This window comes from Tetrao urogallus (genome assembly GCF_951394365.1).
Source record: "Tetrao urogallus genome assembly, chromosome: 1".
NCBI lineage: Eukaryota > Metazoa > Chordata > Aves > Galliformes > Phasianidae > Tetrao > Tetrao urogallus.
In genome coordinates this window covers 102810174-102945272 of record NC_136813.1, presented here as the reverse complement: position 1 = coordinate 102945272, position 135099 = coordinate 102810174, and the positions used below count along the sequence as shown (strand labels likewise).

The following is a 135099-nucleotide window of genomic DNA, read 5'->3' as shown; positions in this document are numbered from 1 at the left end:
GATGCTCTGCCAAAATGTTCCCTTTAAAAAAATTATATCTATCGAGGTTAGCTTGGGCAGGAAATAATCCAGACAAATGCACACTACCTGATCTTCAGGCCAATTAATCTGAAACAGATACTTGGTGAGTGGGAAATGCTGAATGGGGTCTATGGGGAGCAGATGAAAATTTGGATGCACTGTGAACTTGCAATTCAGATATTGGCAGTAGGGAGGACAAAAGAGTGCTGTACCAGCGTGAGCAAGAGGGAATACTTCAGTATGTAGCATGGAGGCAGCTGCACCTTCACTGACCTGTGCTCCTCAGGCATCTGTAGTGGAAATGCTGAGTCAAAGCTTGAAGCAGTGATTGAGCACCTGGTGGAAAGGCAGGGCCCACCTAGGGGAGCTCAGGTGCATGCAATGCACCACAAAGTGACCACAAAGGGTTGGAGCCAGGATCCACCTTATCCCAGACCTTCTTTGATTCTATGATCTCATTTAAAGGTTGGTAGTAGAGATAACTTGCTGGAAGTCCCTGCTCACCTAAGGCCTTCCAAGGGTAAGCAGCTTTGGTTTTTTTCTTTCTTTTTCTTTTTTTTTTTTCTTTCTCTTTCTTTCCCCTTTATTTGTATGGCCTTGTCTGCTACATTTGGACTTATCCTCCCTTGCTGTAGTCTAGGATTTTGCCACCCTGCTATTATTACTGTGCTTTTCATCACATTATAACATAACAGACATTTCTGGTGAGCTGCAGGTTGTGGCTGGAGGCAGCAGCTTACAAAGCATTTGGAATAGGATAACCTATGGAAATAACTTATGGGTGGTGTGTGGAAGAGCTGTCCACATTGCTTGGGTTCCTCTGTCCAGGAAAGAAGTTTAGTTTATGCTAAAGAGAGTACTTATGCAAGAGCCAGGTCTTGGTAAAGGCAGAGCATCTCTAGGAAATTAAGAACAAATGGCGAAATGAAGAGGGGAAAAAACTTTTATTTCATTTTCTTGATTCCGTTTATGAGGATTTGAGATTTTTGGCTTAGAAGGGAATGAAGAATTGCTCTGAATGCTTCATTTTGGAAATACTGAACTGAAGCCTTTTGGCTGTCTGAAGGGTTGGTTGGTCACCCTTCTTCATGTTTCTAATTTTTATACAAATGGCTATGTTGGTTATGCTGAGCCCCTGAGGGCCTCGGTACCATGAATCCATGTTGGCAAAGGCACTACCAGTCCTGTTCAGACTCAGAGTAAGGCAGTCACAAGCAGAAAAAGGGAGCATGTGATGGAGGCATGACTTTTTCCAAGCAGTTCATCCAAGTCTATGATAAGATGAGTAGTAGTCTGATGAACATTCCCCAGTGAGGGGAGAATGTGACTTGGAAATGTTTGATAGTGGTGTCTACTAGCAAAAAGATTTACCATGAAATAATGAATACCATTGCATTACAAATTGATTTGGGGAGGGAGGGTGGGGGACAAGTCAATCATTCTCTCAGTGCTGTTTAGTTTGTAGTGGTTCCATAGCTCAGGAAAAATGCAGAGCTGTTGGAGCAGGTCTAGAGGAGGGCGATGAAAATTATCAGAGTTGGAGCACCTTTCCTATGAAGAAAGGCCCAGTTGGGTTTGTCCATCCCGGCGAAGGCTTTGGAGAGACCTCATTGCAGCCTTCCAGTGCTTGAAAGGGAAACAGGAGACCATCAGGAGACATAAAAGTCACATTAGACCATGTGACTTTTTATATGGTCTAATAGTGATAGGACAAGGGGTGATGGCTTTAAACAAAAAGGGGAAAAATATAGATTAGATGTATGAAAGAAATTCTTCACTCAGAGGGCAGTGAGGCACTGGCACAGCTGCCCAGAGAAGCTGTGGATGCCCCATCCCTGAAGGCACTCAAGACCGAGTTGGATGGGGCCTGGGCAGCCTGTGCTGGAGAGGAGCAGCCCTGCCCATGCTAGGGGTTGGAACTGAGTGGGCTTTGCGATTCCTTCCAATCCAATGTGGTTCTATGATAGTGGAAATAACACAGTATCTATAAGCCTTCACTCAAGAGCTCTTTTTTTCCTACCCAGAAAAAATAAAGCAATAGGGAACTTTAAACAAAGAAGGTAACTTCAGAAAGTGGTAGCTTAGCATATTTTAACATATATTTTTAGTTCTATTAGCTGTACTGCTTAAAAATGAATAGGATGCAGAAGGAAAATCAGCAAGAGCCATCGTGAATAGCCGCTCTTTTCAAGACATATTTAAAAAACCTGGAGCACAGTCCCTTTGCAGAACACACATCTGGAGTGATGGGAGCTGCGGTGAGGATCGTGAGCAGCACAAAAGGTAGCGTCAGGTGTGTGAGTAATGCGGGGGGGAGAGGGGGGGGACGACGACTGTGAGCAGAGCTGGCAGTTGCTGAGAGTAAGTGGAACGAAGGCAGAAATAGTGAGCAGGAAACCTGCCCTTTGTGTCCCTCGTGCACCGAGGAAGGCAGGTTTTGCTGCTGCCTCTGCCCTTGGCTCTTTGTCCTAAGACGGAAAGCACCAGCTGTTCCAGGCAATCTTCCCTCTAGTCCCCTGCTCCTACCTGCCCAAGTTGTCCCTTCTGCAAGCTGTGCTTGACCTTCCAGCCTGGATCTCTCTGGAAAAGGCACAGAAATTAGGTTTGGTCAATTGTTAGGAGGAAAGAAGGGATGTTCATAGCAGCATTTTAGCTGACAGCTTTGGGAATGAGAAGTAGAAATTAGGCAGGGTAACCTCTGCTATGAAGAGCTCTCTCAGCTTATGCCAGCACCAATGACTTTCTTTTGACCACAGCATATTGCTTTAAAGTCATGTACCATGCGTGCTGGGTTCCTTTTTATGTGGCTAAGCTCTCAAAGTGAGCAGCTGAGCAAGTCTGTAGTCTGCAGGAGCGGCTGATTTTTTCCTGCACAGTGACAAGCCTTTCTGAATGGATGGTGGGCTGTGCAAAGTGCTAGGCAGAGCCATGCTCTGACCCAGCGTGGCTTAGAGTGGCAGGAGATCATGCCCTGCAGCTTCATGGGGCCTGTTAGAAGTGGAGACCTGCAGAGCAAAGTTTTCCTCTTGTTTCCCTTGCGAGGCAAAAATAAAGCATACCTGCCCTGCCTTGTGGACTAGAGGAATAACACACTGAATGGGTGCCTCCTTAGGGAGGTGAGGCAGGAATTCCAGCCCCATGGAGCACTGGTTGTGGCATGCTGCTGAGGAGGCAGGCCTGGCACTGTGCTCCCTCAGGCCCTGCAAAGCAGCATGCGTGGGCTGTGGCCCTCTGGGAGCTGGGGGTGAAGGGGCTGCTAGGGGGCAAAGCTGGCAGCTTGTGAGCCTGCTGCTGGGGCTCAGTGTTTATTAATGGCTCACAAAAGTTAGGGGAAGCAGTGAAGCTGCAAGGTTTGCAGATGGTGTGAAATTATTTAGGAAAGGGTGCCTGGTGGGACCTAACCATAGCAGGTGAGCAGGCAGGTGGAGCTCACTGTTGACAACCACGGTGCAGAAGGATGCCTCTGTGCCTTGCCAGGCTTGTGACCGGCTGTGTGGTGTCAGGGGGAGGATGGGTGTCACTGGACACAGCTCAGTGGAAACATCTGCTCAGTCTGCAGCAGCTGTCTCAAGAGGAAATAGAATGGCTGGCTGCCTGAAGAGTGGGATAAAAAAGCAAGGCTGACAATGCCACCTCTCTGCTGTGTAAGAAAAGCAGGTGAATTGCAGGCTGGGGCACACTGTGCAAGTAACATGGTTTGAAGAATGAGCAAAAACAGGCAGAGGAAATAATAGATGTAGAGGGGGCAGAGAGCTTTGTCTTGTTTCCACTTGCATAAGGAGGGTTGTGGTGAGATATTTGAAAAATAAGTCAGTTTATAGTATCACAGAAAAACTTGAGCTGGGAGGAACCTCACAGCCCACCCAGCCCCAACCCCCTGCTGGGCTGGGCTGCCCTCTGAGTGAAGAATTTCTTCCATACATTTAATCTAATTTTTTCCCTTTTAGTTTAAAGCCATCACCCCTTGTTCTGTCACTACACTCACTGATAAAGTGCCTCTCGCTGTCTGTCTTGTAGGCCCCCTGTAAGTATTTACAGACTAATATAAGGCCTCCCTGAAGCCCTATCCTCCTAAATAAGTAAAAATCGAAAGGTATTTTTTCCCTGATGGAAAAAAAAATCCTAGCAAGAGGGTGGGTGCTTTTAAGCAGCCCAGCATCAGCATGGGGAATGAGATGGCTCAAGGCACTGAGATCTTGGGTGCCATGACATGGCCTGACTGGGGGTAGAACTCATGTTGAAGCCAGGAGTTGGTCCAGCTGGTACCAGTGAGCAGCTCCTGAGGTTGCTTTCGGGGCTCCCTGGGTATTTTCCCTGAAGAAGCTGCTAGCAGTCAATAGCCCACCATGCGGGAGCCATCACCACCATGTCTGACTGACGATGACTGCAATGGGAGGCAGAGGGCTGTGCCATCAAAGCAGCTGATAGAAGGAGGCAAAGAAGACTGGGGTTTACACCAAAATGCCTGCTCGCCTTTTCTTCTTTCACTTACCCATTGGAGGCTGAGGTTCAGTCATCTCCTGCAGCAGGGTGCTGGCATCTCTGCCCCATACAGAGGATGGGCCTCACATAAATCATTCAAGCAAGACAAACCTTTGCCTCTGATATGGTGAGGAAATGTGACCTAGTTAAGCCCAGCCGTTTTTGAGTGTGATGAAATGGAAGCGACTTGTGTGTTGCTGAAATCTGACACCAGAAATAGGGCATTAGTTGTGCTCCCAGCACAGCAGCCACCCGGTAGGTTGTCTGCAGGCACCCTGCTCATTCTCATCCCCAGTACCCCTGCCCCCAGGTGGGTGATGGGTACCCCTCTCCCAAGCAGCACCATCCATGCTGTGCCACGCATTGTGTGGCTGCATGAAATCCAATTAAAGGGTGAAATGAATTTTGCAGTTGCTGCAAGGGGATGGGAAATGCCCATGCACAGAGCAGCAGCAAGGAGCCAGCTCTGGCCTCTTTTTAAGCATAGCCTAACTGAAAAGCTGCTGCTGTGGATGCAAGGGAGCTATAAACCTACCGTGCAATAATGTTACTGCTTTGATGGATGCTGTAAAGGCTTTGAATGCTTTTCTTTTTCTTCTTCTTTTTTTCTTTTTCTTCTATTCTCTTTCTCTTCTTCCTTTTTTTTTTCCCCCCCCCCACTGTGGCCATGTACCTTGCAGCCTCCTTTGTTACAAAACACCAGCTCCATTTCTAACCTAAATCCTGCCCCCTCCCCTCTCCCTATTTCTTCTAGTGGTCGCAATACATTCATTTGCTGCCCCTTTCCTGGAGGAAAAGAGAAATGCTCCAGCGTTTCAGGAAACAAAGCCTTTCTCCTCTCTTCTTGCCCAGGGAGCGCAGGGCAGGTTTATATCTCTCCAGCACAGGGGTGGCCAGCAAGGAGCTCCAGCTTGGGCTGTAAAGTTCCTGGGGAAGAACTGCCCTTGCAGGGACTGTCTCCGAAGGAAAAAATAAACTTTTTGGTGCTGAAAGTCATAGATTTTGTCATTTTTCTCCTTCAGAAAGAGTTTCACTTCTGGCAGTGTTACACTTGGAGCAGTCCATCTGAAGGCAATACTAACATTTGATTCCAAGGGACTGGAGGGTTGCATGAATGATGTGGCCTCTATTTGCAGTTTTGAGAATGCTGGCTGATTGGCTGATGCCACAGGTCCCCTCCCAGAAGAAGTCTCTTTGTACTCCCAGACTTCTCAGTCCATTCCTTGCCTCCCTTCTCCTGGCAAGCAGTCAGGCTGTGGAGCTTGCTGCTCCCAGGTATGACAGAGGCCAGCAGTGTGGAGGGGCTGAGCAGCATTTAGGTTCAGAGATAAGGTCCCTGAAGACTGTGAATGCTGCAAGTGCCTTGGGTTGCCAGAAGCTGGAAGAGTCCTCAGGAGAAGGTCACATGACACTCATCCTGGCTTTTCTGCACTTTTTCTTTAAATGTCTTTTCTGAGCCACTGCTAGCAACAGAATACTAGGCAGGCTGCACGCCCACCTGGTAAAGGGCAGTCATTCTCATGTCCTACTATCTGATGTTTTTAGGATTTTTGCTCACCTCCTCCTTCTGTCTCTCTGGTTGTTTCCCTGCAAGGATGACTCCTTTTTTTCTCTCTGCCTTGTTCTTGCCTTATATGATTTCTTGCAGCATTCAGCCCTTGCTTGGCTTCGGCTGTGGGTGACTCATTCCCTATGCCTTGCCTTGTTCCCACCTCCTGGCTGTCTCTCGGACATCTGCTCTGTGCTGCCTAATTCAAATGTAGCCTGCCTGAAAATGAAGCCCTGCTCTGTCCCTCTTTACAGCAAAAACCATCCTTCCCTTGAGAGCTGAGGCCTCTCCAAGGGCACAGCAGTCTTCTCATTGAACAGCATCAACAACGAGGCATTGGTTTGGTCCTCTCCATCTCCATCCTACTCTTGTCTCCAACATAACATGTAGCTGGTCAGTGAGGTTGTAAAACCTAACGAAAGTGGAAGGCTGAGTTTCTGGTCAGTATCATCTGACCAGACCAAACTTGATGAATGTGTTTTCTTTTTTCCCCTCCTCTAATTAAATGAATTCAGGCAACCAATGTTTCCTTCTTGGTGAGAGATTTCCGAGGTTCTGACTCCATGGAAAGTTTGACTGATTTGGGAGTATGGCCAAGTTCTGAGGACAGCATTTGTTGAGGGTTTGCTCGGTGCCTGAAATATAAAACTGAAATAAACATACGTTCAGTAGCTGTGCTCAAAGTAAGGGCTTTGTGCATGTGCTATCCAAACGTGACTATTCTGTTGCAAGCCTAAGAAAACCGGTCACATTAAATACAAAGATATGCACTTAAACACTCATGCAGATCTACAGTTGAATGACATCTGTACCATGAAGGAACAAAATTCAGGCACGTTTCTGAATAAATGATCTTCACAGCTTCTCAAGCCCCAGAATACTAAGTGCTTTTATAGGTGCTTTTCACCTTGAAGCATCTCACTTTGTGTATATATGCATATGAAGGAAGTGGAGTGACTCTGGGGTAGGATGTAACAGGCATCCTACATGACCTACAGCCCCCTTGGGTGATTCCTCCTTTCAAAGTCTCTGGAATGTGTACAGGGCCGTTAGCTCCCTCAGTTTTCCTCTCCATCCTCTTTCTCTTGCATTCCTCTGGATGTTCTTCATGTCCCTCTATGCGCCCCTTGCTCACACTCCTGCCCTTGTGCCTGGTGCACTCTCACAGCTCATCTTCCTTGGCAGTCCTTTGTAAAGCTTTTCTCCTGCAGCACTCCCCCTTCTCTCTTCTCCAGGCTCCTCTGTGCTTGAGCTTGTGCCTCCCAGTTGAGTTTATGTGCCATGCCTGTTTCAGTTCGCAGGCTGCCTGGGACAGCAAAGATATTTTATTTGTAGTGACAAATTGCTGCATGAAGTTACAGTGCTACATGAAAAGAACAATCACCCTAACAGCGTAGCAGCCTGATGGCTGTGATGTGCTGGGAAGAAGAAGGTTAAAGAAGGTTATTGCTGATGTAGTAAAGCCTGAAACCAAAGAAACATACTTAACATTTCCTTATCTTGTTCTTTGTATCTAGATACTTTCTGAGATCATTTGTTGATTCCCAGTCTCCTGTTACAGGCAAAAGAAGAACAAATTTCTGCGTACTTTGAGTGGCCAGAACAGACCAATTTTAAGAGCCATCCAGCAAACTCTCACAGGGCTGAGATTTGCAGATCATAGTGATGATATAATTTAAATAATCTCAAACGTGGACTTTTAATGCCATATGCTTAATTTCACTCAGCCTGTACCATCTAATCCCCTGCCGTATGTGTTCACTTTATTTTTTGCTTCTGGTCTGGACTTTGAGTCTTCAGATGACTTTAAAACCTCATAGAGCACCTGGCAGGTTGGAGTTCCTGTTCACTGTACACCTTGAGGCTTGCAATTTGCAATTTTCCATCCTTCTCTATGACTTTGTCCCAGGCTCCATCTCTAATTAGGTAGCTCCTCAACACAGAGAGTTGTCCATGATGTGCTGATGTAGCACCTGGCACTGCAGGGATGAGGTCTGTACATGCCACTGCAGTAGCAGGTGGATGAGGAGTGATCTCCCTCTATTGTGGGCAGGAGCAGAGCTTGTCACAATGCAGTGGACAGCTTGGGGCCTTTGGCCTGTGTCACAGTCAGAAAGATTAGTGCAGTGGAAAGGCAATGCAAGAGTGAAATGGTAAAAGGAAAAAGAGGAAAAGGATGCTCATCCACTTCTGAAGATCACGAGGATAAATTCCACTAGAGAGGGATCTCCAACCAAACATCCTTCCCCAGTGGCTGTCAGCCCTTAAATGGGGTCTAAGAGAGGTGCAGCCAGGCTCCACCTCTTGAGGTCACACAGCTGAATTGCCTTCACCTGTGCTCTCAGGGCTGACCCAGTCCTTTCTCTCTGTGATCAATCAGTGGTTCAGGCTGTGACTCAACAGTTCCCATACAGCCTGTTTCCCCAAAGATACGATGTCTGCCTGAGTGACATGGAATACGCAATAGAAATAGGCTTGGGACTGGGCTCACCAATTTCCCCAATAAAATGGGCCAGAAAGTAGCCTGGAGACAGCATGAGGTCTTTGCTGTTGAGTTCTTAGGGTCAGCAAGTCAATACAAGTCAAATCAGGTAGCTTTGTCAGCTCAGAGAATGCTCTCTGTATGAAAACTTAGGTTGTTGAATGAGATAAGCACATGGGGATGATGGAAAATAGGATGGAAAGGACCTTCTGTGTCATGTCATCCAGTCCCATGCTCTTTGAGGTAGGGATGGTATCTGTAGGGAACTGCACTCAATCTGAATTAAAACAAGTTGGGGTTTTCTTTCTGATAAAACCTCCTGCTAGGCAATCCCACAAACGTACTTCTTGGAGAGACAGGACCTTCTTCTCATCTCCAGCTGAAATGTTTTCCTGGCATGTTTGTACTCGCTTCTGGCAGCCCTGCCTCTTCACTCAAACGGCTCTTCTCTCTTCTTGTTACTTCTCTCTGGGGTATTTATAAGCAACAAATATATCTCATCCCAGCCTGTATTTTGCTAATTTTGAGAAACCAAGCCCTTTTAGTCTCTTCTTGTAGAAGAAAGCTCTCTCCTCCCCTGGTCATCCTAAAAGAGAAAAGCAGGGGAAAAAAAAGCAATTTTAAATTAATTCATCTTCTACGTGGATGTAGAACGTTCTGTACTTCTGTGATGGTATTAAAATCTTCTATTAGAAATCCTTCATCTGATGTGTCTTAGGCTCACATTTTTCTTTCTCACATCTGCATGATATTGCCAGCTTGCAGTCATTTGATCGGCTAGCGCACGCAGGTCTTTCTCCTCCTCTGTCACTTCCAACTGATGAGCTCCCAGCTGGTAGCAGAAATTCTCGTTATTACTCCCTCAGGGCACGACCTCACATTTTGTACTATTAAATTTGATTCCATCTCTATTGCCTCTGTCCCTTTTTCGTAGGAAAACTGCTCTGATTAGTCACCGTATAATGCCTCAGAGACCTAAAGACATATTCACTATATTTTTATTTTTAGAAACCATTTGCTGTTTCAGTATTTTCATTCAGTGAATGATGCTGATGTCTCTCTGTATTACCACATCTTTCTAACAGGAACTCCAGGCTGATGCAGAGAAGGGCAGGGGAAAATTGCCTCCCGGATGGGGTATATGGCAAGAGCAGGTACATTTCCAAATTGTTTCAAGGAAATAACTGTTTAAGCTCTTTGTCACTCTGTTGCTTGGAGTGACCAGACATGGTGTCCAATCAACAGGCAAACAGCAAAGTGCAGGTTCAAAAATGTTCTGTTCTATCCAACTATTTTTTCCAAAGTGATCCATCCTTGCTGTGTCTGAATTTACTGTGTCTTGCTGCCAGAGTGCACATCTCGGCTTCAGCACTGTCATGGTGATGGCTTCCAGCACTTCTGTTTTTTAACCATCAAAACTATTTTATGATGTTCAAAGTACTTCAGAAACAACTGCCTTTATTGCTTAATTACTATGCTCGATTAACGCCGGCAGTGGGCAGCTTATGAAGCTACGTGGTGGTGATGAGAATTCATTTATTTTGACCTCCAATCTCTCAGTTACAAAGAACTGCTTTACCCAGAGAAAGCCTGATGAACTGCAGAACAGCCCCCTGACCCTAAAATACCATAGAAACCTCTGAGGCTCCACACTATCCACTGGACAGAACCCTGGACCAACAGACACAGAGACAGAGAGCTCGGTTTTGAGCATGTGCTTTGTAAGGAGCTACCTTTGAAGAGACCCATGCTGAAGAAGATTGCCACTGTGAGAGATATTCTACAGGCAAATGTGTTGCAGGAAATGGCTGGGAAGAGATGCAAACAACAGTGCTGCAGGATTTTATTTCCCATGTCAGAATCACGTGGTTTACATTAGTTAGGTGTTTCCCAGGGCTGGGAGCTCTTTACAGGACTGCTCCAAAAACATGGCACTTCTCTCTCAGAGGAGACCTCCACAAAGCCCATCTCTACAAATGGATATTGAGGTTACTTGGGCTGCTTGTAAGCCAGACAAAGCCTTTGCATGTGGGGAGCTATATGGCTGCTGTGGTGTTAAAATCCAAGCTGGTTTCAATTTGTTCTCACTTGTGCCACTGGGATACATCTCAGAGGCACGTGACAACTCATCCCGGTGTTCTCCAGATAGACAAAATGTGGTGCCCAGGAAAGGAGTTTCCATGTTGCCCTCTGCACATGAGCTGAGGGTGTCCTCTGTGTTAGGGTACAGTGGGAGGACCCTCACTCTGTGCCTTGCAATAATTCTATGGCATGCTGCCCTCACTCAGAGTGGTGAGGATGCACACACTGTTTATTGTGGGTTTCTGGCAGCAAAGGCTGTGTTTCCTGCCCTGTCCAGGCCTGCTAATGAGGCGCCTCTGACACCTGACAGGCCCTGCCTACAGAGATGTGGAAAGAAATAGAGGGAGAGGGAAAACAAAGCATCGTTTTGGGAGCAGGAGAACTTCTGAAACATTAATCTGGCGAATAACTCCCTGCCAGCTGAATTTCACTTAACCGCTGATCTGAATCGTGTCACAGATGGTATCGTCTTCCAAAGTGTTAGCAAAACACAGGGCTCAACCTGTGGCCATGCACTGCTATTTCTGATCCAGCACAACAACACGCCTGGAAAAGACAGAGCTTGTAATAACTGCAGCTCAGGAAAGAAAAACAACAACACAAGTTTGAAATTGGAATATCTGGTTTGCAGAAGGAGAATTGCCCTTTTTGCTCAACACAGCAGTGAAGATGGGCTTGCAAGATAAAGAGCAGCACACGCTCTGATAGACTGTGAGATCTGCTGTGGTGCCTTTTAATAAGTGTAAAACCCCATCCAGCATTTCTAGGTGTGAGGCAAAAGTGCTAGGTATGGTAAGTAGGATTGGTTGTGGCACCAGCAGAGAGAGGAGGAAGAGATGGCATGCCAGCTGGGAACCTCTGTCTGTGTGCTATTTCATGCCTGCAGGAAGAACTGAGGTTTGAAACATTGTTTTAAATATTAAAACCAGGCCTACCTGTTGCAAGGTTTGATAAATGGTAGTGTTCTCAGGCATGTGATCTCTGCTACTGGAAGCTACACCTGTATTATCTCACCCTGTGGTCTTTTTGGCGTCTGAATTTAATTACATGTCCTGGCGGCATTCACTGTCACAGTGAGAAGTGACCAGCACTCCCCACCTGCCTACATGCCTGATGTCCATGCAAGAGGACACCTGGGCTGACTTGATGAGAGCTGTGGTTGCTCCACGTGGGCATCACCCTGCCTGCAGCCATGGCACAGTATGCATTCCCCCAAGCAGATCTGCAGTGCAAGTACCTCCCCTGGGGATCCTACACCTGGTGGCCCCATCTCAGCTGGTGTTTTACAGGCAGCCGAGACAGGATTTCCATCACCCCAGTGTCCCAAGAAGGGACAGCCTCCCAAGGATGCCCATAAATGCTCCAAGAATGCCAGGCATTGCCCTGGCACCTGGCTCAGCCTCCTGCTCCAGAGGCACCTTGTGAGAAAGCTTTAGAGAAGGCAGCATTTGAACATCTTTCATTTACATGCCCCAGTACCAAGATATTAAAAGAATAATATAAAGGGTTGCCAAAGCAAGGCATCTACAAAATGAAGAATACTGTACACATCCTTCAGCCAGGTGTTTGCAGGTACCTGCTGCTCCTATTCCCCAGCACCTGTCTTGAAATTCCAGGGTGCAGAACTCTGCGGTGATGGAGGTAGGTAAGAGCCCTGCTTTGACCCTTTGGGTACTAACCTTTTCCTTGTCAGCCCAGAGTGAGTATCAGGCTACCCCTTCCCATCTGCAGTGAGCTAGTAAAAATGTGGGAGCTGCTGTAAGAACTTCAGCATTATAGTTGTGCTACAGAAGGACCTAAGAGGGAATTGATAGTGCCAGGGTAACCAGATTTGAGTAGTGTGTAGTACAAAAGGCTGAAGAATCTACCAGCCAGAGGGAAGACCTCTCATGGAAGATGTCAGCCTGGCCAGTTAAAGTCAGGCAGCCTTGTAAAGAACTGAGTATAATGGCAACCTGCATTATAGATGCTGCTACTACCTATCATGTAATGAGATTTCATAAAGAAAAGCCATCTCAGTGGTTTCCAGAAGGATTACTTTAGCACACAGCTGGGCACGTGGGCTGATTAAACAGAGATGAAATTTCAAACAACTGGAACAGCCTACCACTGAAAGAGATGGAGTGAAACCTTGCTGGCACAGAGCTTGCAGACAGGACGCTTCTCAGACCTCATTTTTCCATCAGGAAAGGTTTTGTGTGATCTCAAGATGGTGTGGTTTACACTGCCCTTCCTCAAAACACCACTTCCTGCTTGAGAAATGACATTGGCTTGCAGTGGTGGGTGAAAAGGAGACAGTGCAATGAAGAGATACCAAAGGCAGAGAAGAGTTTGACTTCTTCCTTTGTGAATATTTGGGATGCTGAGGCCAAGGCAAGGCTATGATTCCTTGCATCACCTAATGCCTCAGAGCCACTGGCAGGCTCACAGCACAGACTAAATGGATGTTCTTGCTACTGGTGTTTTTGTCATCAGCAGCTAACTAAGCAAACGATAGAAAAATGTATCATTCAGGGAACTGTGTCCACCCTCCGTTGTTACACAATATGGCTTTAATTATCCTCAAAGGATCTAATGACAAATTATGGACTAGTCAGTGTGTTTTGAAGTCAACAAAAAGATTCCTGTCGACTTGAGTGGGCTTTGGCTGAGAACCATGAACTGCAGGAGGATGTTCGAACTGCTGTGATTTCATACTGGCCTCTATGAAGGGGTGATTTTGCTCACTGGGAAGCCACTGGTGCTGGAGCCAGCAGAACCGAGTGCCCATAGCTTCCAAAATCAGGAGCATGGATTTATCAAACTCTTCATTCACCTTCGCTCCTTGTCTGTAGAAGCATTGCATGCCTATCTGTAGCTCCCTTGCACCATCCCACAATCTTAGCACTAGCTAAGAGTCTGGCCTCTTGTTTTATTTTTTCCTGCAACACTTGTTCTAGAATAAATGTCAGTCCATGCTAATTTCTAAAACTGGCAAAGCTATCAAATCAGATTCAATTAGGCTCTTTCCACCCCTTGCACATGCCTGAAAAAAAAAAGCTTTTGTTGGAGTTTAGCTGACGACGCTTTTGTGCAAGAAAGGAAAGGCTCCAGTGAGTTCTCTGTAACTGAAGCCATATGGGATTGAGACTTGTTGAACCAATAATGAAACATGCCTGTGTCACAGAGCAGTTTTGGTTCCAAGACATACAATGGACTGTTTGCAAAATCATGTTGCTGGTTAAAGCTACAATTTTAAAATTGACGAACAGTTTAGGGGCTCAGCTGCTTAGGATTGCTTGGGAAAGTTTTTAAAAGGCCCAAATCAACCTGAGGTTCTCTGTTGACTTGTTTTCGTAATATATTTAACAACTGTATAGTGGTATATCTTTGCCAGCCATTTAGGCAAGTTGCTTAAGACACATTAAGAGATAAGAAGAGTAAAAATGATTTTAACTTCCTAATTCTCCGTCCACCTTCCCAACACACTCTGTGGCACTGAGAAGCAAGTAAATTGCTAATGCAGATTAAGTTGTCCTTCGAGGAGCTACTGCAATTAATCACCCAGTAACCCTTGAACAAAGAAGTATTTCCACGACACATCAGTGTTTCCAGATTTGGAAAGGGCTTGATAAGTGCTTAACTGAACTCTCACAGTGAGGGAAAAAGAGTGTTGCTTCTGGAGGAGGGCCTGGAATAGATAAAGGGGAAAATAACTTCTCTGTCCTGCCTGTTGGGTAAGGAACCTTGCCTGCTCAAGAGTAGTTTTTCTTTTTATTTGTTTGTTTTTTATCTTATTTCCTTTAGGGGTTTGACAGTGAAGAAGGAGGTTGAAGGAAGTCAGAAGTGTTTCAGCCTCTTGAATTTTTCTGGTGCCTGGAAGCCTGCTCACTTCCACCTACCATCTTTCACCACTGCCCATAGCCACCTGAGGTTCATGTATGTTACAACATCAGGTACTCTGCTTCTTTTTTTTTTTTTAATTCTTAATCTCAGTGTCACGTGTCTTTGTAATGCAAATGGGAAGCAGCATTTTGCGATCCTCAAAGAGCTTTGGTAATTCTTTTCAAAAACTTGAACTTTTCTGAAGTTCCTTTCTTAATAGCACTGGACTTAGGTCTGCCCCTGAGAATATTCACCTCAGAACCTTCTGGCCCCGAGTATGACACAATAAGTTCCTGCTCAGCAGGGTGGATAGAAGCATGCCTGCAGCACTGCTGTGCATCCTGAGCAAGAGGAGCCCCCTGGGGGCCTCAGTCCTGGCAGTTCCAGTGTCCTCCTGGGGGCTGCAGGAGCAGATGCTCCATTTATTCTGGGCTTTCCCTTTTTCCTCTCTGATTCTGTCTCAAGTAATTAAGGACTGAAAGGTTGCATTAAGTGCCGCCTGGGGAATCATATTTTACTGCAGACAGTGTTCCCCGTTATTGGTTATTGTATTGTAATAGGACCTAAAAATCCAATATGATCCCTGCTCTGAGAGATTTAGTATCAAAATGCATTAACCACAGAGACAGGTAAGAGGGCATCTTTGATTATGGTGCAACATAGCACTGGAAATTTAGGTGACCTGAGCCAGCGTGCATTGGAAAGAGGCAAGCACTGGTGGCAAATGGCTCAAATCCTGGTTTGGTGCCTCCAGCGCAAAATCTGGCTCACATACAAAGGCAGTAGAAACACCACAAGGGACAAAGCTGAGAAGTTCATTTTGTAATTTGTTGCTAACCAAAATAGGTGAAGTCATCTGCAATTGCATGGGAACCTGCTTGTTACAGGGATACGTTTCAACTTCCCAGTGTGGATTTTCCATGGTAATCCACCACTTAGGAAAAAACAAAAAAAAAACAAAAAAAAAACAAAAAAAAAGAAAAAGAAAAAAGAAAAAAAGAAAAAGAAAAAACCAACAAAGCAAACCCACAAAATCAAAACAACAACAAAAATAAGAGTAAAAACAAGAGAGCTCAACGTCTCATAATAAGCTCTCTCTGCTGTGGCAGCAGCTGCAGTTTCTCCTCTCAGATTTCTCTTCTGTTATTACTCAGAAAGAATCAGCAGCTGCTTAGGATGCAATCCAGAAAGATTCATTGAGAGGTTCCTGGTGGTTTTTCAGATACTGATTGGACAGAGGTAATGTCTTTGAGGAAGGCACTGCCCCTTATAAATTAGTGGCTTCTGATAACTCAGCTCTTTGAAAGGAAATAACGGCAGGAAGAATCGAGAAATAATTCCAGGTGATAAGAGATGAGTACATTTTTATTGTCTTGGAGGGGACGTGGGAACCACGTAGGTAACTTCAATTGTTGTTGCAGCTCTCTGAAAGCCTGTGCTCCACCATGCTGCTGTCCAAGTGGGGATATCTGGAGGCCACATCCATAGGGTTCATCTGGGAGAGATGCTGCAGCACAGACTCCTCTAGAGTCTTCAGGAGACATCCATAGTGGAGCCATTTTGGTGCTGTTTGTGTTTCATGGTTGTGTCCTGGGTAAAAACCTGGATAAGAGCATTTGGTCCAGGTTGTCTGGTACTCCCAAAAGCCACCTACTGACACACACAGGCTCTGAGGAATGTAGAAGAGATAACTGGAGGGTAATAGAGAGGGTTATTTCTACGGAAAAATCCAGTCTCTTTCCTTTTATTGAAGTCAGTTCATGATCATCTATATAAAAGAAAGCTGTGTTCTGAGAGCACACATGCATTTGCATATGGCTGGTGTTCTCTTGCAAACTATTTGAATAAAAATAAAAGAAAAATGAAAATAGGAGTTTTCACTCAAGGGAAAAGTTAATGAACTCACTTCTTTTTCTTTCACTCCCTGATTAAATATTATGTTACCATTTTGTCTTTGTGCATGAAGAGTAAAACCCTGCTCTGTATTTTGCCAGCTTCATTCATGAAGCTTTGCATTATTTTTACTGTACTAAAAAATTAAAAATGACTCTCACCACGTGAGAAGCAGAATGGAGAAGAGCAGTAATTCCCAGCAGTGTGGAAGAAGGAGAAAGTGAAAGATGAGACATCTTTTGTTTCTTTGAATAGGCATGAGCTGTGCTCCAGCACACGCTGACAAGAACAGTCTGAGAAGACTGGCTACAGAAGGCATTACCTGCCATGTAAGGTATCTGTGTGACCTTCCTTTCTGAAGAGTGTTTCTTTTTTCTTTAACATTCGTTATTTCGGAGAGCCCATGGCCTCAGCAGCAAATTGCAGTGCTGTTTTAGGTTTGGCTGCTTGAATGTTCTGATTTTCGGTTTTAGCTGCTAGGGAGGATTTCAGCAGATTTTCAGCTGGGCTAGCTGAGCATCACCAGACTTCTCTTCTGCAGTGGTCAAGCAGCTCAGCTGAGCTGGTGTTATGTGGTGTTCAACCTACTTTCAGGTGTCAGCAGAAGCACCGGCAACATCCGAAGAAGTAAGCGCAGACTCGTATGCCAGAGGACGGCTCCAGAAATGGCTTGGTGTTTTATTAACACATCAGAAGGCTATTGCTGTGGATTTGTTGGTTCTCTGGACATACAGAAATTGCTAGAAGCACCTCTCTGAGGCACCATCAGAAAACTAGCTCTGTGTGAAAGCATCTTGACGGGGAAAGTCTGTCAGCTGCTCAGTATGGCTTTTTTTCAAATCTTCTTGAGAATGAACATTGTTGCTTTTAATCTACAAGTGGATGCAGGGTTTAATAGAGGCTTAATGCCTGAATGGCTTGCAGTCTTATTCAGTCAGCTGTTGAGATGTGAGTAGGAGTAATAGGAGATCGCAGAGGAGATGTCCACATGCAAACCTTGTAAAACACTGTTTTGGGGGTGTGAGTGTGTGTAAATTCTTAGAAAGGGGGAATGAAAAGCAAACAGACATGAAAATGAGAGTGGAAAAATTAGTTTTAATGCTTAGATGTCAACTCCTCCATCCAGGGATTTCATCTGTGCTGCTGCTACTGGCCCATTTTCGTGCATAGTAAGAACAATTCTTCTAGCTGCCAATCAACCATTTTCTTTTTGATAATTATTCGCATTGCTGTAGAAACGGAAATTATCCCTATTTTCTCACTTTCCAGGGAAAACTGTAGTTGCAGCTGCTCCCTCCCCCCGTTTGGAAGTTTTACATGGTAAGAGTCATCAGCCAGCCTTGCCTTTAAATCAAATCTTTCCATGCAGCCTGGATGGAAATCTAGCAAGTACAGCAGCTGTCTACTCTTAGCAAGGAGAAAAGCAACATGTTTCTTCAGCCACTGGCTAGGGAATTCCTGCTCAAAGAAGAGGGCTACGCCTTGTCTGATGCCTTTATAAAGTCATAGGAGACAGTTTCCTGCAGGCTTTCACAGATAGTGCTAATCATCTTAAACTGAAACAGGGCTTCCAAAAACAGCATGTAAATCCCCATAACACACCTTCAATTTCTGTCTCCAAGGCTACCCAGCTGCCCTGATCCTCTGTGGCAGGCTCAAAATGCCATGATGCTTCCTTTTGAACTACTCCTTGCTCGCTTCTCAAGCCCTCTTTTCTCCCAGACCTCCCCACAGCCAGGAGCCCCACTAGCTTGCCTTGCTTGCTGGGGACAAGGATTCACAGCATTGCTGCCCCGTGCTGGGTGATGAGCAGTGGGACATCTGCGTGGCAGGGGATACAAGGCTCTCTGCTGTCCTGCAGCTGAGTGAAACTGATTTCCACAGGGGCACAAGAAGAGCTGCATGGTCCTGCCCTGCCCAGTTGTGCTCACCCATCTGCACAAAGGCTGGGTCTAAAGGGCTCTTTAAAACCATGTTAATAGCATTTTTCATGCTGCTTTTAGTGAACCTCCTCATTCTGCTCTAAGCCATGCAGTTCATGAATAGCAGCTATTCCCCAGTCAGGGAAGCACATTTTGGGGGACACGGTATACGTAGCCTTGTTGGACATTTTTCAGTGATTTTACATGCAGATACTGCCTTCTCACAGCAAGCCAAATTCTGCCCTCTCCTGAAGTCTCTTGGGTCTAAATTAGTGAGACTTTATATATATCGTGATTTGAATCTGAATGTGCTTCCTTGCTTGCGATCCCTGTGGTCACAGAGCAGGCAAGGAGACTTTGTGCTGTAGTTTACCTTGCCATAAGCAGGCTTTTTCAGTCATCTTGGTGAGCGCGTTCCCTGCGTTGCCAATGCGGGAGCATTTTCTGCAGGACGCAGGATTTGCAAAGGCACAGATGTATGGGGCAGTGTCCCATCAGCATGCAGAATCACCCAGCTAATGGATCATCTCACATCTTCTCTGAGAAGATAGTACCTGAGGTCCCTCCCAAAACATTCCCCAGGACTCGTAGGAGTGCTGGATGAGGCATTTGTGCTGCAAACACCCCCAAAGCACTGCAGAGTCAAGAGAATGATGCCAGACTAGAATCAATGAGGCCTTATGCGGGCACTCAAGAATAACAAGCCAACCAGTGGATTTGCAGGCAGACTGTAACAGCTTGTTATCTGATGTCCCCTGGGCACAAACACTGAGACATCTGCAGTTTTGACCCGTTTTTTCCCTCTGCTGGCTCAATAGCTAGTTAGCCAGTCATCCAAAGTGGAAACAAAACAGAGGGAAGAAGAGAACGCATGCCAGTAAGCAGGAGAAGCTGGAAATATTGGGGCGCCAAAAGGACTGGAAATAAAATAAGAACACAGGTTTCTTTGCTCTCCTTTATTATTTGTGCATCAAGCTCTCTGAGTTTGTTTCTGGAACTCTGTTGAAAGCTTGCTAGTTGTCACTGAACTTTTATGTTGGTTTATTTTGCATGTATTTTGCATCTCCAATCTCTTTGTTCAGCACTGCAAGATAAAAATGAACCTGAACAACACACATGGGGACTTCATCAATTGTCTCTGGTCCCTATAATCTCTTTCCATTCTATCAGAGGCCAGGAGGAGCCCCAGAGCAGGCTGCTGGGTCCTTGGAAAAGAGATCCTTGGAGCACAGCAGCCATGCCAGCTAACACTGTGCTTCCCTGTTTTCAGGCTGTTGTTACTAAAGAGTGTGCCCAGATAGTCTGAAGGGGTCATGAACACCAGCCTCAGCCTAATCTTCTAATTAACTCCTGTTAATGTAAGTGCACTCGAGAAGATTTTTTTTCAGCCACGCTGCTCAAGAAATTAGAAGTCCTCTCTCAAAGAAACCGTGGGTTTCTTCTTTCGTAGACCAGCATGATAACACCATCTTCCTGCATGAGAAGGATTTGCCTCATCCTGTGGTGCTCATTTCTCATCCCTGGATTACAGTTTATTTTAAATCAACTCAGGATAATAGGTGGCAGCTCAGTGTATACTATCTGCAGCATGTTTTAGCCTTGCAAAGGCAGAGGCCTCCTGGTTTCTTGGTTCTCTAATTTCTGCACCTTGGAAAAGCCTAAAGATTGGGGTGTGTGCCTTGTAATGATAGGTAATGCTCTGGGACCTATCAGAGAAACATGCTGCTGCTGCTGCTGCTGCTGGTGCTGCTTCTCTTTTAACCTGATGCAGCCTCATCGCATGGATGCTCCGCTCATTGCAGTCAAGGTTAGAAAGGGATTTGAGCCTCTTACTGATGTGGAAAGAAATCAGTCCCATAGGTAGAAACACGAAGAATAGCTGAGCTCAGACTGACCTCAGGAAAAAAACAAAGCAAGTTTTCACAATGGAGTGTAGCTGGACTGCACTGAGAGAATGAATGTGGGGCAGGATGAGAATTGTACCTGCCTGTGTTATAAGCAGAGACTCTGCAGCTCTCCCGACGTCAATTTTGCCTAGGAGAATCCATCTGAAAATAAACAAATACCAACAGAAATGCTTCTATTGTTTTCTTTCTCTGTTGGTAATGAAAACTATTCCTTTAAAAAAGAGCAATATCCTCCCCTATGATTTTTGCAGTCACAACACAGAAATGGAGAAAACCTGAAAGCACAATTGACTCCTTTTGATTTTTCCTATTTCAAGAGAGAAGACATGCCAGCGGGAAAGAGAACAAAAATCACACTGAGTAAATCTGGAATTTAAACTGCCACCAGTGATCAACAGCAACCATCCAAATATTTATTTCTTCTTCTACGGTTTCTTTCTGCTTAAGCTGATCAGCAGATCTTTAATTTGATATTCAGTCATCATTACATAAAAACATGTATCTTTTAGGTCGTTTCTTTAATTATTCACTTCTGCAGGAATTCAGATGGCAAGATTCAGGGGATAATTTAGTCACGTACCGCCTTAGTATGCAGCTTCTCTTCAATAATTTGTTGACTGGTGATCTCCATTTGGTACTAGAGATCAAGTCCTCCTCGCACTGAACTTGACAAGAAAATATCCAACAGTTTGAGAAGGGTGTTGGTTTTATCCCTACTGCACGTGCCATGGCAGAGCTGCCACAACATCTAATGCCAGATCTCTAATACCTAGACAGTGCTTTGAAATACGGCTTCGTGTACGGAATACAGTCGCCAGTTATCATGGCAGTAGACCACCATAAACATTTCTGCAGGCCAGCTTCTAAGGTCATGCTGCTAAACCTCCATATATGCGCTGAAGTATCATGATACATGGGTTTGTGTTTTTTTTTTTCTCTCCATGTGTGTTTAGTGCTTTAAAATTCCATCCCGTTCAACAAGAGCTCAGCATGTAATATAAAGCAGCTGTTTATGGGTGCTTAAGTACAGAGTTAAGAACCAAACTTCAGGCAGCCAGATTTGAAAAGTGTAGTCAGTTCTTAAATGATGTGCTCTGCTGAAAGGAGCCTACTCTAAAAATGCTCATGAAATGTAAAAGTTTATGATGGAAAGGAACCTGTAGCAAGCAGCATGTGTGTTTCCCACTTTTCCTAGGTTTCATTATGCCTTCCTGCCTCACAGAACAGCTGTAACATTAAACCCATTGAAATTTGTAAAGTGCTTAGAGATCCACTGAAGAGAGGCAGGACAGAAGTAAAAGGTACTCAATTTTCATGGTGTTTTATCAGGCAAGAGAGTTTCCAGAATGTCTTCGTAACAAATAAGAATAAATAGCTGCAAATGTAAAATAATACCCTGCGCTCACTAATAGGTATCTTTCAGGCAGTGGTTGAGGAGAATATTTAAGAACAGTGTAGATTTGAAGACTTGAATTCATATTTCAATACATTTCTTAGGGCCATAGCTTTATGCACTTCACTAGTGCATGAATACTATCCAAATCTACTGGCATTGGAGTAATAGTGGCAAATAGTTTGTCTGATTGTTTTCTCCTGTCAAATTTCTACTAAATTTTAAAATAAATCACTCACAAATGTTTTTTTTTTCCTCATGACTTGGTTACCTCAATAGCCAGCTGAATAATATTCATCAAATAAATTACTTATTTTTTTCCCATAAATCTGCAAATAATTAATTCACAAGTACTTTTTACACGAGGCAGTCAGCTCTAGCCAGGACAAATCAAGGTAATTTCCTGCTCTTTTGATCAAATGCCAGTAGGACTTTATCTTGGACAGCTCAATAGACACAGGTTTTAATGCATAATACATAACGGGTAAGCTGAGTTTTTCACAGTTCTTTGAGAGCTCTCTGCTGCCCGTATTTCTGTTCAACTACCGAGAGAGGCATGACAAGGGACATATATTTTCTGTCCAGGTGTGCTCAGAAGCATTTCACCAACCTGACTGTACAGCCCAGAGGCTGCCAGGCTCTCACCAGCCACAGCCTCTTGGCTGGAACATGCCAGCAGGTTTGTAGAGCAAAGAGAGATTTAACGAGGATTGAGGATGAGTATTGTGCCCACTCCAACATCTCAGGCAAACCTTGAGCGGAATGAAATCAAGAGACGTGGAGTTTGGCCAGCACATGGGGATAATGTCCCTAGCTCAAAAGGAAAGAATCTTTAATGAATAGCCATGACACAGGGTGGCACATCTACGTGTAGGGGTCTCCAGGACAGTCTTTACACTGTGGCTCCCTTTCCCTGGGGATCTCATGTGGGCAGCTTGGAAGCGGCCGACGGTCTCCTTCTTGCCCTCAGTTGTACGTGTATTACTGACAGAGCAGCTGAGCATGGCCCTATCCTCCTGCCTAGCCCTCTCTTTGTTGTGGAGAGTTTATGGCTGCCACACAACAGCCCCCAGGCTCTGGGACCACAAGATTGCTCCACTGCTTAGGTCTCGCAGCAGCAATCTGCATGGGAGCAGTGCTTCTGCAGCCCCTGCCCTGAGCAGGGTGCTGGGCCTTGTCTGAGTGGGCCCTTCTTTTGCCAGAGATGTATGGGGCTCCTGAATGCTGCATGCCTTGCACCCCACACTCCCTGTGGGCACTCATCTCACCTCTGCTGCTCAGGAACAAGACGAGGAACACAACTTGCTCATCTGTTTTAGTCAGCAGGGAGGTTTTGCAAAGCCTGCTAAGTATGTGCTGGAGGAGTTGTGCAAGCAGGGAGGGTTTGCAGGTGGCTTTCTTGAGGATCAGCGTGTGCTCATGTTTATGCTCATATGTGTGCATATTGTTTCATATAACCCTCCAATTGTGATCCTTCCCCGAGAGTCTGCTGGCTAATCTAGTTACCCCAAAATGAGAGACGCCTTCAGCCCATGCATTATGCAGCAATCCAGGTATGAAGAAATGTAGGCAAACATTCCTGCAGTGTCATCAATAAGTGAAATATATGTGGTATCTATGCAACAACAGCAATGCTAAATGCTGAAAGTCAAACTGGATGCCTTCCTGAGAAACAAACAACTGACCACATATTTACTCTGCATGTCATAAATAAACATGGAGAGAGCACAAAAACAGAGGAAGATATTTGTCTCGACTTTATGCTTAGAGAAAGCTTTCGACTCAGTCTGGCTCCCATAGCTGAAGTATACAAAATGGAACTGGCAAGGGGAAAAAATGACATAATCACATACATGCAACAATCCATTTGAAAGTAGGACACGCAAAAAAGGAAGAAAGCCGGCTTTGAAGGGGAAGGTAGACTGATGCTGTGGTCAGCTCCAGCTCTCTTCTTACTGGCCTCTGCACCAGCGATTCATCAGCCTCACAGTAATGGTTCTCAGTTCGATTAGGGGATCTCAAACGTGCCAAAATTGTCACAACTTTTCAAAATATCCTTTAACACTCCATGCTGCAAGGTTGTATAGTGAGAAAGGAAGAACATCAGTGGCACGTGGCCAGAAGATGTATTGGAAAACAGAGGTGTGAGAAGAGGCCTGGGGATGAGCTCCACATGCTTTCTGTGTAGTGTATCAGTTACTGACCTAATTTCATTTTTGGATATGTGAGAAGAGGAAAACCAAATAATGATAGAGAAATGATTTTTCTTCTGTGTGCAGCATGTGTACAGACTACAATGATATTACATCCAGGGTCAGTGCCTGTGTGTCAACAAGCACTTGGAAATATGGGAAAATCCACAAAATGCTGCAGGGGCTGGAAACTGAATCATACAATGCAAGGCTTCAAAGAAAACCTTTTCAGCGTAGCAGGGAGAGGTGATAGGAGCACAGGTTTGTAGACAAAGGCGTAACCGGTTCTGACGTCTCGAAGTTGAAGTTAGACAAATTCAACCTTGAAAGAAGCAATTTTCTAGCAGCAAGAATAATTAAGCACTGGAACAAATTAGTAGGTGGTGTAAGGCACTTGCCATTCCTTGGAGCCTTTAAGGCAAGATGCGCTGTCTCTCAAACAAACCTGCTTTGATCCAGCTGCTGAGAAAAGCTCTGTGGCTCATGTGTACAGGTCAGATTAAGGGGTTACAGTGGCCCCTTCTGTTTTCAGATCTGTATGGGGAGGAAAAGGGTTTCTAGTACAGGCAAATTAAAAAAGGGAGCTGACACTTGTTGAGAACACCACACCACAGCTCAGGAGAGCAAGAATTTATCTTTTCACCAGCACCAGTAATATTGCAAGCAATAGTGAAGCAGATATCTGCGTCTGGTGGTTACAGTGAATACCATGGGAATTTCCAAATGGCATAGCCAGAAGGAAAGGCTTTCCAAGGCCACCTCTTGCAGAAATCCGCTGCTCTAGCCATTCAGCCCTGTAATGCAGGTCCTCATCAGTAACCCTGACCCAGCAGAGGAACATGGTGAGCATGGGACAGGCAGGGAGCACGGGGCTCCTGTCAGCAGGATACTTGTGCATACAATGACCTATGCCCATACATATACTGCTGCTGCCAGGCTGAAGGAGTGTAGGGGGAGATATTTGGACTAGCGTTTGATGAAGGATCAGTAGTTCAAACAGCATGATGAAAGTGGACAGGTAAAAAGGAGAGATCTCCTCTGTTTTCTGAATTTGACACAAGGGACATGGCTTAAAGAGGGGATGTTTTTCGGTGAAGAAGTTTAGAAGAAATGTGTTTGAGTGGTGGCAGAGGAGAGTGATAGAAGCAGGTGGCATGAACAAGCTGGCACAGGGGCACCATAAACACTGATGAAGGCAGTCTTGTTTGGTTTAGGCATCCTGCTGGCAGCTGCAGCCCCATTCCTAAGCCAGAGTAACTCTGATGGGACAGGGCTGTGTGTTGTACACACCTCACCTGAACTGGAGCTCAGGCAATTGTGGCTGGAGGGTGAAAGTTCTCTCAACTCATCTAAGGAAGGTTCAGCCTCATTCCTATCAGGCAACACCCTCCTTACTGTAAAGCAAGACAGAATGAATGACGAAGTCCAATCTAAAACGCAGCCAGATAACCATCCCCAGGTACACACACGGCACGCACTTCCTGCTGCCAGGAAGACCCAGCCCAGCTCCAAGCCCAGGTGTGCTGCAGGACTCGGGGTAAAGCTGCAGCAGCCATGCTGCGGTGGGGGCAGAGGGGCTCAAGGCCGGATACACAGAAGTGTCCCACGCGGTGAAATCCGTGAGATGGACTTGGCTCCACCACACAGGCCTGAAGGAAGCCGGGGAAGCAAACAGTGAAACGCACACAGAGGGAGCACTCATGTTTAACACGGCGGAGGGGGCTGAAGCGCAGCGGTGCCTGGGGGTCAGGGTCAGGCAGCGCCATGGCGGCGCCAGCGCTGAGCGCGGCTCCGGGCAGCCTACGGCCGCCGCCCGGCCTCTCCCGGCCACGTGCAGCGGCGCCCCTCCGCGCTGCCCCGCTGCCCGCGGGCGGACGGGTCAGGCTCTCCCCTCCTTTCTCGGCGGCTGGGGCCGGGCCGGCCCGGACCCGCACCTCCCCCGCTACCTGCGGGCGGGGGCGCGCGAGGGCGGGCGCTGGGGAAAGTTTGTCTCTGTGGTTGGCTGCGCGGCTCAGCGCGGCCGGTCGGGGCGGGCGGGCGGCTCCGAGCGCTCGCAGGGCAGCGGGAGGCGAGCGGCCGCCGGTCCCCGGGCGGAGGGAGGCGAGGCGAGCGTGTGCGGCGGCCGCCATCCGCCTGGCGAAGGGAGAGGCACCCGCCGGCATGGGGCAGCGCGGGGAGAGGGCGCCCTGCCCGCTCCCGCTCCTCCTGCTGCTGCTGCTGCTGCTCGGTGAGCCCGGGGGCGGCGGGAGGGGGGCCGGGGCACGGCTGTACTCGGCCGCAGGTAGCGGGGAGGGCAGGCAGGCCCGTCGGCGCTCGGCGCGGGAAGGGGGCCGGGCACGCCACCGGGCCGTGCTGTTCTCCGGCGGGCGACTGCCGCCCGCGGGCGTTAGCGGCCGGAGCCGCCCGCACGCCGCGGCTGGAGAAGTTTCGGAAGGGGGGAGGCCGGGGCCGCCGGGTACGACCCGCTGGGACCCGGGCCCCGCCGCACAGGTGCGAAGAGCTGGGGTGGGCGAGCAGGGAGGTGCTCAGGTGAAAGCCGTGCTCGCTGCGGGGGGCTAGCGGCTGGCGGTTGCCCTGCGGTCGAGCCCCCACCGCCACCGGGGCTCGACCGCAGGGCATCCCCCGCCAGCGCTCCGCCGGGCTCGGGTCAGAGGGAGCGAACTGCTAACGGCGTGCCCCCGCACCCCGCCCAGCAACGCTTTTCTTCGAGCAGAGCAGTATTTGCTGACTTAGTTGGTGCTCGTACTTTTGACATCGCGATGACTAATTCTTTTCTGTAACTGCCAGAGAGCGCTCTCCCCGTGGCCGGGCTGCGGGATCCTCCGCAGGGGGAATTCCCATAATCCTGTTTAGAAACAGAAAGGGAATGATATTTCTCAAGCGAACGGCTTGGTAGGACAGGCAGGAAATCAAGGGCTCAGGTGAAGTTCTGAAGATCGTGCAGCCGAAAGAAAAAAAAATATCGAGAAAGGTGTCCTGTTTTTATCCTTTTTAATTCCAGACCAAATAATCACAATAACTTAAAATGTGCATGTGGCTGGTCAAGCTGTGGTTTGTCTGAACATTCTGAGTTGTGCTTTGGGGTTGTTTTTTTTTTTAATTGCAGTGTGCTGTTAAAATCAAAAGCGCTTTTGTGCACAGCGGGAAGAACCCTGAACTTCCCAGTGTGTGTATTTGCTGTGCGAATATCTGCTGCTATAGAGGCTGGGCAGCTCTGTGAGGTACTCCGACTACTCAGAGGTCAGTGTGTGAGAGGCTGGTGAGGTGCTCCTCTTCTCACTGTGCGGAGAGTGCTGCTGCCAGTGTGTGTTTTCTAGCAGCTCTTCAATAGAGGGGAGAGTTGTCTCTTTTAACCAGTGTGCTGAAGGTGTTGATGCATTTCTGTATAGCCAAGGTGATGGGAAGGAGTTGAGGTTTGGAAGAGTTCGTGGGCACAGGTTGCCCAGGGAAGTGCTGCAGTCACCGTCCCCAGAGGCTTTTTAGAACCGTTTAGATGTGACACTGAGGGGCATGGTTGGAGGGCATGGTGGGGGTGCGTTGGTGGTTGGATTGGGTGACCTCAGTGGTCTTCTAACCGTAATGATTCCACAGTCCCTTGTGTGTACTTAGACTTGATTCAGATTTTTACAAAATAATGCAAGAAATGGCCGAGGTCTTTGGATGTGGCAAATGTTTTCTCAGCCTTTTTTCCTTGATGCGGTGCCTTTGTTGTTTGTCAGTGACAGCACAGGTAAGGAGATGGTGGATCCTGGGCTAAAGGCCTAGGTAGAAGGCCTCACAAAATCCTCAGCAGAGCAGACCAGGCTGTGGGAAGATGCAGGATTCAAAGCAAGAGTTGTGTAAGAAGAGTGTTTACTTTTCCAGCCTGTGTTAAGGTTAGCAAATGATTGCTTAGTCACCTTTTCTTTCCGGCTCTCGTGCATCTCTTCAGGTCCAGGACTACTTTTCAGGGAGCACAGGTGCTTTTTCTGGAATTCTTCATCCGTGTTCTCCAGATTTCTTGATTGCAACGTTTTGACATGGCAACAGCTTGTTCTCTTTAGGTAGCCTCTGTTGTATTTGGCTCTAATCCCTGAATTGAGGTATAAGCCTGCCTCGACAAGATTTGAAGTAAGCAGTAGGGGTCATTTAGAAATGCAACTGCATGCTTGATTAGAGGAGAACGTATGTAAAAAATAATACATATCTGTCTATCTATCTGCATAAACAAATGCTCAGGGACGTTTGAGATTATAGCTTTCGCATCTAAAAACCGGTGGGTTAAATTGGTTTTGTGTGGTTGGTTTTTGGTGGTTATTTTCCAGTCTCCGTAATCCTTTTCGAATACTTAACTGCAAAACATGTGTATATATTTTCTTAATGAAGAAACAGTTACATGTTTCAATAAGGTACTTTTAGAAAAAGAATGTGTCAGTTGTCTGTTTTTAGCTGCCTTTCACTCATGCAGAGAAGGACCTGGGGATCTTGATGGATGAAAAGCTTAACATGAGCCAGCAGTGTGCTCTTGCAGCTCGAAAAGCAAATGGTATCCTGGGCTCCATCAGAAGAGGAGTGGACAGCAGGGACAGGGGGATGATTGTCCCTCTCTACTCTGCTCTTGTGAGGCCCCATCTGGAGTACTGTGTCCAGGTGTGGAGCCCCCAGTACAAGAAAGACAGGGAGCTTTTGGAGAGGGTCCAGAGGAGAGCCAAAAGATGATCAGGGGACTGGAGCACCTCCCCTATGAAGACAGGCTGAGGGAGCTGGCCTTGTTCAGTTTGGAGAAAAGAAGGCTGTGGGGTGACCTCATTGCAGCCTTCAGTACCTAAAGGGAGCCTACAAACAGGAGGGGAATCAACTCTTTGAAAGGGTAGATAACGGCAGGACAAGGGGAAATGGTTTTAAGTTGAGGGAGGGAAGATTTAGGTTGGATGCCAAGGGAAAGGTCTTTACAAAGAGAGTGGTGAGGTGCTGGAACAGGCTGCCCAGAGAGGTGGATGCCCCGTCCCTGGAGGTGTTCAAGGCCAGGTTGGATGGGGTCCTGGGCAGCCTGATCTAGTATTAAATGGGGAAGTTGGTGGCCCTGCGTGTGGCAGGGGGTTGGAGATTCATGATCCTTGCAGACCGTTCCAACCCTGGCCATTCTCTGATTCTGTGATGCATTTTTGTGTGAAGTTCTGTGTCTTAGGAGGCAGAGGAATAAACACATCTGAAAATGAGAATTATTCCTGATACAGAAAGAAATCAATCACTTGGAAGTTAATTTGGGAAGAACTTGAGCAAAACGTTAGTAGCAAGAACTGGATAAAACAAGGGTTATGCCGGTGTCAGTCAAGTCTCTAGATCTGGAAAAAAGGACATTAGAGGAACTATGAAGTGAGGATATCTTTCATGGAAATATATCTTTTTAATGCTTTCCTTTTGACTTCTCCTGGAGATACTGTAATAAGCTCCTGGGCCTGCCTTACTGGAGGTCCTGCTTCCTTAGAAGGTAAGTGGTACTAAGTGATAAAGCCTGTTGTCTTAATACCACTAAACTAGCATTGTCTAGGGGTACTGCATTACAATCTATGCCCAGGAATAATGAGCCATTTCTTGCATGATCTTTGTTCCCAACCTGAAGAATCATAAAATCACAGAATGGCTTGAGTTGGATCCTTAAAGGCCATCCGGTCCAAATCCCCTGCAGTGAGCAGAGACACCTACAGCTTCGTCAGGTGCTCAGTGCACTGTCCTTGGTTGTCTCCAGGGACAGAGCATCAACCACCTCTCTGGGCAACCTGTTCCACTGCCTTACCACCCTCATTGAAAAAATCTGTTCATTTTTATCCAGTCTAAATCCCCCCTCTTTATTTTGAAAGTATTTCTGCTTGTCCTATCACCATAGACCCTGCTAATGCCCTGTCCCATGCATTCTTACAGCCCCCCTGTAGACACTGAAAGGCTGCTCTCAGGTCTCCCTGGAGCCTTCTCTTCTCAGGGCCGAACAGCCCCAGCTCTCTCAGCCTCTCTAAGCAGGGGAAGTGTTCCATCCCTTGGATCAAGAAAGTACCCCCAAACTGAATCGAAGAAGAAAGGTAGAGGCTGTCACATAACAGGTGTGTTTGGATGTTGGTATTTGCTGCTGTGAAGAACTGGTGTTGCTAATCACCTTGGTTGAGTCTTCTAATGCTAGATAGCTGTATGGGAATGCCAGTAAGTTTGCCCTGGTGCTGCCTGAAGCTTGTTGCAGCATTGCAGTAAGGCTTTTGCCTGTTACAGTAAGGTGAGACAAGCAGCAGGAGAAGTCTTACATGACTGGCTCTGAAGGAGCAGCCCAGAGAAGTGTTTTGTCTGAATGGAGGTGGTGGAAAAATAGCACTGCAGAATTACAAAGAAGAGCTGAAATAAGCTGAAATAGCTAATTTGTGATAATCTCTATGGCCAGATGGCATTTGCATGGATGCTGTAAAAGAACTGAATTGTTAGCTGAGCTATGGGAAGAATAAGTAAGTTATTAAGACACCGAATCCTGGACAATGTTTTACTCCTTTAAAAAAGGATCTGAAGACGGTTTTTGGAATTAATTGACTTGTGAACTTCAGGAATGAGAACTAATTAAAGACTGGAGCTCACAGGCAAGCTGTCACAGCTGCTGATAGGCAGGGCTGCCAGCAATGCCTGTAGTATGTCTGCTTGGTACTTTGTGTTATGAGGGACATCTCTAAAATTGTTTATTATCCTGCAAGTCTTCAGGCTGAAATTTTCAGGGCTGAGTGTCTACCCTAGGTTAACCTCTCTTTTTTTTTTTTTTTTTTTCTCCCTTAGAGGACAAGCAAATGAACAAAAAAAGCTCAATTGTTTCCAACTTTTCCTCTTTGGAAATGGGGAAGCAGGAAGAAGCAGGTTTTTTTTTTTTTTTTTTTTTTTTTTTTTTCTTGGCCAGTTCTCCCTCCCTGGTCTCCAACAAATAATAACATTGCAGCTGCTAAGCTGAGAAGTTGTAGCACCTCCGTGCTTTTGAGCAAGGGCTGGAAATTTGGCTGGAGTTAACTCTGCATTAAGAACGTGGCTTTTGCTGTTCCTATGAAAAATGCCCAAATTTGGCCACATTATACAACTTGGAAAAGCATTCATTTCCAAAATCTCTGTAGGGAATTAGTCTCGTGTCCCTAGAGAAAGCACTCTGTCGTTGCTTCCAAGGTGTCAAAGGATTATGGCTGGAATTAGGAGTGGGGAGGTGGAAGCTGCCTTTTTATTCCCATTTCAGAGTTCTGTAAATGTGTAGAGAAGTGGGCTTTTTGTTGTTGGTTTTTTTTTCTGGTTTTTTTTTTTTCCTTCTCCAAATTGGCTGGTATTGAAACAGTGTGGTTGTCTGCGTGGATCGCTGATCGTATCTGCTCATAAGAGCCTGCTGCTTCAGCAGACAAAGTGTGTATCATCTTTCTTATATGTGGCTTTCTGAAAAATCAATGTAAACTTTATGTGCAGTTTGTAACTTCTGTTCTCTGGCTTCAGCTCTTGTCTCAGGCTGTTCTCCAGGTGTCTCCCTTTGTCCTTCATGCTGACTGTAAAACATCTCCTGCTGCTACTCCCCCAAAAACTGGAGAACTTATCCTACTCTTCCTGTCTAATAGGCTTGATCTGTCCGGGCTTGCCTTTCTGCTGACTTCCCTAAAGATGTAGCTTAGCTGTGCTGCTTCGCGTTTGCTTCATGACTGCAGTTTGCATGCTTTCATGCTTTCAGAGTGACTCTTTTCTTGCCATATCGGTAGCCATTTAAAAGAGTTTGGTAGGACAATGACTGGGGTGGTGTTGGCTAGCAAGAGGCTGGTCCTGACAAAAAACTCATTCTGCTTAGATTTGTCAGCCTTCAGAAGAATAATTGCCAGTGTAAAGGACTTTGTTTCTGTGCATGTTTCACTGTTAGTTCCAACTGCAGAGAATTTAGCATTGTATTTCAGGCTTTGATGCAGCGTGGCTGTGGGGAATCTTTGAGCAGCTCTAGCAGTATTGTTCTCCTACACGCATTAAAATGATTGTTGCAAGAGAGGCATCCATAGGGACCTGTGCCAGCTTCTTATTGATGTGTTCAGTTTCATCTATTGACACACTACCCTTCATTATTACACAGTGAGTCCTGTGGCAGTGGAATTTGCTATTAAATCTGCACTGCAAAGGAGAATTGGCAGTAGCCTCTTTAAAAGCAGCGTGACCTCTGTGTTTGCAAAGAATAGCTTCTAAATACGAAACAGATGCTGAGCTAATACAGGACATTTCCCAAATTTTCAGGGTACCAACTATGATCATCTAGAGAAAAATACAGAATTTGCGTAACTTGTGAGTAATCATGTAAGATTCAGCACTGTTTTTTTCCTCAGAAATATGTGATTTATTAGTACTTGCATGTGTTTGCGCCTGGATACAGCGAGTAATACCTAGGTGGAGAACAGGCAATTATTTGTTAGTGGGAACCGGTAGAATAAGCAGTGAGGTGTTGATCTTTCCTTTCTGTGCTCCAGTCTTACTCAGGGCGCTAGATGGTGGGGCAGGTGATATGGCTACCTCTGTTTTTTGCCACAGACACAAACTATTTTGTCCTTTCAGAGCACTACCCATAATATGCACCCAATGTTACAACCTCCAGCTTTACCCATATCACAGGATGGTTTGGATTGGAGGGGACCTTAAAGCCCACCCAGCTCCAACTCTCTGCCGTGGGCAGGACTGCCCCCCACCAGCTCAGGCTGCCCAGGGCCCCATCCAACCCAGCCTTGAGTGTCTCCGGGGGATGGGGCATCCACAGCTTCTCTGGGCAGCCGAGGAAGTGTTACAATTTTCAGAAGCCTGGTGAAGCCCAGTGGCATCCCGTGTTTTGGGAGATGGATGAAATTTGTGTCAACATAAAGAGCCTTTCTGTTGTATGTAGAGTACGTTTGTTTATATTCAGTTCATATAGAGATTAAAATTAATGTTGAGTAATAAATCTGTTGCATCAACCTTGTTTCCCTTTGATCTCACAGTTTGGCTCTAGACGAGGCATGCAGTATATACATCTTGGTTTAGAGAGCTGAAGTGCCTGGAGCAGGCTTCTATCAGGGAGGGAGTAAATAGTATGACAGCTTATCAGAGAAAAAATCACTGATCATCTGGAGATGGGAGGTGGCAAGGTAAGCGTCAGCCCTATGGTTCTGTCCTAAAGCAGTGTTGAACTGACATTAAAGCTATTGACTAAGCTCTGGATGCAGGCAGCTGTATTGATAGGCACCTGTCAATAGCTGCAAAATGACTCACTACCCTAGGTTTGGGAAGGTTTTATTAAAAAAAAAAAAAAAAAAAAAAGAGAGAGAAAATAACAGGAGTCAATGGGCATGGAATTGTGGCTGCTGTTAGAAATCAGAGGTAGGTGAAGTAAGTTGAGGAAAGAGTGCTGGGAGAGGTCACTCTCTCCAGAGAGAAAGGGAATAGCTTGTTTAAAATGGAAGAATGAGAAAAAGGTGTGCTGTGTGGGGTGGTGGGGTTGGGGCAGCTATCACCAGGAAACAATCCTGATAGAAGCCACCAGTTTCTTGAAGCTCTGCAAATAAATCTTGAAATGTCTGAGTCTTCTGAGCAAAGTTTTCTGCTCGCCACTGGCAGGTAAATGGAATATCTAATTGTGGACTCCTGCAGAGTATAAAACAAGGACTGAAGCGGGATGCGTGTGGCTGCAGGGCATGCTGTGGTGTCTGAATTGATTGTGGTGTCTGCCTTTTGAGTCTGAAAGGGACGGCTGCAGCACTGCTAATAGAGTTGCTGGGTGGGGTTGTCCTTCCAAAATAGTAGAACAAATGAGTCTTCAGCTTGTATCTTTGCTCCTGTTCAGCACTGGAGAGGGCACAGAGAGTGTGCTTGTTCCAGAGTTTGTCTTCCTGGTAAACCTATAGGGATCAACTGAGATGAGCCAAAGCTACTTGCCAAGGAACTGTTAAAGGTCATTTGAAAGATTTTTCCACTGACCCTTCAGTGTGAGCAGTTGACTTTTGTTTAGTATATATAGAGATTTTTCTCCCTTCCTGAAACTGAGAGACACTTTGCTCTGCATGCAGAGGCTGGTAACATATAAATTAATGCCATGCACATGCCAGGACAAGGCATCTCCATACCCAGACTTCCTTGCATTAACAGGTCCTATCTAGGACAAGTTGGTCCCCTTACAGTGCTCTCCTAGAACTAGTGTATGCCGTCAGGTAAATTGCTGGCTTCTCTTCATTCTGTATTTTCCTCTTTCATCACACTTCTGATGTTGGTGCATTGGGTTGAGAACTCTGTATGTGCAGGTTTGGACAAAGTACAGCATGAGTATTTCTGTCACATGAGTGACAATTTGGGTCAATAGCCTTTTTGTTCTAGGGTCTTATTTGCAATTGTGGCACTTTGGCTATGTGACTATCATGAAGGAACAGTCAGTTTTTGGAATGCAAATTGAGCTTTCGTCCTCAGAGGAGGCCACTAACATGAGATTTTCTGTGCCTGGTGCTTGGATTGAAATGTGTTCAGAGGAGCAGTTTGCCAGGGAAATGATCAATCGCTGAGTCACGGGGTGCACTTTGAAGAAGAACTGGTTGTGCATGGGGTGGTGGAAAGATACCCGGAGGCTTTGGAAGGTAGGAAGCAATGGCCCAGGCTGCAGATTCTTTGAATGATGTGGTGATGAAAGCTTTTTTACTACTTCACAATGATGATTTTCATTGACTTGGTTTAATGGTATGAAGTCTTTTTTTTTTTTTTTGGGGGGGGGGGGGGGGGGGGGGAGAGGGGAGGGACTTGGGTGTATGGGATGGGAGGTAGAGCAAAATATGGCAGCAAGGTTATCTAGGTCTGAGGAAATAGGGATATGTGCTCATAGAAGATCTAGGAGTGAGGCATGCTGGACCACCTTAGGACCTGTGTGTATTAAAGGTATTGAAGGCTGTATGGGAACTGCTGAATCACAGCCTGAACCTCTGATTGATCACCTGAGGTGAGCAATGAGTCAGCCACAGGAGCACAGGTGAAGGCAATCCACCTCTCCTAGACCTATTTAAGAGCTGGCTACCAGTGGGGAAGGATCTCTTCTGGAGATCCCTCCTCTGGAGTTTTGCAGCAAGTCTAGGATGTGGGTAAGCTTTCTATCTATTCTCTTTTTGTTATTATAATCTGCTCTGCCAAACTCTCTTGTTTAATTCGTAATTATAACATCTTTATATTCATTGACTATACAAGGCTTGTTGAGAGGACTTAGTTGTAAGTTAGATATTCTTTCTTTCTACTCAGATTTCAAACTCTCACGTTGACTGGGATAATATGATGAAACAGTCTTAAGTTTTACACCTTGTGCAGGTTGTTAGAGGACAAAGATATCTAACATAAGACCTTGTGCTGTAAAGGAGTGGTGGAGGACAGCTAATCGCAGGCGATTTGGTAATGTGAAGGTAGAACTTTCTGCTTTTGAGCATGCTGGTATGAGTCTGGCCTACAGGCTGGCCTTGTTGGGCTTATGTGAGATTAATTACTGGTTTTGCTCCACTTCTAAGTGAATGTACGTAGTCTGGTCTGGGAGAAATAGAGGCATGTCCTGAGTGACACAGTAGTCAACAAGTTTGGTCTTTGGCGAATAGGTGCATGAGCTTGGTACCTGATCTCTGATGCAAAACGGCCAGACGTGTCTTGGCTGTGCCTGGCACTTGCACATAGAAGTGGTTGAGAGGAAGTTTGCTCTGCTCTTGCCTGTTCTGTTTGAGTAGGTAAGCAAAGAACTTGGGCTTCGAAGTTGTTTGAGTGCTTCTCATTACTGTTTAACATCACTGTTTTGCTCTGCACCTCTCCATATATGGTTGCTTTTACATGCCTTAGAAATACATAAATCATAAATTGGCAATTGTTTTCCATGTGTACAGCTGAGGAGTTTTTTTAGCTTGTGTTAATTGATGTTCCTACTTTTAAGACCTCCTTGGAGTCTTGGGTAGTGACCTGAAGACCTGTCTGTTTAGTGGGGCCCCTAAATCCCTCTCGTGCAGTTGCATGTACAACCTTTGCAGTAATTCACTTCTAAGTGTTACATTTACCCTTACATTACTTAAAACAGAGGTCTGTAGTAGTTCAGAGGCAATCCTGCATGGAGGTAAATCCTGCTGAGTGTGAGCCAATTTTGATGTGACTGTTACAACATATTCTGTTGAATTAAAGTTGGATGTCTTGGATGTGGAGACATGCTTTCTAAAGATGTGCAAAATGGAGCAAATACGGCTCCCTGTGCTTTTGTTCAGCTGTGTTGCATCGCATGGAGAGGGCAGGTTCTTACATTCAGTGTAGTACAGGCATGTGTGGGAACTTGTGGGGATCCGTGGCTCTGGTTCAAGAGCCTGAAAGCATCTCCCAGCTGGCCTGCCTGGGCCAAAGCTGTTCTCCTTATTGGAAGAGATGATGTGTGTTCTGTATGTATTGAAACAGATAAAGCGAATGGGGTGAATGGCCACTGAGAAATTTGAATAGAACTCGTTTAGAGAGAATTCTGCTTCTCAGATGATGGATACAGGTTGAGGTTTTTAAGAGAGTGAATCTTTCTCTTGCCCTCTTTCAGAATGTCTATTTCTGTACATGAAGTCATCTTTTGCTGGCCTTTTCTTTCCTCCATTTGAATCCACTACTACCTAAACAGCCGTCTCAGCAGTGTCAGAAGTATGAATGCTGGCAAAGGTTTTGTCAGGTTGTCTGGCTTGTTTAGCTCTGCAGGAGAGTGAAGTTGTGCAGAGGTTCCTCACTGCGTCTCCATCGAAACGAGGACTGGTATGGAGTCTCTTCCAGTGGGTCAGTTGGCCTAAAGAACGCTAAGGAATATTGCCTCAGACCACTGTGCTTAGATAAATATACTGCTACTGGATTATACAGTTGTTCTGTGACTTGAAGTTATAATTCTGATTATGATTTCTGCTGAATGTGTGCTGAATTACGCATTGTGTGGAAGCTGTCACGAGTTTCAAGTAATAACAAAACTGGAGTTTAAAACCAAGTGAGCTCTGAAATGAAATAGTTGGCAGAATACTCTATGAATTTATGGTGATAGTCACAGAAAAATAACAATGTCTATTTCTAGATTTTTTTTCACATACTTAGTATCTTTTAATTCTCAGTTTGCTCGAGTGTATTAGTATTTTTTAATGTTGAGATAGAAACTAAGTGGAACCAATTAGTGTTTTCTTTCTTCTGTCCTTTCAGTACAAAAATGTCGTCAAAGCCCTGGAGCATGTCCAGAAAAGGGCAACAGAACTGTGAGGGGTCTGGAGCACAAGTCTTATGGGCAGTGGCTGAGAGAACTGGGATTGTTCAGTCTGGAGAAGAGAGGAGGCTCAAGGGAGATTTTTATAGCTCTCCACAGCTGCCGGAGGAGGTTGTAGCGAGGTGGGGGTCAGCCTCTTCTCCCATGTAACTAGCGATAGGACAAGAGGGAATGGCTTCAAGTAGTGCCAGGGGAGGCTCAGGTTGGATGTTAGGAAGCATTTCTTCTCTGAAGGAGTGATGTGATACTGGAATGGGCTGCCCAGGGAGGTGGTGGAGTCACCATCCCTGAAGGTGTTCAAGAACGATGTGGATGTGGTACACTAAGGAACACAATTCAGAGGGGGAATATTGGTGATAGGTTGATGGTTGGACTAGATCATCTTGGAGGTCTTTTCCAACCGTGGTGATTCTGTGTTTCTGTATTGCTGGTGTTTAAGAACAATGTGGACAAGCATTGCACTAAGTGATGTCCAGGCTTAGCAGAAGCTTGTGAAGTCAGGCTGAGGAGCTCTGTCCTTCCGCTCGCTTCCTTCTTCATTAAAGAGCCTCAATTCAAACTCTTCCCTGCAGGGTGTTTCCCGTAACTCCAAAAGTGGTCCATGGTCTTAGCTTGTCCTTGATATTTCTGATGTACGTGCTTCAGTGATATTCAACCGTGGCATATTTCTGCAAAGATAAATAAATGCTGAAACAGTCAGCAACAGTGATGCTTAATTTGTTATTAACTTCCAGTATGGACATTCAGGGATGCAGCTTTCACCTCTGCTGTTGTTTCAGGCTCTCTGCATAGAACTTAGAGCGTTGGCTTATGGTCAGTTGGTGGGTATCACTCTGAGCTTGGACTAGAATGTGTATAAGTGTGGATCTTCCACATCGAAAATAGGGTTATGACTACAATTTTAGTTGAGTTCTGCTTACAGGGTGATTTTTTTTTCAGTGGTAATTGGTTGCCTGGCCATGCCTGTGTCTCTTTCCTAGCAGTCAACTATGTACATAACCTTTCTTAAAGAGCTTATCAGCTAGGAATAAGAAGTGTTTTTGATGATTTAGAGGACTGTGCCCGAGAGCTTTCTTTTTCCAGAGATTTTGTAATCTGAATAATGTGATGTGAGTACAGCTTTATTAGAATTGTAAACTCCCATAATGATCAGAAGGGAAGAATGCATCTGCCAGGCGGATTAATGAAGATGGTTCTTTTCATCAGTAGAGATTTTTTTCAGTAGAATCTCAGAGAATTCTGGGAGATCTTAGTGATTGTACTGAGCGTTGATAGATGATGGATAGGAAGTGAATTTCTTGTGTTGACCTGCTAAGAGATGAAAGTACTGCAATGTGAAAAGGCCAGGCAAAAATCTCAATACTTTAAAGCTGCCAAGGGAAGATAATTAGGAAAGTGTTAAACTGATTTTTTTTTTTTTTTTAAACACCTGTTTTCTTTAGTAAAGTGGATCTCCTTGTATGATAAAAGCAGAGTGCTTCCTTTTAGCGTAGGGATAGACTGGACTTCTGTACTTCAAGACTTTGTAGCAATCTCTTATCTGAGGCTTATTTATTCCTTGTGAAAGGGTCAAAGATCTTGAAATAAAATGTGTTATGTCTGGAGGAAGGCAAAACCCAAACTAGTAGTGTGTTCTGTATCCTACGTTTTGGTTCTTTGTAGGGCTTAGGCTATAAAACTGCAACAGTGGAGGCATTTATGGGCTGCTGTTGCATTGCATTATGGCTGGTGCTCTTCTGCTTGGATTCTTTGAAATGTCTTAATTTGATGTTGCGTGTTTTAACTGGCTGAAGCTCCTGGGAAATGCTCTTCAGATCGTTAATCTCTTAAAAACCAGTTCTTATTTCTGAAAAATTTAGTGGGGACGCAGGGAGTGAGGTGAGGCGGAAGTCGTGTGGTTAAGTGTAGTGCTCTGTAAATGCTTTCCCTTCTGTGCAGCTCTTTGCCAGCAGCAGGAGTGCTTACAAGGAACTTTGTTGTTTTCTTACAACAGTAATAATTCTGATTGCTGTCTAATAGCAAACAGGCTTTTGTTATAGCATATTTCCTGTTGTTGCGCAGCATTTGCTGCCATTTCTGCTTATCCTTTTCTGCTAATGCTTGTGAGAGCAGGCTTTCGCTTCAGTTTACTTGCATCCTAAGTGACAAAAGCACACCTCTTGGGTATAGGCTGGTGTTGTGCAGCTGCATCTCACGTGTGTTTTTCTCCTGATTTTCTTGTGTATAGGTCAGCATTCTGCATTTGCATTCTGGAAGATATGTCGGTTCATACTGTCCTTGCTGCTAAGGCTGGGTGAATAGTTCTCCTTGACCTCTCGTGGCATGTTATGGAAAAGGATCAGGACTTGCTCTGTATTTTGTACAGCAGTGTTTCTTGGTGTTGCTTTTCTAAGCCTAATCAAAAGTACCTCTGGGGAATAGGAACTCTTCTTATGTGTGTTGAGTCCACCTCTGTTACCAGAGTGCCATTTTTGAGCGAAGGGGGCAGTTCAGAGAGATGCACTCGAGCTAAAATGAGCTAAAATCTCAAAGATGCTTAGGAGATGCTACTGAGAATCTTTTCTCACTGTTTAAAAGCGTGGACTGCTAATTTTAGTGTCTGTGGGCAAGTCTGCAGCTTTCCTGATGATTTTTAACACCCTCAAATTTCTAAATTGCTGTTGTATTTTCCACGTTCTGTTCACGTGGTGCTCTATATTGTGTGCTGTTAGACAGCTGCTGTGCTTGCACCAGGCATCATTTCTTTTCAGTCAGTGCTAAAATAGTTCTTCCCTTGTGTTAATGCAATGGCTGGCGTAAGACTTCTGAGATTTAGCCCGCAATGTGCTGTTGCTGATGCAATGGTTATTTGCAACTTGCATTGTTATCTTCTTATGTTGTAAGTGTGCACTGATTCAGGAGCCTGCAAATGGCTGTCGTGCTCTCTGGTGGGATAAAGTTGAGCTGTGGAGTTTGTTTTTTTTTCAGTTGTAAAATTGACTCTGGGTCCTGCCTATTCTTTCCAGTACAGAAAATGTGAGGATGCCTAGGGTGCGTGCAATCTGCTGTCTCTTTCAGTGTAAGCTGATTATAAGTGCTAGTTACAGAATAATTTCACAAATCTAAGTTTCACCCAAATAAACAGCTCCTTATTTTGTATGTAGATTGTCTCATAAGCAGTGTAACTCTGGGGCAGCTCTGCAAGGAGACTGGAACAGAGAAGAAACAAGTGGTTTCCCTCTGGGCTTCTCTCAGAAATTGTTTTCCTCTTCTTGCTGCTTTAACATTGTGTTGGCTCTCTACCCGCCTTTCTCTCCTATGTTGTGCCCCATCCAGGGTTCCCTCTCTTCTTATTTTAAGAATTACTCGAACGTTTGGGATTCTTACATTCTTTTTCTTGCCTCCTCACCACCTGAGGAGCAGGCAGTGGAAAGAAGGCTATCTCCTCCACACTCCTGAAGCTGGAGAGGGAGCAGTGTGACGCCTAATGTCCGTTTGGCCTTGCATCGTGCCTCTGACAGCAGCCAGGGCTGGATGCCTAAGGAAGAGTGAGCACACACTGTGACCATCCTCTCTCCACCGCCTGTAGCTTAGAGACCTCCTAAGTTAGATGTGGTATCCCCATAATTAACCTCAAACTTTTCCTCCCAAAGCCTGCTGATCAGTGAGCACTGCGTTTGACCTCTTGAAGTTTCATTTTCTGAAGTGTGCTGGGTTTGGGTGCATATTGACTGATCTTTGTCTGTGTGTAAACTTTCTCTTTCTCTTTTATCACCTGTGATGTTGACCTTTTGTATGCAGCATGCCGACGACAGCAGCGAAGTCAATACTTCTGAGATATATTTTTTAAAAGTGGGAGTAACAGGAAGCATTTTAAGATGTGTATTTAGGCATGCTTATCTGAAAATTAGTAGCTAATGGCTGAATGCCAAATATTAAGATTCCAAGAAGCAATACGTTGCAATGCAGTCTCTGCTGTACAGCTGCACGTGGATTTCTTGAATGTCTGATACCATAAAATTCTTCCTAAGCTTAAGTGTATGTGACATTTTGTAGTGCTGTGTGTTACTGTGTATACAAGGGAGGCCATTCAGTGTTAAGTGTAGAGAAAAGAGTAGATACTATTGCAAATGCTGCAAGTGAATCGAAAAAGGAGCAGTGAAAACTTGCCGGCCTGTAATACAAAGGGGAAAAAAAGGCTTTTCATTCGTGATGGGGAACAAGAGGTGACTGCTTGACTTCTTCAGCCAGGCACTGAATTGATGAGCTTCACTGTTCTGCTACTGGAGATAACAAAATACCCGCACTGAATGCAGGGCAAGGTTTTCAGAGGTGATGGAGGGCTTGAGGCGGCGAGCTTGAAATGTTACAAAGAGACTTGGCTCCCAAGGTTAATACTCAGGGTTTTTTGAAAGTTGAGCCTTTTGATTTCTTGAACTAGTTAACTTTGCTCACCAGAATGGAGTGTTGTGGGTTTTTTCTTTTTCTTTCTTTCTTTCTTTCTTTCTTTTTTTTTTTTTCTTTCTGTTTTCTCTAGAAAAGACAGGTACAAAAGATTTTGTTTCTCTCCAGTATGAGGGTAACTGGGAGCAGAGCTGCACCAGGTGTGAGTTTTGCATGAGGTAGTTCAGCTCTATGTGGATTTTGGAATCCTTCATGTGTTGCCACATGCCTGTACCTGTCCACCCATCCCAGCAAGTGTCCTCATTTTGCCTGGTCTAGGTAAAGCAAACAGCAGCCTCGTACGATGCCATTTCCTTTTGTGTCGGGAACTGCTTTCTAGAGGTAGAATTCAAGGAAAAGGCAGGTAATTACACAGCTAATTTGCCTTCAGACTCTTGGAGACAGTGTTTGCTGGCAAGTTTTCAGCTCTTGCACGCTCTTTTCAGAAGCTTTTGGCTGTGGAATTTGTTGGGCAGGGTTAAGCAGCGCTGCAGAGAGTGGGCGGTTTTCATATCCGAGGTATACATGAGTTGATGGCTTAACTCACATTTCTGACTTAGGGAAGAGTTCCCATTTCCTCATTGAAATTCTAGAGTTAGACATGAAGAGTCCTTTAAGTATCCTTTGGGAGGAGTGTGCAGGCAACATCTCTGTTTCCATTTTCTTTGGGGTTAGGATTGAATTTCTGAGGTGAATCTCCTCACAACACACCTGCTGTGCTTCAGTTGCCCTCGAGTCTTTGGCCTATGGCACTAATCCCAGCCTGGGGCAAACCCCCAGCATAGTGTGGCTCTGGAGGCCTCAACACCAGCAACCCTCTATCTACAATCTTTTCTCCTTTGAGACTAGCTGCTAAAGTAGACAGTTGTGCTAGTCTTGTGAATTTGTAGATGATGGGATAAGCTTTTTCTGTATTTTAAATCATAGAATCATTTAATTTGGAAGGGACCTGTATAGGGCCTCTTCTTTCCCAACTGCCTGCAATGAACAGGGACACCTACAGCTCCATCAGGTGTTCAGAGCCCTGTCCAGCCTGTCCTTGGATGTCTCCAGGGACTGGACATCTGCAACCTCTCTGGACAACCTGTTACAGTGCCCCACTACCCTTACTGAAAAAAACTTTTCATTTTTATCAGGTCTAATTCTCCCCTCTTGTAGTTTGAAACCATTTCCCTTTACTCTGTCACAACAGACCCTGCTAAAGTGTCTGTCCCCTTCCTTCTTGTAACCCCCCAAATATTAGTGAAGTAAATAAACAGAGTGTCTTGTGTTCCATCTACTGTCTAAATACCTTATTCTCAATTTTCTGGAGTCTTAATGTAAGGAACCTGATTGATTTAAATGTTGTTGTTTCTTTTGATGTTTTTTTTTTCTGGTGTCTCTGGAACTGCCTGTGTTGATATATACGTCTCTTTCAAACAATGTGGCATGCCTATTTCAGATCCAGATGTTTTGCAGACCCATCTGGGGTAATTTTATTTAATGTTTTGTGTGGGGTCATGCAGACCCTCTTGCAGATGTTGACTTGAGTCCCTGTGCATCTTTTAGATGCTGTTTTATGTGCCTAATCTCTTGTATTTTTCTTATCTAGACCCCTTCCTTCCTCTTGCCCCCTCCCTACCAACAGTCATTCTTTTGCAAGATGGAGACAATCCTGTAATGAAAGATATCTCTTCCTGAGGCAAGGATAATTTAACTTGTTCATTGTTGTTGGTTTTTCTTTTTTTTTTTTTTTTTTTTTTTTTTTTAATGCTAGAGACCAGATTAGCTGCCTTTTCTGGGGCAGGAGAGTTTCTCATAGTTGGTCCCTTAGCAAATAACAGAAGCTCAGGCACAACAAGTATTGTAAATACCTTGCACTGCTGTTCTCAATAACAGAATTAGTTATGTAAACCTTATATTAAAGAAGGAAGAGCCCTGGTGTGTCTTAAATCATGCTCTGTGTGTACGTGCATGTGTACTGTTCCTTCTTGTCTAGGAGAAAAATATCTATGCTTCTAACATGCAGGCTCTATAGAGATTAGCATACTAAACAGTGTTGCTCTGCATGACCCGAAATTGGCTTTGAGTGCTAATTGGATCTGTGGGTTTTGGTGGGGGGGGGGTGGGGGTGGGCTGGAAGACATTGCCGTCTTGTTTTCCAGGTTGCAGGCAAGAGTATAGACAAGGTGGGAGTATAGGTATCTGTGAGGAGTGAACTGAGCTCCTGAACTATAGGGTTACCAGCTAATAGAATTGAAGCTGTCTCCAGTGGTCTTGCTTATGTCTTTACCTAGCTGTGCAGATCTTTTAATTCTCATGTTTCTGTTTAGAAATGTGATGATACAGGGAAATGAACACCAAATTAGATCGCAGGCATTTCTGGTTTCAATTTCTAACACCTCCTGTTGTCTATGTTCATGTGCTCTAGTTGGTAGTCTGTCCAGGTGTACCTTCTGCAGCCAAATCACTGGCAGTAGCCATGCTTCTGCACTTGACTGTGCATGCTGACATGACATAGGTGCTTATTCCTGTTCCATAACACCTGTTCTGTGTGCATCTGTTGTTGGCATTTCTAATGTGGCTTCTTGCTTGGATATTATGCATGTTGAAGATGGACCATTAGATAATTAAATTACAGTTAAAGAGGATTACTCAATAAACACTGAGATCTGTCCCTCTATGGGTTCCTATAACTGCAGATCAATTGTCAAGCACTGAGCTGGGGTGGGCCAGTGCCACGTGCTGCCATGGCCAGCAGTTTCAGCAGCCTTGCTGACTAGTCACTGCCTTCTATAATCTCTCACAACAGCAGATGCAAAAGGAGTGAAGCTGTCCTGGATCCCAAACCCGCCAGAGAGTCTGAGCCTGACATGAGTGCTGGGATGCTCCAAGTGGTGGCTGCAGTCTCCTGCAATCAGGCTTGGCTCTGGTGCTGGTTTTACTGAGGTCTGCATGGTTGCTTCTCTCATCTCAACAATGGAATGCTTGCTGGGAAATTAGCCTCTGTGTACTGAGAGTTGAAATGATCCCCTGCTAGAGGTTTTGAGAAAGTAACGGGTAAGGCTCATGTCTGAATTATTAAAGCATGCATGTGACTCTCTTTAACTCCTCTGCCAATCCCCTTTCGGCTTCACTTGTCTTTAGAGAGGATTTCAGCTGATATAGATGAAGTGTGGGGTTGAATTGAGGTAGACCAGGACCACCAAATTTGAGCAGGTAAAACATACAGAAGCTATTGTAGTGTTTGTTTTTGTTTGTTTTTGATGAATGAAAAGTAAAAGCCGTACTGGATTTAGCACTTATGTAAGAAAATGTGGTTAATGGATTTGGATATTACCTAGCAGTAAAGATAACTGGAGAAAAAAAAGAAGGCCTGCTTCATACCATTGAAAACCAGTGTCTGCTGCTATGGAAAGAAAAGAGGGATAACAATAGAGATTGGTTTGGGGAGAGGGGAGCCAGAAGTGTTCTAAGATTTCCCTTTTAAAATGAATATTTTGTGAAATTATATAGCAATGTGCTTCACAGATTTATAGAATCATAGAATGGCTTGGGTTGAAAAGGACCCTAAGGGTCATTGAGTTCCAACCCCGTTGCCACATGCAGGGCTGCTAACCTCCAGATCTGGTACTAGTCTAGGTTGCCCAGGGGCCCCTCCAACCAGGTCTTGAACACAACATGTTCATCTTTTAAAAAGTCTTCTGACATAAATACATTTCCCTAGTTTTACAGTTTTCCCATCTTTTCTAGGTGCCATGTTAAAATCATGCTGGTTAAAAAATTTATTAGCTTTTATAGTTTAACATGGTCTTAGATTTGGATTTTTTGTCTTGTGTTGGATTTTCATGCTCGGTGTGATTTTACTTAATGCAAATTTAGAAATCATTTATTCTAGACTGATTGTTTCCTCAATTAAATTCAAGGAAGAATGCTCAGTTCAATACTAGAGATGTGCTACATTCCACACAGAGCAAAGAGGATGGTTGGTCTCTGCCCACAGGAAATTACGATATAGAGCAAATGGATTTGGGCTGCTCTGCTTGGTTCCAACTGCTCTGGGAAAGATCTAAGATAACAGATAAGTTAATGATGTTGGAGAATAGTATTAATTTTAATTCTGTATATTCCAGTTTGAGGACTTCTTTAATATTGGTAAATGTATGCAATCCTTTTGAATTTGAATTCATATATATATTTTTCCAGTGACCTTCTACCCCACAAAAGAAAATGTGGAGATATTTCTTGAAATAGCATTTCTGCAAATTTTTGCAGCCTTGCTTCCAGCTCTGCCAGCTCTTTGGCTTGGAGTTGTGGGCTTTACTGCTTTGTCAACTTTTTTTCTTTAAATGTAACACACTGAACCTCTCCTCTTGCAACACAATTTGCTTCTGAAGCAGAACAGCAGAAAATCACCTGTCTGGTGTGGCAGTTTAAATACCGGTTGCAGAGTCTCTGTGCTTTTTGGGTCTGTTGTCACCAGGTAGCCTAAATGGACTGTTCTGGCAGGTTAGGGCAAAAGCGGAGTTCTGTGAGAATGTTTGGAGAAAAGTCAATGAAGATCAGTAACAGGGGCAGGTCTTTCAGGTAAGACACAGGAAGAAGCAGCGTGTTGACTCTTGCTTTTCTTTTTTTCTTTCATTCCCCCTTTGCTCCCAGCTGCACTTTGGAGACTTGTCAAAAGTGCTTCATTATCTTTAGCCTTTTATCTTCAACTGTCAGTCAGTGATAGGGAAAGGAAATAGAGATCATATGTGATACAGTTGTTTGACATCCAGAAGAATTTAAAACGCAGTCTTCAGTATTATCTCTGCCTGTTAGGTGTTTCTGTTGGGACTGGTGCTGCCACAGTTTTCTGTCCTCTTAGGGCGCTCAGTTTATCAAACCCTTTTGCTTTACATAGCTGGGAAAGGTTTGTATGTCTCCCTTTTTTCCCCTGCACTCCTGTAGCATACCTATCCTTGTGACTGGGAAGTAGCACTGCACTTTGGGATCTGGGCTGTCTGCAGCAAATGATAGCTCTGTTGAATTGGTGACACGACAAGAAGTAATGGCCTCAAGTTGCACCAGAGGAGGTTCAGGTTGCATATTAGGAAATGTCTCTTCTCAGAAAGAGTGGTGAGGCAGCAGCACAGGCTGCCCAGGGAGGTGGTGGAGTCACCATCCCTGGAGGTGTTCAAGAGCTGTGTCATGTGGCACTGAGGGACATGGATAGTGGGCATGATGGGGATGAGTTGTTAGTCAAACTGGGTGATCTTAGTGGTCTTTTCCAACCTTAACGATTTTGTGATTGTATCACACATGCAACCTGTTTTCTGCTTTACTAGTTTCTAATGTCGGTTATGGCTCCTTCTACTTATGTTGTAGCAGAAATAGTTGCAGAAGCACTTAAGGAAAATTCCTGTAGCTCATTTTGACAAACAGATAATGGAGTGAGTTGTTTGCTGGGGTGAATGAGATGCCAGTCTGTTGGTCTTCAAAAGGGAGGAGCGGAACAAGGGTGAGATGCTTTATTCCTGATAACCATGAGATCATCTGAACAGGCATTGTCAAGAGAGGCAGTCACTGTAGCAGAGATGGGGCACAGGAAGGAGGCTTTTCTTGTGATTCAGTTAAGATTTTCCAAAGTAGATCTCTTTGACCAGTGCTGATAGTAGATTTAGTGTATTTTATATGGTGGAGTACTGTTTTCTTACTGTCTCTGACTTCTTAGATAATGCCTTTTGACTGCTCTTTCCAGGTCTGGACTTGCCAATTACTTTGTGTTTACACAAAAGAATATCATCCTGACACTCAGGCTGGGCAGAAAAGTCAGGCCTCATTCATTGAATGGTCATCTGGCCCAACATGGTGGTGTGTTTTGTATATCTGGAGTGTATTAAGAAAGGGGAAAAAAAAGTAGGGGGACATAGAAAATCTGCTTTTGTTGTTGGCTTTTTTTTTTTTTTTTCCTGTCAGACTCAGTTGGCTGTCTCTTCAGACTCTGACTATAAACAGAAAGTTTATAGAAGCTGTCCTCTCCAATGATGAGAGCCTAGGTAACTGGCCAAATAGGGCAGCAAACATTTAATGCAGCTGTGCAGAAGGATTTTTGGAAATGGAGTGATGCACCATAGGATAACTAGGAACTGTGTCTCAGTGAAAGCCTTGAGGTCTGTTTAGGTGCATTTGAAATCACTTTTCGTGGGGGAAAGGTGGGGTGAATGGAAAAAACAGCAGGTCGTTACTGTGCTGCAGGAGATGTTATTTTAATCCTGTCCTGTGAATCTTAATCCATGTGGTACAGATAGAGATGGAGCCCAGCTGTGAAGGTATTCACTTTTTCACCCAGTGCTGGAGATGTGGCTTTTCTGAGATCTCTCAGATGGCATGGAGATTAGAGCAATCCGACAGCCTTGCAGTTTGATAGCGTTTCTGAGGCTTCACTTAAGATGCAGTATGCGTTTCTTCATCCTGATAGAGATAATGGGTTTTAAGCAATTACACCCAGGCTAATTCCTTTTGATAAGAGCTCTCCATTATCTAAAAAAAGAATCCCAGCCGCCCGGGAAAGAACAGTGTAAATGTCTCTCTCATGAACTCTTTCGCTCGCTCTTCTCTGATATGTTCAGATGATGCACTGCAGATCTTTCAAGCCATAAAAGTCTACTGATCCTTTTTTAGGTAGAGAGTTTTGCAGTCAGGGAGGTGCAGCAGCACTGTTGCACTGCAAAGTGCAGAGCTCTGTCTGCTTCAGGTAGGCTAGTACAGTGGTTATGGTTTAGACAGCAGGGATACAATTGGTCTTGCTTACAGGAGCCCTTTGTTCCTTCCCAGTGCAAGCTGTTTGGTTGTAAGGGACAGCTTGCATCTGCTGATTAGGATGATCTAAATTTTGTAATACAGAAGGAGTAGCAAGAAAGCAAGAGCCTACCACTGTATCTAGAATAGATCCCAGCCCCTACTGTGTGTTGCTTTGCACTGGAAAGAAGAGTGTGATGTTGGTGCACGTTATGCAGGGATGGTAAGAGATCTCATTTATTTCTAAGACCAGTAAAGATATTTCAATAGTTAGTTGAATTTCTGGTAGCTTAAAAAAATATAATTTTTTTGTATTCTCCTTGATCTCCCTGTCTTTTTCTCTTTTACATAAACAATGTAGGATAGAAGACTTAATTGATGGCATTTAAAAATGTGTGCATGGGGGTAATCTCAAAGCATCATACTGCTTATGTAAATGTGCGACTTCTAGGAAAACCATGTTATATATTTAAATACATATATATTGTGTGAACAGCATTGAAGGGTGTTCAGACATTGTAAATGTAGTTGTATTTCTTTCTTTCTTTCTCCTAGCTAGTTGCATATCGCATTCTTGATGTGGAGCTGCTTGATGATAATTAAAACTGGGAGGGAAGGCAAGGAGAGAAGAGGGAGTTTGGTGATAAGGATTATAATCTGTCCTGCTGGTATGCCTTGGATTTCCTTCCCTGGAGAAGCATGGCATGCTGCCTGTCCTGCACCTGGCTGCTGGCTAAGATGCATTGCTGAATGCCTCCTGAATGCTGGGGGCCTGAGCAACTCCTCTCAGAACAGAGGAGGAGGATTTGTGTGGACATGTCTGGGGTGGGACAAAAACAACGCAAAAAAAATTTTTTCTTTCCTTCCAATTTGGAAGATGACTTCACAAATGCTGTAGCTAAGCAGTGTTGTACAGCAGTGGGAGATGAAGTGTTTTGCTTGAAATGGGATGCAGAAGGGGCAGCTATTCGTAGCGGTAAATCCATCGCTCAATCTCCAGTATGGCCCAAGAAGGGTTGTCCATGTTCAGCTGCTTCCTTTAGACAGGGCTGCAGCAAAGTGGTACTTAGGTGAAAAATATATGGAGGATTTCCCAGAGGAAAAATCATTACCACCATTTGCAGAGTTGCCTGCAGCATTTTGTCCTGTCATAAACTGTTGTGAGTTTGAAAGGGTTGCTGTATTTCCTTCGAAGATATGGTAATATTTAGTTGGCAAATGAAACAACCTTTTGTTTAGAAAGCTCTTCTGAGATGCCTTTGGGATGAAAGGCATCAGCAACGTTGTCGTTACATCTCTTGTGACTGCCTTGGTTGAGGAACTGGACTATGTGAGACTCGTTCTTAGTCTGAGCCAATTTACTGAGTCTTCAGCTCTTACTTTTTTGGCTTTAATTGGCTTCCTACTGCATGTCACATTGCATTTTCCTTTGGAAGGAGGATGTAGAAAGTCGACCTCCTCCTCTGGGCTGCCGAGAGAACAAGGTTTCTTATTAGGCAGAGCTGTCTAGTGTGGACTGGAGGCAGCACCTTGTACAAGAGAGCACTGAAGCAGAATTGTGTTCTTTGCAGTAAGAATACCGTCCCAGTCTTGTGAGCAACTCCACAGATTACTTCTTGTCATGTTCTTTCATAAATGATATGAAGATACGTAATCGGTGTGATGATGAGGCTCCTAGGAGACTTTCTTTATCAATGATAATGTCCCTAATGTGGAAGGAAAGCCCCATCAGCTCTTCTCCTGAGGAGCTGGTGCTTGTTGAAAGTTTGAACAGAATGGTTGTTCTATAAGTCCTGTGTGATTTTGCTGCTCTGTTTTCTTGGCTATCCTAAAAACTTTCCATACCTCTCTTCTTTGAAAGGGTTTAACGTAACGACAGCAATAAGATGTTGCATCTTGGTGATGGGATAAATTAATTTAAGTACTTCGTGCAACGTTGGTAAGGAACGAGCACTAGCTCAAAACTGCACAGGCTGTGTCTGGAGTGTCTTGCTTCTATATTATTGATATGTCAGTCCCCAATTTATTGTTGTATCTTGATATATACTTTACCTTTTGTTTTGGAAATAGTTCCTTGCTATTCCATCAGTGATCTGGTAACTGTAAAAATAGTTTGGCATTTAAGCAATTAATCTTGCACTCAGACAGATTGGATGTCCACAATTGCACTCCATGATATCAAGCCAGTTATTGAGCTCCTAGTAAATACACATCTTTTTTTTTTTTTTTTTTTCAGTATCATAAAAACTACCATACTAAATTGTTTGTGTTCTGTTGGGTTTTGTCACTAATGTATACACTCTTCTGTCCTGCTCCATCTGTTTCTACAGTTAAATGGTATTCAAATGAATTCATTAAGAACATGTCACCTTATATTAACATTGAAATATATTAGGTGTCATGGAAAATAAACGTTCCCAATAAATTTACAGAGCGTGAAGATCTCATAAGAAGATTTCAGAAGAGCTGAACTTTGCTCTGGGAAGTTGGAGGCGGGGGTTTATGATTGTAATGTGGGGCAGTGCAAGAACAAAATATTTGTAAAAGGTCCCGTTTATCTGCCAGAGCAAAATAGAACTTGCCTCTTTCCAAGGTTGGTGTCTGTAGCTCAATGCCTTCTGCTGCACTTACATGAAATGTTAATCTCTAATGCACGGTGAAGAACATAACTTGTTTAGCAGCTAGGGACACTCTTCTGTTGATTGCTGCAGGACAAAAAGCAGAGCATTGGATTCACGGCTTGCTAGATTCTGAGCCTCTTGGGTCACTCAAATGGCAGCTCATCCCTGAAGTATTCGTCCTGCGTGCACTCCTCCTTACCTGTAGGCACTCAGAGCACAGCAGCTGCTTTGCATTAAGTTCATATCCTCTTAGCTTGTGATGCTGTCTCTGTGCTTCTGCCTCACAAGTCTCTGTGCCTCTATCTTTCCCTTGTGCCTGCCGCCTCTTAGAAAGATGCCAATCACCCCTACCTTCATTTAATGTCGAAGAGTCTTTAGTGAATTTGGAAGGAAGAGAAACAGAGCTGTCTGTGCTAATCTCAAAGACAAACGTGTTGCCCTTGCCGCATTAGCCGTGCTTTTGTCACCTCTAGATTGGATTAGTGCAGTACACAGTATGTGGGTCTGCAGCTGAAGGCGCATGCAGAACCGTGTTGTCTGCTTGTTTTAGTGTCACAGGAGAGTATTTTCTAGGGAGAAGACAGTGTTTAAGAGCAATGCCCTCAGTCAGGATCCTGAGCTGACTTCTTGCACTGGTGTGATCAGAGCCACTTTGGCTGTCAGACAGTGCTTTGAAGCTTACCTGTTGTTCCTGCTTTCTGTAAAAGGAAAAGTTGAAGGATTAAACGGAACTAGAACGTAAGGTCTATGAGAAATACAGTAACTGGAGCCTTTCAACTATCTTTTTTTTTTTCTTGGTTATTTTTCCGTATTCTGGATTTTGATATATGGTGCTTGTGTTTAGAGATATACCCTTAAACACCTGTGATTGAGAACAAGATGTAGATAGTTGAGATTCTTCCTTTTCTGTTCACACTGGGAAGATGCAGAAAAGTCTAGCTTCTTTATTAAGACTAGTCCATCACTTGATCACGTATGTAACAGTTTTTTGGGAAGGGTATAAGTATAAGGTATAAGTGAAGTAAAAGATCTGTTTTTAATGCAGATTGGTGTTAGTGTAATGAAAGAGTTGACTATGCTCTTTATACTGTGTTGACTGTAGAACATCACAGCACTCAGGAAGATAACTTACAGGAGTGAGCCTATGCATATGAACAGCCTGAAAAACAAGGAATGTGCTGGGAATTACCTGTTCTTATCAGCTGCAGAGGTAAAGACAGCGTCAGTCCTTGGTTCAACTGTTTGCTGAACTGTAATTGGAGACCAAAATCTGCTTTTCATCTTATAATTCTACTCGATGTGTACAGCTCCTCATGTTGTTTTTAAATACCCACAGATGATCTTGATTTTTGAACACATCCCACTCAGTGCTCCTCTTTATGACAAGCTTCCCTGGGGATGGCTTCTCTCTGTGAGAGTGACATTGCCCAACCTGGGGTTCCTAGTGGCATGATGGCTCTAAGCCACTCTAGTGTGCTGTCTTGAGTACTGAATACATCAAGAGATACAAAGGGAAGGCTCGTCGCATATATGAATGTTCATGTTGCTAGCTGGTGGCTTTACCAATGTGGCTGATGAGCAGTTGTAAGTTACTGGACTTCACCTGTGTGTGGGCTGTTTGTTTAAACATGATTTGGCCTGATCCCAGATCTACCTAGTGGTCCAACTGCTCTTGATATTACTATGATGGTCTACTTGGTTTTAGCAAGATCAGTGTTCTGGCTTCTGTTTTGCTGTGCTGCTGAAATATTTAGTTGTGGATGTGGAGCTAGTGGGATGTCATAAGAATTTTGTTGTTCCTCTTTGGAGATTGGGGTTGGGTAGCATCCCTCCCTCGCTGAAGAAGTTTCTGTGGCTGGAACTATGAATCAAAGCAGTTTGCTCTTTGGGAAAGTGAGAACCCATTAAAATCCATGCCCAGCTGTTGGGGTTATCATTTGAGCTACAGAGCCAAATAGACCAGTGTCCTTCCATGTCTTTACCAGGTCCTCTGGCTAACTTAAGCAGTTCACACTTTTGCCTGAGGCATAACACGTTGCTTGCCGTCCCTCTGCAGAGCACTGCCATTGCTCTCCTTTTAGTTAGACAGTCTCTGTCTAGTTAAATGGACACAGGCTGAGCCCCATGTTTTCCTGCACTCTGGGGGGAGCATGCTCTGTTCCTGCTTCCGTGTTCTGAGACTTCCATCAAAGATGAAATGTGTGTTGGAAACAAGCGTGGTTACAGAAGTCTGTTCAAGTAATATCTGTTGAATTTAGTAATTCCTTACTAAATAAGCAATGAAATAAAGATTGCCCACACAAAAAAATGGTGTTTTTAGGGCTACTGTTCCAATGAGATTAAATATTAATAGGAAAGATTGTGCTTAGTAGTTTTAGCTTTCTGAGGAGTGTGCCCAGCCGTATTCTGTATCGCTCTTTTTTCGGACAAAGCCTAGCCTGGTAATGCTTCTGTTAACTGTCTGCTTTCTCTATCCTTATACCCCAATGTAGCTTTCTGCAGAGGACGTATTGTGAGGGTGCCCAAAAGCCCTCTTATTCGAGTCGTGGGCACGGAGGTGGTGATCCCTTGCAGCGTTAGTGACTACGATGGACCCAGTGAACAGAACTTTGACTGGGAGTTCTCCCGGGCGACTGATTTCTTGAGGATAGTGAGTACCTGGGATTCTACGTTCACCTCTGAGGAATACCAAAAACGTGTGGGCCGCGGGGATATCAAACTGAGACGGAGCAGCAACGATGCTGTGGAACTCGTGATTAGAAACATCCAGCCAACTGACCAAGGGATATACAAATGCTCCACGCCCAGCACTGATGCCACCGTTCAGGGAAATTATGATGCTGAGGTCCAAGTGAAAGGTATTTCTGAAGAGTGAGGTGTGCTCTAAGTTTGTTTTTGGTATCAGTTATAGTTGTACTTCTAATAATGTTGATCTTCAGTTGCTTATGAGCATTGTGATTTTTTTATTTTTTTTTTTCCTGTTGAGTTCTCCTAAAGGCAAAATCCGAAATTGGGAATTACAGTAGTAGTGATGGCACGTAAGGTGCCTTTCCCTTCCTTTCTCCCCTCTCTGTCCCCCCACTCTTTCCCCTTTAAATGGGAAAACTAAGCATTGGGTTTTCTTAAGATAAATAGCAGATACTTTTGGTTACTAAGCCTCTTAATAGAGGGGCTAACTTCAGGTGAAAACACAGCTTGTGTGCTCTCCTATTTATAGCATCGTCTAGGAATCTGTATGAAGAAAGTAATCTTCCCTTTTCTCTTTAGCGTATTGTTTCTGCAGTCGTGTCCTAGCCTTGCTCTGTCATTTAGAATTCTTAAGTAATAAATGGGGAGATTTCTGTTTATTTATTTTTAATTCCTAGTGGTATGTCTTTTATTGTTGTGAAAATGAATATGTTTGTGGATGGGAATAACCTGAATGATACTGCTTGAATAAGAAGCTGTAGTAAGAAGGAAGGTCAATGAAGTTGAGTGCTTGTCTTGGCTTGTTTAAAGTGAATCACTAATGAATTTTCAGCTTAATTTCCTTGCTCCTGGAAAATACTTGTATGGAAGAAGAAATGGTTGGAGACATGGTGTCCTCTCATATTTTTGGTGCTTCGTATCAGAGTAGATCAGGATAAGTGCTCTCTCCTTGCTTCTGTTTTATGATGCTTGTGTTTTCTGTTTGTTTTTTTTTTTTTTTAATAGTGATTTCTGATGGCTTATCAGTGAGTGGTTCAAAAGCACGTTCCTCAACATCTCTCAAGCTGTCTGAAGGTGACTCTTTCAAGTTACGCTGCTCAGCAATCACCACCTCACCAGAGCACACTCACCTACATGTGACTTGGCAGATCAAAAGTGGATTGTCTTGGCGGGACATCCTGTCTTTAACTCATGAAGGCAAATTCCAGCCCGGCCCTGGCTACGAAGAGCGCTACCGTAATGGAGATATCCGCTTGGACACAGGAGCAAATGACACGTATCGATTGTCTGTGTCCCAGGCCTCGTCAGTGGATGGGGGTGTCTACAGGTGTCTTGTGAGCGAGTGGGTGAGAGGGGCAGACAGCTTATGGCAGAAGATCCAAGAGAAGAGCGTGGAGATAGCAAGTGTGGAAATCCAACGGACCGGTGAGTGCTACTGATGGGTTGGGATCATAGTTTCCAGCTGAAGCAGTGCCGTGTCCAGAATGTCATACTTTAAGAGTAGAAATTGGATAAGCTGAACTGAATGAGCCCGCCCTTCAGGAGAGCTTGATGCTGTTTGTATAGCTGGCCTGTTTACATCTAAGTTGATAACAAATTCTTGGCATGTTTTTGCTAGCTTTTTTTGGGGGGAAGGGGAGCAGTGAGGACGATGATGTGGAAGATTTGACTGGAATCTCTCACATGCCTAGACTAAGATTTTTATCTTAGGCTTCCTCTGTTCTTTATGTTTCTTAAATAATGTTGTATTCTGTTCTCTATGTTTCTTTAAATAACATTGTATTCAACTACTCAACACCCCAAACCTACCCTCTGTGCTCTTGTTAATGTTCGGTTGTCTGATAGCACTAAACAGCTATGCTTCCTCTGTAAAAGCGGGTTGTGACTCAGTGACAGATGTGAATGTTATGTATTAAAAGAAAATAGAAAGTCTGGGAGGAAGGAGAAAGGCAAGGATAATTTCAAAGGACAAATTATCCAGTGATTTCTATCACCTAACACTGGATCACTGGGCTGATTGCTCCACTTTGTTGTCATGGCCCTGTTAATCACATCATTGCATGCTTGACTTAGGAAACAAAAATATGTGAGCTGTGCTGAGGATGTCCAGATATCTCTGTCTATATACGTTTCAGGAGGAGCTGTACTAAGCACTTAATTGCATTAGCATTACTGCTGCTAGGTAAAGGGGGAAAATGAGAGGTGATGCATCTTGTCACTCAGTAGGTGGAAAAACAAGCGGCAGTAGTCCCTCAGAAATGAGGTTATGACAGTATTTTCAAGTGTTCATACAATAAAGATATATTTTCATTTTTGTAGTCTTGCAGACAGTGTAGGGAAAACTCAGAACTGCTGAATTTTGATTGGCTCATTTGGATGTAGTTTTAGTATTCTGACAGTACTTAGCTTGTGAAATGGGACAGGATCAATCTGCCCCTTCTTTTCAAGGTGTCTGTTAAACAGTAAAAGCTTGCAAGTAGTATCTGCTGAGCCAGGGGTTGCTAATTAAGAGCTGTAAGCATCTATTTTCTTGCACTTGTGGAGAGTGTTCTGGCCATCGTCATCCAGTTTTCAGAAACTGATTAAATGCTACCTATTTAAGCCACAGCTAGCAGTAACTAATGGGGGAGGTTTTCAGTGTTTGTATACTTGGGTTTTTCTTTTTTCTGTTTGGCTTGGATTTTTTTGGCCTTCATTTTCAGCTCAGTAATTAGCACTGGAACAGCACTGGAACTTTGTCAGGGGCATGAAAGCTTTCTGGCTTTCCGGTTCCCCTCTTAACTGCTATAAATTCTAGGGTTTAATTTGTAGAAATAATTTAAAGTCTTTTTTTTTAAATGTAATGCAAAGGCTGGTGTCTAATTACTTGTATAAGTAGCACAGCTTTTGTAACTCTGTTTCTTGCCTCTGGTACTCTACCTACCTTCCTACTACATTCATCTCCTTAAATCACAACCTTTGGACCTGACTTTGTATGTCTTTTTCTAATAGTGCTTTGCATAACAGGGGTGTAACCCTAAGTGAGCCCTTCAGGCTCACTTCAGCCCTCCTGTAAGCAAAAAAGGTGCCTTGAGAAAGCACATTTTAATAAGTTCTCTCAGATTCCCTCTCCGTGATTATACCACCAGGTTCTGAATGCTTGTGACTGATGCATGAAGGCAGAAGTGCTCCATGCTGAAATGCTGTTCTTAACCTTGCAGAGGAATCTTAATTTATATTCTGACATTAGTCTATTAAATTAATTAGGCTTTCCTACTGTTTCCAGTCCTAATGAGGGAAGTCTCAATAAGACACTCATCAGATAGGAGACTTGGCTTTTTGCACTATCAGGTGGTGAGCAGTGAGCACTGCTTGGTTTTGATGGCCATAGTTGTGGCCATTCAAAATTCAGTTTGGCTCTGGCTTTCCGTCTTTCATTCCTGATGATCGTCCTAGAAAGCTTTTACAGGTGGGTATGTATTATGTGCTTACCACATGGCTTTACGTGTAAATCCCTGATCTGCTGTTAGCTGTTTGTGTAAGGTAGGAATCGTGTAACTACTGAGGACAGCTACTTCTGTAGCAGCCCAGTCTGCTGGCTTTAGTTAAGATGTTTGAAGGAGAAGTGCATTATATACTGTGGAGGTGGTGCTGCTCTGAGATCCAAGTCTAATTTGGACAATGTAGAATGCAAGTTAAATAGCAAGTTAAAAGTTGGGGGTGTAGCAATTGGACAGATCATTATGATGGGAAAAGGTATTTCACCAGAGGTGTAATGACAAAGGATCAGCATAATAGAAAGATGCTACAAAGGAGGGGAAGAAGATTGCTTACCCACATCAGAAGATTCCAGGTTTGCAGGGGAAAGCTCCACCAAGGAGGGGTCTCCAGAAAGCAGCAGTCAGGCTTTAAATGAGATCTAAGAGAGGTGCAGCCAGGCTCCACCCTGTTCCGATCACACAGCTGAATTGCCTTCACCTGTGCTCCCAGGGCTGACCTGGTCCTTTCCCCGGGTGATCCATCAGTGGTTCTGGCTGACTCCACAGTTCCCATACAGGGGGCCGGGTAATTTGTGAATGATTTGCGCTGAGGTTTACAAAGAGCGCCTGCAGCTTAGGCTTACCACTAGGCTTACCACTAGGTTTTCTATTATACCACTACCACTAGGCTTACCACTAGGTTTTCTATTCCTAGTCTTGATACTTAAATTCTATCCAGCTTAGTAAACTACAGAATGCAGAGGGCCCCATTTGAAGGCTGACCATGTGTGCTGTACATTAAAAATAGTCACTAGCCACGAGAAGAGTTTGTTAAATGTGTTTTTAAGTAGCTGTTGGCATTGTTTTAAAGTCTCCGGAGTGTGTTGGTCACAGCATTAAGCTGTGAGTTAGCAGGATAAGTCATTATTGCTGCCATCTGTTTGCTTCCCTTTCTTGCTTCTGCAACACACCAGTGGTCAGTCAGAACTTCAACACGTGGCCATAGCTGCTGCACATCTATATCTGTTCTCATCAGTGAGCTCAAAATCATTTCAACAGATATAAGTTGAGTTCTAATATGGTTTCTTGTGATTTCAGTGAACATTTTCTCTTCTGAGAGGTAGTCCCAAAACACCTCAACCCCTTGTGAGAATGAGAAACCTTTTTGTTTTTCTGCTATTTGAAGGTGATGTGTATATTCTGTGTTTGGAACATACAAAACAGTGTTTTATTTTTTTGCTTGCGTTTTTGTCTCTTCTTTTCCAAGCTCTAGATGTGCTCATCTCAACAAGCAATCTGTCTGTAACTGAAAGAGACTCCCTGGATCTTACCTGCAACATCACAACAGACAGGAGTGGTATTTTCCAAGCTGAAGTGACGTGGTATTTCTCTGAGTCACCCGATGATACCTTGTCAGATGCTCAGGTTTTGTTGAGCATGGACCATGATTCTGTTGTCAGTGATTCAACTCTTATCAGTCTGAGCCATGTAGATAGGAACTCCTATCGCCTGTTGGTGCGTGATGTGGATGTGGAAGACTCTGGGTACTACTTTTGCCAAGCAGCTGTCTGGGTGCCCCTGCACAACGGGAGCTGGCACAAAGTGGTGGAGAGGACATCTGCACCGGTCAGTGTGGTGGTGACAGCATTAGGTGAGTGATTTTGTTTTCAAACTTCATTGGATCTCTTCTGGGCAAGTTCTTATCACGTTTGCATTTATCACCTGTATGTAGCATATCTATCTCTCAGATGTGAAAACGTACTGATCTATTCTGTGGAGTTTGGAATTTGTATACAATGAGATTTTAAAATCTCTAACTGCGTGTCTCACCCCCACACCCCATTTTCTGATGTCACTGAACAGGCTGTAACTGGGAAACAGAACTTAAGATCCTGGGCTCTTAAGGGCTAAAGCTGCCCCTGGTGTCATGTTGTCCCCTTTCATCTCCCTCACACTGTCAGTGGGGCTCTGACACAGCAGCAGGCATTCTCTCGGAGTTTCAAACAGAGTGGTGTCAGGTGATTCCCATGATTTTTGTGACTTGTATGCTATAAAAATTATTTATAATGCAAACTACATAATGGTCTCTAATAGCTTCCAAAGTTGTTTGGCTTTTTGTTTGTTTTATTGCTAGAGACAGACCATATCTTGCTGATGGATTTAGGATGGGGGAGGATTTTATACTGCTTTATTTTCTTTCTTCAAGAGAGGTTCATTTTAGTAGACCACTTTACCTATTGATTACTGTGAGTGAATGAGGCAGACTTGACTAAGAACTAACATAATTCTGGAACTGTTGATTAGCATAGTGGTCATTAGAACAGATTTTCCTCATTGTCCTTTATTTATTTATTTATTTATTTATTTATTTTTGCAAGGGACTGGCTAGGAGGGGCTGTTTGTAGCATTTATTCTTCATTTACAACTTCTTGAACTTAAACTGAACAGGGGACGGAAACCGGAGGTCAGAGGTTTAACAGGCTTGTCTGATCTACCTGACCTACTAGAACAGGCTGGCAACATCTTTCCATACACCCTGTCCTGAGAATAATGTGTTTTGGAGATCCAGCGGGATATGTACACGCTGAAGACAGTAAAGTTTTTACTTTATACTATCCTTGCTGAATGTTAAATGTTGACCGTATCTCTTATGCAAATACAACAGAATTGTAGGTGTTGGAAGTGACCTCTGGAGATCGTTGAATGCTGCTAACTCAGTTTCCCTACAGTAGGTTATGCAGGAAAGCATCCAGGTGCTTCTTGAGTGTCTCTAGAGCAGGAAATAATCCCTACAAGCAAAGTAGCTTGGGAGCAAAAATCAAATTCTGGGAAAACTCCTAAAAAGCCTACCTTTGTAGAGATAGAATAGGTAGGCTGAAATATCTAGACCTATCTCCTAGTTTACTCATGAAGAGAGAATAACTTCACTTTGGAAGCAGTGCAACTCAGGACGGTGCTGCAGAGTGTTGTGGGCGAGGCATTTCCACCTGCTTCAAATCATGAAGTATTGCTTGTATTGGAAGCATGAATAAATCTGGATGTGAACTGGAGGAAAACTGGCAGAGCTGTTGTACTTGACATTCCCAGCAGCTTTCACTGGATGCAATTATCTGTGCCAAAACTCATGCTTACATACCTGTTTGGAGCCTCTTGTAATCAGGGGCTGATAGTACCATCAAGTTACAAAAGTGAGCTCATCCTGGGTGGAGACACAGGATTGGGTCAGGGTCAGCGTATGAAAGGGCCTACTCTGAAGACTGGTTTTCAGAAATAAAACAAGATTAAACACTGGTAACAATGACTTTACATTTTGCATTTTAGCATTGTACAGAGCAATATATCCATGCCTCTTTCTTGCATACTTGTAACGTGTGCTAGAAGTGCACGAGTGATATCGATCTTCATTTCCCATTTTCATTCAGCCATTCAAGTTATACATACAAGCTGTGAGTGCTCTCTCCTTCCCCTATGTGTTCACATGTACACATACACATGCTCATGCATGTACAGGTACTCTGCATATTTGCATACTGTATGGTATTGATGGTGCCTGTGGAACTATTCCTTACTCTTTCAGTTCCAATTGGATGTTATCTGGGGACAGGAGAAAATAAAATCTATTATTCAGCAGGTGCTTGGTTGCTAGGGTGAGGGAAGTAGAATAATTTTTCTGTGTTTGAGGTTCTCAGCTGCATCCAGAATTCACCAACTCCTCGTCTTTATGGAAGTTAAGAGCTGCTGGGGTATTAAGTCATTGAACTGTCAGTGAGGCTGCTCTTTGACAGCTGACAGAGCAGAGGAATGAGGTTTATCCAGCCAGCCTTTTATTCTTTCTAAATCCTCTGCTTGAATGTCTGTCAGGGTGAAGCGCCTATCTGGAGTGGTGTCAAATCCCAAACTCTCTGCTTAGCGGTCCTTTTCCTCCCAACAAATAAAGCTACCTGAAGTGATTATCAAAGAACTTGAGTTTTTTGCAGCTTTTTCCCTCCTTTATTCCGAACTTGAGAAGAGTTTCTGCTTTCTTCATCTTTGTTGCTGTGAAAATGTTAATTGATCTTGACTGTGTTCTTTTTTGGTGAGGAAGAAGAGGGAGAGGGGGAGGGGCACTGTATCTGAGGCCTTGGACAAGTGTAGTCTTTTGTGAGTGAGACAGGAAGGGCAATGTAGCGGTAGGATCTGTAGGCATTTACTTATAGCAGAAATGGAGTTTGACCACCATTAATAATCTATGACTTGATTGCAGCAGAGGGATTGTGTAAGTTTTTCCTTTGTATTACTTATACTGAGAATCTGCACAAATCTGTGCTGAGGTTCTCTATATAGTGAATAAAGAACTAGTGTACGAAAACTTTCAGCAGGTATCCTGATAAGTACTAAGTAGGCTAATGATCAGAGGTGCATAGTCAGAAGAGCTTCGCAGAATGGCAAAGTGTATGCTGATATAGCTTTATTGTACTGCTACCAGTTGTAAGTATTACGGGCTTAGATAAATGGTACTTTCAAGCTTTTGTGTTACTCAGTGCTGCAAAAAGTCAGTGATTTATATGCTCCAGTGTCCAGTCTGTATGGATGCCCTTGTTCTTGCTAGATGCAAGGACACTGCATGCCTGCGTGCATAGCACTTAATGGGTGGAGGTCCTTTCTTCAAATGGGCATAGCAGCTCCAAGTTGCTTGAGTAGAATTGTTTCTGTTGTTTGCAACTGAAGTCCAGAAGTGCGTGTGCACACACATTAGTGCAGCAGCACTATTAAGATATTTTATTATCCTGGCTTGCTGGTGAGCTAAGTCTAAGTTTCAGCCTTGGATTGCCTTCTCTGTCCCAATTATAGCTTCGGTTAATTGTTTCTGGGAGGGCAAAATGCCAAGTACAGCATAAAGCAAGAAATAAATACAGAACACTGAATGCACTTACATTATCAAATCCATGTGATCAGTATTGGCTGAACAGTGGGAAGGCTGGTCTTCTTTCTGAATAATAGTAGACAGCAAGAGAGACAAATATTCTAATACTAGTAAATAAATAAACATGCATTTCTTTTGTGGAGAGAGGTCTTTGCCATAATCTTTTTTCTTCACTATCTGCATTGAGAGAAAATGGTCATGGGGCTGCCTTGTCTCCTCCTGGTCAGCCAACGATTTTGGATTTAAATACAACAGCCCTTTTTTTTTTTTTTTTTTTTTTTTTTTTTTAAACCCATGCATTTCAGATGCACCTTTTCAAGCTTAAGAGTTTCCAGCCTTGCGGCTTTGCAGTGCAGGTCTTCAGACAGAGATGACTGTAGGTCTGAAACTGAATCCAGTCTGTGGCTTCTCAGGGCCTGAAGAATGGGGCATGATTTAACTCAATAAGATCACTTTGTCCTGATTTTTCTGAAATGGTCTGACTAAAGATACGAGTCAAGAGATCCTGTTTGGAAATGTAGGCCCAGAGAGGCTTACTTCAGCAGTACGTGTCTGAGAGCTGAAGTCCACATTCACAATTCCCAGGACTTGTAAGAAAAGTACAAGTTTTGGCACTTGGCCTTTATGTCAGGTGCTGTCTCAGACTGGATGTTAGCAGTACGTTACTCAGTATTAAGCTCTGCTGCTTTCTCATTTCTGTTTGCAGTTCTCACTTCTGCTTTTTTTTTCTTCTGCAGAGCCGGATTATGAGGTGTTTCTGAATGCTTCCAAAACACCCAAGTTTTCTGATGACCCCACAGAGCTGGAGTGCAGGATCACAAATGTACAGGACACCGAGGCAGGCATCCGCTTCTCAGTTTCCTGGTACTACCGGCGGCACTTGCTCAGTGACGATGTGGTGGCAGAGGAGCTCCTGGCCACTATGGATGCAGACTGGACTCTGCTGCTTGGGGACAGGAGCAGAGAGAGGACTCAAAATGGGGAAATAATCTTCTCCAAAAAGGCTTTTGACACCTTCAGTTTACGGATCCAGTGGACTTCAGAAAATGACAGAGGGGATTATTTCTGTGTCGTCTCTGCGTGGAGCCGGCACCGCAACAACAGCTGGATAAAGAGCAAAGATGTGACTTCTGCTTCTGTCCCCATTTTTTGGGCTACACAAGGTAGGAACCTTGCACCTATTCACTGGAAGACCTGGGCAGCTAAGATATTTTTCTCTTGAGTAAGTCCATCAACCAGAAGGCCTGCTAATGGGCTTTGGAATAGCTCTTTGTTGTGAAGAAGAAAAAATCCTATTGGCTTGCGTAAAGGCTTCTGTTTTTGGCGGTAAATACTTAGCAGCACGAACCAGTTTCATGCAACAATTTGAAGAGGAGCACAAAACAGATATATCAAACTACACAGAGACTTGCAGGAAGTAGGCTGTCATTGTGGCAGGCAGTATCTGGCAGTGATGCTGGGGTCACTGCTCACTTTCATGATTCAGTGTTTCGGTCTCACTAGGATGCATCTCATTGGTAGCAACAGAGGGATGTGTGTTAAAAAGGGGAATGTCGCTCACCTTGTCTTCTTTGGTTGCCAATTTGATTGTGGGAGTTTGTTTTCCATCTCTTCCACCTTATATTTACAAGCACGTGTTCAGTCAGCACTTTTGGAGAAGTTTGGTTGTAGTGGTACAAGAGCATAAAAATGAAATAGTAATTAAAAAAAGAAGTGCTTTGTTTGGATCTTGGCCCTTTTTAAGCAGGAATGAACTACCTCAGATCAGTGTTTAAACTGTCTTTGGGAGCATTTCTTAAGAGCTAAGCGAAGGTACCTGAACCGCTGAATGCTAGTTTAAAGTGAGTGCATTCAGCCTTTTGGCTTAAGCATGAAGTCATACGAGAGGAGTCTGTTAGATGGGGAAGGAAGAAGTAGGATAGTTTAGGATGTAGCATCTTTGGCAAAATCTCGGTGCTTAGCTAAGCTGAATTTGCCCCGATAGAATTCTCTAGCAGGAGTGAGATCTCTCATAGATGCTGAGTACTGGTCACAATTAGTTCAAATATGCCGTAACACTGTGTGTCTGTGTGTGTGCATGTGCATGCACGCGTAATGGATGGTTGCCTTCAGAGCAGCTAGAGAAACCAGCTGGAGTTGAAAAGTCTCAGCCTGTGTTGACATTCCTGTGGGAAAACAAACCATGACAGGTGTGAATGTTCCCTTGTTCCTGGTTTTGTTCCAAAATCTCTGCTAATTTTGCATCACAAATGCAAATGTTATAGTCCCCAAGCTGAAAAGTACATTTGTTAGCAAAACTTGGAGTTAGGGGATTTATGATGTGAAAGCAAAATCCTACACAGACTCCCTTTTCCTCCTGAGAAAACATGTTGTATGTATGTAGAGGGGGAAATACGTAGATTTGCTTTTCCCTGATTCCCTTCCATACCCCCACTTTTCAGCAATCTGACTGCAGATGCCTTTTTTTTTGCATTCCCTGCATTAGCCAGATCTGTGAGCTCCAGGCAGGACTTGTTAGCCTTGTGCTGTAGCCAGTAACTATGAAGCTATGAAGGAGTTAATCTGCTGCTGCCTCTGCTCTGTGTTGTTTTGATAAGTATCTCTGGTGATTTGAGTCCCTAACTGCTCCCAGTGCTTATAAAAGCAAGCAGACAGGCTCCCATGTGTTTGCCTAAGGAGAGAACCAAAATTTGCCTCTTCCTTGGATAGCTAGTGCCTATGTAGAAGCTTTTCTTCCAACTATTTCATTATTTGCATTGTCTGTATTAACTTCGGAGCAGTGCTGGGGGAAGGGAAAACAGAGGGAGGAGACTTTAGAATGATCCCAATTTGGAAAAGACATTCTTGAGTTTTTGAGAAAGACAAAATAATTTTTGTTGCAGCTGTGAGACGGTCAGTAATGAGGGGTGTTCAGGATAAGGAGGCCCTTTCTTGAGATGTAAATGTCAAATGAAGATGTCAAAGTCCCTTTTCCTCATTTTATAATAAATTGTATGCTTGCCTTTTGCACTTGAGGCTTTTTATCCTCTTTTTCTATTCTATTCTGCTGGGACCAATAATGCTCATGTGTCTTTCTGCTTATTCAGCTTTGCAAATGCAGCCAACCACTATCACACATCACCACTGTTTTTGACACGCTCTGTCTCATTTCTGTTTCTTTGCCTTTTTCTTTTACTCTCTGTCCCTCACCAAAGGTAAGAAGGAAGAAAGCATCTTTATCTCAAAAAAAAAAAAAAAAAAAAAAAAAAAAAAAAAAAGGAAAACATAGATTATAGTATTGTTTTTAGCTTATATATTTATTGGAATCTGTACTTGTAGAGGAAGAGAGGGAAACTTGTTTGGTTTTATAGATTATTTTGAACATGGAAGTTTGGTAATTAAAAAAAAAAAAATTCTTTATCAGTTTGAGTGCAAATACTGCCAGCATGTAAAATGAAGTTGCTGTTTGCAAGGGAATGCAGAATTTTCTTAAAGCAGTGTTGTCAGCTCTGGATCTGTGTGAAAGCCTTTGCAAGGAACATTATCTTTTAATTGAAACTCCATATCCCAAAGATACTATTATTTGGGGTTTTCTTAATACTTCTGTCTTTAATTTACAAAGTAATTGTATTCAGCACAATGTTACTTGTCCTAAATGTTTGCTTGGCACTCTCCATTAAGTTTAGTGCAGAGCAAGGACATCTTCCTCTTTCAGAAATTCCTTTGAATAGAGAGCAGGTGATATCTCTTGCACTCACTTTTTGCAATTGCTTGTGTACAGTAGGCACTGCACGGTACAGATGTGCAGTTTCTTTTGAGCAAAGCAATTTCCATACCCATGGCACCACGTTGCTACGTTAGGTGCCTGTTTGGATCTAAGAAGGAACAAGTGCACTAGGCTAGGGGTACAAGCACCAGTCAGAAGTGGCTGGACACCTCCTGGCTGCTCTCTGATCTGCTCGGCTGTTAGGCAAAGAAGTGGCACAGCTGTGTGTGTGCAGCAGTGAGGAGAGCAGTTGCCTGGCGTATCAGTTTATCAGGCCATGGTGGAGGCTGCAGTGTGCAGCCTGTATTTTCAGAGCTCTTGGTATCTGAGCCATTGGAACCACAATTATACCTCGGGGTGTTGTGCAGCCGCCTCTTCCTACAAAGGCAAAACTGTCATTACCTTAATGTCTGTTGCGTTCCCTGTACTTTCCATCTAGTTAGTGTGCTGGGGGATGAAAAAGCCTTTACGAATATTGAAATGGTGTTACTTGATGCTGCTGACAAGACATTAGTCTCTGAGATTACTGCCAGTTGTGTTGTGCTTCTTTTCAGACTGGAGTCGGTGGAAGACAGGGAAGGTGATTGTTGTTTCATGTGGTCTCCTTGCCCTTTAGCTGCAAGGCTTCACTAGCAGTTTGGCTTGCTACAATTAGGTTAGAACTGTTTTCTGTCATTACCCAGGCAGCACGCTCGAAGCCGAGCATACACTTGGTTGCAGAGCTCAACAAGAGAATTAGTGTGGATTATCTGCGTCGAGCGGCTGGTGATGGAAGTGAAGTGTGTGCTGCCATGCTCCAAAATGCAGTTTATTACTCAAATTTGATCTGAATCTTTTGGCTAGGATTTCTGCTGCTAGCCCTCTGTCTTGGATTAGCACCCAAACTGGTTATAAGCTTTGAAGATGGGTTTACTTAGGATCTCTTCTCCTGGTGCTTTCTGACACAAACTCTGCAGAATGCAGCCTCCTGTGTGTGATGGGCAGGGATGTGCTCTGTCATGCTTTCGCTCTTCAAGATGGAGTTGGGACCCTGCCCAGGATGCAGTGTGTGCTAAGGGGCAAGTATGCATGGTAGTGGTCAAGGCATGGACAATTACTTTCTTGGCAATTCTCAGAAGATTTGAGAAGCTATCTCAGGCTGTAGTTCTTGGAAGAAAATAGCTTCTCTGGCCTCTCTTTTGTTTCCTTGAAAAAAAGAAGCACTTTAGCACCCGTGGATGCTGGGGTTTTTTTTTGTCTTTTTCCTCTGTTGTTCAGGGTTTGTATGTGTTTAGATAAGAGAATCTGCCTCTACCTGCTGTAGTATTCATCCAGCTGAAGGATGAATGGGTTTTTATAAGGGAAAATCTGTTGCAAGGCCTTCCAGAAGGATCTCTGCCAGTTCTTTGTTCACTTCTTAATTCCTAACCTCTTTGAATTCAACCGCTGTTCTCCAGCTGCATTGCCACTCCTCGGTGTTTTCTTCCACTGATACTACAGATGGCATTTCTGCTGCTGTTTCATGCTGCCACCTCTTCTGTCTTCCGTAATAAAGATGATCAGTAAAAGCAGTGTTTTCTGTTGCTCTGAAGTGGGAAGCCAAAAAAGAATACCTGGGAACAAAGTCCGGCCCATCCTTGATGGGGACAAGGCATGTTCCCCTGCACACTGCTTCCTGAGCCTTGGCTCTGTGAGTAGCTGAAATACAGCATTTGGAGCCCGAACAGGAGGGCTATCTCTTCTCAGCTACATCTGTAATGCTCTCATCACATGGAGGCATTTGTTTTAAGTTACAGGTATATGAGACCAAGCATGCGTGTATCCAGGACTCAGCTCTGACGTTAAGATCAGCAGCACAATGAATGTTTGTATCAGGAGAATTTTTCCCAGAGCCTTCTTACAAAGTCTAGAAAGCAGCCATATGTGGCAATGAAATACAGTTACCTGTTTGGGCTTTTGCTTTAGGGGCAAAAATATGATTATCTACTGTATTCCAAAAACATGAGGCGTATTAGTCTGTGTTGTGCTCCTAAATGCTACTGCCTTTATAAAGAGAGTACTACCAGAATCTTGTGGAAACAGAAAAACGGATTTGAAGATGCATGATGATTTCTTACACAGGGGAGCAGAGAATGCCCATACATGCAACTTCAATTGTAATTGCACCCTCGATGCTTAAATGTGCAACTCTTACGATTCCCACCTGCTTAGCAGGTGGAAGTGCAAGGGGAGTTTGGTGTGGAGCACTGAGTAATTCAGTGCTCAGCCAGACCACTAGATGCAGCTCAGCCTTCTTTGCTCCTGCAGCTGCTTTATATAGCTTTGCACTGCGATCTGTTTTATATGGTACTGATTTAAAGTTGTCATAGCGGGTTTCTCATCTTGTGGGCTGTGTTTACTCGTTGTGAAAACTGCTGCTTGAAGGCAAAACACTGAAAAATGCAATTTTGACAAGTATCTTGTTGCTGTTATGCGGAGGGCATAAATATCATTTCATTTAGTTCACTTTGGGGAAAGTGTTACGATCTCACTGTCATTTATTTCCATTATCTTAAGAAGTCACACCTTGCGTAAAGGTGACCTCTGTAGTCTTTTGTTTAATGTGCCTGCAACCATTTTTTTGTAAGGGTGTGAAGTTAGAATACGCTGTAGCAAAAGCTGTCCAGCAAAAGCTGTCCAGAAAGCTGGACAGGCGCAATTCTTGCAATACTGCTACAATGGGAAGTTGTCATAAGCTGTGTGCTCTGCCCCAGCCTTTCTTTCCTAAGGAAGTGCTTGAGTGTGCAGGATGTCTCTTCATCACAATGCCAGGAAAGTAGCAACTCCCTTTCCTTTTATCTAGCTGTGATTTTGGGCACTCCTTGTTTTCTCAGTTGCTTGTACTTTTTCTCAGAGCTTGTACTTTTTCTGCCTTGAGGCTATGCTCCTAGATGTATAATTTTCCCAAATCCTGTAATTAAGGGATTCTTGGAATTGAGGAGCCCACAGACTTGGAGAAGACTGAGGAAAGGGAAGGAAACGAAGTAGTAAGCGTTGCTGGCATTCTCGATGCCAAACTGCTGGGGATATGTCAAGGCTTCTTATAGGCTTATAGTTAAATGAATTCATGAGAATCAAGCAAAAAGGACATGTGGAAGCAGAGGTATACTGACTGCTTCCAACACAGAGCTGTGTGTATGAGTGTGCTGGGGTTGATGGTTTCTTGAGTTACCACCAACTTTCTTGTCATTTTTGTCAAGACAAAACTTTGGCAGTTTTGTCACGATTTTGCAAGTTCAGCTGAATGTTTCTGGGTTGCTCTTAAGGTAAATTTTTCAAGAGAAATAACGAAGCTTTACTAAGTGCTGCAGATTCAGTCAGTAGCAGCTTTTGTCGCTTGTCATGTGTGCTTCATCAGTGCCCTGTAACTTGTAGCTGATGGGGCTTTTCCAGATCCAGTGCAAAACTGGGGCTTGTCTGACTCATCTCATCTGACTAGTCTCTAGTCCTGAATTAAAGTATCCTGGAGGTTCTGTCATGCTTTGTCCTGCATATTGCTTTGTTCAGTGTTTGGTGTTTGTTTGAATCCTTGCATTTTGACCCAAGCTGTTGTGTTACTAGTGTGCTTGCTGTTGCGTAGCATTCTGGGATTTTCGTGTGTTTAGATAAATTTAGGTGAATTTCTTTCTCAGAAAAAAGAGAAAGAAAAGCAGTTTATTAGTAACCTTGCAGTTTAAAAAGTGCTTCAGAAATAACTGCACTATTCATTAACCCTTCCCTTGCTGCTTATTTCCCTCCCTCTTCAGATTATATGCTGACGGTGGAGGCGGTGAAACTGAAGCCATTCTTTGTGGCAGGCCACACCTTTGAGATGACGTGCAAAGTGTCTTCAAAAAACATCAAGACGCCACGCTATTCGGTCCTCATTACAGCAGAGAAACCGCTGACAGATCAGTCAAATCCCAATGGAACCACTCGCATAATTTCCTTAAACCAGGACTCGGTGGTGCGGCTGGAAGACTGGACAGACCAGACTCGTGTGGACGGCGTGGTTCTGGAGAAGGTCCAGGAGAATGAGTTCCGCTACAGGATGTATCAGACCCAGATTTCAGATGCTGGGCTGTATCGCTGTGTGGTGACTGCCTGGTCTCCTGGTGGTGGTGGCATGTGGCGTGAAGCAGTGAATGGCTTGTCCAACCCTATCCAGATAGACTTCCAGACATCAGGTTGGTATTGTATTTGATGAGCATGGGTTTTATCCAAAAAGGGAGGAAGTCCTGTGATGCTCTTTCAGTGGCTTTCCTGTCTCTGGGAAATAAACTGTTCTGGAAATCCAAAGGCTCTCCAGATAGTGTGATGGCTGAGAGCTTTGTTTGTCTTCTTTGGTGGTACTTTTGTCTTCAGAGCTATAGGCTATTTACAGAAAGACATCTGACAAATTAGTTACAGTCATAATCTACGGATTTTCCTTTACTATACAAGTTTTATGATCTTGCAGACTCAAAGCTCCAGCATAGAATAATTGCTGCCATATTTTCCAACTTCATTACTAGATTGCTATTATGTAACAATCTTTTTGGAAGAGCATTAATATTAACTGGTTTTGTTCCAAAACAAACTTGATTAACATAGTATTACACACCTTCTTGTTGATGTAATTGCAGAAAATGCTCAGGTTAAGGCAATGGCGGTGTTCCAGTAAGCTCAGCAAGTAAAGACTGTATGGAAGACTATAACGGCCTCTTGTGCAAAGCTCCACAAGTTGGAATAAATTTCAGTATCTATATGTGCATCCTGTTCCCCACATCCTTGCCCATTTTCATCTGTAATATACTCCGCCTGGTGAGATTTCCCTAGAGAAGTGTGCCTGTCCTGGTATATTTTTGGGCCAAGAGGGAGTGAGGCAGAATTGGTTTGGATCATCAGAGATGCATGTTAACACTGACTTCTATCGCGCTTTGGAGTTGGGAACTGCTGTGGAATTGTTTGGGTTTTTTAAAGTGGTGTGGCACTCTGTGAGGGAGAGACTTCATGATTTCTGAACTAATCTTGCACTTCTTGAGTGCTTTTGAAGAGCTCTCAGTGTAGCCGAAGGGTACGTCCTTTTTTTGGAGCTCTCTGGCCAGCTGCTTTATCTTGAACCTGTGTTCCCTTGTTCCAATTCATAAACACAACTGGGGTGAAAGTCCCTCCTTACTTTCTTCATTCTTCGTCTGAGTTATTCTGCATACAATAATGGGCCTGTTTTCTGAAGATGTGGCCGTGGCTAGGCTAGAGCAGCTTGACTTCTGGTTGCCTCAATAACTAAGGTAACTGTTCTCCACTGGGTGATTTATAAAAACAAAATTTATAAAAATTTTATAAAAAATAATTTTATAAAAATTATTTTCATAGCAGATGCACAGGAACGAGTGCAGTAGCTTGGCATAGGGGCAGCTGTGCAACAAAGACTTCACTTTATGAAACATTTTGAAGTGCATCGTCCTGATAGAAACCCTAAGAATGTTACAGCGTAGCCTGAGCTGGTTGGAGAGAAGTCAGAGACTCAGCTCAGTGCCTATTTCAGTTCCAGATCATCCCTTGTTTAATGTTACGGTAAATAACATTAAATAACCCATATGCCTGTGTTCCGAATGTCTTTTGGAGTGACGTTGTCATGGCTGAATATTGCTGTAGATTTGTTATCATTTTGAGAAGGTTTAATGGACTGTAGCTTCAGCCTTACTATTCTTGAAACTTGAGTAAGACAGGAGGGTGAGGCTTGCAAAGACTTGATGCAGGAAAAACCAGCAAGAATTAAGTCTGTTCCAAACCCCTCCCCTCCAAGGTCTTACATGGAGGCTTTCCTCCACAAAGGTTGTGGTTAGTGACTCTCTCAACGTTATTTGCATTATGTCACTTTGAAATCTCATCCAGAAAGTTTGGCAAGATGCTATTAATACCCATGGTTCAGAGGGAAACCTGTAAGCTATGCAAGGGAGGGAAGTGAGCCTGCTGCAGTCTTGATTTCTTTTCGCTGTCAGTTTCTACTCCCTCCCTCTTTGCCCAGATAGGATTTCCAGTGCATGGAGTGAATGAAGAAAGGGAAGCAGCCTTCAGTGCTGCCCTGGGAATGTGTGAATTCCAGTGGCAGAACTGAGCAGGGGGGAGGGATGGTCCTGAAATCCAGTCAGCCGTTCTTTACAAGAGAGTGAAGACAGAAATGAGAACCCAGGCACAATTTACTGGAGAGCCGTTTCCCAAAATAATCTTGGCGTGCGGCAAAATCTGGCTTGAAATACCTTTCTTTCTACAATTGATGGATGAACTTTGTGTCCTTGAGTAGTTACTCAGATCTCTATGCTGGACATTCATCAGTGGGTGTGATGGTGACACATGATGAGCACAGTTAGGATGGATGCTGGCAGATTTGCTTCTCTAATCACATACCCTTCTTTCCCCACATTTTCTGCTTGTCTCCAAAGTAACGTTACATGTGTAAAGGCAGCTGTGCTTTCTTTCCCTTAGCCTTGCTCATCTGTTGTGTCCTGTTACTCTGATCTGGGCTCAAACAGGCCAGTAGAAACTAAAAATAAATAATTGTAACTAGATGTGCAAGACAGAATTTGTTTTGTGTGTGTTATCTTACATCGCTGTTTGCTAAGGTGTACTCTTTTTGATGTAAGCTGTGACCAAACTGTGACTAGGTCAGGGAGGTAAATGGCAAAGCTGTGGAGCAGCTATTATAGTACAGCTCAGATATCATACCCTTGTCTTGCATCTCATGGTACAGGCAACTGTCAGATTTGTTCTCCAAATGAAGAACCTGGTGCCAGATTTTTTTCTAATGGAAATGGCGTAAGACAGAACTGCTGAAGTTGCTAGGGTTTTCTGGGGATAAAGGGAAGTGCTCCAAAACTGGAGGGAAGATGTTAATAGGAAAAGGGTCAGAGAAAGCAGAGAAAGCCATGCAGCTTTGAGTAAATAACAGGTGAGAAGCACGTTTCTGTTGGATCCTGAGTTCAGTGGGGATTTGTGATGAGCGGTTTACGAAAGTGTTTGTCCCTTATAGTGATTGTCTTGTTAACAGTTCTCCTGACTTTAAGGATCCCAAACTGTAGCAGAATGGTAAGCGTGACTGTTGAGAAGACATCATAATGCAGTATAATATCAAAATTAAAATGTATTCCTGCCTACCCTCTACTTCAAGGGCTTGATCTTATCCAACATTTTCAGTTTGCACCATGTCAGGGGGGGGGGGATGAGGGGCAGAATGGATCAATATGGAAGTAGCATTTTCAGAACAAGGAAGTCCTTATAGGGTTTTACGTGAATGTTTTAGTAGTGGGAGGAATTTCTTTCTCTTACGTTTTTATTGATCCCTCTTTGGCAGGGGGTGTGGAGGCTTGGGCTCAAAATCCTTCCTTCTAGTCTGACTCCCTCCCAGATCTCCGAGTTGTAATGCTTCAATGAAAGGTTTTTAGTGTGTGCACACGTTCTGCAATGTGACTATCTGAAAGGCAGGAGGCCTGTAAGCTTTTTACATACGTATATATGAGCTGGGCACTGTGCACATGAAACTTCAGGGTTTCCTGCCACAATAGGCTTGAAATGTGGCAGCACGCTGAAATGTTTTTCCATGAACATCTGTGGAAAATGTCTTGCTCAGATTCTTTCCATTCAAGGCAGAGCTTGCTGGCTGCAAGCAGACACCTCCTCTCCTTTCTCCACTTGTTGTTGCAAAGGGACGTATTCATTCCGTTTTAGTTTATGATCTAAAATGTTAATGTAGAGATATTTACTTGAAATGTCCTGAACTTAAAAAATTAGAAGTCGATTTTGTCTGCTGAATTATATAAACGAGGACTTGGGGGGAGGAGAAAGAGGAGCCTAGTAAGCCATTAGTTTTCATATTTTCAATCAATGGCAGATTGTTCTCTGCTGGATGTATTTTAAGACCAGACGGGATCTTGAGAATCCTCTGGTTCAGCCTTATGAATGATGAGGATCACTAGACCAGCTTTATAAAATGAATGCCTGCTGTACATCTAGGAACTGTAAGCAAACTAAGCTGGTTCTGGGGAGAGTCAGGAGGAAGCCATCCCGTATGAAAGCTGTAAGAAATATTGTTCACTACTTTTTGGTCAGCTCAGTTTCAAACAGAAGTTCTACCATCCCTTTTCAAGGGTTGCCAGCAACCTTGTCTTGAGATTTTCTCTTAATTTCATTGCTGAGTCTGTGAACGGGTATTTGGTATAAATGGTTCCAGCTTGCCTGCATCTGTTTCATCTGTTTTTCTGTTGTTGTTTTGGCTTCTTGGTGGTTTTTTTTTTGTTTTTTTTTTTTGTTTTGTTTTTTTTTTTTAATGCTGAAGCACCTGGCCTCTGTGAAATCCACTTAGTTTATCCTGGAGTTATATGTTTTTCTTTGGCATTCAATCTTTAATTTTCTATCCCTCTCAGACTGTACCCAGCAACCCAAGTTAGTGTTTAGGTTGCCTTTGCCCACTATCCGCTCACAGGGATTTCCACAAAAGTGACTTATTTTCGTTTGCCTTGAGGGAAGCAGGAAGAAGGAAGCTTTTAATTTTGTATACAGAAATATGTTATGAGGGAGAACCATTTGGAGCTTAGCTATGCTCACAGCTGGCTTCATCTGTGCCATTCAGCAGAGGGCAAATAGCTCTGGAGAAGCAAAAATGAAAGAGAACTCTAAGGGAAGCATCTCAATGAAATCTTCAGCTCTGGATTACATCTTCATGTGAGCTCATTGCTCAGCAATGCATTATCAATCTCTGGAAGAAGCTGAGATAAACTAAGCTGCGGAAATATGAGCTAAGTATTGATGTTGAACTTGCAATTAAAATGATGCCCTGCAATGACCCAGGGAGATGCTCAGATGCAAGAAAGTAGATTAGAAAGGTTCTTAAAGGAAAGAAATCTTAATCATGGGAAAGAATGAACAGGAGGAGTACAGCAGAAACTATTTGGCAAGAGAGACTGGTATTTTCCAGCCACAGCTAATGGGCAAGAGTGTGCTTTGTCATTGTGTGTCTTTGTGTCTGCGTGCATTAATTCTGGAAGTAGAAACCACAGACTTAAACTACTGGGGTCTTCTCCCAGTAGTGGCTATTTTGAGGCTTTGGGGTGAAACTTGTTGGGGAACAGCTCTGTAAAAGAAGCCGGGAGAGGGCTGAAAGGAAACGGTGCGGGTGAAGGAGCTCGTTATGTGGAGAGAGGCAGATTGTGGAATCTTCAGTTTGAATGGATGATCTAGTGCCAGGGCAGATATGAGTAATCTTGGAAGATGGAGCACTTGTGGATTTCATCTGTATTTTCCGCCTTGTGGTCCATGGTGCTGGCTAACTGCAGGCCATGAAATTGCATGCAGTGATTGCTCTCTCTGTGCTGGGTAACGGACTGGATGTGGGGTAATTGGGTAGGGAAGCCTCCTGAGTCTGGATCTCTGTTGCCAGTCAGTTTGCTTGACCTTTCTGTGTTCTACTTTGTCTGGAAAATAAAGGTAACTCATTTCTGTGGACAGATTAGACTTCGCAGAGAAATACTGGCTGAGATGAAGTAGAAAAATCCAAAATGTCATGCAGAACCTAGGTAATTAGGAGCTTATCTAATCTAAATCCAGATGTTGATTGGCTTTTGGTTATTCTCCCTCCTTTCTCCCTTTTTCTTACAGATTTAAGGTGTTTGGATTACTGAGCTGTGAAGGAAAGCAGGGAGAATGGGGTGTCGTCAGGTAAACAGGGCTCAGGATTTTTTATTTTTCTCCAGTATGTAAATCCTTAAGCGGAGTTGGAGTTAATTAATTCAATAAACTTGAACTCCCCCTTTCAACATCACGGCACATTCAGGATGAATCTAGTTGAATGCTAAATAGAAGCCAAACTTGGTGCGTTTTATATATATATTTTCTTTCATTTATGTGTGGAAGAAATACACTGAAGACTGTGTCCTTAGATTTTGGGTGCTGGAATTTTCTGGTTTGGTTATCTGAAATCAGTGGCTTGAATAATGAGATCTGCTGCAAAAGGGCACATTCAGAAGAAATCAAACGAAACACATCCTGATCCTGGAACCTGATTTTCTTGTAAGAACTTCTAGACCTGTGCTAGTAAACTTTAACCTCAATTTCTTTACTTTGTTTAGAATGGTGGTGTTTTTCAAACACATAAATGTTAAGAAAACTATTTTTATTCCTATCTTTACAGCAGGTACCTTTTAATATAAAATTGTTATTACTTTATTAAAGAAGAAAACTTTTTGAAGAGCTGCTTCTAAGCTTACATATGGTCATTCTGCAGTGAGGAGCAGTGTGTTCAGCATAGTTTACATCAAAGTTCTCAGCAGAGGACGGTAATCTGGGGTTGAAAATGGTTGCTTAGCTCTCAGAATTGGGATTGCTGGTTCATTTTGTAAGTCTGCTTTTTAGTTTCTGAATTAGCTGAGGGCATGACATTTATCTTCAAACCTGAAGTTATTTAAATCCAATTATTTTTCAGCTCTCAATCTACTGAACAGATTTTCTACACTTGACTTTGCTTTATTCTTGATGAGCCTTGCAAGTCATGCTTGATCTGTCGACCCTGCACTTGAAACTAAATTCCAGCTTGTTTATTCTCTTGAGTGACCAGTAGTTGGCAATAACAGTATTTCAAACTGTTAATTATAGGTGGCAAGGCGAGCAAAGGCACATTGTCTGTTGTCTGCAGAGTTCTATTTTTCTCAGAGTTAACGTAGCATCAACTCAGTTCTTGCCAAAGAAGAGTGTATTACTTTCCCAGCCCACACCTTGCAGATGATCTTGTATCATATATGTCTTGTGAAGTTCTCAAGATCATCGAAAGCATGATTGGAAGCATCATCTGCTCTAGTGCCATTTTTTCTAAGGTGCTTTTCTTAATCTAACAGTAAAGAAGATGCTCAGTTAGATATGACAATGGATTTGCTTGTAACCTACTGACAGGTGGCTGCTGCTTTTGTTTGAAACTTCTTCTCTCGTCCTGCTGCCAGACAAGTTCCGCTGAAGCCAGATAAAATCATTTAAACTTGGGGCATAAATAAGGCAAGTGTAATCAGGTTAAAAGCACTGATGGTCAGTTTCTTTCTTTAGAACAGAAACAACAAAAAAGCCTAGAACCATTCTATAGGGAAGGTTGGCAGGTCAGTGACTTCTCATGAGAGGCAGAGGGATCTTCTCAGCTTCTTTTGTAGGCTGTGTAGTGACTACAGCTCTGGCAAACGTACCTTATGTTGAGAGGTAAGGGATTACACGGTCATCTTGATCCAGCTTAGGGCTAAATGGTGTCTCTTGCAAAGAGGCTCTTGTCTTCTCAGGTTCTGTGGTGGAGTAAAAGCCATAAATGAAAAGGCTTTATTCTGCCCTTTTGTGCCTGAGGACAGCCTGAGGCCCAGAGCATGGGGCATGTAGGCAGAAGATATTGCTAAAGAATTAAGGTACTCCTCTTGAGAAGCTGCAACTCCAGTTTTCAAGGCTAAGCCATTGAGAACTCAACGTAATGAAGATTACTTGCATTTTCTAAAAAATACATTAATTAAGAAAAAATTAAATTCCCTCTTTAGCTAGAGAGGAGGAAGAGCTCAGCCCCTGACATATCTCTGGGCTTTGTCAAAATCAAGTCCTTGTAACACAGGACAGCGATTTCTCCCCTGGAGTTACAAAAGGTAATTTGCAGGAGATGTACCCTGGTAGGAAAATAACCCAAGGGAAATAACTGTGGCTTACTGAAGAGAAATACAATCATGAAATGACAGTGAAGGTGCTGCTTAGCAGCCTCCTTATTGCCCAGGAAGCTCTGACTCTTCACGTGGGAGGCAGATGAGAGATGAACTTGCTGTCCCAGAACTGAGGAGTGTGCAGGGATGCTGCATTGCCGTGATCCTGCCTTTCCTGGCAGAGAGACCAAACAAACTCAGCACTTATCTTAACAATGTTTGGATGCCAAGAGTGCTCAAACTCTGCTCTACATTAGTGGTTTTTTTGGCATGCCGGGGTTAGGATCCAGTATCTGTTGATCAGTAGATGCCTGGATGTTTGATCAAGAAATAAAACTCAAGAAATCCTCTGTACGTGTACCTTTCTGTCTTTCTTTTCTTCACCCTACCAGGGCAGGGATAAGACAGCTCAGCCTTAGCCTGACCAAGTTGGGACTGCACAGTTCTTCTCCCTTGCCTGATCCCTGCCATCACCCAACAGAGCTGGGCCTATGTGGTAAAGCAGGGCACATCTCACATCCTTGATGCGTTCCCTCACCTACAGCCAGGGCGTAGTGCAGACCCTGAGCTATAGGCAGCAACCAGGATTATTACAGTGCTCTTTTGTGTTCAATCAGTGCAGCAGAGGCATATGCTGGAAATGTGGGGGTGTTCCTGGCAGTCTTGACAGTCGCTTTGCTGCTGTGGCAGCAGAGTCACAGTTGGGGACTCCCCTGGTTACAGTTGGCTGGAGAGCCCTGGTCCGTTCTGCCTCTGACTAATCCCTAGGGCCTTTGAACCTCTGTCTGCATGGCTACCTCAAAACCCACCAAAGGAAAAAAAAAAAAAAAAAAAGGTGATATGAAATACCTTATTCTATCTGAAGAAGCAGGCTGCAAAGGCAATATGGTTGTAGCGTGTGTGTGTGTGTTCCAGGCAGGGGCATGTCAGGATATATGGAATTCCTATAGAGTTTGGACAAAGGCTGAGGAAGCAGTCGGTCTGGTATCTTTCTATTTCCCCAGGAAAGGATCCTGTCACACTACTTCCCTTTTATTCTTGCTTCATGTGGGCACCTTACAACCTTTTTTTTTTTTTTTTTTAATAGAAAAGACTTCTGGTTGGAGAATGGGTATAAATCTCTGGGACGTTTGTCCACATACTGTCCTTATGTACAAACTGCATCTGCTTCTGGGGCAGAGAAGGCTCTAAGAGGTTTATGATTTAACACAGCACAGCAGATTGTGTGCAGGGGAAATTGTTGGAGAAGAATCCTGGAAGCCACAGGGTGATTATTGCAGTGTAATTGTAATTCATTTCTTAGCGTGCTGTATAATCTCTGATGAAAACAAATCAGGCCCCTGTACCCTAGAACAGCTTCACCAAAAATGAAAGTTTTAGCTTTATGGCATCTCCAAGTTTCTTTCCAGAACCTTGGCAAGTTCTTAGTGCAGCTTTCCACATAAACCTGTTGAGAGAGCAGGGGACGAGTGGGTTTCTTAGCTGAATTTCTTAATTGTTCTCTATCAAAAGTAGTGTTTGCCACAGATCTTTAGTGGATTTGAGATTTACAGTTTCTATACTCAAACAGTAACATGTGAGAGGAGGGAAGATCCTCCAACAGTTTACTTTTCCTGCCCAAATTACCTTTTTATTCTTCTTGTTGCTTCTGCTCCTGTCCCAGAAGTAGCTGAGCCAGTTAATAACAGCAGCTGACAGAACCTAGGGTGAGTGAAAACTGTCACGTCTTAATCTGAATCCCCAGTTCCTTTGTGAACTCTCTGGCCCCTTCCCCCAAAGCCATCTCAGAGACCACCATTGTCATCAGCTTCCCTCACGCTCATCTCTTCCGCCTTGTTTAGTAGAAAAATCACTAAGGGTGTTTTGACACGTTGTTTTCTGCCCTGTGAAACAGAGAGTGCTAGCAACGTAGGTGTATCTGAAGAACACCTGTGGTTTTGTGAATTTTGCACTGGAGATGTAGTTGTCAAAACGAGGGGAAGTTTTGTTATCTTCTGCATCTTAGAAGTCAAACACATGTGTTGTTATGGTGTCTGAGCATTTCATAACAGCCCAGTGGTTTTCGTCATTACCATCATCACATTACAGCTGAAGAAGTTACCATACCCTTGGGCATTGAGACATCTTGTATGAAAGAAGCTATCTGTAGCAGAGCCTGAAGGAAAACCCACAGAAAAGTGTTATCAGATGCACTTCTTCTATTGTCTGTGTTTCAACTCTGCAGAAGAACCACTTGTATTGTTAAATTAATGGTTTGCTCTAACTTGAATTCCTATTGACAGTGTCAGCCAAAATGATCTGTGCTGGATTAGCCTGAGGACTTGAATTTTATTCTTCTGTGCGAAGTCACCAGTTGCAGAAGGGCTCATTTTGCACAGGATGGTGGAAGGCAGACTTGGGCGGTGACTTTGTGCTGTGTGACAGGCCTGGCAGTTTGGGTGGTAGTGCAGTAATTAGTGGCTAAAAATGGATGACTGTTTTGCCCAAACTTGCATGATTGCTTATCCTTACTTCAAAGCTCAGTCTCAGCAAACAAGTAGAGGAGAATTCAATAATGTACAAGAAAGGTTACGGACTCTGAAGAAAAGGCATATCATGAATAATTGTGGTTATTCTTTTCTAGGTCCTGTGTTTAATGTCTCGGTGCATTCTGACAATCTGACGATTTACCAAGGTGAACTGGCAGATTTGCTCTGTATCATCACAACAGATGGAATGACACTAGAGCCAGGTATTTTGACAAAAATATTTCCCTTGTAACTCAATTGCTTTGAGATGGAATACTAGCACCTACAACAATACTGTGTCATTTGAGGGAAGCTGGAGAACTGAAAGCTAGCATTGAAAGTCCTACAGAACTAGATAAATAACAGGAGAGAGTATATGCTTTGCACAGCCAAGTTTAAAACAAGTTTTGCATTTCACACTCTTGGTAGAAGGAAAAAAGTGTTCCTATTGCTAACTCTGCCCTTGTGCTGTCTGTACAACTGACACCAGTGCTGGCAGTCTCAGCCTACAGCCACTAGATGAGCGTGGGAACTGTTCCTGACTCCTTTAATATGTATCTTAAGGAGATACATTTGCAAAACCTTTACAGTCATAGCAGTCTTAAAATCATCTGATCAGTCAACTCAACGCTTCACAGTGTATTTAAGGCTTAATTTAAATCTAAAAGTCATAAAAACTGATTACTGCAGCCTCAATATGGATATAAGGGATGTTAATTCCTATGGCCTTCAGAGGCAAGCCTTCTTTTTTGCATGGGAAGAAATACACAGTACCTAATTATTATGAAAAGGACAACAAGTACTTGAAAGGCAAACATTTGTGAAGGGCTAAAAAGTTCAGAGAATTGCTCAAAACTTAGCTGCTTGCCCAACATTGCCTAAGCTGTTTTTCATCAAAATGCCGTGAGAGCAGCTCTGGTTACTGGACGCGAAGTTTGAGTTTGGAATGAGCTTAGGTTTTTTTTATTTTAAGTAATGTTATGTATGTAAATATATGAAAAATGTTTAGAAAAAACCTAAACAAATATAAATATATAAAAATATGTATGTATATCTCTAAAGATGCCATGATTCTTGGGAAACTTAGAAATCTGTGCACAAGCCACTTCACAAAAGGTGCTGTGTGGCAAATGTTACTTAGTGTAGTAGTTGATGAGATGAAGTACCAAGTTTAGTAAAGGTCCATCACTTTGAAATTGCACAATGTCTGTTCTGTGTTAAATCTGAGTGTAATAGGGAGGCAATTTGCTAGATTATGGTTCTCTGCTGCCTGTGAAAAAATGCTGGAAGTCTGTGGATTGTATTACTGAAATGTTTGGTAAGGAGCAAACACTGACTAAACTTTATTGCTGTCAAAAGATTAATAGTGCGGGGTATTGGACAGTCTGCAGCATTGTACATCTGTATGTATGCCTCAGTTTCTGCTCAGCAGAATGCCTCATCTCAGTTGAGGTGTTCCCAAGCTCTTACAGGTATTGTTGCAGGGCAGGACCCCAAGCAGCTGGCTTCCTTTGCAGAGAGAGAAATAACTGCTAGCAGGGAGCTGCTGCTGCTTCTGCTGGTGTTCTACAGCTAAGATAAGCCTGGGGTTGCCTTGTGAAAGAGATCTCAGCATCTCCAACCAACTTAGAACTTGAAAAGAAGCCACTTACTAACTAGTGGGGTTCTCCTATCAGAGCATTTGAGTTTGTGATGCTTTTGTGTGTGTTTGGTAGCTTGAGAAGGGGAGAAGCTCTGACAAGAGAAAGATGATCAAATGGACTGAAATTAAAAGATGGCCTCTTCAAGGAGCTGCTGATCAGCAGAGTTAGGTTTAAACAGGGAAGTTCCATAAGGGAGCATGAATGTCTGTTGAATCAATAGATGATACCTGTATTTGGAAATGTTGCCCTTTTCACAGATCATGAGCAGCAAGTGCAGAGTTGTAAATGTCAGCACTGCAATCTGTTTCCTAGGTGGTTAATATTATCTGGAAAAGGCAGCTCTGCTCCGTGGTTGTTTTTTGGTTGTTGTTAATATTTTGGGGTTTTTTTGTGCGTGTTTTTGTGACTTATTTGTCTGTAATGGGGCGGATGAGGCACACACAATGGATACCTACAGAAAGGAGTAAAAGAAGTGTGGTCTTGTGGCAAGTGTTGGGGGAACCTGTTGGTCTCTGCTCTGAGCCTCCAGTTGCTGAATGAGCAAGATTTGGGGTCTAGCCAGTCATACTCTGCATGTCTGTGTGGAAAAGTTCCACCTGGGCATTTCAGGTGGCCCTAAAAAGCTGATGCCTCTCCAGTCCTTGCTGGTCTTCTGGGTGAGACTGGCAGCAGAACTGCAGGAAACATCTGGAATCTATGCAGCAGCTGTAGGTTGTGCAGATTTCCCTTGTCATTCTGCATTCTTGACTTCAGGGTTGGAGAGGAATAGATAAGTGGGATAACTGAGCAGGTTAGGTAGAGAAGGTCCTTAAGGGTCATCTAGCAACACCCTGACGTAACCACTTGACTTTTTTTTCCACAACTATCTCATCTCTGATCTGAATCTGCACTGAGTAGGTATCACAATGTAGTTTATCATTCAAATGGAGAGTTTCCTTCTTAAATAAATGCCAAAATGTTAGACAGACTGAAAATAACAGCGCTGTTTCATCCCAGCAGGGAAAAGAGGTGTGTTGTTTGGAAAAGCCTACACCAGATAATAAGACAGGAAGAGCAAGAGTTGCTAACATCTCCTAGAAGAAAATAGATGGCAGCCATGGCCTTTCAGGTTGGGAACGTAAGAAAGGAGAGTAGAGCAGTGGTCTGTGCACATTGCTATCCTGACTATGTTCTGTGGGTCTGGATTGTGATGGCTTTCAAGAAGTCTGCTCTTCTGGTGTTAGATCTGCCACAGCCATGTATTTTGAGCAGGGCAGGATTGGAGAATTTCATAAGATCTTTTTGTTAAACGCACTTCCTGGACAGTCTGAATGCATTTGGTATGCCAGCTGGCTCTGCTTTTGTACACAAGGCACTCAACTTTGCAAGCACGCGAGGAGATCAGTATGTATGCTTTGTATAGGAATATGAAGTGTGGGGTTTCATCTATTTCCCCCCTTCATGTGTACAACCAGAAAAATAAAGTACTTTCAAGGAGCTGAGGACAAGCTAAATGGACGATGATCTTTATCACTCCCCTTCTCAGCTCCATTTGTTTCTAGTAGCATTACTTACAGGTTGGTTCCTCCTCTAGTAGAGGCGATTCACCATTGTGTGTCTGTGAGTATGCACGCCCACCCTGTGGGAAACTTTCTAAAGGGTTGAAAGGGTTTTGGCTTGACTGCTACGTGGTTTAATTTCCTCTGCTTCTTTGAGACCCTGCTGAAGTGGAGTGTGCATTACTGAGCTCAGTACGTGGCAGCAACCATTCCATCTAAAGAAGTGCTTCTTTGACTTGGCAGCTGTAGCTGGTGTTTTGAATTGATACAAGGAGAGCATGCGTGTGTCAGGGGGGAATACTAGTAGTACTTTTGTGCCCTCAAGGTATAAAAGCTGCTTCTGATGTTTCTGTTGAATACACATTTTCACAAACGATCTCTCTAGACTTCCCAAATCACCCCTTCTTGGGCTGTGTGCATAGGGATTTTAAAGTGTTTCTTACTCTGTCTGAAAGAGGTGGGCTTTTTTCAGACTGCTCCAGACAGACGCAGTGGGCACTGGAGAATTTAACAAAACCAGCTTGTTTACCTCTTGTATGGTTTGAAGTGGTTCGCCTAGCCCTCTAGGAAGCTCTATTCAATCTCATTTAAATGTAGTAAACAAAAAGGGTCTCAAAATTGTGATTCAGCACTGTAACAAGATGCTGAGAGAGCTCCATTCTAAGTAGTGGAAGTGTATGGTTCCTAAGAGCTGGTCTAGAAATAGGATTCCCTGTTTCAGGGAGCGATTGGCCAGGGAAGCAGCTTAGCCCTGTGTGTCAAATCGAAATATGCATAAAGATGTGCTTTACATGTTGATGATCCTCACTAGCTGAGGAGGGGAAGAAGCATAGCACCACTATTTCTCTGCTTGCAGGGCCTTTGAAGCACCCGATTCCCAGACTCTGCCTTCCATTATGGAAGGAGCTGAGTTGCTAGAGCTGCTGCTGACACTGAGGTTCTCAGTTGCCTTCTGAATGATGACTTCCCAGTGCCAAACTCTCTCTAGTGCATGGGCACTTACTGTCCTTACTGGTGGAAGAAAGCTTTGCAGTGTTGACCACGTGTGTGATTCCAGTGGGTGTGTTTTGATTTTTGTAGCCTGAGGACAAAAACTGAGTGGCTTGTCACCATACAAGGGGTGTGTGGGGTTCTACAGATGCTTTTGGGAAGCCTTGCATGTGGCCCGTTTTACGTCAGTAAAATCACATATTTGTTAGCACTTGGGAGCTGCTCGGAATGTTCATCACTGAGCTGTAGAGAGCGCTTGATTCATGTCCTTGTTTTGCTAAATTTGAAAAATGTGAGAGATACAGAAAGGAATCAGATGACTTTGCTGTATGAAGCTAGTTCAGGGAGGATAGTGACAAAGAGTTCTCCGAGCCAAATCCTCCCTCTGACTGTTTGCAGTGAGTCACTAATTGCACGCTGTGTATACTGACTAATAAAATATGTTGGCATAATAGTTGTCCCATGTTGTAATTATGGAAGATAGATTCAGCTATTTCAAAATGACAGCAAACGCTTGCATTCCCCTTTGCATGTTGAGGGAAGAGAACCTCAAATTACTGACCGAAAGAAGTAGCCTGGGCATCTGAAAGCTATTTTTTTTTTCCACCTAACTTATTGTTGAAATCCATTTTAGCAAATGCAATTGTGTATTCGGTGCAGTTGGACTCAGACTGGAAGGTATCCATGTGTTCCATACCTGAAAACACAGAGCAAATGGCAGTTTTGATAAACTTCCCAAGGAATTGGTCATTCCCAATACGACTGCCTGTGGGCCAGTGTTACTGCCTTATTTGGCATAAACAGGCAGCAGAGGAGAAGGGTAGTTTATAGAAACAGAGCTCTCAAGTAGAGGCCCTGCTTCCCATAGATAGATGCATGAGTATACATTGCAGAGGTCAAAGCTTAGTGCTTTTAATTGGGTGTGTTTGTGCAGTGATTTGTATTAGCTCTGCTTTAAAGAGAGGGGATCAGAATAGTATGCCAAGTAACAAAGAATGTGATAGGAAAGTCTGATTGCTGTGCAGGCTGCTGGTCTGTATGCTGGTCTGACCTAGGCACACCTTGCGTAGGACCAGAAAACCTCACCCTGCTGTAGGTTTGCAAGTGTAGGGTCTGCTGTGTTGTCACTCATAGCAGCTGGCCATGAAGCAGGGTTACTAAACTAGCTGCTGTCCCAAAACTGTTTGGTCAGCCAGCGTCCCTGGTACTAACAGAGTGCTTACATCTGCTTTCTCATATTTTTGTTTTGTTTTCCAAGATGTGTGTAAAAATAGCACACCTTACTGGGGCGTTAATGATATCCTAGACAGCAGCTGTTTTTTTTTCTACAGTAAGGAAGAATGAAGCACCTGGCCAGCTGATGCTGTACATCAAATAGCAGAGCTGAGGATGTCCCTGTCTTTTTAAGATTATTCTAAGGTTCTCTATCTTCTAGGAGTGCCAGCTTGCCTGATAAAGGCTTAAAAATGGTCTTTACTCATATCTACAAAGAATTTAAGTAAAGCTGCAGGTTTGGGGCTTAGGAGAAAGATCAGTTCTACATTTCAGATTGCTAATACTGTATTTTTCAGAGATCTCACTGCCAGCAAGTGGAGTTTGATATATATGCTCAAAATAAAAGGAACTATCTTAGGTGTGAGAAGACGTCACAAAACTCAGGGTAAAAATAGTAACCTCTGTTTCTAGTGAGCTCCAGTCAGCTTGTTAATGCACCAGGAAGGGGGAACTGTTGATGAGCCAAGTGAGTGGGCATCTAAAGCCTTTTCCTGTCTATGCTATAGGTCATCTCAGGTTTCAGGCTCAGGTATTGTTGAGTTCACGTTAGCAAAATGTAATGGTGATTTATCAAATAGATACTCAGCTACAGCAGCCTAATAGGGCTAAGATTGTGATCCCCTGATGTGATGAGTAAGATCTTGCACAAAGGTAGAAGGAGCTAAATGTACTGATATGGAAGGTGCTGCAAATTGTTTGTGTAGACTGTCTCCTTGGATAATGTACCTTGTATAAGGCATGATGTGTGATCATCCATGACAGTAACTGACAATTGTGGAAAAAGCGTATAAAAGCATTGTGGTCAGGCTTTGCTCTGGAATATTTTTGCAGGTAATTTTTTTTTTCTGCTTTTTGTTGGATCTCTTTATTTATTTAGGCAGACTAAATGTGAAGCAGGAGCTTTAGGAATGAGCCCTCTGACTTTGTAGTTGTATAGGTGCTGCACGAAGGCAGTGATGGAAATCACTCTCCGCTAGTGAATACCTTCTAGTGTCACTCCCTTTTCAGTGTAGGTTCAGCACAGTTACAACGCTTCTCATGACACCAGGCCTGCCTGCTGATTACTTAGGATAGTAGGCAGGAAAGCAAGAGTTGGTTGTAGTGCAGTGTTGGTTACAATGCTTGCAGATCAACCTTTCTTCTTTTTTTTCCTGCAAATGCAGATGATATGTCCTTTGATGTCTCCTGGTTTGCTGTGCGCTCCTTTGCGTTGGACAGAGAGCCTGTCTTGCTGGCCTCGGTGGACCGGAGAGGGATCGTGACACAGAGCAGGAGAAATGGGAGCAGTGATCTGAGCCTGGAGAGAATCAGCCCACTGGAATTCCGTCTCCGCATTCACAGCTGTGAGGATCACGACTTTGGGAACCACTACTGCGTAGTCACCCCGTGGGTACGCTCTGCCACTGGTGCATGGCAACGGGAACCTGACATTAAAGCCAAACCCATCTTTCTATCTGTGAAAATGGATGGTAAGAGCAGTATTGCAGTTTCTATTGTGGGATTTTTAACACCTTGTTATGTTTTTTGTAGCAAGTACTCTCTATCACACAGACCTTTAAAAACATTGATAATCTAAATAGACATTGCTATCCTTCTTCTTTTGTTTGCAACTTCTAATTCTAGCTTCTGTGGACTAGTTAAGTCTGAACAGGTTATATTATGAAATGTTCTTTTCCCTCAAGTCTTGGTAACGTTTTGCATAGCTAGGGAGTCTTTTAATCAAGACTTAGCAATTCTCTGCAAGTGTTAACCCTTGTTCTTCCTACAGGAGGAAGCCTTGACTTGCAACTTCAGTGTGCTGAAGTAGGGTCATACTGTGGTTAATATCAAAGTGGGGCATGACACATCAGAGCTCTGTCTCCTTCCTCCCTCTCCTAACCACAAGACATGCTACTCACTGCACTTAGTGCCTTATTTGCTCTGCAACCTGAGTTGCAAGCATTGCTGTATTTCATGAGAAGCTAGATGTATGCTAGATATTGCATTCAGTACATAGCTGAGAAGGGAGATGAACACAGGAGGGATTTTGAACTGCTTTCTTCTCAGCATTTCCATGAAGAGTCACGTTGAGAAATTCCATGAACTTGAATCAGAAGATCTTATTATTCCCACTGTACTATTACAACTGTACTTTCCAAGCTCTGTCTGTTCCTTGACCCTGCGTTTTAACTGTGCAGTAGGTGCCTACCAACTAAGCCAGCCTTGGAGGTTTATCAGGTAGGGCTGAGTGACAGGGAGTGTACTGTACCAATAGTTCTAATCAAGCAAAGTCTAAAGGAGCCTACTACTTGCTGTTTAGAAACAGTCATATAAAGAAGATTGTAGGCACAGTGTGCCTCTGAATAGAGAACCTTTGGAAGGCATTTGTTTGGAGAAACGGATATTGGGATATCCCTTGGAACTACCTTCCTTTTGCTTTCTTGCTCCAAGATTTCTCGTGTTTCCAGCCTCCCTGAAGCTTGGAAATGGTAGAGGAAGAAATGAGGTGAAGTGCTCAGGGAGTCTGGTAAGACACCGGTATTCCAAACTTCAAAAAACAGAAATCAAGGAGGAAAAATAATTTAACTTCCTTCTGAAAGAAGTAATCTGCCTGTGACAGAAAGATGTGTGTTTTCCCCCTTTCCCCCCCACCCCCCTTTTAGGTAAGAAAAATAATGCAGATCTTTGAATTTCTCAGTAATATGTAATGACTTGATCTTCCTTCTTTTTTTTTCAGTTCTGAATGCTTTCAAGTATCCCCTATTGATTGGCATTGGTCTGGCCACTGTCATTGGACTCTTATCCTGCCTCATTGGCTACTGCACCTCCCGTTGGTGCTGCAAGAAGGAAGTACAGGAAACAAGACGAGAGCGTCGCCGGCTGATGTCGATGGAGATGGACTGAGTATGGGAGCCAGGCACACTTGCGTTTCGGGAGAGACTCACAGGGCTCTTGGACTGTGCTGAGACACTCATTCACAGGCCCAGATGAGACAGGGCTTTTCCTCTCTGGTTTCAGCCTGGACCTCAAGCTCCTCCTTGTTACACTTTGTGTCCTGAGAGCTTTCAGGCCATATCTAGTGACTCAGAGTTCTCCTTTGTCCAGCAGCACTTTCTGCGTAGAGATCATGTCCTTCTAATTTACGAACTGTTGAGCCTGCTTTCAGCAGGGCCCTGTGACAAAAATTCACTATGTGTTTTTTGTTTTTATTTTAATTTTTTTTTTTTTTGCCCCTCTTGGTTTTGAAAAGATCTTCCACTATGAAAACATGTTGAGGAGTGTGGTGTGCAGGAAGGGACTGGTGAAATCGTTAGACTTTAATTGTATTAACCAATCTACTCTTCCCCTCTACCCCCACTGCAGCATTCTGTCCACTTTTTCTCTCTGCCTTGATATCTCAGACTTCTTTGTATTGCTTGAAGGCTGGAGAAGGGTATTCCACTGGAGTCTCAAGAGGCTGTTCCAGAAAATAAGTGATTTTTGGCTGTCAGCGTACCTTCTCTTCTCCACCTTTCGAAGAATTTACAATTAATCTGAAAACAAAATTTGCCTGGAGGTCTTTGAGATGCTCTTCTTAAGGTTTTATTGTTTTGGGTTTTTTTTCCCTAATTTTCAGTGCTCAAAGCTCTTATCCGTGGTGAACAGGGGCTAACTTAGCAACCCTGAAGAGTCAATCCTCAGACAAGCGTTTGTTGGATGGCTGCTTGCAGTCACCTTCTCCCCAACCCTTCTACCTTCTTTTCTCCCCACTACAGCTGCTCACGACGTGCCTCAAACACTGTTCTGCTTGTGGCAGGGGGGCAACATGGTGTCAAGAGGCAAGGCCCGGCCCTTGCTGGCCACGTCAGAGAGGTAGAAAACACTGCACTACTGATGCAGTGTGATTCATGAAAAAAATGAGATGGATCTTTTTGTGCAGTGGACCAACTGATCACATTTGGAGACCTGTAAACTGTCACCAAGTACACAGACCAGATTCCAGCACTACTTCTGCCAGTTGCTCAGGGTAGGAATATGAGCAAGCCCAAGAGGGCAGATCCTGGTCTTGTTGCATAGCCTGCAATGAGGAGTTCTCCAAGAGGTTGAGTATCGTGAGTCCTGCTTTGGTCTTCCACTTTCACTGACCTGGCTCCTGGTGGGGAGCAACTTCTTTTCCAGGCAGTTCTGTCTTTCCAGCACAGCTGGTGTTCTAAGCAATAAAAGTCAGAATAAAGGTACTGTGTATAAGGAGGTAGGACTGTACCACAACCAGACATCACAGTGAGGGTGTAGCTTGCATCAGGAAGAGTGGGAAATGTGGATAAGGCTAGGGATCAATTCCTTACTGATTGATTTTTTTTTTTTTTTTAATTATTGTTTTTTTTTTTTAGGATAAAATGAAAGATGTTGGAGGATGGCATCCACAGAAAGCAGTGGTTGTGGTATGCCAATCTAGACACTAGCTATGTACTAGACAATCATTGTCACTAGTAGCTCATTCCAGTATATATACCTGGGGAGCTGCAGGTCTAATATCTGTGCTACAATGACCTTAGTTCACATTAGTTTGTGAAACCTTTAACTGAACCACTCAACACTGCTGCTATTCCAAGACTATTGCAGTAAGATTGATGTTGTTTTTTTTGTGTCTTCTGTGATGACCTTTTTTTGAGGTTGGTGTGAAGGTTTTTCTAGAAGGCTGTCTTCTGCCTCCAGCATGTGAACGTGCATGCAGTCGCATTGTAGGTGGGTTAACTTTGGCTTTGTATACATACACACACAGGTATCTAATGATTTTTGGGAGCTGAATGTGAGACATCTTTAACATGAACTTGATTTGCAGAGATGAGGCTTGCAACTCATTATTTAACTGCTTGATATTTCATGTGGATTTCCAAAGCTGTGACACCTATGAACTTCTAGAGGACTTTGACCAAAACATTTATGGCAGTTTCTTTTTCTGGCCCAGTGGGTTTTTTTTTTTGTTTTTCTCTTGAAGAGCTCTGAAAGGGCCTGTGTTGCAGACAGATGTTGCTGCCTCTGTTGAGGAATGAGGCAGAAGCAGTCTACCCTCCACTGTGAAAGCCCAAAAATCTTTAGTGATGCTTTCCAAAGAAAGGATGTTGAAGAGATAATTTACTCATATCACTTTTGACAGCAACATTTTTCTTCTTCTCACTCCTGGCTACTGTAGTGAAATCTTTCTTTTCCTTGGCCATTATGGAACACCATACGGACGTCTGGGATGCTGGCTGTCCTTCCCGCACTCATCTAAGTAGCTTCTTTCCTGCATTAACATCTGCTTTCTTCACAGAAGGCTTGTGGAATCAGGGTGTCTTGGTTTTGGGGGCTGGTAGTGATGGTGAAGTTCAAAGCACAGCATCAGTCACTTGCTGTCCTAGCAGACTTGCTGTCCTAGCAGGCTGACTCCTTATTTATATGCTCTTGCTTAAGTTTTAGGGAAAGAGGGTCATGATCGTAATGCAATAATTAGGGAATGAGTGAGCAGGGACCTGACAGTTCTTCCCAAGCACACAACGTAGCACACTTTTATCCCTGCTGGAAAAAACTCAGGGTTATTTTGGTCAGGGCTCCCTGCTTCTACTGTGGAAGGTCTCTGTGTCCTCAGCCAATGCTGACCTTCCTTCATGGCCGGTAACAAACAATCCTTGTCATTCCAAGTGAAGCAAGTTCCCTACTAGCTCATACTGCTGCCAGCCCCTTGGAAGGCAATGCTGCATCCCCTTACACTCTGTATTTGCTGTAGTTGGAAGGCTAGAAGCTGAGGGGCGAGGCTTACCCCACAGGTTTCCTTCTACTTGTGCCAATTTTGTATTATCCCTTTTTTTAAAATAGAGTGGGAATCTCGTCTCCAATGAAAAAGAAAAAAAAAAAAAAGATTTTTGGTCACTTTCATGTTTTTTATTATTGTTTCCTGTGTGAGTGATGGTGTGCGTGCACCTGATTGTGTATTAAACCTGCAAAGTATCAGGAGAGTAAGCTGCCTGAGATGCATTGCAAGCATCCATATCCTCTCAGCTGCAACCTGTGGTATTGTCTAAGTATCCTAAGGGCTCGTGTTGATATTCCTCTGTTCAAATTGCCACATCTCCTGGGTAAGCCGGTAAATTCCTCCAGGCACTTGGAATTCAATCCAGAACAAGCTTGAGCATATAGCAGAAGGGCAAGATGTTTGCTTTCTTTTTTTTTTATATATTTCAAAGTTACAAAACGAAGTGTTTGGCACAGTTCTGGAATGCAGGTACCCAATAGTTCTAACAATGCTGTGTAAAATGTTTCTTTTTATGTTCAAAATAAAGAACCTTTTTGATTAAGCCTGTGCTGTGGGCTTGGCCTGAATGTTTATACTATGGGCAGTTCTCTCCTCGTACCTTTGCGTGTACACAGATTCTATTGTTACTGAAAGGGTATCTAATGTAAATCTTACCAGTCCCATTTCCAGCACTGGTCAACCTGCTAGGTAAGCATCAGCACTATTTTACAGTAAGTTTAAAATATTTGCTTACATTTGTGTGATGAATTGGGAAACGTAATGGTTTTCTGAATCCATTCTGTTTCTACCCTGTCATAAGTCAACATTTTTGCAGAAGGGGTGAGGCATCCGAAATACGATGGGTTTGGCCTGGTTTCTCCCATGTGGCTGCTTGCTGTGATAACACAAATGCTGCCAATCATCGGTGAGTTCCAGTAAAGCAACCTTTGTGAATGTCGTACCTCATGTGAAGCAAAGTCTTTTCCAAAGGTAACTGTGATGGGATTCATCTTTCAACACTCTGCCCAGCCACCCTGGACTTGAAAAATAGGAATTTCAAGAATCCAATTTGTGGCTTACTTGCAACATGCATTTTAAAGGAACAAGAATCTGAAAGTACCTGTTTCTCACCGTGAGTTGTAAAGGATAGTACAGATCACCTTAGATATGAGAATTAGGCGAGATAAGTGTGCAATAATTGGCCGGGCAAGTAAGAGGAGTGAGGTAATAGCAGCTCCCTCTAGTGATGGGACAGGAAAAGAGGGAGGAAGCCGCAGCAGATAGCTGTAGCCGTTAATTCAACCAAGGTGTGGTCAGTGTGTCCTCATGCTCTTTGTAACATTCTTCTGTTTGTAAAAATAGTTCCAGGATGGATTTTAGGCTTGTTTTTTTTTCTTCTTGTTTTTGTTCTTGAGTGTATAGCATCTCTGTATTTGCATAAGAATAGTCATTGCATTACAGATGGATCTAATTTGCTCTATTTATATTTATGTCCTTATTTATATCCTTATCCAGGCTCTTAATCTTCAGCCATGCAGTTTTCCAGCCATGCAGCTCCTCAAGTCCCATACTGAGCTCCGTGGTGTGCCATGTATTGAAGTATCTGCTCCCTCAAAAGCTGTGTCTTCTAGCAGCTGTACTAATAGTGAGTGACAAGCCTTCACAAAGTATTTGCTTGGTGTAAAATCACTGACATAAGGTGAGTCTTTCAGCAATGGAAAGGATAATGTCTTTCTACTTTGGTTGTTTCTCCTTCCTTCCCAGGAGCAGTCCTTCCCAGCTCTGCTTTCTATTACTGTCCACAGTATTTTCTTCTCTCCCCAGCCCCCGCAAGCCCTTCTCTTCACTCTGAAATTTGTCTCTGATGTTTCAGGGAGAGCTCCTTCAGAAGCCGAGCTCTGAATTCCTAGCCCAGCAGAAATGTATGTTTTCTTTAGAAATACAATGTTTGAGGTCCTTTTGAAGCTGATGGCTTTGTCTGCAGCCTTCAAGGTGCGTGCTGAGGTGTCCTTACCTGGTACTGTTATCTTTTTCTCCTGTCTTCGCAGTTCCCTGTAATCATCGAGAAATATCTTTTGTTAATCATTATTCATTTATTTCTCCTTCCTTGACCTGACTGCATACCGTGTTAACAAGATGGGTCTCAGGACTCATGCACAGGGCATTGCTGTCTTTAAACCTGCCCTGTCTTTCCCCATACCAACTGAGTGCCACCACTTCCCACTTGATGAGGCATCTATTAAGAGACGTTCTCCAAGGCTGTGAGAGCAGTGTGGGAGCTACTGCATGATCCTCAGGTGAAAGGTGTCTGTCACCTACACCATGTTCTGCTTTTTTCTTGGGATCTTGGTGCAGTGAGAGCAGCATTGAGTGAACAGTGTGTTCACAGTCCAGAACGCTCTACCCAAACTTATGCCCCTCACTGCAAGAAAGACACTAAGGCCCTGGAGAGTGCCCAGAGAAGGGCAGTGAAGCTGTGGAAGATCTGGAACACAAATCTTATGAGGAACAGCTGAGGGAACTAGGATTCTTCAGTCTGAAGAAGAGGAGGCTCAGGGGCCTGAAAGGAGGCTGTGCTGAGTTAGGGGTTGGCCTCTTCCCCCAGGTAACAGCAATAGGATGAACGCAAATAGGATGAGCAATAGGATGAGGTCTCAAGTTGTGCCAGGGAATGTTCAGGTTGGATATCGGGAAACATTTCTTCTCAGAGTGGTGAGGCAACTGGAACAGGCTGCCTTGAGAGGTGGTGAAGTCACCGTCCCTGGAGGTGTTCAAGAAATGCTAGGTGATGTACTAGGGGACATGATGTAGTCGGGAGATATTGGTGATAGGTGGATGGTTGTACTGGATGATCTTGGAGGTCTTTTCCAGCTTTGGTGATGCTGTGATTCTGTGAAGGTGAGAAGGTGGCAGCTATGAGCAGAGCATCTATTGGTTTGCCAGGAGCAGCTGTCTGGTAGCTAAGCCTATGCAGACTGTTGACATGTTAACACGATCTTCTAAATCCAAGTCCCACTCATCAGGCTCCAAACCGAATTCCTTTGGACACCTGAGTGTGTGAACTTGGACAGAAGCCTTATATTGTTGGATGATGGCTCCTTTAGGAACTTCAGGAGGAACTGAAATTTTGGGCTTTCAAAAAGAGCAGCTCTGTCTCTGTTATTGGACAATATGAAATCGCTGCTTTTCCCCATGACCTTGTAGGAGTGAAAGAAAGGAAGTTTTTTCTGGTGAATGAGTTGTGGATAAAGCAAAGGCTTTGATGCTGGATGAGCTGAAAATGTTATTCTGTCATTGCTACTTTGCTGCATTGCTTTGGGGTTATATCTGTGTGCCACTTCCACGTTGTTCTTAGTGTAGGGACGGCTGCACTGGTGAAATGCATGCTTTGTGCATCCTGTAGTCGGGCCTGCTAAGAGAGCAGCTCCCTGCTGCAGCCACTGATGAAGCAAGTTTTGGCAGTTGGAGTTTATCATTTTTCCCAGCTTAAGTGTATTTAACAATTGGCTGCAGCAATGGCTGTTTAATTCCCTTGCTAACGTTTCCAGGGCAGCCATTTAATTTTTTTTTAAAAACCCTCTTGCTTCTGGAAATCCTGTAATCAAATCCAAGCTCTGTCAATCTAATTAGTTTTGAAGTGCAGCATCTCCATAACTTGGAGACCTAAATAAGCAGCTTAGTATTAAAACCTAGTTTTTCTCCCCATGTTATGCTGCCTTATATTCCCCAGGAGAAGTTCCCACCAAACAACAGTCATTGTGACTGCTCCCCCTGTTCTCATTAAAGTCAGAAAAGACAACTAAGGCCACCCAGTCCAACCACCAATCTGTGCCCACTGACCATGTCCCTCAGTGCCACATCTGCACAGTTTGCTTGCTTAGAAGATGCTGATGCACAGAGAGGTCTGGGGCAGCGTGTAGCTTTGTGCTGCTTGCTGAGGGCTGCCCAAGCAGCTGGGGAGCTGCAGAGTTGGTGGTGTCATGGCAGCAGAGCGGTAGCACCTCGGTGCAAAGCAGCCTCCAGCCCTGACTGAGGGGAAGGGCTGGATAAGGAGACAGTGAGTACTGGAATGAAGGTCCGGGTGAAGTGCTGCTGCAGCCCTTTGTCACCTTTGTCTACAGTAGAAACTGTGCAATTGAGAGCGAACCTCAGTTCACCAAAACAGAGTTGCGGGTGCCCTCCTCCCAAGGCAGCCCCTGTTGCTTGCTGCTTAGAGAAGCTGGTGTCCTAGGGAAGTGATTGCAACCTTCTGTGCTTTGGCCAGACTGCCCCTGCTTAGGGGCTGCCTAGGGCTGGCCGTGTGGCTCACTGGTGCATCAGAGTAGAGATCCTCATCCACTGGCATCATACTCACCTCTACAAGCTGTGGGTGCAATCCCATGTAGCTCCCAGCAATGTTGAGTCTGGTTCCAGTCAGAGCCAGCATGTTTGGCATTTGTACTCCATTAGGAGGCTTGTGCCCAGGGGATGGGGACTGAGCTGGCAGCCATGGGGAAGCTGTCTGCCTCCAGCTCCATACTGAGGGATGTAACCAGCTGCCTTTGATGTCTGAGCCAGGCTGAGAAAACCTGACAGCAGACTTCAAAGTCTGTTGTGCCAGCTCCTCCATTATCTGAAGACTTCTGCCACATCCCCCAGGACTGCTGGATTATCCTGGCTAATTCCACACTGCATCCCCTGTCTCCGCCTGGCTCCAACCCTTTGTGTTCATGGCTGTCCTTCCTGAATCTCTCTGGGGATGTGACAATGGGATTTTTTGGCAGGGACGTTTTTGGAAAGCTTGCCTGCAGAGTACAGAGGGCAGGTACTTGCTGGGTCCAACAGATGTGATCCCAAAGACATTTCTCAACTGCTGCTCGGCCTGTCTGGGTAGTCTGTCTTTGCCCTGGCTGAACAGTGTGGAATGCATCCAAAAGAATGTGCAAAGGCAAATAGGGTGCAGGAGGAGGGAAAGTCATAGGAAATCACTAAGGTTGGAAAAGACCTCTAAAATCATGTAGTCCAGCTGTGAGTCCATCACAACCATGCACATGAGGGTGTGTAATTCAGGGCAGTCATTGCCACGTTAGAGCCAAAGCCAGCTCTGTGGGCACGCTTGGCCCCACCTGAAGCAGAACGTGGCTGTGCCCTGCCATATACGCTGGGAAGTGGCCCTGCCACCAGGTCTGACTGCACTGGTGAGGTTTCTGTTGGCAGTGTATCTCTATAAAGGATACTCTGCTGATCTTCCTTTAGCCAACCCAACATGCCTATTGCTGCTGCCGCACACTTGGTTGTGCTGATTTCCCAGGGAGGGAGTGAGGAAGCTTCAGACTGTGCAGTCCTGGGAAGAGGGAGCTGTTGTTTTTGTCTGCAGAGCATCGTCATTGCCCGTGATGGGGCTGGGCAAGGCAATCCTATTCTCCCTAGTTTCTCTATTGCGAATGTAAACAGTGGTTCATGCGTCATTAGCTGCAAGCTTGGACTGAAACTGTCCCCGTGTGTGAGTTTATCTGCACACTGACTGCAGGAAGTTTGCCAAGGTTGGGCTCCAAATCTGATTTTCTTCTGTCACTGTGGCAGAGAAGCTTTTGTCTCCACCGAGGGGACATGTGGGCTGGCTTGCCGTCAACAGGGCCACCCCCATAAACCTCTCAGTGGGCTGCTCTCAGAGCCAACCTCCTTCCTGTCTCTGAGGCAGTGCTGGTTTCAGCACCGTGCCCCTCTGCTCTGCTGCATTGCAACGCTTGGTGGCAGGGGACAGGTGAGATCCGATGGGACGTCTCCAACAGCCCATTCCTGCGCGCTGAGCTTGGCTCTCTGCATGTGTGGTGCTGATGTGCAGTCAGTCAGCAGTCTGTGCTTCTGTCTCCTGGCCCCATGAGCTGTCATGTGAATCAGTTTCTGAAATGGGGCAAGGAGGGACCTCATGCTTGTTTTGGTTCGTTACATGAATCTCATTCCCTCTGGGAGCCCAGTGGGATCAAGCAGAATGGCTTGTTTGTTTTACAGCTGCTTTTTGCTTGTGAATCCCTGAGCCAATTTAGCAGTTCATTCGATACCTCAGCAGGCTGCAGGAGCAGCACAGCTCAGGAGCCACCTTCACACCGCTTTTCTTCCTGTAAAAACCGAATCAGTCTTTTCAGAGAGAGCCTCCAGCTTCAGTTCCTCACCTTTGGCTGCTCCCTATCTGGGTCATGCCCTGCCAGCCTCCTCCGGTCCCAGCACATGCACTGTGCAGCGGGCCATGTGGTGCTGGCAGTAGGATGCTACCTGTGCACGGGTGCTGTGATGCACCCATGGTGTCTTCCTTTAGTGCAGAGGAGAGAGTAAGCTGCTTAGTATAACAGAGCAGGAGGCAGATGGTTGGTCAAGCAAGGGGGCCAGCATCTTGCTCTGCCACACAGTGTGCTGTGTGTGAGCTGCTGCAAGACAGGAATGGGCTCAAGTTGTGCCAGTGGAGGTTCAGGTTGGATATTAGGAGAAATTTCTTCTCAGAAGGAGTGGTGAGGCAATAGCACAGGCTGCCCAGGGAGGTGGTGGAATCACCGTTCCTGGAGATGTTCAAGAACCCTGTGGATGTGGCACTGAGGGACGTGGTTAGTGGGCATGTATAAGTCTGTGGCTGACTGCCACCTTGGTGAGATGCAGGACGTTGGTGACGTGCTCTGTTCCCCACTTCTCCCCGCCTTTTTCTCTAAGCAGAGGAAACCGCTGCCGGAGTCTGGCAGCTTCCTCCCAGCTGCTTTCAAAATTACAGGGTGGCTGTCACCATCACCCTGAGTGCCTTTCACTGCCTTCCTAGGGAAGGACTGTAGCAGATCTTGTTCGCATGGGGCTGGTAGAGCATCAGGTGGCTGCCTTCCTCCTTTTCCTCCTCATGGGTGAGTGCACTGTGACGAGGACTTCTGGGGCGGATAAGTGGGAAGTAAAACTGTCAGGAGCCCTGTGTGGGTCACGTGTGCAGGCTGCCTCTTCTGGGCTGCTTTATATTCCTAAATCAGGGGGACAGGACGCTCCTGGGTGGGTGGCCCAAGAGTGCACCTCACTTGGTCTACAGGGTGAGGGCAGCCCCAGTGCTGTTGGGCTCAGAGCCATGGAAGCTGAAAGGGAGGGGAGGGTGTGCAGATGACCATTTCCTCCCCAGCTCTACTCTGTAAGCCCTCTGCAGGTTCCTGGTGCCTCTTGAGGTGTTTCCTGCCTCTGGAGGTGCTCTTGCTGGCTCTTTCTCCTGTACCTCTGTGAGGCACTTCTGAGGTCACGTCCCTTTCTCCAGCAGCAGTTAGCTCTGGTTCCTGCTTCTTTCCCTCCGGCCTGCACTGAACCTGAGAGTTTGGTCCTCTTCAGCACACTATGGGCTTCCTCCAGTGGTCTTAGCCTGGTTGCTGCTCCATCTGAGCACTGTCTGGGAAATGCTTTCCAAGCAGAAACTTGATGACCACATGGCCATGGTGCTCTGGCCTCTATTGTCTGACCTTGCTTGCTGGAAGACAAGTTTTCAAGTTTGTTGGCATTGGGCTTGTTCTTAACAATTGCAGGGGATGCTGAAGTTCCTTGCAGTTTTTGCACCAGGGAGGTTCAGGTTGGGTATCAGGAAAAACTTCTTCAAAAGTGTGATGAGGCATTGAAACAGGCTGCCCAGGGAGGTGGTAGAGTTACCATCACTGAAGGTGTTCAAGAACATGTGCATGTGGCTCTGAGAGAGGTGGTTAGTAGGCAGTACTTGGTGGTAGGTGGATGGTTGGACTGAGTGATCTTAGAAGTCCTTTCCAGCCTTAATGATTCGATGCTTCTTAGTCCTAGGGGCATTGTTTTTCATAGAATGAGACCACACCCTAAGTCATTGCAGTATTATGCTACAGTCTCATTGCCATTTTGAACTGCAATAATTTTCATTTGCAGTATTCTCCTGCAAACTTCATGCATGGTGTCTGTCTGCTGGCAGGTGTGGGCGCTGGCCAAAGAGTGGTGACTATCCAAAAGGGACCACTTTACCGTGTACTTGGCTCCCATGTGACACTGTGGTGCAAAGTGAGCGGCTACCAGGGCCCAGCAGAGCAGACCTTCCAGTGGTCCACCTACCCGCACACTGCCCCAGAGCGGGAGGTGCAGATCGTCAGCACCGCCGACCCTTCCTTCCCCTACGCCATCTACACCCAGCGGGTGCGCGCCCAGGAGATCTACATGGAGCGGGTACAGGGGGACGCGGTGCTGCTGCACATCACGGAGCTGCAGGACCGAGATGCTGGGGAGTACGAGTGCCACACGCCCAACACCGACGAGAGGTACTTTGGGAGCTACAGTGCTAAGACAAACCTGACAGGTGGGTCTCGAAGGACGGCTTGCTCTGTGGGGCCTGGCTGATTTTCCATTTTCTTACTGGTAGCGTCAAGGTGATGGTAAAGCTACCAGGGAGGATGTGCTGTTCTGTACACAGCGGCATGAGGGTGCGTATGGGTCTCAAGCTTGTACGGATGCAGACAGGTTTCCACTGCAGATGGGGAGATGTGTTCATCAGCAGGTCTGTGGCACATAGTCTGCTGTGCCTTAGCCCAACAGCCACATCCCAGCACTTACGAGATAAGGAGTTCTCAGGCTCTGAGCACTACCTGTTGGTGTCTTCTCAGGTCAGGAGATGGGTCTTGAACCAACATATACCCACATACTAATGATGACAGGGAGACAACAGGGTGGAGAACTAAAGAAAAATATCCAACTGTAAGCTCACTAAGTCCACGTGGCCTGTCCACTTCGTATTCAACCTTGTGTCCTCCTTTAATCTGGTACTGTGGCCACTTGGGCTCATGAGAGGCTGGATGTTAGCCTCCTTGGGGTTGCCCAGAGCTGCCCACACTTTCACTGAGGAGCGTACTGCTGAGAAATATACCATGCTTTGTTTTCTACTGAGGTTTTAAGCACTTCACACATTGATATGGGCTGACTGGGGCCTCTCCCATCACATGCAGCACCTACTTCCACTGCACTGTCACATTTCTCAGAGCCTGGCTGTGCTTCTTACACTGACCAACACATTGCCCACTGAGGCCAAGAAATGCTTTTTCTCCTGACCAGCTGTTCTGTGCTTCTCCCCTTGTGCTCAGTGATTGCAGATACCCTCTCAGTTTCCATGGGACCCAAGAACCTCACCCATGCTGAGGGAGATGCCATGGAGCTCACCTGCCTGGTGTCCAGGTCCACCGCCCAGCACACACACCTCTCTGTTGGCTGGTACTGCCTCCGGGGAGAGCACCGGGCTGAGATCCTCACCCTCTCCAAGGACTTTGTCGTGATGCCAGGACCTGCTTATGCACAGAGGTTTTTGGCAGGGAATGTGCGGTTGGACAAGGTTGGGAGCACCTCGTACAAACTCTCCATTGTGGCGGTGGAGCCCTCTGACCAGGGGCAGCTGTACTGTGAGGCAGCTGAGTGGATCGAGGATCCTGATGGGACGTGGAAGGACATTTCCCGCAAACAGTCAGAGAGGACATCGCTGGTGGTCACTCCCCAGGGTAAGGCCCTTGGCTTCAGCTGCTTTGTGCAGCAAAGGACCTACCGTGGGTGGTCTCTGCAGTAGTGTGTCGTGAAAATCTCTCGCCATGCTATAGTCTCTGGTGCTTTGTTTTCTCCTATCTGACCTCCACCACAGCTTGGGACATCCCACTGGCTTTCTTTGGGTGTGCCACCTGGGCATCAAAAAGGACAGAGTGTCGCTGGGGCCTGTGTTAGATATGGAAGCGTGTGAAGCCCAGGGCAAAATGCCTGCCCCCTGAGTGTCTGTCCCACCCCACAGCAGGGTCTTGCTGGGACCTGTGCTAAGTGGAGAAGAGGCCTTGTGTCCCTGGTCAGCAGTGGCATGACTGTGTATAGCTGCGGGTACTGGTTCCACACTGCCATTTAGAAATGGAAACCCTAAACCTTAAATCCTTAACCCATTTAGTTAAGGAAAACCTATGGAAGGCAGTATTCTTTACGCAGAGGGTGGTGAGGAACAAGCTGCTCGCAGAAGCTTGGATGCCTCATTCCTGGAGGTGCTCAAGGCTGAGTTGCATAGGCCTGGGGCAGCTCTGCCCATGTCAGGGGGTTGGGACTGGGTGGGCTTTAAGGTCTCTTCCAACCCAAGCCTTTCTGTGATTCTATGATTTGCTCTGTGGTGGCTGCTTAGGGTGGAAGAAAGGCAGCAGTGCTAAAAAAGCACTGTGATGGTCACCCCAGAGCAGCTGGGGCAGTGGTGAGCGGTGCACGAGCTCCTTCATCCCCTCTGTGGGACTGCCAGCCCTGCTGCAGCCCAAGCACGCCAACGGTTTCTATAAACTCTCCAGCAAATATTTGGGAATGCTGAACATATCTGCAGCGGCTGGGATTCCTGTTCACACACTGTTTATGAGCTAGTGTTTAAATTCAGAGAGTAATGTGCTGTCTGTAAATTATTCCGGCCTCTCCAGTGGCAGTCATGGAGCTAGTTTGCTTTACTTCCAATCTACAGCTTCTGATGGGATGGGGGAACCACAAAGCTACAGAGCTCCTTTGTCCTCTTTCTGGCTTATGGGGGCTGGAGTCCACTTCTCCATGATGAACATCTTCCATTCTCAGTGCTTTTCTCTGAAAGAAAACATTTCAATAGTGAGCCCCTTTCATTTCTCACTGCACAGCTACCATTGCCCCCTCTTGGCTTTTGTTTGCCCACAGACCAAGATCTCTGTGTGAATATCACTGCCACCAAGAACGACCTTTCTGAAGGGGACACCCTGTGGCTCAGTTGCATGCTGGAAGCCCGGAGGAGTGACAGCAGACACTTCCAGGTGGCTTGGGTCCTCAACAGCACAGAAGTGGCCAGGATTGACCCCCATGGGTTGCTGATTTGGAAAAGGGAATATGAGGAAAGAGCCAACCTGGGGCAGCTCCATGCATTCAAACAAAGCAATACAATTTACATTCTCACTATCCGTGAGGTGGGGCTGGAGGACAGTGGGGCCTACCACTGCTCTGTTTTGGAGGTGAAGGCTCCCGGGGGTCTCCAGAGCATCCAAACCAACCTGTCATCAGTTCTCAGAATCAGTGTGAAGCCTATTGGTGAGTAAATCCTAATGGTTCTTCTGGGTGAAACCTACAGAGATGCCTGGCTGAGGAATGCACTGAGTCTGGCCTTGCCTTGGCAAGCGCAGCTCAGCTTCTGTTGCTGCAAGAGCACCAGTGTGCCACGTTTTTCAGATGATAATGGGAAAAGTATTTGCTCTGACAAATATCAGCATGATGGGGGCAGCAGCAGCCAAAATGAAGCATATATCTTTAGCCTGGTTCTTTGCAATCAGTTTAGGACAAGAAGTTAGAACTGTGGGAGGCTGGGTGCTTGGGGACCCTGGTGGTGGACCAGGAGACAGGGCAGGACAGGAACTGTGGCTAGGGCTGTAAGAGCAGAATAAAGCTCAGGAGAGGAGGAGTGTGATGGAGGTTTTGTCATGCTGACGAGGTTCACAGAGTGCAAAATGAGTCTGAGAACTGGTGTGAGGTGTGTCGTGAGATGCCCTGGATGATGGTAAAGATGTGGGGGTGGTGCAGGGTGGCAGAGGGCAGGACTTCTGTCCCATCACCATGGGCTTTTTCCCTCTCAAGCAGGTCTTGGACTACGTGCCACACTGAGAAGCCGAACAGCCACTGTTAGTTACACACAGAGCTTTGAGCTTATCTGCCATGTGAGTGCCAGCCGCCCAGTTGAGGAGTTGCTGCTGTCCGTGGGGTGGCTCTTCCAGCCCAAACCACCCACCGATGGCTACCAAGAGCTAGTGCGTGTCCTTCCTGATGGCACCGTGTCCTGGGGACCAGCACAGCCCCGCTTCCAGGGCAGAGCTCAGCTGATGAAGGCAGGTGCCTTCTCCCGGCTGCACATCCACAGTGCGATGGCTGGCCATGCAGGAACGTACCAGTGTGAAGTGGGAGTCTGGAGGACGCTTCAGGGGCTGCTGGAGGGGCAGCGCGCTGTCTCCTTCATCTCCAACCCTGTGGGGATAAAGGTCATCCCACCAGGTGAGTGGTGCTGCCAGTGCTGCTTATGCAGGCAGTTCCTTCAAACCTCTTGGTCACAACTAAAACAGCTGATGGCTGGGTGTCACAGTAGGGTTGTCTCTGGGACTGCATAAGGCAGTGCTGCTCGTCCTGCTTCTTCCTTTGGATTTTAGGGGTCGCAACCCAGTGAATTGAGATCATAATTTTCCATGCTTTCTTCACTGATGTGTTTTCTATAGCCTAAGCTAACACATTTCCTTCCCTCCTCAGTTTCACAGTACTCTTCCCCCTACACTCTTGGTGCTCTCTGTGGAGTTGGATGCTGGGTGCTCTGTTTTACATTCTGAGGAGGTCAGAGGACAGTGATGCAGCTGAGGGGACTGAAAAATGTGGTTGTGAGCATGCAGCAGTGATGTAAATGTTATTAAGATAAGCAAGTGTGATCATGGTGTCTACAGAGCAGACAGCAAGACATGATGACATTTGGCTTCAGACTTACTGCAGCCATTGCTGGACATTGTGCAGATGTAATGAGAAAGGCCATTCCCTTTCACCCTCAAGTTGTGCCAGGGGAGGTTTTAGTTGGATATCAGGAAATATTTCTTCCCAGAAGAGTGGTGAGGCAGTGGCACAGGCTGCCCAGGGAGGTGTTGCAGTCACCGACCTTGGAGGTGTTCAAGAACCATGTGGATGTGGCACTGAGGGACGTAGTTAGTGGGCATGGTGGGGAGGATGGGTCAATGGTCAGACTGGGTGATCTTAGTGGTCTTTTCCAACTCTAATGATTCGATGATTCTGTTCTGGGAATGTGTGACCCATGTGGGTGACCAGATGGCTGCTGACTAGTGCTGCTTCTCTATGGAAGGTGGTAACATAAGCCATGCAGTATGTTTAGAAGGTTCAGAATAAAGCTGAAGAGGGACCTGCTCTAGCAGCAACAGGTTGAGACTGTGCTGCAGAATGTAGTCCTCCTAATCACAAAACTTACCAACCTGTTCCTCTGCATGTGAAATCTCCTGAATGGAGCTCTCTGAGATACTCAAGTTCACGATCTGTGTTTCAGTGTTTTATCTACCATTCTGTGTTGCTGTGTACCTCAGAGGTTTAAATGGTGCTGTGGGCCTGGCCTTGTGACTCCGGGCAGGAAGGACACGTGCAGGTCACAGTGGGAGGGGGAAAGGAGGATAGATAGATCTTCCCCCTCCTTTATTTCTTGCCCTCCCCTGTTCCTCCAGGGCAGTGCAGTGTGCTGTGAGATGCATGGCAGCACTTGCCAGTCCCCTGGGATGGTCACTTCCCAGACCTCCCAGTGATCATTACTGCAAAATCTGCACTGCTGAAGCGTTGGGCGGTAAGCAGATGTTGGAACTTACGGACGTGCTGTGCAGTGTGTGGCTTCAGGTTAATAACTGCTGCAAGCATTCAAGATGGTGCCTGTTGGCAAAACCACCAGGGTCTTTTTGTTCTTTCATTTCAGAAAGCCTGCTGCAGGTGGCTACGAGGGAGAGCTCTGTGGAGGTGGCTGGCGGTGCTGATGCAAGCATCGAGTGCAGAATGGAGTTCCCCCTGAACAACTCTCAGCTGGCTATCAGCTGGTACTACCTACCTCCTCCTCCAGCAGATGCCACCCCCATGCAGATCGTGCGGGCCAGCCACACTGGCCTGCTAGAGTATGGGGCTGGGTTCAGCTCCCCAACGCAGAAGTCCCGGTTCCTGAGCCAAAGAGTGTCCAGCCATGTGTTCCAGCTGCGGATTCTCTCGGCTGGCCCTGGGGACCAGGGCCAGTACTGCTGTGCGGTGGAGGAATGGCGCTGGCTGGAGGGTGGCTGGTACGGCCTTGGAGAGCGGTGGTCGGGGAGAACCAGACTGCTGCTCCGGCTTCCAGGTGAGCTGCTGGAGGAGGGGAGGGGAAGTTCTGTCTAAAGGGGCCTCTAGCAGGGTATGGGAGAAACAAAGGTTCCCGCACAGAGCAGAGATATTGGGATTCTTTGCTTGGAGTGTGCCTTTCAAAGGGAAATGGGGAATTAGGAGGATTTGCCACATCCTCCCAAACCAATCAAGCTGGTATTTGTGCCTCCAGCAGCAGATGTCTAATACCTCACAACAAAGAGAACCACAGTCCTTGCTTTCCTATGTGACACAGTGTCCTTGGGCAGCGGTGCAGTGCTGGATACAGAGCAGCAGCCTTTTCCCAGTGCTTCTGGGTGTCCAGATATAAAGCTTCTCCTATGCTGGGGCATGCAGCCAGAGAGCAAGGCTGAGGGCTCAGCTGGGCTTCTTCCTTGGGTGCTGCACCTTTGGGATGTGCAGGTTGGGGGGTTCTTCCCCCATTCAATGTCTCATTTTCAGCCTCAGATGATCAGAAGACTCTGGCTTACTAAATATTCTTTGGTGCAAAGGATGCTTATTGGGAAGAGGACAGGGGGTGGGGTACAGAGATGGTGGAGGGGAAAAAACACCGCGGACAGAATGAGTCACAGAGCCAAGGAAATCCATGGTGTCCTTCAGAGGCACATGCATAAGACTATCTAAGTTCCCAGACTTCCATCAGGAACAAGCAGGAGTGCCTCCATAGCAGTGCACAATGCTGTGACAGCTCTTTCTGCTTCCCTTTCCCCTCAGAGAGTGAGCTGCACCTGGAGAAGGCCAACAGCAGCATCTTGGCCAGGCACGGCCAGGAGGTGACACTGGGCTGCCTGCTGAAAAGCACGCTCCCGCCTGCCGCCCGCATCTCGGCCACCTGGTTTCATGGGAAGGAAGATGGCCACGAGAGGCCCCTGCTCACCCTGAACCACGATGGTGCCATTGAGTTCCTGCAGGAGGGGCAGGTGGGGAGGCTGCAGCTGCGGCGGCCCACTGCTGGTGATCTGAGCCTGACACTGGGCAGTGTGCAAGAGGACGATGCCGGGACGTATCACTGCCGGGTGGAGGAATGGCAGCAGAGAGGCAACAAGGATAAGTGGGAGCTGCAGACCTGGGCGCTCTCAGGGTACATCCAGCTCACCACCACCCCACCAGGTAATGGCACACAGCCACTTGCCTTGCACTCCTCCCCCCTGCCTCCCACCACCACCCTTAGCTTGCTGGGGTGCATCATGCATCCTCCTTATTTTGCTGCAGTGCAACTAGGGATGATAGCAGCGATGGGAGGACTTGCTAAGGGACCTCAGTGAGGTCGTCCTGGGAAGACTGACCTGGATTGAGAAGTAGGGTATGGAGGAGAAGAGCAATGCAAAATGGCACATGCTGGGAGTAACATCCCAGCCCTATCCGTCTGCCAGGGCTGAAACCTGGGGTCTTGTTCTGTAAATGCTGGAGGTGGAGGTCTGGTAGGATGCCAAGAGCTCCAGCCATGAGTGAGATGTAGTCCTGAGCAGGGTACTGCTGACTGTCACTGATGGATTGCAGGCTCTCTGCAGGACCACATACCACCAGCCCTGCTCTCAGACCAACCATTTGGGCTAGAATGCTAACCGTTTTTTAGAGAAAAAAATCTTGTTGCAATTTTTTTTGGCATCTCAGTCTTTGGTTGAGGCCTTAAAAAACAACCACTGTCCTCTTAGGGTGTGTGAAATAGACTAGATTCAACATCTAGGAGCTTAAATAAATAAAAGGAAAGGTTTCTGTCAGGCATACAAAATGTTTTTAGGGAGGTAACTGACAGGAAAAAAGTACTCTCTTGACTCCTTGTTGGGGAAAAAGGAGGCACGGATGACCCACACAGAGGAAGAAATATGACCTGTGAAATCAGCCATGTTGTACGCAACTGGACTGAGGTGCATGCAGCTTTGGAGCTGCCCCACTCCAACCAAATCTGGTGTCTGTAGCGGTCATTATTCCTGCTTTTACCAGCACCAATTGAGATAGAAGGGCACAGAGGGACTCATGGGTCCCCCCTGTGCCTGCTTCTGGCACACGCAGAAAACTGCACCTCTGGCAGAGCTAATCTGAGTTTAACTGCACTACGAGGGACCGACAGCACGCCAAGCCCTCTGCAGATCTCTTCTTGCTGTTGTCCATTGCAGCTCCCTCTGGCACTCAGGCTTCTCCTTCCTCACCCCCCTCCATCTCCTGTTAACTGTTACTGGTGAATAGCCATTGCTGGAATTGCTAGAAAATTCTCCTCCAGTCTGATCCACGTGGTTTGATCTACATGGTTGCTACGTGGTTTTCATGGCTTTCACAAAATCTGAGATATTAGCTGGCTATTTTTCCTTCTCTTTTTCATTTTATTTTGTTTATCTGGTGATGTAGGTATCTTGAAAAGTTGTCTGAGCGTAATTCCACAGTCGTGCACAATGCGCCTGCAACCAGGGGTCACTTCAGCTCTGAGCCCTGATGCCCTTTTAGGATACCTCTCTAGCACTGTGGGAGCTTCTCCTGTTTTTCCTGTGGGAGAGTCGGTGCTGCTTCACCCTGTGTGGGTAAGATGTAGAAGTTGAGAGGGAGAGAGATAAAAGCCAGTTTTATGGCTGGGAGCAGCTGCCGAGTTGCTTCATCCCTAGGTTCACAACTGAGCCCACCAGGCTTTGTGGGTCTCCCAGAGACAGCCTGGGATCAAAAGAGCTACCACACCATCATGGTTCTGCAGAGCAAGCATGAAGCATCACAGCACAGCATGGGTATTGGTCAAAGAGAGAACTAAGATGGACAGAACAGACCCAAGCAAGTTGGTGTGGCCCTTCATGGTAAGCCACATCCATCTGAGATCAGTTTGTGAAGTTAAAGCTGTGTGTCATAGAATCATAAAGGTTGGAAAAGACCTCCAAGATCATCCAAGTCCAACTATAAGCCCATCACTACCACGTCCACTAAACCTCATCCCTCAGCACAAAGAAAGGAGATCATAATGGTCATGATTACTGGGTGAACATGAGGAGCTTAGAACAGAAGGAACAGGCTAGCATGGGACTGATCTACCCCAGCCTTTTGGAGGAGATGGAGGGTCTACCAGAGTATGGTGCATTCACTTGCAAACTCCTTGAGACCTTTTGTTTCCTTTGCTTTCCTCTCGTACTTTCTTGCTCTGGAACAGCCTGTGACAGATCTTTAGCTGTCAGTGGTGTCAGGCAGGGAGCAGGGGGTGATGACTACGTGGCTTGAAGAGCTGTGCTGTTTCTGGTGGGATGCTTCAGCTGTGAGAGTGAGATAGGTCCCTATCTGACCTCCCAAGACAAGAAATTCAGGCATATTACCTTGTTTCTCTTCCCCTTTTTCTCAAATAACCAAGAAAATGTGGTATGAATTCTCAAAAATTGGTAGATTTGAAGGAAGAGCAAAGAAGATAACCGATAGAAACAGTAAAAGAGGGCAACTCAAACTAGCTTGGGATCTCACTTGTTTTTCCTTCCCTGTTTTCTCCCTCCAGAGGTAACAGTTGCGTCTAGGATCTGTTCATCTCCATCGTTGCTGAACTTTATCCTATGCTTACCTCTGGTTCTGATCCTTCTCCTGGCCCTTGCTGGCTTCTGCTGGTGCTTCATCTCCAGGAAAAGAAAAAAGGGCACCATAAGAGGAAACCAGCTGATGGAACTGCAAGGGGCTGAGGAGATCAAGCAAACTTAGCTGGCCCGTAATGGGAGGTGTAACTTGAAGAAAAGGAACTGGACGTTTGAGAGGACCAAGTACTTGAAGAGGGGTGGCTTGTTGTTTTGCTGTAGCTTTTGCAATGAATACTTGAAAATGTTTGTTTACTTTCAGTGAAACAAAACAGCTCTGAGTTACTGAGCAGATAAGGTTTTCAGAATGGATGTTCCTCTCTCTTAGATTTGGAACCCACTCACATGTTCACTGTTGTGGCTGCTTGTGGTGTTTGAGGTGCTTGTGGTATGCATGTCCACTGCTGCTGTGTGGAAGTGGTATTCTTTTCAGGTGTAAGGGGAAAACTGGTTTTGCCCTGCAATACAGAAGTATTAAACTGCTGCTCATTTTAAGGCAATTTGACAAAATCTGTGCAGCGCACAGCTAAAAATCCTTGGCAGCACTGCAAATGGAGCGCTGGCATATCATTTAAGGCACTGCACTTGCCTTTCCCATCCCTTGCTGGAGGAGAGTTCGGACACTGTTGCCCTCTGGTTCTGGGAGACCCTGTGCCCAGAGAACATCTCCAAAAGGAAATGGGTCTTCATCACAAAACCCACTGCAGGAGGTTGAGAACTGAGCAAGGCTGGCCATAGAATCACAGAACCATTTGAGCTGGAAGGGACCCTTACAGGCAATCTAGTCCAGCTCTCAATGAACAGGGACACCTCTAGCTAGATCACGTTGCTCACAGCTCCATCCAGGGCTGAGGGGTGAGCCCTGAAGGAAGTCCATAGACTACTTGGGAAGCTCTTGCTTCTCTGTTCAGGCACTTCAACTTTTTCCTGCAAGTGGTATTTTTTTCTCCACCTCTTACAACTTCTCTGCTGTTTGTCTGAGTCATATCTTGATAATGTTTCACCCGTATCATGCTCTCTCTCAGTATTTTTCTTCAGATGGTTTCCATTGCTTGCTCATAAGAGTATCTTGGGAATGTATTTCAGAGGCCTTGCTAAAGTCAGGAACGTGTGCTGCCTGCTGCTTACCCCTATAGAGAGCAAGAAGGTCTCCCCTGAGTCTCCTCCTTCATACTGAGCAATCGAGTTCCCTCAGCCACTCCTCATAAGACTTGTGCTCCAGGTGCTCACAACTCCGTTGCCTTTCTCTGGACATGCTCCAGGGCCTCCATGTCTTTCTTGCAGTGAGGGGCCCAGAACCAAACAAATGATCCGTCCTTGTTTAAACAACAACAAAAACATTTCTGTTTTTTGAATTCTTCTAAGTGCCCTGAGTGGTTTTTTTTTTTTTGTTTTTTTTTGCCTTTGCATGCCTCTGAGGACTGCAGTTAGGAAGATGTGGGTTTCATTTTCTGCTTTGTGTTTTCTTGTTGCTCAGTGTCTCACACCACAACCATGCGGCTTCACAGCCTGTTGTTCACATGTCTTAGTGTGAACCTGATCAAGATGAGCCTTCTGCTGAAAAATCTACCTTGTTGGGATCGCTATCGCTCGAGTGGTGTGGTAGAGGAACCCCCATGTTGCTGCTGTGGCTGAGTGTGGGTTGGTCTATATAAGCTGTGTGAGTCCTTGGGGTGGCTGTGCTGGACTTGCTGAGTCCGTGCTGCCCCTGGCTTGGCCGCCACATTGTTCTATGGAAGTGACTGCTGGCATCTAACTGCTGTGTAAGGAGCTGCAGACTCAGCTGTAACGTGAGATTGTGCATCTGGTGGAGTGAGGGAAGAAGGTGGGCAGGGAGGGGGAGATTTCTCCAGCCATAGGACACTCTTTTTCTGCCCCCTTTTTTTTTTTCTCAGCCAGAGGCCAAAGTAGCAGTTTTCCATTCACGCAGGTTGAGAGGTTTTAACGTAGTTTTGAGAAATGTGCCTGGAGCCCTGATGAAAGGGTCTGTAAGAAGAATGCATGTGTGTGTTTGCGGTGGGGGGGGGTTTCTTTTTTTTTTTTTCTTCTGGTTTTGCTGGGGTGCTGCCAAACCTTTTGGCTATGTTTTTTAAGACGTATTTTTTTCCACAAGTGGCCTTAGAGTTGTAACTTATCCCAGTTAAAACTGCAGAATGATCCTGTTTTCAGAGAGAACGTTTCATTTGGCTGAGGCAAGCGGAGGAGAGGGAGAGAAAGGAGCATGGGGTGGGTCAGGAGTATGGTAGTGGGTGGTAGAAAAGTCTGTGGTCCTTCAGGTCTTGTATGTATCTTGACAGGGCGACAAGGCAACAAAGAGTTGGGCCCAAGAGGAATGAATTAGCTGTGAAAAACTTGTGAGGGGTTACAGAAACACAGAGCTGCACTGTGCTGGAAGCTTTGAGGGGTCTGAAGTTGCTCTCCCTGTGCCATCAGAAGTCAATCCCAGGCTGCTTCTATGCTGTTCTCCAACAGGGTAAGGAAGTTCTCGTGCAGCTCTGCTGCTTGGCAGACCTTCCTCTGCAGAAGATGGATGGTGTGAGGGGTCAGGTGGGAACACATGCACTGCGTTGCCTTCCTGGAATGCTTTTCTGGCTCTGCCTTTGGGGAGGAGCGAGGCCAATGCTTGATGACCACACAGGGAGTTTGCTCAGTATGCAGTGGCACAAAGGGTTGCCCGACTGACTCTCTTGAAGATTGGTCTCCTGAGGGCCTTTTGCTGCAAGACAGTGAGGAAGGAGGCTGGGTGGTGAGGGTGCTGTGCAGGTGGCAAATGGCTTGCAGGCAAGGAGATGCTTTGCATCCTCTTGCAGATGATGGCTCAGAATTTCCTATAGTGCTCCGCTCTCTGTTAGAAGAGAACAATGGAGCAATGTGCTGCCCTGGTGCTTCCAGGGCAAGGCTGTTGAGGAAGTTTTCCCAACTTTCCAGAAGTGCTTCCAGGCAAACAACTTCCACTTCTTTTGGTATGCCCGCTCTGAAGCAGTGTGCCTTCATTCCTTCCTGTTAACTCTGAGTTGCTTTAGAAATTTGATATTGTTTTCTTCCTGTGATAAAGTATTTTATAACTGGAAATAAAAGATGCTTTAAGTCTCACTTTATGCCGTTCTGCATTCAAACTGGGTCCTTGCAGCCCCTGCCTGTTTCACATGTCCTTCAGCCCTGGCCTTTGGCATCTAACGCAGAGCAGAATCACTCCTGGGGCTCTAACCCTTCCTTAACTGCTGAGAAATCGCTGTGCCACATCTGCCTGCTGCCAGCATTCAGCCCTTTGCCTCTGCTTCCCCGCCTCCCCCTTCTCTTCTTCCAGCAGATAGTGGATGACAGTCCTGTTGCACAGGGCAGGAAAAGGCAATCATTGCTCTCCAGCAGTGCTTTCTAAGGCAGAAGCAGTGCAAAGAGTGGGGCTCGAGGAGGATGTGGGAGAGGCAATGCAAGCAGGCAGGAGGAACTGGCCCCATGTCTCTTCAGGCAAAAAGGGGCTGCTTGTAGTGCTGTGGGGTAAGCAATATTGATGTCATCCACCTGTTTTTTAAGAATATGTACATAGTTTAGAACAAATGCAAGCCTATTTCCCCAGCAGGTTGTATTGAGAAATGCAAACAGGAAAGCAGAGTCCAGGTTACTTCTGCAACCCAGACAAGAAACAGAATACTGCAAGCAGCAATTTTGAGCATGTTCTTTGGAGGTATCTTGCTTTTCATTCATTACGTCTTTTCCTGTAGGTTTCTAAATGTAGCTATGTGCTTATAAATGATGCTGAGCCTGGATATTCGGTAAAGGGAGAGAGAGGAGGAGCTGCTCCTCACCATCCCTGGAGCCAGTCCTCACGTGGCTGCCCCAGACCCTTCCTTGGAGAACACTGATGATGAAGCACTGTGGGGTGGCTGTGAAGCAGGAGGTGAGCTGGTGTTCAGCCTCATGCCTGCTGTCTCTCCTCGTTGTAGGGCTGGGAGAGCATTCATTGCTTGGACTTCCAACCAAGTGTGGAAATTCACAGGTCAGGGGGTGGAAAAAAGGCTGCTATTAGTGTTATTTTAAGCGCGAGGGAATGAATTGGTGAGTGCTGGGAGCAATATGGAAAAGCAAGAGAGGCAGTGCCTCCTTGCAGCCCCTTCATGGGGCAGTGATGCTGAGGAGAGGATCGCTGCCCGATTTGAAAGAGAATAGGGCCATGGCCAATTGCTGTGAAATGTGGCAAGAATGCCTTGCGCAGTGGCCGTGGGATAAAAGGCAGGGACAGTCTGAACTGTAAAGATGTTTCATTTCCCTGGTAATGAGGGAGACACACTGTGGCAATGGAACCAGAGAGAGAGAGAGGCCGTGAGATGCTAATTTCTGCTCCTGCTGCCGCTTTGATCTGAAGCAAATGCCCGTTTTAAATTGCAAACGGATGCAAGTCAGATATCATCCAGCCACTGGCTTACAGGCTTAATGAAGTGGGACGTACGCCTTGGCCTGATAATGCTTGGAGAGGCAGGCATCTCAGAGAGGAATTACTGAGGGTCTGAGGAAATGGGAGGAGGGCTGGGGATGTCATGGGGGAAATCACCACCAGGGGCACAAAGCCTCCTGCTTGGTGTTCTTGGCAAACTGGCTGAGTCGATCATCCTCTATGCCAACAGGAAAGATATGAGTGTGCTGCCCTGCTGTTATGTGTCCTATGTTTCAAGGCATCTTGAACAGGTCACCGAGGTTATGGTGCTCTTTGGTCTCAGAATGGGCATCAATTTGATGCTCACTAGATAAGCACCAAACTTATGAAAGAGAAACCAGCTCATTTTGTGCTATCGTTTGGGCATTTAATCGGACTTTAGAAAGACAATGTTGAGACTCTGTTGATAAGGCTGCTCTGGGTCTGCCCAGAGGCCCTGGGGAACAAGTCCACCATGCCAGCAGTGATCTGGGAGCATGGTAGCTCACACTGGACAACCCCGTCTTGAGTCTCCTGCGAAGATCTACCTGTTTTGAAGGATTAATGTTGAATATCACAAAATTCTTAAAAAGACTTAAAAAGACTTAAAAAGACTGTTTGGATCACCCAGTCCAACCACCAACCCACCCCACCATGCTCACTCTCAGTGCCACATCCACATGGTTCTTGGACACCTCCAGGGACGGTGACTGCACCACCTCCCTGGGCAGCCTGTGCCAATGCACTGCCACTCTTTCTGAGAAGAAATGTTTCCTGATATTCAACCTGAACCTCCCCTGGTGTAACATGAGGACGTTCCCTCTCATCCTGTCGCTGGTTAGATATTTATTACACTCTTCATTAAGGCAACGCACTTGGGTCCTACTGTCAAGCCAGAGTTTGTTGTGTACCTGGAGTACCTCCTTGCACAAGAGCAATGGGATACAGAAAAAGCTAACTGGAGGTAAAAAGTCTCGTCACCCAGGCATTTTTATATTCTTTACTGCAGAAGAGAGCAAAAAGAAGCATGCACCTCCTCACACCCCCTCTTCCTCTCCTACTACCCCACAAGGCTTTTGTTTCTGAAAATGCTTTCAGATGACTTCCCCGTTGGTAGAGTAAATCACTTTAATCTGAAGAATGCAAGGCAAGATGAAGTTTTTAGATTATGCTTTATTTTCCTATGGCATTTTTCATTTACGGACATCACGCCATCACAATGCATAGTTAAGAATTTTCTCTGCCTGACAAACGAGGGAGCTTTGATGCAGCAGTTTGCTATGAAACAGTGAGGAGAGAAAAAATAAATCAGAAATCTCCTCTAGAGAAGGAGACAGGAAGAAAAGCTGACTCCAATACTGAGAATTAAAGGGAAAAATCTCTGCTGGACCCAAAATAAGTCTCCATAGAAACAGCTTTTTCTGAAAATGAATTACTGCAGTATGAAATGAAGATTGTGAATCTAGTTCTGCAAAATATTTAAGCATGTTCTTTGCTTATCCCTATTCAGCTCAGGATGCAAGCATGTGATTTCCATGGGTGCTTATTTGATTGAGGTAGGAATACGAACAAGCACTGTTGAATGGAGATCTGGACTTTCTTGTGCTTCCTCGTGACTGACCAACTTACAACTTATTTTTTAATGCAAACACCAATTGCTTGGCTGCTAAAATTACAGACAGCAGTACATAGAACACAGTACCTCATTTTTGGAGTTCAGCACAAGGTTCCAGTAGATTCTTCTCATTAACGGGGAGTGGAGTCAACAGAGTGTTTACATTGCTGGGTACTTTACTGTTCTGTTAATTAACTCTTGTTGCATTTGCATGCAGATTTAAATTTATATGGGATATTTATTCTGTAAATTAACAACATGATGATTATCGTATAATTAACTTGAGAGTCAATGGCATGAGAGGTTGAGATTTATTCCTAATCTATCTTTTGTGCACCTCTATTTATGGTCTAAGGACATTTTTAAGATGGGATAGGTTCTTAATATCTTGCATGCTAATTTACTTTTATTGTGAAAGTGTGCTAGCAAACAATTGTTTTTAGTTTAAGCTATTTGAGACTGCATCTTTTTTTTCCTTCTGTTGTGACTTTATGTTCAGCCAAATTAACAGGACAAATGAGGTCTGACTCAAAGCTTTATTCCCGTTTACCGTACTTGGTATAGGTGAAGATTTTGCATAGCTAAGCTGCGGGTGCTCTTCTTCACAGAAACTTCTTACTGCTTTTTATTTCTCACTGACTTCTGACTTATTTATGTGGGGAGGTATCCATTTATAGATTCCCCATCTAGGCATTTCCCAGTGTCGCTATAGAGCCCTGCGTAGTGAATTTAAGGTCATCAGTGATGGGGCTATGGGACTGTCTTCAGAAGACCAAGTAATCTTCATGGAAAGATTGTGTCCCTTCCTCTCTGCCAGTCCCAGCCAAAACAAGCTCTCAAGACATTTCAACAATCCATCTTAACATAACATTCAGCACAGAAACTGTTGACCTCCTGTTGAGCCAACATGAATGGTCTCCCTCCTATGTGACCTTCGAATCTGTCCCTGCATTGAGCTTTACGTGCACCAAGCTGGAGGTGGTCACTATATCGAGGCTCCTGCTGGAGCCCAAGTCTTCAGCAGGAGCATCATCTCCAGCTGAAACTGTCCCTTGGCCCTGTTGGACTTGAGTTTTCTCCCAGAGGTGTAGCTGTTTCTTGGTACTTCCTGAAATCCACTCTCATTTTGCAGTCTTCCTCCCCTCCTCCATGCTGTGGGACAGATATTTTTTATTTGTCTCTGCCTGCTATTCTGTCATCATCTGAACTGCACGCCAGAGATGGCAGCAGTTGTAGCTCATTTTGCAGTGGTTCACAACTCCAAGCCTTTCAGGGGCTGCGAAAAAGATGCTGTCAAAGGAAGTCGTGTCCCTCCATGAGCCCAGCCAGGGGAAATGCAGGTGCCTCATGCACATTCTTTCCTCTCAGATGCTTCCAGATCATGAGGAGACCTGTGACCTGTGCAGACTACAAAGTGATGGATAGATTTGCATAAAAAGAGCAATGGTTGTTGCCCTTTTGCTGCCTCCTCAGATCCCAAGGATCTCCGTTTCCACACTGCACTGACAAATGATCAAAGCTGCCTGAATACAGGGTGTTCAGTGAGGGCCTAGTCCTCTCTGGTTAGAGCCTATGAGGGCAGGTCCTTCTTCCCCAGGCCCTATGGGGGTCAGGCTGACTCTCTGGAGGTTGAAGCAGAGAGGAGATTTGTGCTTCCACGTGCCAATGGTGATGGCTAACCAGTGCAGTACTTGGCTTCTGTTGGGCTTGCCTAGGTCCCCCCAGAGGTGCCTTGTGTCCATGAATCCAGGCACGTCCTCATCCCCACATACGGCGCTATTGGGCCACGCACATGGTCCACCGCTCCTCAGTTGGGCACGTTTCCCTTCTGAGCCTGCAAAGCCTGCTGTTGGTGTGCCATGGAAATAAATAGAAATTTATTTTTAACCCAGTGTGAGATCTCTCATTCTTAGCTTTTTTTTTTTTTTTTCTTTCCTCTTTTTCATTTTTCCCCTCATAATTGATTCTGCTTTTACTAACAATTTGGAATTTAGCATCTATTCCTGCCTGAGAGTGTTACTTTGATAGCTGGTATTAGAGAAGGAGATTAAGGCTGTTGTTAGCAGTGGAGGCTGCAGGACATATGGGTAATGCAGACCTGCTAGTGACAAAGTTGTTTTGAGGCAGTGGGACAGATTGCCCGGCTTAGCAGCAATGAAATGGTGATGAGGTAAGTAGTGCTGGGAAAATCCTATTAGGGAAAGAGAACAGCACACTGGAACCAAGTGATCACAAGGTGCACGGTGCCAAATGTGTTGTTTCTCTAAGAAATCAAATTCACGTTAGTTGCCCAGTGGGGGCTCATCTCTCTCCAAACTGCATTTGCTCTGTGAGCAGGCTCACAGGCTGCTCTGAACGTACCAGCATTTAGTAATAGGTGAAGACCAAAAGATGATGATTCTAGCCCTTCCAGGCAGTCAGTTCTGATTTAAGTCAGGTGTTTTGACCTCCATCCCATTGACAGACATGGAGCAGGATGAGGGAAGAGAGGTCTAGAACAGCATCCTGGATCTGATCCCTGTTGCTGCGATGGAGGTTAGAGCAGACATGCTCTTTGCTGAGCAGGAGGGCAGAGATTTCCTTAATGCATACAGGGCAGCAGAAATGCGTATGCACCTAAGGGTTTGGCTAACTACCTCTAGCTCTCAAAGCTTCAATCTATTTTCCCCTATTGGGACTGTTCTGCAGCACTGTTCCTAAAGCATTTCCTGGGCTCTGTTTGGCCAGCAGGTGTTTTTCTGTGGGTTTGGTTTTGTGTTTTCTTTTTGCCTGTTGCTCTACAATAACTAGATTAGCCACGATTTATTTGAGACAGGACTGCGGCTGGTGATTTGTGTGCTATTGTGGGCGTAGGGGCTGTGTGATCTTATGATGAAAGCTGATTGCTGTGCAGCACGAGGGGACAGATTAGGATAAATGACACGGAGGAGTCTGGGTCCACCAGCGGGCTGCAGGCTGGTGAATGGGGGATGCAGGTGGGATGATCTGCATTTTTAAGCATAGCCTCTACCTGCACCCTCATGATTAAGGGCAGCGCTGTGGCAGACAAGTCTCTATTTTTATTCTGTTTTTATTTTTTTTTCAGGAGGAGTTGGGGGGGGACAAACAAAGGAATCAATCCTCTCGCAGAAGAAAGGAAGCACTAAGGAGCTGGCCAGCAGAGGCAGCACTTCTGCCACAAAGGTCAAGGGCTGCTTGGGCATCAGAGACTCACCAAGGTTGGAAAAGACCACTAAGATCATGTAGTCCAACATGACTAGCTAGACCCAGCATGGGATGGCGCTGTCGTGATTCTCTTGGTAAGAGGAAGGGGACTCTAAGAGGAACAGATGGAGCCAGCACGCCTGGGTGACATAGGGACTGTCCCAGAAGGGACCCTAGGAGGGATATCTGCCGTGTCTCCTACTACTGCAGGGAAATGCAGCAAAGACCAAGCACAAACTGCAAAGACCTGGAGAAAGGCTGGAGTCTGGAGTTGGGTCACGTCTCCTTGAGTATCCCTGTGCAGCCAAAGCCAGGTGAGTCCCAGGGTGAAAGGATAGTGTGTCTGCAGGACTGGTGTATAGTCAAAGGGTTCAGAGCCATCCACCCTTGGAATTCAGGAACAGGAGACTGTTTGTATGCTGAGGGTGGACAAAGCCATTGTGATACTGGTCAGAAAGTGTTTCATGCAGGAGGAACCTTGAGATACACAACTTCCCTCTTTCCCCTTTCATGCACCAGCTTCTCCTTTCTCATGGAAAGTGCTGTGGCTAGGGGAGACCATGTGAACTGATTCTCCTGCCCTGTAAGTGTTTTGCCAGCTGCGAAAGCTGCACGTATGCATTCTCCACATGAGGCTCTGTCAGCTGAGGGTTTGGAGTGTTCTCCTGATGCTCATGTGGATACTGATTACACCTATTTCTGTAGAATGCCACTTTTCAAAATCCCCATCCTCTACCCGTTTGAGTTGCAGAACTGAACCTCAGCATCCTGAGTCTTTATATGAAGCCATCGCTCCCCTGCCTGACTATTTCTTAGCTCCCCATGCATCACAGCAGGGAGTCGAACAAGAGCTTTCCCTTTCTTGCTGCAGCTCAGCACTTCTTCGGCCACAGTAAAGCTGCAAGCATTTCACTTTGCTCCTCTTGGCAAAAGCTTTGAGCCCCTATGGCCCCAGCACTGCTTTTGGCCCACTTAGCAGTAAGGAGCCACCCAAGGCAGCAAGGGCACTTGTGGAGCTTCTGGTTCCTATGCTTTCCCATATAACCTCCAACCTGTCACCCATAGACATGTGCTGCTGGGAGCTGCTGCTTCCAGGGCTGAGCATTGGCAGCCGCGTACGCTGCAAAGCGAAGCACGGCACAGCTAACCACTTCCATGTGGGGCAGCTGCAGCCACCCGGCTGTTCTTGCTGGTGATGTGACTTCCTGATGCTGCTCAGTGCTGTTGTTGTTTCCCCCAGCCTGTTGCCAGGTGCTGCAGCAACACATCACTGCACTGTTAGTCACGTTTTGGAAGCATTTTGGGGTGCTGGCAGCCTGCGGTTTGCTGTGCCATACGCACCACTATCATGAAGGACCTTGAGGACTCCTTGCACTGGGAGTGGGACTTGGGACCTAAAAGGCTGCCAGAGCATGTCTTGTTTCCCAGCAGACCTTGGCTGACCTCAGTCAGGCCAGGGATTTTCACCCATTATCTTGTGTTGGGTCTGAGTAACGGTGCCATGAAGAGGACACCAAGAAGGAGGGCCTCCAGCCCTTCACTTGGCATGCACTACAGCAGCCAACCCTCTGCAGCTATCAGCACAACTTATTTCCCAGCAGATCTCATCTGGCTCCAGTTTTCAGTCACTGACTCTTCTTTTACCTTTGTCTACTGATATGTTGAAGAGTCTTCCGGTGGTATTTGCTTGAAGCATCTCTGGCAGTCCCTTTAAGAAATGTCTGCACAATGCTCTCAGACACTGGGTCTGTTTTTTGAGTTGTCTCTTGAGGAGCCAGGAGTTGGAATTGATGATCCCAGTGAGTCTCTTCCAGCTTGAGATATTCAGTGAGGTTTGTTGGGGCAATATAGGCTCAGTTCTCCATGCCCTTCTCTGAACATCGTTTTTTACAATCCTGGAAGATCAAAATTGGCTTAAACAGGCAAAAGTCTAGAGGTATAAAAACATTGATTTCTCAAGTAACCCATGCTGAGAGGTCTGCTTAAATATTTGAGAATGGTTTGAATCACCTGTACATAACAAGGAGTGATTAAGGAAACTAAAGATGTTTTTTAATATTTCCTTCACATTCATTTTCACTACAAAGTGGCTCTGGAGGTGCCTGTTCAGATCCTCCTCCTGTCTTGACAAAGACAAGATAGCATCAGAGATTGAGGGGCTGGAAGAAGCAAATCATGTAAGTGTCGGTAAGCTGCCAGGTCTACATGGCACTCAGCCAAGGGAGTCACAGGGATGGAAGTGCTGCCTCTCCAAAAGTAATAGACCTCTCTCCTTCAAAAAAGGAAAGGAAAGGAGAAAAGGAAAAAAGGAAAAGAAGTAGAAAAGGAGAAAGAAAAGAATAAGAAGAGAAAGAAAGAAAAAAAAAGTAGTATTTGTTAAAGATGGCGTGTGTTGTGCTCGTATCTTTGAAGGCTCTTGGGATGATCTGGAGAATTGCAGGCCTGTTTGACACACGTGTAAATGAATGCCGTATCTAGCAAATTAGGAGAATCAGCCATGACACTTAATGCTGCTAAGGCTGCTCCGAGGTGCAACCTGCAGAGATTCTGCAAAAGGAAGTAATGCTTTCTGAACTCTTGCAAGTGTTTGAACAAACCAGAGAATTAGCTGAAGGAGAAGACCTGCCTGACACCATTCATTGAGCTTTTGGAAGGCTTTTTGCAAGGACATGTTCAGGAGAGGATTGTTTCTGCAGCTGGCAGTGCAGGAAGCAGCTTATTGCTCTGCCTTGTGCCTGCTGGGAGGTTGGGTGAGGTGGTGGGTGGTGGTGGCATGGGGGATGAGCGCCCATGAGGAGTCCTCATGGGAAAGGACAGAGGAGAGAGTGCCCCTTGGTCACAGCTGTTCAGCCAATAACTTCCAGCAGGACTGAGCTCTTGCTGAGCCACCAAAGCACATCTGATCAATAACTCAGTGTCCCAACTTGCACATTAGCAGAGTCAATTATCAGCTCTGCTCTCTGCTTCCTTGATTATTATTTCAGTATGTAGCAGCTGCTTCACAAGCGTTATGGTCCATCACACTCTGAAAGGACTGAGTTAAATGCAGATTATTGACCGATGAGGCCATAAGAAGGTACTGTAAAATATACAGTCGTGTTCTCCCATAAATCCCCAGCGAGAGTGCTTTTCAAAGAAATTCCTCTTGCGGTGGGAGTGCTTTCTGTCATCATCAAGGCCCTGAAAAATGCTTTTTCCACCTGATTCGCGCCACCTCCTCTGCAACATCATTGTCTCTTTTGGCACTGCATCTTCACATAAACGTGCAGTCCTCCCTCCCTTGAGGTGTTCGTCAGGACTCCCAGGCTTCAGTAGGGATGCTTGACTTACGGCTTGTTCTGTACATGGGCAGGGTGATCTATATTTAATCTCTGTTCTGGCCCCAGACTTTCTGCTGGCCCTGAGTTTCTCAAGTTCCTGTTGCTTCAGGTTCCCCAATTCTGGCTGACTGTGGGCTTTTTGTTGAAGCAGCCCATGTTATGCAGGGCATGACTGGACACCATTGTGAGCACTTTGAACACCCAGAGGAGACTCCTTTTCTTTCTCTGCCTGCCTGTCCTATGGCTGTCTGTCGTCCCTGTAGAAGGTGATGCTTTTCGATGCTGGGAGCAAGCACGTCTACGATGGGTTTATAGAGACATTTCAGAGGGTATTTTTGCTGTCTGATGCTTCCTCAGCTTGCTTCCCATCTCAAATCTTTTACCAGCACTCCAAGTATACACTGAGCCTAAGCGGATATAGTGATGTTATCTGCAACCTCCTGGAGCCTACTCTGTGTCTCTTTGGCTGGAAAGAGAAAAAACAGGTGGACAGGACTGGGACAAGGGAGTCCCAGTCAAAACTCTTGGATTTATCATAGATCCTTTTGCAGGCCTCCCTAGCAAATCCGCTGGAAGGTTTGTTGGCATTGTTTGGGTGGGGATGGCATCTTCCACTGCATTTTTTCACAGATAAGGCCAGCCAGAGTGAGAGAAATGTCTTATGACTCTCATCAGCTCTCACTGAGGTTACCCCTGGCTGACTGACATTTTGTCCTAGAAGTCTGTGGGATGGGAAGACCGTTGCACCTGGGCAGGAGGATGACACAGTCATGCTGCATGCTTGTGTCTCAACCCAGAGGCTTTTGAAGAGTGTACAGGAAAGGGCCAACTTGAAGCAACCTTTGTTCTTTCAAAAGCCTGAGGTATGTATAAAAGCCAGTGAGCTACTGAATTTTTTTTCTTGCTTGCCACCATTGTAGAAGTCTAACCACCTTTGAGATTCCTAACTGAAACTGCAACTCATCCGAAGATCCAGTTAGTATCTCCAGCACTTGTTATATATGCACTGGTGCTCAGCACTGCCTTCACTTGCTCTAGAAATGTCAGGCTACACACAGTGGCAGTTCTGTGATCTGACATCTACACGAGCTTCAAACAACAGAAACCACACTATACCAACACAGGCTGTTCATGTGATGCTTCCGTCCTTCCGATGCTACGGCCGCTTTCAGAATGGCTTGCTTTCTTTTAGATCCTTCTTCATCTTTCCATCTTCCTACAGTCATTCACTTCTCATGGGACAACCTATGGCTTATGTCCCCATGTTAAAGCTGATGGGTGTATCCCAGCTCAACACCACTTTATATGCTGGCCTTTGGGTTCGGTTCCAGAACGTGTCTCACTACTCTCCTCGTATATGCCCTTGGCTTCTGCCTGGGACAACAACCTGAATGTCAAGGCAGTGTGCAGTTAGATGTGATTATGCTTGCTCTTTGAGGGATATGGGCTATGCTCCCACAGCCCAAATGGTGTCCTTTGATGTCTGAGGGATGTGAGAAGTCTTCAGCTCTTGGAGAGGAGGAGGCTGACACAGAATACAAACAAGGTTTGCTTAAACGTGGAGTTGTTTGCCCAGCCCTGCAGTGCAGCAGCTGTGCAATGCTCACCACAACTCCTACATGTGCTCGAGAAAAGCTGTCAGAGGAAGCACATCTTCATGCTGCTTGTCCTCAGCATCCTGTCCTCCCTGTCCCAGGGGTGAGAGAGGCTGGTGCTCTATAGTTGGTAGTGCAAAGGGATCACTGACCCTGCCAGTTTGTGCAGAGGAGGTCTTCTTGCTAGCTGAGCTGCCATCAGCTTTGAAACTTTCCCTCCTGTGGTGCTCCTCTGCTGAAATTCGACATGGAAATGATCCTGATTTATTCTGGAATAATAGGATAAAATGGTGCAAAGGAAAATTTCAGAGTGAGGAGTGAAATAAATCACTCAGAACAGTCAGTCAGGAGAGAAAGAAGAGGGGGACATCCATTGCTCTGCTCACTGTGGGAACAGACATCACGCTGGAAAGTTTGGTGCTGGGAGTGATGTGCTGCTGGATGAGATAGGATGAGAGAGAGAATGGCCTATGTTACACTAAGGGGAGGTTCAGGTTGAATATCAGGAACAAATGCCTTCCCAGAAGAGTGGTGAGGCATTGGCACAGGCTGCCCAAGGAGGTGGAGGTGGTGCAGTCCACCTGCAACTGTGTGGATGTGGCACTGAGGGACATGGTTAGTGGGCATGGTGGAGATGGGTCAGTGATCAGACTGGGTGATCTTAGGGGTCTTTTCCTTAAATGATCCTATGGCTACAAAAAAGTTGGCTGTGCTGGCTGCGGCTCCCGGAGGGTTTCCAGCCTTCTGGCACCATCTGCTGGGGCTGTGGGGATACAGCTGAGGGGAGCAGCCCTGCTTCCCCCAATATTCCCTTCCTCGGGGGTCGTGGTCACTCCTGCCCGAAGCCTTTCAGCTGGCAATGGAGAGCATCCTGGCCTTGCTCGGGGCTCCAGTAGAGAAGGGAGAGAGAGAGATGGAGAACGGCAGAGCTCTGCCTCCAGCAAGGCAATCTGCACAAATGGACTGGCTTATAAATGAATTTATAAGTGGAAATTGGCCTATAATGAGCGAGTTACTGAGCAAAAAGGACTGCACACTGCAACCCACTTAGGAATCTGAGAGCTCGGTGCATGACGCAAAGCCGGAGGGGAAATGCTGTGTCCCACTAGTGGAGGCATCTGTGTCGTGCTCCAGCTGTGCTCAGCCCTGCTGTGCTGTTCACCCTTCAGTCCTTTGTGGGCCATGGGCTCCTGCCTCCAACAGCACTCCCCTCCTCTGCTGAAACTGCCACAGCAGTGGGCTCTTCAAAGTGCCACTAAACGCCATCATTAAAAAGAGTTTTATTTCAAGGCAGCTTTTGCTAGTAACTGTTCTGGAGTTCATTCTCTGGAGAAATATAGGGCAGTTTTGAGGTTTTTCTTGCTAAAAATAAAGCAGTCTCCCAAGCCCACTGCTGTGTTTGGGCTCTGCGTTACAGGCTTCTGTCGACAGCTTGCTTAATGAGTGGGGATGTGAGGAAAGAGAGCTTCTCAAGGAGGAGGCCGCTTGCTTCTCAAGGCTGGGACTGTAAACAAGACGTAAGCAGTGACTGGAATATAGTGTGTTTCTCTCAGTGCTCCAGACACACAGAACTGATTTCACCCTTTCAGTTCCTGGGAACAAAGGATGTAGCCTATGGATAACTGTCTGGAAAAGCACACGTGCCACTGATTTCACCTCTGCCCACGCCTTAGAGGTGCCCACCTGTGGGGTGAGGGATGGAGCCCACTCAGGCTCTCCCAGAAGAGAGAGTGTTTCTCTGGTGTTCCTTTGCTGCCCCATTCCACAACAAACCTACCCTTCCTCTGTGGGAAAGCCTTGCTTCTCCATCAGGAAAGGTCATGGAGCAGTTTGTCTTGAGTGTAATCACACAGCACACATTGGACAAAGAGGGAATCCGGCCTAGCCAGGATGATGATCTGGATGAGGGGATTGAGTGTATGTTCAGTAAGTCTGCAAATGACACCAAGTTGTACTGATCAAAGACCTTCCAGAGGGACTGACAGACCGGGTTGATGAGCTGTGGCTAACTGTATGAGCTTTAACAAAAGCAGCGCAGGGTCCTGTGCTTTGGTCACAACAACCCCATGCAAGACTATGGGCTTGGGGCAGAGTGGCTGGAAAGCTGTGCGGAGGAAAAGGACCTGAGGGTGTTGGCTAATTCTCAGCTGAGCATGAGCCAGCAGTGTGCTCAGATGGCCAAGAAGGCCAATAGCATCCTGGGTTATATCAGAAATCGTGTAGCCAGCAAGAGCAGGGAGGTGATTGTCTCCCTGTTCCCAGCTCTGAAGAGGCCACACCTCAAATACTGTGCTCAGTTTTGGGTCCCTCACTACAAGAAAGATGTCACAGAATCATAGAATCCTTAGAGTTGGAAGGGACCTCTGAAGGCCATCTAGTCCAAATCCCCTGCAATGAACAGGGAAATCACACTAGATCAGGTTGCCCAGGGCCTTATCCAGCCTCACCTTGAAAAAATCAGCTCCCTTAACCTGCTGGTCACGCATTTTTTGTTGTAGCCTAGGATACTGTTGGCTCTGTGGGCTGTAGGGGCGCATTCCTGGCTAATGCCCAGCTTCACATCTACCATTATTCCCAGGTCTTTTTTGGCAGGGCTGTACACAATCCTTTCATCCCCCAGCTTGTATTGGTAATTGGTAATGGGAGGCATTGGTAATGTCTCAACCCTTGCACTTGAATTTGTTAAAGCTCGTGAGGTTCACCTGAGTCAACTACTTAAGCCTGTCTAGGTCCCTCTGGATACCATCCCATCCCTCTGGTGTGTCAGCCGCACCTCACAGCTTGGTGTCATCACTGAACTTGCTAAAGGTGCACTCAACCCCACTGTTGATGTCACTGATTAAGGTATTAAAGAGTATCAGCCCTAGCACCAACCCCTGGGGGACATCGCTCATCACCGATCTCCATCCAGATATTGAGCCATTGACCACCACTCTCTGGACTCAATCCTGCAGCCAGTTCTTTGTCTATCAAATAGTCCAGCCATCAAATCCATATCTTTCCAAATTGGAGAGAAGAATGTTGGGGGGTACCATGTCAAAGGCCTTACTGAAGTCTAGATAGCTGGCTTTTCCCTTGTCCTTTGGATGCAGTGACCCATCAAGGCCCCGGAGTATGTTCGGAGAAGGGCAGTGAGGTTGTAAGGGCTCTGGAACACAAGTCTTATGAGGAATGGCTGAGGGATTTGAGATTGTATGATCTGGAGAAGGGGAAGCTCGCGGGAGGCCTTATTGCTCTTTACAACTCTCTGAAAGGAGTTTGTGGTGAGGTGGAGGGTCAGTCAGCCTCTTCAGCTGTGAAACTAACAATAGAACGAGAGAGAATGGCCTCAAATTGTGTCAAGGAGGTTCAGGCTGTATATTATATTAGGGAACATTTCTCAAGAGAGTGGTGAAGCAGTGACACAGGCTGCCCAGGGGTGTGGTGGAGTCACCGTTCCTGGAAGCGTTCAAGAACTATGCGGATGTGGCACTGAGGGACATGGTTAATGGGTATAGTGGGGATAAGCTGGGCGATCTTAGAGGTTTTTTTTCAATCTACGCTATGTTCTTCTGGACATGTTTTGCATGCCTGCCCCTTTGCAGCCTGGCATACCATGGCTTATGGCTTGCTTTCCTTGCATGTGAGCAGCTGCTCTCTGCTGGGCTACTGCTTTAGGGCATATGGTACTTCTCTTTCTGTGCTGGGAGAGTATTCAAGTGTTTCCTCTGTATGCCGTCATACACAGCTATGAAATACATTCTTGCACAACTAGCCTGAGTGCTTCCAGAGACTGCTAATTGAGAGAGAAAAACAGCCTCTATATAAAGACAACCAGCCTCAGTGTGCAGCTAGCATTGCTCAGAGCTGGAAGGCTCACAAACCTCCCTCCATAATAGGGAAGAAGAACTGTGGGCAAGGGGAAGAGATAGTGGGAGCGGAATAGGAGCCAAGAGGCAGTGCTGCAGCGTCTTCACAAGTGGATCTGCAAGCAGCCCACGCAGCCCCAAAGTGTAGGGCGTGAGCATTCTCAGCTCCTGGCCCCCTGCTCATGGAGCAGCAGGAAACCTCCTGGGGTGTCTGGGCCTATTTGCCTGGGATGGGGCTGAGGAAGGAGATCTGCTCTCTGGAGTCTCTTTTCAATGAGTTCTTCTATCAAGAACGGTTCTTGGGCTCATTACAGGATAAAAGGGGACCTGGAGCACGTTGGTGTGCATTGACCCAAAAATACAGATGAAAGAAAGAGTGTTTGCTATCAGCCAGCGATCCAATAGATACATCTTTGCAGACACCAATCTCCTGTGGATGGATGCGAGCAACCCCATTTCTCTGGCTATTAACTCTCTTGGGAGTACCCAAGCTAACACCAAGGCATGGTTTTTCTTTTTTCCTGGAGGTGCCACACGTCTGTGTTGTCTGCTGAGGTCAATTACAGCTGTAGGAGAGCAGAGGCTGATGAAAGATGAGTGCCTTGCTGTTGCCTTTCCCCCTGAGGCAGCGATTCTCTCTATGTCACAGCCAGGCGTGTGCTCAGGAGCTGCGTGAAGGGCTCCTACCAGCCCCCACCTCTCCCCTGGGGTGAGGTGCTACCTGGGGTGCACCATCTCCCTCCCTTAGCCCCATCATTGCCTTATCCAACCAGGCTACCTCTGCAGTGTGCCCCCAGGGAGCTGTGACAACCCCTGTGCTGTGCTGAGCCCTGCCAGGCTGTCCTGCAGTGATGCTTGCCCATGGGGACCGGGATTGAGACGCGGTGCTTTGGGACCTATTACCACACCCTATTGTATTACCAAACAGCCTTTGGTTGCTGATCGTTTTCACTCACCTCAGCTTTGTGTTTGGAGAATTAATTGCTTTAATAAGGAGTTTAATTAGAAGAGCAAAAGTAGGATAAACAGCAGAAACATTGGATGTGGAGAGGTGGATACCTCCTGATCACCCAGGGGGGAAAAAAACAAACCAATCACACCTTGATTTTTCAGGGCAACTGCACTCGCTTGCGAATGCACGTCAGGTTTGACAAATGGCTTTAGCACAAATAACGGAGGGTGGCTTTTTTGTTTCTTTGTTAGTTTTTTTTTATTATTATTATTATTACTTTTCCTCCGATTTACATGTTTTATTCCCTCTAGTTTCTAAACAAAACCTTTCCTTCTTTCATTTTGAAATCAGATTTAGAAAAAAGCGGTGAGCAAATCGTAAAGCTGCTACTCTCGGGGTTCCTTCCCCGCCCGCTGCCGCTCCCCGGGCCCGGAACCGCTGCGCCGAGCGCGGCCACCGGGAGAGGGCGGTGAGGCACCGAGTGGCCGGGCGCTCGGATCCCGGCCGGCCGCTTGGGATCCCGGCGGGCTGCCCCACTGCCTCCCGCCGGGCCGGGCGCCCATCAGCCCCCCGGGCTCGGTCAGTGCGCTCCCCAGTGCGGTCCCGTGCGGCTCTCCACCCCCTGGGATGGATGGCAGCGTTTGTAGAGATGTATATACTATTGAAGGTGAAGCCGGGGTCAGTACGTGTCTTGGAGGAGAATTTCAGCCGAAGCATGAAATGCGCTTCGCGTTGATTTATGGAATCTTTGTCTTTTCTCCAAGAGAGAGGTTGGGTTTTAAAGTGAGCATGCAAAAAACAGGGTGTGAGGCTTTGCATCTGGGGAAGATAAGGGCCGGGGTTGCAGCACTGCTTTGTCCTGTGTCCTCCAGGGAACTGCGGTGTTTCCCACGCTGTACCTCTCCCCTTTGGTAAGAGGTGATCGTGATTCCACCACAGCGCTGGGTGCTGGAAACAAAGGGTGAAGCAGGCAGACTTACAGCAGTGCTGTTTTAAGTGCCAGGGAAAGGACATCGTGGTGGAAAAATTGCACTGAAGTTGTCCATAGAACCATAGAATCACAGAACGTCTTGCTTTGGAGGGAACCTTAAAGCCTACCCATCTCCAACCCCCTGCCATGGGCAGGGCTGCTCCCCACCACCTCAGGCTGCACAGGGCCCATCCAACCCGGCCTTGGGTGCCTCCAAGGATAGGGTACCACAGCTTCTCTGGGCAGCCTGCACCAGTGCATCCAAGTGAAGTATTTCCCTGTAATATCTAACCTAAACCTCCCCTCTTTTAGTTTGTAGATGCATTTTGACCCATGTCAATGGGGACATGTCCATGGTGATGTGACAGCCCCTCTCTTTGAGGGGAAGCACCTAGATGCGTGTTTCCCTGCTGAAAACTCACTGCTCCTGTTTTCGGCCTAGGTTTTGCACTTAGGAGGTTCAAGTTGCCTACGGGATTGAAGGAGGGAAATGTGAGCGAGAGCAGCACCATGAGGAAGGAGTCAAACACCAAGGCAGCTGTATTTCTTGCAGGGAAAATGGATGGAGACTGTGGGAAGCAATCACTGTTAGGAGCAAGAGAGTTATGGTTTCCAATCAGCAAACAAGGGAAGAGCACATTTCAGAGCAGCAGCTTGTGTTCGCTTCCTGTTAGCCGTAATAACAACTATATCCCGGAGTAATCTTGGAGTTCATTTAGAGCAAGATACAATTATTGCGCTGTGTGCAACAAGCACCCTGCATTTGCTGTGCACTGCTGAGCCTGCAGCCAGCTCCCTCCCGGCGGTGCTCTCCTGCAGATGGCTGCTAACTGCTCTGTTCTTGCACGCCATTGCTCACTGCATGCTCACACACATCTGTATTCCCCCAAAAAATCTTTGCTGCTAGATGTCAGGAAAATTCTGTCTGTTAGCAGCCTGGCAGTTCCCACTGTGGAACCGGGATACTTCAGGCTTGGGGAAAAGGATGCTAAGAGAGGGAGCTGCTCCCTGCTCCCTGGTTTGCAACTGGGACCACTGGACTCTTGCATGCATGTTCCAAGGAGCCATGGAAAGCATGCAGCTATGTAAATGCTCCCGTCTTCTCCCACAGTCCCAGTGTTGGGTTCCGCGAAGCGCAGCAGAAGGCATTGAGAGCAATAAGGCTGACACACCCCTAGCTTAAATTTGGACAAGCTTTTTAATACCCTCCAGAAGAGATTACTGGAATGACCTACTTGTTTACATGTGGTGAAACCATTAAATGAGCAGAGGGCTTTGCTCATTAGAGGAAGAGGGATACAGGGTGGTGCCAGCCCCACTGGCACCAAGCGGTGCCTCCAAGGAGCTGGGCTTCTGCCCATGGGTGGAAATTCCCCACCCTGTTCATAGTACTCATCATCATAGAATCATACAATCATTGAATTGAAAGAGACCCTTAATGGCCATCCAATCCAACTCCCTTGCAATGAACAGGGATGCCTACAGCTCGATCGCTCAGCTTGATGTTCAGCTTGACCTTGAATGTCTCATAGGCAGGATGCTTTGTACCCAGGCTTCCGAAGGCACTGGTGGTTTGCAAGGAGCTGGAGCTCCTCAGCAAAGCCAGCGCTATCCTGCACAATGGGCTTAAAATGTACAGGGTGCTTCAGTTGCAGGATACTGGAATTTGTGATGCCTGAATGCCTGCCTGTTTCATGGGTCCTTGGGATAGAGCAGCACACAACCTGATGCAAAGGGTTCCTTTGTACCTTGAGAGAAGAGTTTGTCCCATCTGCTGTTGGAATGGGAACTAATGAAGGAGTCAGAATGTGTGTTGTAAACTTCACCAAGAGTATAACTCAGGTTTTCTATGTGATGATTGATATCTCTCATTTCATGGCATTCCAGGCTGGAAGGTCCTGGTAAAGAGCTGTCCTCAACTTGTCATAGGAGAGGTACTCCTACCCTGTGATCATCTTTGTTGCCCTCCTCTCAACTCACTCCAATAGCTCTATCTCTTTCTTATGCTGGGGACCCCGGACCTGGACACAGTACTCCAGATGGGGCCTCACAAGGGCAGAGCAGGGGAGGACATTCTTCTCCCTCCCCCTGCTGGCAACCCCTCTTTTGGTGCAGCCCAGGGTACAGTTGGCCCTCTGGGCTGCAAGCATACACAGCTGGCTGATGTCAATTTTTTTGGCTATCAGGACCCTCCAGTCCTTCTCATCAGGGCTGCTCTCAATGAGTTCTTCTTCCAGTCTGTACGTTATCTGAGATTACCCTAGCCCGGGTGTAACACCTTTCTCTTGGCCTTGTTGAACATCATTATGTTCATATGGGCCCAATTTTCAAGCCTGTCAAGTTCTCTCTGGTTGACATCCCTTCCTTCTATGGTGTCAACTGCACAACTCAGCTTGATGTTGTCAGCAAACTTGTTGAGAGTGCACTTGATCCCACTGTCTATGTCACTGATAAAGAAGCTGAAGAGCATCTGTCCCAAGAGGGACACCACTTGTCACCAGCCTCCACATGGACATACTGCCATTGACCACTGCACTCATCTGGGGCAGCCTCACCGAAAATTCCTCTGTGCCTGGTGTCCACCAAAGGAAGGACTCGAGGCTGTCCCATCACTGTCACCACTGGCGGCAGGCAGAGCAGGTCACAGCACAGCGCTGCAGCCACGAGTCCTTGGGCCAGAAACAAGGAGAAGAAGTGTGTTGTTATTAATCGACAGCCCTGGCTTAATAGCTGTAGGCTATAGGTGTGCAGATTAAATTTCAGCCCTATATTTCACCAGAGTCAGATGGTGGCATGTCAAGGCACTGTAAGCGTGCAGCCCTTGGACAGCGTGCGGCAGGTCGAATGGGCTAACAGAGCAATGAAATAAAGTGCAATAAAAAGTAGGCTGAAGAACAGGAGAATTTCCTCACGGTGAGATCTAGGCTGTAAAACAGCATCTTGGGGAACGGATGGAAGCTTCTCCGCGATTGGGTTATTTAAAAAAAAAAAGATTTGACGAATGTTAGATGGTGTATATTAGCCTAGTGGTGTGAAAATAGTGGCAATTTTGTCAGAAAAATGATGACAAAGGAAGCATGCTGCTCCGTTTTCAGCAACTTCACCCTGAGCACTGTTTCATTTGCTCTGGAGGGTGAGGAGAGGAAGGGGAGCAGGGCTGTCTCTGGGACCCCGGCAAAAGGGAGAAGGATGTAAAATGAGGAGCGGGTAGTAAATATTCAGCTTGTTTAGAACTGCAAATACCAGGGAAGGGAGAGCAGTAAACCAAAGGGGCTGCAATCAGCTCCTGGCTAGCAGTCAGGAATGCGGAGCTGAGCTGGGTCAGGAGGAGTGGAGGGGTAAGCCAGTCCAGATGCAGGGCTGAGAAGACAAAAACTCGAGAGGAAGCTGCTTAAGAGAGGCTCTTCTTAATGAGAGACAAGTACACTAGAAAATATTGCCTGCTAACAGTATTCATAAGCTGCTCCCAAGATGTTTTGATTAAACTGCTGTTGTCTTTCTAGTGTACTAATGGTTTTTAATCTCTCTTGATGCCTTGGGGCAAAGGGGTCTACTGATTCACAGCAGCTCGGTGAGCTGAAACTGGTCCCCGGTGAATGCATCTCTCTTGCCACAATCAGGGCTTTTAATTTTTAAAAATGTGAGTTTTTAGTGCAGGGAGATTCCTTTGCACGCGAGTAGGGGGTAAGCACTGTGCCACTGCGTGCTGAAAGCTGAGGGAGCTCCTCTGGGACAGACACCCACTTCTCCCCCATCTGGAGGGAACTCTGCCATGCAGTGCTGTCGTGTGACCATTCCACTGCTGGATGGAATGAAGACTTGGGCTCCTGTTGCTTTTCCACTGGCTTGCTGGACCCTGGGGCTGAATGGTGCTGAGAATTCAACCCCTTAAAGCCATGCTCTGGGGCAACACTACATCTGAAGCACACCAACGCATGAACCAGTAAGTGCTGTCTTCCCAGCCACGGGTGCCCAGCACACAGCATAGGCTCTCCTTCTATGTCCTGGTGGGGCTGGGCACCAGGGAGCATCCCTGATGAGAGCAGACAGTTCCTCAGTCCTCTGGGTATAGTGGCTGCTTGTTGCTCACGGAGAATGAAAACATATTAAAGTCAGAAACCGCTGCACCAGTCATTTTCCAATTCCCCGCTCAGAAAACTGGCTTCCCTGGAAAATAGGTCACTTACATAAAAAGCACCTTATTATCACACCAGAGCAGTGAAGGAAAGAGATGGCTCGAGAGACACTTTCATTTTGAGCCCCCGTTCCTGGGTACTTAGATATTTCTGGAAAATTGACCCTTTGGGCTGCGATTTCTCATGCTCGTTTCCAGCCCATAAGGTGAATTTCAGGACCTCGTTTTCTCCACCAAGTCAGATGAGGCTAGGAAAGAAAATGTGTTGTTTCTTAACCCTTGGAAGATGAGGTGCACAGGCACTCTTGCTTTCCATGGGGACTGAGGTGAGCCATATCCCTGGGTGAAGGCTCCCATAGACAAGCAACCTTGTGTTCCCCACCTTCTCCAGCCTTCCCGAGAAACACATGTGCTTTATTCCTCTAACTCATATTTGCTTATCTCTCCCCTGCATGGGAACAGTGAAGGGAAATGGAGAGGAAGGATCGGGAGGGCTCGTGATGAGCTTGGGGGCACTTGAGATGTGGAAGGGGGTAACAGACCATAGGAATGTGTCACATTATGAGGACAGAAGAAGGTATTCAATTTTTTGTAAAGGAAACGGAGCTAAGAGGAGGGTGGATGGAGTGAAAGGAGGGACTCATTGAATTGAGCCTTTTTGAGAGGAAAAGGGGAGATCTGTGGTGAATAATGCTGATTTGGCTCAGCAAGAGCAGTGACATTAGCAAAATGCCCAGTTCTCTTCTGAAAGAAAGCAGTTCTGGTTCTGGAGGACAGGACCACCTCCTTGGTCCTCCTCCTGGGCTGGGTGCTGTGTTCTTTAACTGTTTTCCCTTGTCTTTGGAGGCATTCCCCATCCTTGGAGGCATTCAAGGCCAGGCTGGATGGGGCCCTTGGCAGCAGCAAATGGAACTAGTTGGGCTTTAAGGTCCCTTCCAACGCAAACCGTTCTGTGATTCTATTATTTCAGCCGTGGCCAGCAGGTGGAAAAGAGAGCCCAGAGAAGAAGAGGATGAAGAGAGGAAAAGGGAAGGAGTGGCACAGCAGAGACTGGGAAGGAGAGTACGAAATAAGACGGGCAGATGGGATGGGAGGACTGAGGATAACTGCATGGCGAGGAGCCTGTGGAGAGGCTGGGGAGGACAGATGGAGTAGGGACAACCCAAGAGGCTGAGTTATGCCAGAGCAGGTCTCCTCCTGCACTCTTACCAGTGTGGCTGCCCCATCCTAAGGAGGAGCACACTGCCCAGCACAGCTCTCACACCTTGGGACATCTCTGCCACTGAGAGAGGTGGGCAGAAGGGCCTGGCACCTTGGCCTGGAGGAGAGGCTTCCAAAAAATATCAGCAATTAGCTTCGTGGCAGCAGCAGCCAGCGAGCAGTAGTAATTTACATAGGAGGAGCTGGGAGACAGATAGCTTTTTAAACCAGATCTGTCATTCCCAGCTCTCTCCCCGTCTCTGACGCTTTGATGTTCCTCTTTGAAGAACTCTCCTCGCTCGCTATTCCTTACTCCCTTGGTGCCGCTCCAACTCTCCAAATGCCTTTCTCTGTCTTTCTGCCTGTGCATCACTGCTGCCGTGCTGCTATGCCCGCGTCTCAGCAGGAAGGGATCGGAGCGTGCGGCACCTGACACCCTGACATCAGCACTGGAGAGGCTGCCGTGAGGGAAAGAGGCCGCTGGCAGCACTGGGACATCTGCAGCTCCATCACAGAGAGAGGTGTGAAACGACATGGCCACAATGCCAGGCTGCTATCTGTCACTGGGCTGGCACCTGAGAGGGAGCTGGGTTCTCGAAGTTTCTTGAAAAATCCCTTCACAATCTGGTGTGAAGGTGTTTAAGGGATAAAAGCTGAAAGAGGTCATAGTAGCTCTTTGGTTTCACCAAGAACTTATATTGGTGAAGGGGTAAGGTGCCTCAGTTCAAATCTTCTCACAGAGGCAAGAGATGTGTTGCACGTGAATGGCATAACAGCACGTTGTAGTCCAGTGGTGTGTTACTTCATCACATTTCAGGGAGACTTGGAGAGCAAACAGCCAGTACACAGACCAATGTCTTGCTGCTGGATACTTTGCAACTACCTGCAAGATACTTCGGATTGGTGCTATGCTTTTGAATTTAAATTTATTTCAGTTTACCTGCAGAAGTCCTGGTTCTGCTTTCTCCTTCCATCTGAAGTCCATAGGGCATGTGAGACTGCATTTGAATCTGGGCCAAGAGATGTGAACCAGCTAGCTCCACTGCCAGGACTGAGCAAGAACTGCTGTTCCCATGCCTAAATGTCTCTGCTTGGGTGAGCCCAAGCCAAGGGAGTCTGGGCACTGGGCTTCCAGGAGAGCTGGAGGACAGTGCTGAACCATCTCAAATACTCACCATAGAAACTTAGCTACTTCTCAGTCCCACCATGGTCTGGGGAGGTCAGGCAGGAAAACAGCACTACTCATCAGCAGGCTTTGAGCTCTTTAAGTTACCTTTTCTTATTCTCATTAAGGACTGCTGCAAGAAGAGGGCTGGCTGTTATTGGAATGCATTGCTGTCATCACTGGCACACAAACCTGTCAAGCTCAGAGGCTGCTTTAATCAAAAAATGTGTCAGGTTTCAGGTTAGGAACCCTCTATCT

General features: G+C 45.6%; 2 protein-coding genes across 2 annotated transcripts; both read left to right on the top strand.

The window, feature by feature from the left end:
* Positions 1–25551: 25551 nt before the first annotated feature.
* PTGFRN (prostaglandin F2 receptor inhibitor) lies at positions 25552–88161 on the top strand (the record flags this gene model as incomplete). The annotated part of the gene is given in 11 exon segments (XM_079549687.1): positions 25552–25597; positions 25600–25714; positions 25716–26014; positions 53337–53702; positions 54538–54957; positions 58258–58641; positions 62631–63056; positions 69403–69822; positions 79949–80056; positions 86442–86747; positions 87995–88161. Coding segments are annotated over 11 exon segments (3057 nt in total).
* A 9659-nt stretch (positions 88162–97820) lies between these two features.
* On the top strand, positions 97821–108553 carry LOC306948012 (immunoglobulin superfamily member 2-like; the record flags this gene model as incomplete). The annotated part of the gene is made up of 8 exons (XM_079537472.1): positions 97821–97872; positions 98934–99311; positions 100090–100497; positions 101675–102058; positions 102599–103009; positions 104466–104873; positions 105611–106006; positions 108357–108553. 8 exons carry the CDS (start codon positions 97821–97823, stop codon positions 108551–108553), a joined length of 2634 nt encoding a protein of 877 aa, XP_079393598.1.
* Between the last annotated feature and the right edge of the window lie 26546 nt (positions 108554–135099).